The sequence below is a fragment of the Sabethes cyaneus genome, chromosome 2 (assembly GCF_943734655.1).
Source record: "Sabethes cyaneus chromosome 2, idSabCyanKW18_F2, whole genome shotgun sequence".
Taxonomy (NCBI): domain Eukaryota; kingdom Metazoa; phylum Arthropoda; class Insecta; order Diptera; family Culicidae; genus Sabethes; species Sabethes cyaneus.
This window is the reverse complement of record NC_071354.1, coordinates 64,032,523-64,154,418: the sequence shown is the minus strand read 5'-3', so window position 1 is coordinate 64,154,418 and position 121,896 is coordinate 64,032,523. Positions and strand designations below refer to the sequence as shown.

The 121,896-nt window shown below is 40.6% G+C and overlaps 1 protein-coding gene across 1 annotated transcript; it reads right to left on the bottom strand.

Annotated features, from left to right (window-relative positions):
* Positions 1-270: 270 nt before the first annotated feature.
* LOC128737483 (uncharacterized) lies at positions 271-88,493 on the bottom strand. Its single transcript, XM_053832124.1, has 4 exons — positions 88,275-88,493; positions 75,551-75,669; positions 24,786-24,879; positions 271-474 (listed from the first exon to the last, which is right to left on the bottom strand). The coding sequence occupies exons 1-4, from the start codon at positions 88,491-88,493 to the stop codon at positions 271-273; spliced, it is 636 nt and encodes a 211-aa protein (XP_053688099.1).
* Between the last annotated feature and the right edge of the window lie 33,403 nt (positions 88,494-121,896).

Sequence of the window (121,896 nt, the reverse complement as noted above, 5' to 3'; positions counted from 1 at the left end):
CATTTTTTATGGGCCGCTTCCGTGGCCAGCCAACCACCCAGCACCAGCATAGGAGCAGCGCAGGATTACCCCTTTTACGAGCGCGCCTGACATCGTATATCCTTTCCTTCAGTACGTATATGTTTTGGTGATTTAGTTTCATCGCTCTTTGGCCATTATTATTATTACTATCTTTTGTATACTATCTGTTAGGACTTCGTGCAAAAACCCTGCGGGTGCCGGTTGTGGAGTGCACCGCTAACCCTCTCACCGTTGTTGTTGATGCTGCTATCATCGATTGAAGAGAAAATCAATGTAGGTGTGCTGCTGGTGTTTATGTGAGGTGTCCGGTTCGTGAGCCGGCCAACACCGCCGGATCACGGCAAAGTGGGTCGTCTGAAATTGGTTGGATCGGGCGTCGCCTCGCTCGAGCGTTCCCGTCAGACAGTAGCCCATGTTGTAGTCGGCCAGCGTGATGTTGGAGGACAGGTACAGCTGCAAAGAGGAAAAAACAATAACAGAGAAATGGGCGTTATTTATGGGTGCTCTTTCTGTTGTTCGCGAGCAGGATAAAACGAGTTGGAATCTTTAAGCCGTTAAATATAGTAAAAGATTTTCATCAAAATTTGCACTTTCTGTTCGGATCGAAAACCGGGGGCCTGTTTTCAAACGAACCGTGCAGTTAACTACGAGAAATCTCGTTAATCTGGCCAATTTCTCATAGAGAAATCTGCAGAACCTCTTATCCTAGCTTAACAAAGGATTTCTCCTTTATAAATTTGCCTATACTCATACACTGCGAAGGTAGATCCTTTCATCTTGAAAGAGACGGATCAAGACAGACTGATAACGTAGCTCCAGTAGCACCTCGTCCTTTTCACTCTAGACGAATTGAGCCGCCAGACTGCCATTCTGTAGGAAGTCACAGCGGCATATCAGCTTTTCAAAGTCATGCTTTTCCTTACTCATTCACCGAGGGATGGAAAATATTGAAACCCTGCCTGGATACCGTTGCGAGCCGAATATGGTTGTGTACATAATACGGTTAAGCGTGCAATTTTTCAGCCAGTTTCAACCGGCATTTTTAGAATTGGGAACACTAGGATACGAAACCGAACCTGAATGCTACTGAATGGAAGGGTGATAGAAATTGGGGAGAAGATATTGAAATATCACGCGTGCATGCGATGATATCAGCTTCTATTAAGGAACATTCTTTCATGTAAACCGAACCGTACCGAGTCGATTCCGGTTATGGAAGTATATATAGACTTGTTCGCTTTTGTTGGAAAAATGACTCGCTGGTAGACGGTATCAAAGGCAAAAAACGGTTTCTTTCGAATCGAATCGGAGGATTTGCGATGTACCGGTTGTTACCGTTTTCTGCCGTGCTTGAATAATAATAATAAAAAAAAGCGAAACGAAAAAATCATACCCGCAATTCGTTTGCTTAACAATTTGTTCGACTGTGAAAAAAGTGAAGCTTGACTTCACCATAGTGAATCGAAATGGGTTTTGTGATTTTTAATATCGTCAAGATCAACCAAAATTGATGTGCAGGTCGGTCTATCGGTAATCAGTGGGTTTGATTTTTGTCTCTTTTTCGATCAGAAAACTGCAAGCAAAAATCAGTCTGAAACCACTCACTGATGTGGTCTGAAACCTCTCACGGCTTTTCCTCGAAACACCTTTTCACAATGAACCGACTGGGAGTGCCGTCACGTGACATCACAATTAGGCCGGAAATGGCAGACTCGGTAGAGTGGAAGAAAAACCTGATACGTCCGAGAAGAGAAGGATGAAGACTTTGCTCAAACTTTCCTGAGGATGAAGCCGGGCAACAAGCACTGGCCTTTCCATTCCCAAATTATATCTGACCAAATCAAATGATTCTCGAGGTCGGAGCATTTAAGTAGCGCAGAGAAGCCAATCCTTCTGAAAGAAGTCATAATGCATCTATTTCCAGGGAACAACCAGAAGTAAGCCAGCGCATACAATACTCACACAGTCTGTGAAAAACATACCGTCATCCGGGGATACTTGCAACACTTTTGAACTTTGACTTAGTATAACTTTCGAAGTATACCGTTTAGGTCCAAGTGTAAGTGGCCAAAACTTGTAGGGTGGTGAGTACTTTTGATTTATGATTATGAGAAAAAATATAAACTAAATGAATCTGTAGAATGAACCGAAAATAGGGGTGTTGCAAGTTACCCAGTAAACGGGGTTACTTGCAACACTTTTCGGAATTTGCGTTTCTTATGATTTTAAATTTGATTTCAAACCGCGAATGACTATTTTTAGATATTTTGAATGTATTTGTAGTAAAACAAGAGATGCTGGAGGCATTTTTTGTTTCCCAATTTTGTCTATCGCCTTTTTAAAGATATTCGGTGAAAATGCAGCATGTCGGCGAACTCCAAATTGCCGTTTCAAGGCACGTGGAATTTTTCACAATTTTTATTTTTCTGGAGATAGTGGAAGACAAATTAACATCGTACAGATGCATACTTACTTTGTACATACTGTCTATTATGATCATGTCTCTTTTTACAAGTGCTGCAAGCCGCACCATATTGGAAGTAACAACACGAATTCATCGTTTCTTCTGTAAGTTCAAAATATAAACAAAGCTCAAAGTTGCTATTTGTTAGCTTATATGATGCACTTATTGTGTACAGGAACCAAACAATAAAGAATAATTCCATGTCAATCAACTGACGCAACTTTGCACATCCATTTTTCCTACTCTGAAAATGAAATTACTTTCCAATCGTATAAAAACAAGCAAAACAATGATGTAATGGATTAAACCTAACTAAACAATAGATAAACGTCCTTCAAAATGGCATTGGGTACAAATGGTTATGTTAACAAACAAATGCGTTAGAGCTGTCAAAAGCGCGATGCGCCAAAGTGTTGCAAGTAACCCCGGTGTTGCAAGTATCCCCGGATGACGTTACTAGAATAGCGAAAACCGAAGTAGCCCAAAGCGATGCCGGTTTTCTCCTTCCGGCGAATCTTACTGGGAGGTCGCAAGGCAGATCGAGATTAGCCATCTTTCTTTAGACTAGGAACTGACTACGACTCAGTTAAATGCCGCTCAAGACGGTCTTCTAATTGCCATGGACCGATAAAAAACGAGCTGGTCAATTCAAAACACAGCTCATGACTTATGATCCCCCATCCAGTTTGGATGCCAAGTGAATACCAATACTAGCGGACTCGAAGTTGATTCTGTGGTTTCTAGGCGGGCTCAAAACCCCTAGCATTCATTATTCTTTTAAAAGGCTAGAATATAATTTAGTAGTAATAGACTAATCTCAAATTTTTAGTCTTGACCTTGAAATGAGGTCATACATATATATTAATATTTTTTTGAAACGATGGTTCTACAATTGATGAAGGGACGGTAGGGGAAAGAAATGAAAATTTTTTGGTGAAGGAGGGGAAGAGCGGAAAGGAAGGGGGGGGGTATTGGTAGCTATGCTTGACAAGTAGTCATTTTGACTCCTACCTTTTGTCCAATGCTGGAAGGTGCATGAGTCGAACCAAGCTGTAAATCTGAGATTACAACCGGATTCGAACCCACAACACCCGCCAGGGCATGTGGTTCGCTGGTACTTGTACCTTTGAACCATAGAGGCGCTGGACAAAAGGAGACCGCAAAATCCACTTCTCAAGAATAGCGACGCGTTCGGTTGGGTTATCGACACATATTGTGCCGCTTCCTGCATCAATTGCAGATTACCATCGAGCGAGAAGTTCTAATCTAACTACTATTTACTTTCAGGACGACGACACTATGCCGGCCCTTACGACTTGCAAGGTACTGCACGTGACGTTGTTCGTCTGTCAGCTTGTGTTAGCCGCGTTTCTCGGCGCGGGTTTTCGAGGGAAGGCCCCGTTCCTATGTAATAGACTAATCTCAAATTTTTTCATGCACCTTCCAGCATTGGACAAAAGGTAGGAGTCGAAATGACTACTTGTCAAGCATAGCTACCAATACCCCCCCCTCTTCCTTTCCGCTCTTCCCCTCCTTCACCAAAAAATTTTCATTTCTTTCCCCTACCGTCCCTTCATCAATTGTAGAACCATCGTTTCAAAAAAATATTAATATATATGTATGACCTCATTTCAAGGTCAAGACTAAAAATTTGAGATTAGTCTATTACATAGGAACGGGGCTTTCCCTCGAAAACCCGCGCCGAGAAACGCGGCTAACACAAGCTGACAGACGAACAACGTCACGTGCAGTACCTTGCAAGTCGTAAGGGCCGGCATAGTGTCGTCATCCTGAAAGTAAATAGTAGTTAGATTAAAACTTCTCGCTCGATGGTAATCTGCAATTGATGCAGGAAGCGGCACAATATGTGTCGATAACCCAACCAAACGCGTCGCTATTCTTGAGAAGTGGATTTTGCGGTCTCCTTTTGTCCAGCGCCTCTATGGTTCAAAGGTACAAGTACCAGCGAACCACATGCCCTGGCGGGTGTTGTGGGTTCGAATCCGGTTGTAATCTCAGATTACAGCTTGGTTCGACTCATGCACCTTCCAGCATTGGACAAAAGGTAGGAGTCAAAATGACTACTTGTCAAGCATAGCTACCAATACCCCCCCCCCCCTTCCTTTTCCGCTCTTCCCCTCCTTCACCAAAAAATTTTCATTTCTTTCCCCTACCGTCCCTTCATCAATTGTAGAACCATCGTTTCAAAAAAATATTATTAGTAGTAATATTTAATCTAAATAATTAATAAAATAAAGTAGTGCTAGTTGTCATAAAAAGCGTTAATGCGAATTTATTTGTTCGGAAATTAACTGAATAAAAATTGTATTTTCTACTAACTAAAATTTTTACAACTTTCCATCTTTAATTAATTATCTTCAAAAAAGTGTTTGGCAACCAATCTAGGGGTTGCCTTATTCTCGCCAATTCCATTCATATACTCGTCCAATCTTTTATCCTGCGCGAAATGTTTTGTATCCGGGATTACCATGACCGGCGTTGACCTGCACCACCCTTGATTAGTGTTTTGACGACTCTGAGATGCTGGCCGTGACAGCATTCCAGTGGCTCTAGCAATTTCACTTGCTACTTTTTGCTCGTTTCTCGTACGTCGTATGACTCCTCTACGTTGTTTCCAGCGTTTATCAACGCGCCGAGCAATTGTTTTCGGCTTACTGGTAGGCTTGAAACCAGCTCAAATCTTCACGAACCATCCCATGGTCGGGCGGTATCGGTTAGAACGAACGTTCCTGACTTTCATACGCATCAACGAATTCCATTGGAAAAGGCGTCGGCCCAGCTGGCGAAGTATTTTTTTTATCAGTAATCTCTGGTCCGAAAGCGAGTCCTCCGAATTGGACCGATAAAAGAACACACCGGTAAACATGTTACTGCTGCGTTCGATCACACCGAAGCGACTGCTTAACCCAATATTCGTCGAACTCATGGTTTGGTTTAAACTTGTTTTTTGAGTATCCATACCTCTCTGAAGCTTGCATGTGAGGGCACGTATGACACGACCTTCGTAGATGATTGCTGTGTCGTTCGCAAACTAAGACAATACCCCACCCTCTGGGAGGGGAGGGATGTCAGATGTATATATGTTATACAAAATTGGCCCCAGGATACTTCCTTGAGGCACACCTGCAGGAATGTTAAATGTTTGCGAACAGATCCGGAACACTCTGCATGACAAATAGCTTCTGATGATCTTGATCAGAAAATTGTACCGATGCAGCTTGAACTGATGTCCGTCGTGCCACACATTGTCAAATGCTTTTTCGATATCCAAGAGCGCCATTGCTGTCGTCTTGGATATCGACCTGTATCACTGGATTATGTTGGTAACTCGTTGGAGTTGATGGATGGTGGACCTTCCTTTGCGGAATCAAAACTGTTCCTCCAGGAAGACACCGTTCTCATCAGCGAACATAAGAATCCGGTTTTGGATTGACTTCTCAGACAGCTTGGAGAGGGCCGAGAGCAAGCTGATGGGCCGATAGCTCTTGGAAACAGCAGGATCTTTCCCCGGATTCAGCACTGTTATTCCAGTATTAGCCAATTTCCACCTTGAAGGGAAGTAGCCAAGCTCCCAGCACCGGTTGAACAGGTTTGTTACAAAAGTAAATGAGCCGCAGCTCAAGTACCTACTTGAGCTCGATATTAAACGTGCTATCGAAATCGGGAGCTTTCATGTTTTAAGATCCCTTGACATGGACTATCATCTCTTCAGTTGTGATTTTTTCTTTCTCAGGTACCAAGTTGTCTGATCGATCGAGCTCGGCGTCTCCCTCGGCAACAGAGTACTCGTGTGGGCTGATATTCCCAGATTGTGAGACATTACAAACTGTTAACCCAGTGCGTCCGCCTTTTCACTTGGAGTGATCAGCAAAATTGCATCGCCTGAGCCACCTGACGCGGCAAGAGGAGGGACAAGCTTAGGCTTCTTTTTGAGGACTTTAGTCAAAGACCAGAATGGTTTTGAATGAGGTGGAATTCGAATTCGCTACTGGATAACCCTAGAAAGACTGTTTGCCATCGATTTTTTCTGCCGGTCCCCAGTACGCTGGTATAGGCGCCGGTATACATTACGCAGCCTCATCAGATGTTTGGTGATGGAATCTATTTGAAGAGAGGTGTTCACCTGCAGTTGTTTTTCTGGGACCGCACTTACCCGGGCAACGGCAATCGCTCGCTGGAGGGATTTCAGCGCTTGATCGATCAGTTCCGGTTTATGCAGAGGCTGTTCGAGATCGGGATTATTGTCGACGATGCGTCGACGATGAGTTTCAACTCGATCCAGTTGGCACGATGATAGTTTCGTCGGGGCCAACTGTCCACCGTGTCGGTAGATGCAATTAGCTTCAGCATCACCGGGTAGTGGTCAGAGGACAGCCGCGGAGATGGCCATGTTTGTCATTAAGATGTCAAAAACGGAGTGGACTCCCAATCTGGAAATTCTAATCCGACTATAAGGCGACAGGATGTTGTAGTGACCTGCCTCGAAGTCTGCCGCTACTATGGTTCCATTCTCATTTCTTCTTCGCCCAAGTAACAATTCAAAAGCCATTTGGTTTTACATTAATTTTATAAAGGTTTTATTGCGGTATTAATCATTACCTCTGGGTTTATTGTGGTATTGCGCAATACCAAGAGGATACGAGTCCAAACACACTTATAGCTAGCTGGAAAACCATAATAAACAGTTAATAAAGCAAATTTATTGTGGTTGCTTATATTACCACGTTAAAACTTATTGGCTGCACCACATCTCTTATAAACTTACTGTGGCGTAGCAATACAAAATGGCGCACCAATCAAAATTGATCTTATCGCGGCTTGTCAAACCGCAATAACTCTGCTAGTTTTATAGAGCTATTAAAACGGTAACACCCTGACCAAACAGTTTTTTTGCTGCTATTATGAAGAATACCAAAGTTCAAAACCAAAATCATTTTTTTATGCGAAGCCATATTCTAGTATTTTGTTTAGCTCGCAAGCAAAAATTCATCAAAGCAAAGTGTTTTGCGGAAAGAAAGTTATTATCAATCGGTTTTCCTGTCAGAGGAAGCAACTAAAATGATTTTGCTAGAAATTGAGATTGACTGACTGAATATTTTCAATTTGTTAAAATAACCAGTTTTCGAAAATTGTAAAATTTCAGTGGCGCGCTGATTTTATCGACCTATCATATCAATATGCACGATGAAATTAAATGCGCACATGCTGTAAACCTGTAACTGGATTTTTGTGAATTGGCCCGCTTACGGGAATAAAACAATGTTTAAGACCAGTAGTGTTGTTTTATTCAGGGTCTATTGTGAAACACCCCCCCCCCCTCTTTTGTTCAGCGTTCGATGGCGTCGGCAGAGCTATGAGGTTAGGGCGGGTCTGTAACGAAACAAAAGAAGGATCGGTGAACCTATGTTCACCCAATAATGCACCCCTAATGGGTGTATTCGGCCACCTATCACACCTTCCGTAAAGGCAGAGGCTCGGATCACAGAACGGGTCTGACTCACCTTCTCCACCAATCCCGTCGGCATTAACTATGGAGAAGGCTTCCCGGTCCATATTTGTTGACGATGGAGCTTACAGCTTGGAGCTGCTCAGCTAAAGTTTTGCTGGAACGCTTAATGGTGATTGCTTCCGAGATGAGTTGGACGAGCTCTTCTGTCGTGAGAGGGGCATCGGCGGGCGCACCGGAGGGAGGCGACGCCGGCGTACGACAGACCAGGTGCAGAACCTCGAACTGGAAAGGTAGTTGCAGCAACGAGGCGAGGTTGGGCTGAACGGGAGTTGAAGGCCGTTTGATGAGGTGTTGAATTCGTGGCGGGATTTCGTTGGTTGTTGAGAGGAAGCGAAGGCAGATTTGGGACCTGCCGACGGGGCCGGCGAGCAGGATACTTGGTATCCGTGTTGACCGCAGGTCGGCGATCGGTTCGCTTGCAACCAGGCTGGTTGTTAGTTGACGCTTGCTGCCAAATTCGTTTAAACTCCGATCGTTTAGGGGAAGTACGGCTGGTGGCGCGATGTTTCCCTTCGCAGTTGGCACACTTTAACTCGGTGTCATCAGGATGGATGCAGATCGCAGTGGCGTGCACTCCAGCACACTTGTAGCAATGCGGACCCATGTAGCAATTTTTGGTACCGTGACCAAACCGAAGGCATTTCGTACATTGCGTCACATCGCGATACTGCGGGCGGTAGGGCTCCCATACGATGATTCGGAATAAGTCCCGGATGTTGCGCAATGCACCGATGGTAGTGGATCCCTTGACAAGAAGTAACTGATCTCGTGAGCTGTCCTTGGCCTCAGCTCGACGATTCATCGGGCAGATGGCCTGAGGCTTTAGTCCAATCCTCTCCAGTTCAGTTTGTACAATTGCCACCTCGATTGGTGGCAGACTACGTAGGACCACTTTCAGTGGTTTCGTCAAGGGAATGTCGTGCGTCTAGTGCGGCGTTTGGGTTTCGTCAAGAAACTTTTTCACCTGCTCGAATTGTTGCAGGCTGGAGCACCTGATTTTTATACCCACACTACACAACTGGTACGGTCGCAGGCCTTCTTTAATCAGCTCGGCCTCAAACGTGATGAGATTCCTATTAGGTGTGAAGAGCGGGGGCACGCGTTCTTTTTTGGCAACAGGCCGTTACCAATGTCCGCCGGGTGGACCGAAAATTGATTGCTCTCTAAGAGCCGGTCTGTAGCTGCGTCAGCGGTAGCAGCCGACTGCGTACGGGCCTTCTTCGAGGGAGGCCCTGAAGATGGGGGGATGGTGGGGTCTGAGAATGTGGTTAGGTCCTCCGGTGCAATGCTCTATATCGCACTTTTAAACTGCGGTGTCGAGTAAGGTGCAAAATGCGGGATACTGTGCAATTTTGTTTGGATTGTTTGTCATTTTTGTTTGTTTAAGAGAAACAGAACAGAGTCTCTGTTGACGTCAGTAAGGGATATTATTATTGAAAGTACGAAATATCTAATTCAAATAATTAATAAAACATATGTATCCTCTAAACTAATCTAAGTTATTAATTTATTGTATAAATTCTCATGAATCAATTATCTTCGAAAACGTATCTGGCCACCAACACAGGGGTTGCATTATTCAGGCCAGCTCCATTCATGTACATGTCCATTCGCGTTGTATGCTCTGTATCCAAGTCCTCTGGAAGTACCATGACCGGTGTTGATCTGCGCCACCCTTGATTAGTATTTTGACGATTCGGAGATGTCGGACGACTAACTGACTGCATTCCAGTGACTCCAGATTCTTCAGTACGTCGATGTTGGCCGGTAGTAACTCCTCTACGGCGTATCCCGCGTTTATTAATGCGCCCAGCTATTGTTTTCGGGCTACCGGTAAGCCTGAAACCTGCTCGAACCTTCATGCATCTCTTAGTCGGATGATATCGGCTAAACCGAATGTTCCTGGCTTTCGAGCGAATCAAAGAATTCCGTTGGAAAAGGCGTCGGCCCAGCTGGCGAAGTACTTTTCTGTTGATCAGTAATCCCTGGTCCGAAAGCGATTCGTACGAATTAGACGAATAGAAGCGAACACCGGTCAACATATTAATACTTAATTTGGTCTTAGCGAAGCGACTGCTTAACAAAATTTTGATTTTGAACAAAGTTTGATTTAAACTTATTCCTTTAAAGATGATACCTTTACAATGTCTTCACAGATTGATGACATAGTACAGAAAAGCTCTGCTTTAAATACGCTTTATCGGTACGGTTTATCGTAATTTACCTAGAAATTTTGTTTACCTATATCACGTTACGTTAAAGGTAAGGTACACCGGGGCAAGTGGGACCTAAAAAATGCATAGTTTGGGTTAATTCCACTGTGTTTTCTATACCTATGATTATTTCAAAATTCTTTCAGCACAGAAACTCTTCAGTGGTATCACTTCGAAGGATTAATTACGAAAAAGGCCTATCAATTTACATGAAATGAATCTGGAGGAGAATTTTCAAAATTATGGCGATAGATCCCACTTGCCCCATTTACCGGGGCTATATTCAAATTTGATTAAAAAGCATAAAATAATAGTAAATTGTGTAATTTAATACCGTGAAAGCACCTAATTCCGATCACCTAAGGCATGATTCATCTTTGAGTCCCTACTGAAAAATAAAGGTTACACATTTATTTACATGGTATGTGTCTTTAGCAAGTATTTTCAATTATGTTTCATGGAAAAATGATAAAATGCCCAAATTATTAACCGAAAGTTACAAAAAATGCATTCAAGTATGCTGTATCAGTGCACCTAATTCCGATCATCAATTTTAAGGGGTGATTCTAATTCCGATCACGTCATGATTAGCTGTTAAAGTATAAAACTATTGTCATTTTGTACTAACTGGATACGAAAATGAAGGTGGATCTGAGATGTTTTGCGTTTATAGAGTCTGACGATAATTCCCCTACCAGTCATCTTCTGCTTGCGTTAATGATCATTATTATCATTAGAGCACGACAAGCGGATTATGAAACCTTCCCCTTCTTTTATCCTCGTTCAATTGTTACAATTATAATACAACTGAGCCACATTCAGCCTTCAAATCAGAAAGTTTGTGTTCCAGATATGACCGCGTAGTTGGCGTAGAACTACGTTAGGCTGTATTTCGCGAAGAAACCTCGAATATTAAAAAATTTTACACCATATTGATATATGTGTAGCGTAAAGTGAGAAAAAACAAACAGCGTAATAATATTATCTTGCTTAATAAATTGTAGCGTATTTTTGGTACGGGAGGTATTTTGTGATACCAAAAAAGAAGATTTTTACCAGTGCCAAAATCGGAGTATATCAGTATAGAAATCTGCCACACGCATCCAGCTATCAACAAAGTTCTAGGAGAAAACTCAAAATCCTCAAAGTAATATGTTAAAATAAGAAAACAGGCATTAATAATGGCGTGTGTAATGGTCGTCCGTCTGTCCGCAGCCTGGGAAGCAAGACTATCATACGGAAAATATCTGGAAAAATTTTAGCTTGAAAGTTTTCGTTAATTTTCACGAGTCGCGAATAGGTACTGCAAGAATTTTTTCGGAACTGTTGTCTTACAAGGAAACACGGCTAAAAGAATATTTGTGCATGTGAAGTAACGCAGCAATTCTCAAAGTGAGGAAAATCAGTGACTCTTTTATCCAAGAATAGTTTTGAATTTTTCAATTGCTGCTTTGCGTCAGTTAGTTGCCTGCAGTTATTTACTATTCAATAGTCAAGCATTAATTTCTTTCGAAAATGATGGAGAAAACAAGACAGAAGGGATCCGTAGTGGTGCTAATGTTTATTTGACCGTCAATTCAGTATAAGGCATTAAGATCCTCTATTACAGCGGTTCCCAAATAGGGGTTCGCGAACCCCCAGGGGTGCGCCAAAACTTTAGTTCGCTTCAGAATAGTATAGGGAAATCCGTCAGGGGGTACGTGATGCGAAAAAAGGTTGGGAACCGCTGCTCTATTATACAAAAATGAACATGTTTCGAAGAAGCAATACAATGGCATCGATCTTACTTCAAAATCTGCTTAACCTGTAACCGATACCGAGACCGTCCAAGCGGCAAATTCAACTGGACTAGAACACGTAAATGACAGAAAGGAAGGAAGTTTAAACGGAACAGATACAAAATACGAAATAGGACCTGTAAACTGAGGTTGGTAACGAAGATTACTCCAGGTACCCTTTATAGGTATGTAGGTACAAGGTAGGGTATGTGTCCCAACAGCATTTTGAGCATTTTGAGAACTACACGGCATTTGCATCATCTATACGCTGCAATCTCATTCTGTTTATATATTCAACACTATTCTCAGCTTTATCTCAGCTATCCACTACTCTCCGATCTATCATCTCCCTATCTGGCATCGGGCCCCAGGATTCACTCGATCAGCAAGATTATTATTCTGAGATGCCAAACCTCTCCCTCTACCTTAGCACAGCATGGAAGGTATAGATATTTTTTACTGGCGACCTGGTCTCCTAGACCCCCTTATGCGTTAAAAAATGAAAATGAAAATGAACAAAATTTAAGTTTTCGGTAATTTTCACTAAATAGTGATTGGCAAACAATCTTTTTAAGAAAGCCGTACAATCTAGCGTGTTTAGCGCTCGAACTGCGTATGGGTGGTGAAAAGATGCTTTTAATGGTTGTCTATAGTCCTCCGGAAAGTGATTGTACAAGATACCTCTCCGACAAATTAGAGACTCTTAGTGTACAATATAATAACATTCTGCTCATAGGAGATTTTAACACCGATTTGACTAAGGTGTGTAGGAAACAAGCCCAGTTTAAAAGTATGCTAGAAACTTTTGCTATGCTATCCCAAGTAACAATCCAATAGCAAATTGGTCTTATTCATTTCTTATAGTAGTTTTATCAGAGCATTTCAAAGTCTGTTTGGTTTTATAATGTTTCTCTTCAAGTGAATTTTATCTTATTTGACTAACATTTCTGAAGTATGACTGAAGGAGACTTGAAGAATCACCTATAAAACTAAATTATCAATAAGTGTAATTCACCTTATAAGGGGTTTTAAAGGATACTTCATTTTTGCTTAAAAACGACGCACCTTAAAACTTAACAATAGTTTTGACAAAAACTTATGACATTCTTCTGCAAGATTCGTTTATCTTAACAATACTGCCATAAAACTCTCTTAAAATCGTATATTCTTGAAAGGGAAATTATACTCTTGAATAAGAACATTCTGACGTAAACAACTAATCTGTCAAAATGGGCGTCTGAACCTGGAGAAAATTGAAGAATACAGATCTTTTAAACGAAAATTAAGCGAAAGTCTGTGCAGGGATGGTTCGATCACTTTGACTCAATTTTGATTCATTTGACAGTACCGTCTCAGCCGAGCCAAATATGACAATGTTATATATGGGACATTTGTAGAACAAGTTTTAATCTACAATTTTTCTGAACAAAGTTTTGCTGTATCGTTTGTGGTTACGGTGCTACAACGCTAGTAACTCATCAGTGACTAAATGAACGTTCATTTAGTCACTAATAAGATACTAGCATTGTAGCGCCGTAACTACAAACGATACAGCAACACTTTATTCAGCAAAATTATAGATATTAAGCTGTTCTACAAATATCCCATACGTAACTTTGTCATATTTGGCCCCGTTAAGACGGTACTGTCAAATGAATCAAAATTGAGTCAAAGTGATCGAACCATCCCTGAGTCTGTGTAATATTTTGAAAACTCTTTCAAATCAACAATCAGCGAAGTCACAAAACAATAAAGATCTCAGGACTAGCTGAACTGGGGAAGGACAGTGCCGCTAATGATGCATTTTCCAGAGGCGGTGCGGGTTTCCTCTAGAGCTTTTCGTATTTTTTTAAACTAAATATAGAGTTCATAAGTCAGATGTCTTTTGTATGGAAAATGTTTGAAGGCACTGAAGCAGTTGAAGCATAATTTTTAAAAACAATTGTACCAATACCAATTGTAAATTAAACGCTTGGAACTGTCGTGCAGTCCAAACAGCACAAACAGTACAAACAACACGTTACGTCGATACTTCGTTGATGTTTTCTTTGTTTATACTAGAATGGTTATCTTGCAAAAACTTGGTGCCCTCAAGTAATTCAAACAATTCTTAGTCAAGCGCAACTTGTCTTCTTCAAGAATACAATAAGTATTGATGAACTTATCGCGCTCTTGGAAAAATTTTCTTTGTCTTGTGCAAGAAATGTTAGTCTAATAAGCGCTTTCGGGTTGATTTGGATAAAACCATTGAAAAAATGGCATACAGGGCTATTTTGATTACTTTTGAAATTATAGTGAATTGCATATGGGCGCTTAGAAAAATGGTATTATGCAATACTATTAGTGATCTTATCTTTTAAAATAAATTTTTAGACAGATAAAAGCCTTTTTGCCACAATTAGTTAAAAATTTGGTAGCTATCAACTTCTTCATGAAATCATTAATTTTTTTTATTAATTTAATTTTTCGATAATCTAGCAAAAATAACTGGCGCGTTAAAATTTTCTAACTTTCACGTCACAAAACATCGACAAACCGAGCGTGGCATGAAAAATTTCTCATTTATGAGCAACAAAGCAGCTGCTTTTATTACCATTTTTATTTTCAATTTTCATTTATACCCATTTCGAAATAGCAATATCTGTGTATGCTTATAGCTTATAGCTCTTGTTCAATTTAAAACATTTAAGGCTGTGAAAAGTGTATGATGTCTTGCAAGTGTTCTTTGAAGAGACAACCATAAAATCATCAACACTTGTGGCGGTTTTCTTTTTGTTTCAAGCGACTCTTGGAAGTCATTATAAATAGATATCGATAAGAATTACAAGTTTTAAAAGGATCTTTGGAAATTTTCTTGAGAACCTTCTTTAGTGTGGGCCTCCGTCGCCTTATAAGGGTTTTATGGCTGTTTTATCGCAGTTTTGTAGAATTACAAGTTTTGAGTTCGGTTTTAAGCAGCAAATGCTGGAAACCTCTTCAAGTGCACCTTAAAATTGAAATTGTTACTTGGGATCCATCGGGGAAGAGCCCACGTTTTACCACAATAGCGGATGCTCGCAGTTAGACCTGTTCATCACCAGCTGCAGTAACAAAGTGCTACGATTTAATCAAGTTGGCTTTCCTGGACTTTCGCAGCATGATGTTATTTTTGGTTCACTGGATTTTGATGCTAAACCGACCCACCGAGTTGACGTGTATCGCGATTACGTTAATTTTGATGCAAACGCCTTGCTGAATGCTGTTTCGTCTATACCTTGGAATGTTTTCTATAATAACCAGGATCCAAACGAGCTAGTCAGTTTTTTTAATTCAAATGTGAATCAGATCCACGATGACTGCATTCCGCTTCGCAGGGGATATCAACAGAAGACTTGCAATCCATGGTTTAGCAACGCAGTAAGGAAATCTATGCTGGAACGAGACCTAGCTTACCGAGATTGGCTCAGATCACCCAGAGATTCAAAGGATCAGGCAAGACATCGTTATAAAGTGCTGAGGAACAGAACAAACACGGTGATAGCGAATGCAAAAGCACAGTACATGCAGCAATTCCTTAATAGTCAAATTTCGTCCAAAGTCCTATGGAAGCGGGTGAAAAGCATCGGTGCGGGAAAAGATAAATCGTCTACAGTTTGTGAATTTCATCCCGATGAAGTAAACCAAGTCTTCTTGTCAAGTTACATTCGCAGTGGGACTGATGAGAATATTAGAACAACAAGTAATTCACAGTATTGTTTCTCGTTTCGCCCGGTGCAATATTGGGAAGTTATAAATTCCATATGGGACGTGAAATCTAATGCTGTCGGACTAGATGGGTTGCCGATAAAGTTCTTGAAATTAATTTTACCGTTGCTCGTGCACCAAATCACTCACTTGTTCAACAGCATTATAAGAACATCGTCATATCCGACTTGCTGGAAGCAAGCTAAGGTGCTACCGCTAAGGAAAAAAGCTCATATTAATACGCTTACAAACCTTCGCCCTATCAGTATACTGAGTGCTTTGTCGAAGGCGTTCGAAAAGCTGTTGAAGTACCAGATGTCGGCGTACATTACGGATAACAACTTATTGTCGGAGTTCCAAGCGGGTTTCCGTAAAGGCCAAAGCATACAAACTGCAGCTCTTCGTGTGTACGATGCTCTGGCAAGCACAGTAGACAAAAAAGTATCTGCTGTACTACTTCTACTTGATTTTTCTAAAGCATTCGACACTATTCCTCACCGGTTGTTGTGCTCGAAGCTGGAAACGCAGTTTAATTTTTCAAGCTCTGCAGTGAATTTGTTGGAGTCCTACCTCGATGAACGAACGCAAATTGTTTTCTGTGGAGACTTACAGTCCGAAGTAGGTTACTGCACCTCCGGTGTGCCATAAGGTTCCGTGATTGGCCCACTACTCTTTTGTTGCCACGTGAACGATTTGCCAACAATACCTCGGCACTGTTCCATTCAGCTTTTTGCGGACGATGTACAGTTATATGTTAGCCGCCCAGGTGTTTGTTCACGAGATCTCGTCGATTTGGTGAATACAGACCTTACCAGAATTGCAGAGTGGTCACTAAGAAATCAGTTGCACATTAACCAAGCTAAAAGTAAAGCTATGTTTATTCGAGGACGACGTAGGAATACTACGCAAATGGATTTGTTGCCACCTGTTATATTGGACGGCCAAGCTATTGACTGGACGGATCGAGCGATGAACCTTGGTTTTTTGTTTCAAGTTTATCTCCAGTGGGATGGCCTTATCAACCAGCAATGCGGAAAAATCTACGCGTGCCTTCGTTCGCTTCATAGTTGTGCACCTGCTGCTCCCATCGACATACGGCTTAGGCTGTTTAAGGCCTTGATACTGCCACATTTCCTTTTCGGGGATATATTGCATGTCAATCCAAGTGCTAATTCCATGAGCAGACTACGTGTTGCCCTTAACTCTTGTGTACGCTTCGTGTATGGACTAAGCCGCTATGCTCATGTGAGTCACCTGCAGAGAAATCTAATTGGCTGCCCCCTTGATTCTCTATATGCCTACCGTTCCTGCCTGTTCCTGCGTAAACTGATCACATCGTGCTCGCCGCCAACACTCTTTCAGAAGCTGATACCAACTCAAGGACGTCGCCTCCAAAACCTGATTATTCCGCGCAATAACACGAACAGCTACTCAAATTCACTATTCGTACGAGGTGTTGCAATATGGAATTCTTTACCCACTGTGGTCAAACAATCGTCAACGGAAGCAGATGTTAAGAGGGGCTGCCTAGAGTTTTTTAACCGTCATTAAATTAATTGTTAGTATGTAATGTATTTAGAATTTATAAAATGATACAAATTATGTATATGATAATAACTGTGACATTCGGAGATAGCATACAAAAAGGTTTACCTTACGCTATCAGATAAATAAATAAATAAATAAATAAATAAATAAATAAATTGCTGCATCGTTTATGATCAAAATCCGTTTTAAATTGGAAGTGCTATTAGCGTTCGAAATTTTTCATTCTTTCGTGACTTTTGGATTGACATCCAGTCGTAAGACGTAGCTCTACGTCAAAAGATTTCAATATTTCCACCATGTTATCATGCTGCGAATAATCCTAAAATCCAAATAGCAACTTCGTTAACGAGCATTTTGAGAGTTTATAACTTTGATATAGTGATCGGAATTAAAAGCAGAAAAAAAGTTATGTTCATAATTCCGATCAATCACTTTAATGGAATAAATTTCTCAAATTCAGCATTTTTTCAGCCAAATTAGATGTAGGCCGGTTAAATATGCTTGTATCTATTTGTTATCAGAGAATACCGAAGAAGGTAATATGTTTTCACGCTGCTATGAGCTTAGCAAATTTGATCGTGCGCTTAGCACTTCGGCTAAGAAAATACTTACATTTTGATGGCGTTTTTCGCTACTGCCTGTCGAATTTAATTTATTTTGAAGTGCATGGTGCCCCAAAGGCAACAATTTTTCAACAACTGACACATAAACACATTGCACAATAACTAAGCATGCTCCTTTACTACAGATTTTGGCTCAATTTTCTAAAAATTGACCGTTTAGGTTGAGTGATCGGAATTAGGAGCTGATCGCAATTATGTGCGGTCACGGTAAGTTAGCGCATACAATACTCACACTTACTGGGAGGTCGCAAGGCAGATTATTAGCAATCTTTCTTAGGATTACGAATTTACTACGACTCAGATAGCTGCCGCTCAAGACGGTTTTCTAATTGCCTTAGACCGATAAAACTGAGCTGGTCAATTCAAAACGCTGCTCATGACTTATGACCCCCCTATTCAGTTTGGATGCCTTTGATGAAGCTTCTGTAAGTCTGGCAAGTGATTATCAATACTAGCGAACTCGAAGTAGATTCTGTGGTTTCTAGGCGGTCTAAAAACTTAAAACCGACCCCTAGCATACATTATATTATGAAAAGGCTAGAATATAATTGGCCAGTAATATTTAATCTAAATCTATACCTAAAGGATTTCTGACTGTCTGTCCGTATGTTCCTTATAGAATCGAAAACTACTGAAGCGATCGACGTGAAAATTTGCATATAGGGGTTTTTGTGGCCAGGGAAGGTTCTTATGATGGTTAGAGACTCCTCTCCCCTTTAAGAGGGAAGGCATCCATACAAATGAAATACAAATTTTCTCATAACTCGAGAACTAATCAAGCAAATGGAACCAAATTTAGCATGTAGGTGTTTTTATATTTTATAATATTTTTTCCATGGTGAATTGAGACCCCTTCCTTTTTGGGAGAGGAATTATATCCCCTCCCTCTTCAACAGTGGGGGGGGGGGGGACTCCTATACAAATGAAATACAACTATCCTCATATTAGAGAACTAATGAAGCAAATCGGACCAGATTTGGCATGTGAGGGGTTTTGGAGGCAGGAAATTTTTTTATGATGGTTTGCGACCCCTCACCCCTGTGGTAGGGGGATAAAGACTCTTATATAAATAATACAGAAATTTTTGCGTAACTCAAAACCTAATCGAACTCGAGAAACTTTAGACTCTTTCATAAAACATTAGTCAATAACAAGACCACTAAAAACTATCAATAGTAACATTAGATGATTCAGGGCGAGATGGCCACAGGCCGCGAGTGTTGCCGCGAGTCGGAAACGCCGGCCACTGCAGGGGGCAGCCCCCTGTAGAGATCACCTCTATCTAGGTTTATTTCTTTTCCTAGATCTACTGACCTCTATTACTTTCCTTCAGTTGGGTCACCCTTGCGAAATGATACTTTCTACGAAAAGGTTTTCCGTGAAATGGTACATCCCGCGTAAGGTTTTTCGCGAAATGGTATTCTGCGAAATTCTATATTCCGCGTTATGGTCAACCGAGAATTGGTGTTCCGCAAAATGGTATTCGGCGAAATGGTTTGTAATGATGGCGAATATTTAAATGTTATCCGCTTTATTTTATCAGGCTAAGCAATGGGGGGAGTTGTTTTCTACTTTACTGTGAGGAAAATTTGTATATTAAACACCCATGAACTCCTCTGAAACTTGCAAAACTCGAGATTGTGACAAAGGTCATCCGAGATTCAGATCAATCCTGAACACACAGTTTAATTTGTGGTAATACGGAGTTTGTCGGGTCAGCTAATAATTAATAAAACATATATGCATCTCTAAACTAGTTATTAATTTATTGTATAAGTTCTCTTTAATCAATTATCTTCGAAAACGTATCTGGCCACCAACACAGGGGTTGCATTATTCAGGCCAGATCCATTCATGTGCATGTCCATTCGCGTTGTATGCTCTATATCCAAATCCTCTGGAAGTACCATGACCGGTGTTGATCTGCGCCACCCTTGATTAGTGTTTTGACGATTCGGAGATGTCGGACGACTAACTGACTGCATTCCAGTGACTCCAGATTCTTCAGTACGTCGATGTTGGCCGGTAGTAACTCCTCTACGGCGTATCCCGCGTTTATTAATGCGCCCAGCTATCGTTTTCGGCCTACCGGTAAGCTTGAAACCTGCTCGAACCTTCATGCATCTCTTGGTCGGATGATATCGGCTTAACCGAATGTTTCTGGCTTTCGAACGAATCAAAGAATTCCGTTGGAAAAGGCGTCGGCTCAGCTGGTGAAGTAGTTTTCTGTTGATCAGTAATCCCTGGTCCGAAAGCGATTCGTACGAATTAGACGAATAGAAGCGAACACCGGTCAACATGTTAATACTTAATTTGGTCTTAGCGAAGCGACTGCTTAACAAAATTTTGGTCGGACTCATAGTTTGATTTAAACTTATTCCTTTAAAGATGTTACCTTTACAATGTCTTCACAGGTTGATGATTTAGTACAGAATAGCTCTGCTTTAAGTACGTTTTATCGGTACGGTTTATCGTAATTTACCTAGAAATTTTGTTTACCTATATCACGTTACGTTAAAGGTGCATGAGCTGTAGGTACTTAATTTTCCACTTTCGGTGAAGCGTCATATACTCCACCAGAAGCTACCTAATGATGATGATGGAGCCCACCTCGTTCCCCTACAAAGGTTTGAGGTAGTCGATTTATCTAATAGATAATTAGTGAATATACATTTGAACCAGGTAAACAAACAAAACGATCTGGTTTTTAACACAGATATAAATTCCTTCGATAGTATTCAAATACAAGTTATAACTATTAAAAATATATAATTTTTCAAGTTATTGCCAAACCAAGAATCTTCAGTACCAATTTGCAACCTACTGTCAGTTACCAAGATGTTCATATAATTTAGGTTAAGCCGATACCCAGTTTAGTCCGCTACTAAATCGAAGCAGTCCCGACGAGGCCATTCCCGCTGTAATCAGCAAGCAAAGCACAAGTCCAACCTTCAACTTAGTATGAGACTTATAAGAGCATCCCCACCCAGGGAAATCAAGAAAATTTCCAACCCGAAAAAATCCTTGACTGGCTAGGAAATTATACATCTAATAACAAGCAGAAGCATCCAAATCTTCCTGAACAATCACGAATTTGTCAACTACTAGTAGTTAAGTCAGATATTTCTAATAGCAAGAACAGTCAAATTTTTAAATCAGTCCTCTATATCTGTTTATCGCGCGCGATTCTCAAACCTTTGAAGACTTCTCTTTTTTTTTAAACTACATTAACAATTACAAAATCCATCATCACCATGATGACGAACATAATAGTTTCATTGTGCTTCATTAATCTCTAAAAAAAATACTATAATAACAGGTGTCAAAATTAAATAATCAGTTGCAAGAACTTCGTCAAATATCATTTAAGCTCAAAATACAGCCTTTACGTGTGAAATGCATTGTCTCTTAAATTCTGATAGCGTCGTTGTACGTCTGATGTGCCTAGGTATCGAATTGTATATCTTAATTCCTTTAAAGAACAAAGAATTTTGAGAAACACCAGTTATAAAATTAGGTGTTCTATTCTCTGCCGCATTTCTTGTATTATATCTATGGATGTCACTACCCCTTACAATTCGATCACACAAATATCGAGGTAGCAATCCGTTAACTACTTTAAATATGAACACCATTGTCAAGAAAACAATTCGTTGCTTCACCGACAACCATTGCAAAGCATCCAGCATCAGCGTTGAGGAAGTGAATCTATTGCAACGCAAAATTAAACGCATGATTTTATTTTGCAAACGCTGTAACCTCGATATTTGTGATTCATTCGCTAAAAATAATATGGAAGTGCAAAAGTCTAAGTGGGGAGAGATGATTGATTTATAGAGATGAATCTTACTAAAAGTATTCAGCTCTTTTTTCAAACGACAGAGAATCCCGTACTTCTTGGCAATCTTTTTGATGACATTGTCAATATGAGTATTGAACTTGAGTTTGTCATCAATAATAACACCAAGATATTTAATCTCGTGTACCCGTTCAATGATTTCGCCGTCAATCTCTACATCAACGTGATCATTCAAACGGTTGCGCGATATTACCATGAATTTGGTTTTACTAGTATTTAACTTCAATTGTTTGAATTTCAACCATCTACTCAGCGAGCGCAAATCTACATTCAAGTGTGTTATGGCATAATCGAGATTTTTAGCTGCTATGAACAACACAGTATCATCAGCGAAAAGATTGATGTCACAGAAACGTAAAACTCGTCTCATGTCATTAATGTACATAATGAATAATAGAGGCCCCAATACACTCCCCTGAGGTACACCTAGAGTATTCGTCACGGGATCTGAGATAAAATCATTAAAAATTGTCTTTTGAGTTCTGTCACATAAGTAGCTCTCAAACCATTTATATGCAGTACTCGTTATTCCGAAGCGCTTTATTGTTTGCAACAATAAGGGCCTAGAAATCGTTTCAAAAGCACGTTTCAAATCCAAAAACACCGCAACAATAGTATCTTTACGCTCGATATTCTCTTTCCATTTTGCTAACACCAAATTCAATGCAGTTTCACAAGAATGATCTTCCCGATATCCTGATTGCTCTGGTATTAGCAAATCGTTATTATTAATATAGTTCAACAGCTGGCCTTTCACAACAAGCTCTAAAATTTTCTCTAAAGTGTGCAACATATTGATAGGGCGAAACTCTTCGGCTTTAATCGTCCCAGCAATTTTTTGAATCGGAACCACTAACGATTCCTTCCAAACATGTGGCACGTGCCCAGTTTGCAATGATTCATTTATAAGGCTCAGCAGGTCGTGTCCAATGACATGAAAACAATCTTGTACGACTCTAGCGTTAACATTATCAATTCCAGTCGTTTTTTGTAACGAAAAACAAATATTTTTAAGTTCTACTAATGTTATTGGATGAAAATCGCTAAAACAACAGTTAGTGGCAATCGGTTGTTTTATTTCATCTGGTTCATCAACTAATTCAATAGATTGATTAATTGAAGAAACACTATCGATGAAATAATTATTAAACTTAGAAGCGATTGTTTGTTCAGATTGCTCTTCAGTGCCGTTAAAAGTTATGGACCGCGGCTTACAATCGCCAGGTTTTAACAAAGACTTTAGTATTCTCCATAACTCTTTGCTATTGTTTTTGTGTTGATCAATTTTCCTCTATATATATTCACTCCGTGTCTTTTTTAGAGACTGTGAATACATATTCCGCGAAACGGTATAATTGTACCAATGATCACTTCTATTTGTTTTACAAAACTTTTTGTACCATTTGTCTCTTTTGCGTTTAAGACGCAATAAATCCAAATTGTACCAGCTATTCGAGTTCTGTATAACAACGAATTTTTGTTTGACTAACTGATTGGTACATGCTTTTAAGGTGTTATTAAACACCGCCGTTTTCTGATCAAGGCTTCCTGTTAATGGAGAATCCAAGCTTCGTGCAACAAGTTCCGATACCTTTTGTTTTGAGTAATTTTTCCAGGTCTTTAATTCCACCAGATTACTACTACTGTTCATGCTACGATCAATATTTATTACTATCGTCTCATGATCAGTAATTTTTAACTCAGGGCACACCACTGCCAAAACAGAGTCAAAGTTAACGTAAACGTGGTCTATTAAAGTTCTACTGAACCTGGAAATACGCGTATATTCCTTAATTATTTGTTTTAAATTAAAGAATTCCGCTAATCGCTTCAAATGATTCGAATTATAGTTATCGCGCCAATTTATGTTGAAATCTCCCGTAATCATAGTAAATCTACTACGCTACCTAATGCAACGTAAGCAACTGAAAATAAATGTTAAAGTTGAAAGTCTACATTGCGCTCGATAAATTAGATTAATTTTCAGTTTGAGTCAATGTTTAGTGTTTAGCAATAACAGCTTACTTAATCAACCAAGTCCGGTACGTCCAATAAAGTCTACGCACTCGTTGTTCGCTGCTCGATGAATAACTCAAAGGCTTCCTTCCGGGGAATCAAGAAGGAATAATTTTCCTTCCGCTCGCTCGACGGGTCGTAACGAACTCGCCATCCAGTCGAACGCAATTACTGCTCTGTTCCGACTGTTGCGATTGCGAGTCACATGAAAACACAAATCCGAAACAACAAATCCATGGCTTGAAGGGAAAATCCAATCCTTTTGTTGACAACCAAAGCAGAAATAAAACATCGTTATGCAGGCGGTGGTGTTGCGCTGCGCACCCGGCTTCGGTGGTGGTGCGGTTGGAAGAATTCCCGAACAACGGAAATGAAATGCTTTCAATATCCTTTGCACCAGGAAGTGGAACTTCCTTTCATCTAGCAACAGTCAGTGGGATGGTTCTTTTTTTTTCGAGATACAATCGAATGGTGCACGAAAGTGGTGCCAATACCGACCGCACCGCATCAGAAGCGGCATGTTCCATTTCAGTCGACCCGCGTCGGTCGGCCGCGGGCGCGGGCGGGCGGTACAAAAAATGCCGGTACCTACAATGCAAAAAGGAAAGCAGGACGGACAACCGACAACGACATCGACTGTTGCACTTTTCTGCGATGTTTATTTTAGCACAATATCTCACTTTTTTCGCAGAAGTTGTTTAGTTGTCCGTGCGATAAGAAGTTATGTGAAAAAGCTAGCTCCAAGTGCGGGGAAAAGTAGAGAGAGAGAGAGTTTCTTTTTTACTCCGCTACTGAGTGTAAACTAAAAATAGGTTTCACTTTGAAACCACATATGGGGTTTGGGGAGCCCAGTGTTTAAGAGTGCAGAATTATTCTGCCAGTGTCGCAAAATAGGTAAATAATTGAAATGTTGCTTCGCTTCGGAACCAACCCATAGTGGTAATTAGTAATATGTGTGGTGCTATAGCAAAACGAAATTAAACGTCGTTTTGTGTTGAGGTCAACTTTACCTTAAAGTCAGGATCAGGAACTCGTCTTTTGAATGTGCCTACTATCAGTAGTGCTCCATCCCCAACGACGATCATTTGTCCTTGGGTGGATTGTCTGAAAGGAAAGAGAAAATGATTATCGTTAGAGTTTCGGGTTTTTGATAGCATCAACAATTCTTTAACAATCATATTTTATAGAAGCTCGTAAAATAGTTTTTCATTTAGTCAAATCAAGTTCAAACTTAAGTCGAATATATCCCACACCAAAACATCGTAATCTCAGTTTCCTCCCCTGTTTCTCATTAGCATAAGCAGAACAGCCAGATTTGGTTTACCACTAACCGAAGGCTTCCGCACCTACTCTAAAACAAGAACAATGAAAACTAATTAAAAATTCAAAAACCGATTCAGTCCCGTGCCACAATTTCGCCGTAACCGGGTGTTGGCTTTCGTCTTCCAATTTCGAAATGTAATATTTCAAGCTAATTAATTTAATGTATCGAAATTAATTCTATTTTTCGGCTTTCATTTCCGCAGCGATGCCGATTCGAAACACACCTACCTACCTCACTCACATATTGTTTTCCATGCTTTCGAGCAGAAGGGGAGGAAAATTCGGTAAAATCTGTCCTCCGCATTTCTCCCGTTGCGTTGTGCCCCCTGCTGCTCGCGGGCTCGCTGCTTATGAATGGAAATGAGAAAATAATGTAATTAACCCACACTAATTAGGCTTAATGTCCTCGGGTGCCTTTTGTCGCTGCTTTTGTGCGACCCAAAACAACTGAGAGCGAGTGTTTCAGGAACTGTTTTTGTGCGCGATTCGTAACCTACCGCCGCGGCGTACAGTTGAAAGCCTCTTTCTTTCGACTGCTGACTGGCCGCGTCTTATTTGATCGGATGCAGGGTCCAAAAGCCAACACTCAACGACGGCGCATTACCGGTCGCAAAATGTTCTTATCAGTAAAAAGCCGTAATTTGTTGGTTAACTTTATGGCACTTTTTGCCCCTGCCACACAAGTGGGTCAATGAATTTGGTCGACAACGGAGTTAGTGTAGAACCACAAAATTTCTTGACTTTGCGGAATATTTAAAATGGTATCTTTATTTTTCAAGCACTGTTTAACGTTTTAAGAACAATCGTAACTCATAAGACGGTTACGAAGGGAAAAGAATAATGTGTGTTCTCAAAGAAGACCGATCAACATAATTATGGTCAAAAACTTTAACTTTAAAACTTTAAATTTGAATTCTAAGCCCGAATAGAAAAATTATTATATGTTGATATGCTGTTTTACGAGCGAATTTTTAACATTGTCTTTGTGGTTAAAATATCAAAATTGATTGCTGATCGACGTTGAGAGCTTGCTGGTCACATCTTCACTTTTATTGCAACTGCAAAATAATCTGCGGTACAGTGTCGTTGAATGCATTCCAGGTGCTCTCCTTACGGCACATTTCGTCTACTGGGTTGTCCATACTCTAGGGTGGCATCTTGCCTCGCGTAGCGGCAAATCTTGGACACAGAAGACCACGTGCGGTGGTATTTCTGTTTCAAGAGAAACTGGTTCAAGCAAAAACCGACTTCTCCATGTTTCATGATCAACAAGATCGTCAGACCCGGTATGAGTCGGTGCGTTCACATACCGTTTTTGGGCGTATCCCAGCCTTGTTGTCATTTGACCAACGACTCCTCGCCCGCCAGTTTCTGAGTGCCTCTGCTTCCGACGATGTTGTTCTATACGCATTGGCGATTCCTCACAACCATGAGCCGGAACGCACTATTCTGTTTCGCGCGATTCCGCTTGGATCGTTCTGCTGGGATTCAGGCTGGACCATCATACCGCAGTATCGAACAGAACCACAGAATCCCGATGACTAAGTTAAGCGGGTCATAATTGCACAAATATTTTACTTTTATATTTATACATTTATACACTTATTTATACATGCATCTCGACTCGATCCGACCTCGTCGATAATCATGCCGGACAATAACCATGCATCAAATGCGTTCTGGTGCAAAATGTACTACGAATGTGCTCTCGTACAAAATACGTGCGATTCGGAATAACAGCATCTGCGGTAGAAACTAAGTTTAGGAATGTTTTAAATGCTTTTTATCAGCTACGAATATAGTTTGCGTCAATAATCCCAGTCGTCTCAGAAGGCGCAAATCACTTTCGATCTGGTCGAGCCATCTTGTGCCAGTGGGGTTGTTGAAGAGTCGCACTATCGTCTGGCATCCTTATGACGTTTCTGACCGACCATAGTCTATCGACTTTTGGAACCTCTTCAAGCAGTGCACGTGGTTCATACGCCTTCACCACTCTCTACTTTCAGTTTATACTCCGCCAAATGTCGTCTGTAGTACTTACCGGTCGAACACGGCAAGGACGCATACGTCCTCCGTGAGCAACGTCACGGCGTCACTGATCTAATAAGGATTTTGTATATCAGCTTCGTATGGCGAGGTATGCTTCTTGATCGTAGCGTTTTACGAAGGGTAAAGTAGGTTCGATTTCTCGATTGAATGCACCACTGGATTACCTTACTTGTGTTGTTGTTGTTTCCCTTGTGCCTCTTCCTTTCATGTAATCTTCGCCCCTCCCTTTTCTATTCCAATGCCCCTAAACTCCGGTTTCTCTAGTGTAGATTGCCTTCGCCGTCGCAAACTTCATTGTTATGATATCAAAGTCATCTGCAAGCTTAGGAGTTGGCTACTCTTGGTGAAAATCGTGGCTCTCGTTTCGATGACGCTCGTCGGATCATCGCCTCAAGAGCAATGTTGAACAGCATGCAGGACAAGCCGTCATCTTGTCCCAACCCTCGCTGTGTCTCGAAGAGACTCAAGAGTGTCCCCAAGATGCGCACGAAACCATGTTCGTGAATTATCTGCCATAGCTGGTCTCGATCAACTGTATCGTATGCTGCTTTGAAATCAATAAAGATGTTATGCGTGTGCACGTTGTACTTCCGACATATCGCAAGATCTATTAGATGAGAGTTGCATCACTTTTTCTATTAGCACAGGAGTTGACTCACTTCAAATAATTTTGACGTAGGACTACGTCTTACTTTCATAGGGTGGCATGCTACGAAAACAAAAATGACCGTGACACGAGAAAGTGATAGAATTGGAACGGTAATAGCTCAGTCAATTCTAAACGGAATTTGCTGGATTACATACCAATCGATTCACAAAAAGTTTGCCTATTCTGTGTTTTTCACTAAAATTAACTTATCAAGGTGCAAAGGTATCACGGAAATTAATTAAAATTGTTCATTTACGTTTGTGTCTAATATAGAAATCAGTTTTCAGTTATTCAATTCGAGTTTGGTTTTGAATTTCGTATATATTTTTTGAAGCTCGATCCATTCCGTCAATTTTTCAATACAATTGTAATGTTTTGTTGTTTTACATTTTACATTTTATTATTAAGAAATATATCATCAGGTGAGTATTAGTTCAACCGACTGCTTTATTCTTAATCAAGTTTGAAGGTGCTGTAGTCTTTACGTAAAATATCTATTACTTTCTGTATTTTGTTCAATGCAAAGACAATTTTTTCATCGGTTAATGTACAAGTATTTCTAAGGTGAAAACTTGTCACAAAGGCAAAAAACCGATGGTTGATTCGATTACTAAGGTCTTTTAGAAAATAGTTGAGTTATGAGTGGATAAAACATATCCACTCTTCGATAAGTAATCATTTACTTTTCGTATCATAAAGTGCACTCCAAGAACGCAGTAAAATCATATTTATAAGTAACAGCTTTGCAAAGTCCTCCGTCAACAAGCGGTAGGGTCTCTGATGCAACCTTCCACTTTTTTTTCTTCTTAATAACGCAAAAGACAAATTGATTCAATTTTTGAAATTAAATATGAAAATAAATTTCTTCATCAAGGACAAACATCATTATGTTTCTAACGTTTATTCCTTCAAATAGGCTGAGTTTACCGAATAAAAACAGAAAAATACGGAATGAAGCATTTCTAAACCTTTGATATTTCTACCAAATATACAGAGTAGCTTGATGCAAATATTTCAGGGGGTGATAGAGGACCTACTTTGACGAAAAAATTCTTCTACACATATAGTCAAATCTTTATCGTTACAGATTTGTTAAACATTGTCAGTTTTTGGTTCTGATTACCTTAAACTAGGTTAAGTACAAAAGTATGCTAAAAGCAAAGCAAAGCCTAGGTGCTACTTTCCGTTATCGAAACTCTACTTTCTGTTTTTATTCGACAGACTTCGCAGCCAGCTGTTAGAGTGCAGGATAATTGCAGGACCAGTTGCTACGATCATATTGACTCTAACAGCCTCTCCCAGTCGGGATTCGAACATAAGTGTGCTAGCTAGCTCAATTCGATTACATTCATTCGAAAACTGAGAAAATTTTGGAATGCAAATTGTCCTTAAATCTTCTACTTCATAAAATTTAGTAACTTTTCAGAAGTAAAAAGCTTTGAAAGAAGTGTTTCTCGAGCCGTTTGCCACTATCAATTCAACAGTATAAACAACTAGCTGTAATCTGCGCGTGTCGCCTCGCGTCTAATTGAGAGCAAATTGGAGGTACGCTATGTAACTCTATGAGGTGCAATTACATTACTTTTGCTCGTCTTGAATGCAATGTGGTATGATTGGTTTGAGTCTTTGCCTAATGTGGGCGATTATTACCACGAAAATACATATCGCGCCCCTCGTTTTGGCTACAGACAAGGCTCTTCTATATACATAGATAGATGTTTGAGGGTTCGCCTTTACTTTTCCTGGCATAATCCTGCAGAATTCAAGCCCCTTAGATTTATCCACAGGCAGCACCTAAAGTTCGGAAAGGATGCATTTCTACCTGGTCCGCACGCTCTATAGCTTCCAGTGTGATACGGGGTTATGGCGCAACTTGGCTTATGCTCGTCTTGGGATCATTTCCCACAATCTACTATAGTCGGAAAATGGCGATTTTTGGCTAAAACTATTTTTTGGTTTGAAATTAATTCTAGATTATATTTATTACAAATAAAATGTTTTAAACTCATAAGAACTCATATTTAGGGTAATTTAGGGAAAAATGATCAAATGCTCCCGATATAAATATTTGCTTAGCAAAAAATAAAACTATCGTTCTTTCCCGAGTTCTCTCATTTTCTCTTTGAAATTCTCTACAGATACTAAATAAATTTAGTAACATGGATAACCAAATTTGTTGAAAATATACTTACAATATTAAAGGTTGGCTAAAAATATGACTATTTTAAAATTAGTAGTTTTCGAAAAACGTCAAATTATAGCAAACTTTTAAATCGTGTTTTGATATAACACAATTAGAGCTTTCTGGCGCACTATAAGAAACTGCGGCGACAAGAAACGACAAGAGTTGTTTTTTTTATTAAAGACTAGCTGACCCGACAAACTTCGTATTGCCACAAATTAACCTGTGTTGTACATAAATCATGAATCTCGGATGATCTTTGTCACTTCTCGAGTTTTGCAAGCCCCCCAGTGGGCGGCGCTTCCGACGGCGGGTCACCGGCAACACTCGCGACCGGCTCGTCCTGAATGATCTAGTGTTACTATAGATAGTTTTTGTGGTCTTGTTATTGATTAATGTTTTATGGAAGAGTCTCGAATTTCTCGAGTTGGATTAGTTTTTGAGTTTCGCAAAAATTTCTGTTTTATTTGTATGAGAGTCCATATCCCCCTACCACAGGGGTGAGAGGTCTCTAACTATCATAAAATAAATTCAAGACTCAAAAATCTCCTACATGCTAAATTTGGTTCCATTTGCTTGATTAGTACTCAAATTATAAGGAAATTTGTATTTCATTTGTATGGGAGCCCACCCTCTTAAAAGGGAAAGGGGTCGTAATACACCACATAAAAAAAATTCTGCCATCTAAAACTCTCACATGCCAAATTTGGTTCCATTTGCTTGATTAGTTCTAAAGTTATGAGCAAATTTGTATTTCGTTTGAATGGGAGCCCCCCCCCCCTCCTAAAAAGGTAAGAAGTCCTAATTCATCATGGGAAAAATGGTTGCCTCCAAAAACACCCACATGCCAAATATGGTTCCATTTGCTTGATTAGTTCTCGAATTATGAGAAAATTTGTATTTCATTTGTGTAGAAGCCCCCCCTCTTGAAGTGTGGAAGGATCCTAATTCGCCGTAGAAAATATTTTTGCCTCCAAAAACCTCCACATGCCGAATTTGGTTCTATTTGCTTGATTAGTTCTCGAGTTATGGGGAAATTTGTATTTCATTTGTATTGGAGCCCCCCCTCCTAATGTGGGAAGAGGTCCTAATTCATCACAGAAAAAATTCTTGCCTCCAAAAACACCTACACGCCAAATTTGGTTCCATTTGCTGGATTAGTTCTCGAGTTATGAGGAAATTTGTATTTCGTTTGTATAGGACCCCCCCTCCTAAAGTGGGGAGGGGTCCCAATTCATCATTGAAAAAAAAAATTGTCTCCAAAAACACACACATGTCAAATTTGGTTCAATTCGCTTGATTAGTTCTCGAGTTATGAGGAAATTTGTATGGAAGTCCCCCCTCTTAAAGGGGAGAGGAGTTATAATTCCTCTTATAAAGAGGGGAGGGGTCTCAATTCACCAGAGAATAAATTCTTGTCACCAAAAAAAACACCCACATGCCAAATGTTGTTCTATTTGCTTGATTAGTTCTCGAGTTAGGAGGAAATTTGTATTTCATTTGTACAGGAGCCCCCCCTCTTAGAGTGGGGAGGGGTCCTAATTCACCGTAGAAAATTTTCTTGCCCTCGAAAACCTTCACGTGCCAAAGTTAGTTCCATTTGCTTGATTAGTTCTCGAGTTATGAGGAAATTTGTATGGAAGTCCCCCCTCTTAAAGGGGAGAGGAGTTATAATTCCTCTTATAAAGAGGGGAGGGGTCTCAATTCACCATAGAATAAATTCTTGTCACCAAAAAAAACACCCACATGCCAAATGTTGTTCTATTTGCTTGATTAGTTCTCGAGTTAGGAGGAAATTTGTATTTCATTTGTACAGGAGCCCCCCCTCTTAGAGTGGGGAGGGGTCCTAATTCACCGTAGAAAATTTTCTTGCCCTCGAAAACCTTCACATGCCAAAGTTGGTTCCATTTGCTTGATTAGTTCTCGAGTTATGAGGAAATTTGTATGGAAGCCCCCCCTCTTAAAGGGGAGAGGAGTTACAATTCCCCTTATAAAGAGGGAGGGGTCTCAATTTACCATAGAATAAATTCTTGTCACCGAAAACACCCACATGCCAAATTTGGTTCTAGTTGCTTGATTAGTTCTCGAGTTATGAGGAAATTTGTTTTCATTTGTATAGGAGCCCCCCCTCCTAAAGTGGGGAGAGGTTCTTATTCATCATAGAAAACATTCTTGCCTCCAAAAATACCTACATGCCAAATTTGGTTCCATTTGCTGGATTAGCTCTCGAGTTATAAGGAAATTTGTATTTCGTTTGTATAGGAGCCCCCCCCTCTTAAAGTGGGGAGGGGTCCCAATTCATCATAGAAAAAAACTTTGTCTTCAAAAACACACACATGCCAAATTTGGTTCCATTTGCTTGATTAGTTCTCGAGTTATGAGGAAATTGGTATTTCATTTGTACAGGAGCCTCCCCTCTTAAAGTGAGGAGGGGTCCTAATTCAACATAGAAAATTTTCTTGCCCTCGAAAACCTTCACATGCCAAATTTGGTTCCATTTGCTTGATTAGTTCTCGAGTTATGAGGAAATTTGTATGGAAACCCCCCCTCTTAAAGGGGAGAGGAGTTATAATTCCCCTTATAAAGAGGGGAGGGGTCTCAAATTACCCTAGAATAAATTCTTGTCACCGAAAACACCCACATGCCAAATTTGGTTCTATTTGCTTGATTAGTTCTCGAGTTATGCAGAAATTTGTGTTTCATTTGTATGGGAGCCCCCCCTCTTAGTGGGGGGAGGGGTCTCTAACCATCACTAAAACCTTTCCTGGCCCCAAAAACCTCTACTTGCAAATTTTCACGCCGATTGGTTCAGTAGTTTTTGATTCTATAAGGAACACAGGACAGACAGACAGAAATCCATTTTTATAGGTATAGATTACTGAAATTTTATTTTTATTATAAGTAGCCGTGCGCCGTGGTCGTTGATTTTAAATTTGTTTTTATTTCATTTTTAATAGGGTTAGATATCAGTTTTAAAATGATATACAGTAATGTTCCGATTTTGTCAGCCCCATGTTGAATTTTGGGCTGAAGAAATGGGGAAACGGATAAGATCGGGAATTTTTTTTCAAAATTCAAGACTTCTACTAAAAATTAAATTTTAACCTTCAATTGGTCAACCGAAAGCTCAACGAACCGGGCACAGCACACACTGGTCCAGAACCTTTTTTGGTACGCTTTAGCTTTGAGAAGGAAAACTTGGTTCTAGGTTTATGGAATCTTTGGAAGAGTTTCTTAAAATTAAAAGTTCTATCGTCCTGCGGAATTAAAATTTTGAATAATCCCCCTAAAAGTGCCATAAAAATTTTCAAATTTTTTTTTTAAATTTCTTCAGTTTCATTATAACACATTGATGTGTTCTGCAAAGTTTTACAGCATATTATTACAAGAAATTTTGCTGAAGACAGTAACCTTCTATCTCTTCAGCGAAGATAGAAAAATCCTATTAAAAATCTTTAAAATCAGTTTTTCTGTTTTAGCAGTTTTTGTAGTTGTTATATGATTCGTTCCTGTTTTACAAAGTTGTTCAAATAGTAAAAATACACAACATTGCTGAAGTCTACCTCTATCTATGCATGTTTAGGAACAATAGAACTTTTACTATAAAAATCTCTAATTTTGACCCCTAATTACTTGCAAGAAGGGATCATTTTATTTAAAAACTCCTTAGAAAATCAGAATAGTTTCAAGCAGGCTGAAAAGTTTTCTAAATTTTGTATTTATCCTTAAGGTGAACATTGTGTAGTATAATTTTAGTGGAATAAAACGGAAAACCTTCCTAACTTAACTCGTATTTATAAATCGTGTTTAAAAGCTCAAAAGTTAAGCAAAATTTATAGGTTGACAAAATCGGGATAAAAAGCTGATAAAATCGGGGGTAGACAAAATCGGGAGCTGACAATATCGGAACATTACTGTATAACAATAATATTTACATCCGTGATAACTATTTAATTTTCTTTACTTTTTTAAAATGACTTATTTTTCAAAATTTTGAAATGGGCAATTTTGACGGCTTGTTTCTACATGATATTTTTTTTATCAAAATTTTATTTGCAAATCATAAAAATATAGACAATTTACTACAAAACCGCATTTAAGGATGTGCTAAAATGTGAAATTTTATTTTCGGTAATTTTGGCCGCTACTTTATATGGAGTCCTTCTTATGTGCAATCCACAATATTACATGGTCAATCGCTGGCGCCACTTGTTTATGCCGTTCTCCTCGAAACCTCGTTGAAAAAAAAATCCTTCTCGGAAGGGACGATGCGTTATCGTAAAAGTTCCTGAAATCATTGTGTAACAAAACGATGTCGTTGCTTTACAAATAGCGACGTTATAGTAAAGCTGAATGTCCGCGCGTTCTTTCGGAGAATACATTTTGATGTTACAATCGATTTCAGAAACGCCATAGAGAAACACGAGAAGTCTGTTTCGTTGTTGTTTTCCTTACGTCTCAGACCGTGTCTGTCGCACGCGGTGATCTAGTGTGCTATGCATGCTGTATGGATTCGTGCAGATTTCAGATTTAAACTGCAACGAAACTAAACGAGATGGGCATTTCTGGTTAAAGAATGAATTGTAGAAGGTTACCAGAGCTTTAAAGCGTTGACAAAACCAGTCAACTTTATCACACTTTTTTTAGGAGAAATTGGATGAAAATCGAAAATTTTTAATAACTCTATAATGATTGCAATTTGGCCATTTGCGTAGAAAGATGTTTTTCGTCAAATGTTGTCCTCTATCACGTTTGAAATATTTGCACTAAGTTACCTAACACCCTGTAGTTCCACCATATTTCTGTTATAAACCTAATGTGCGAATCTAACCGGAAGAACATGTCATATTGATCACTTGCATTGCAAGATTTCCTTGACCGCATACGACTGTTATTCTGCTACACGCTGTTCCTTCAATTCATCGAGAAACTTCCCTAAACTTTCTTCAGTCAGCAATAATAATAATCCTGTTTACCCTGCGTTGGTGAAATGACCATGCAGAAAGACACGCTGGCACCCGATGCTTAGTGGGCACTTTTATTGCACATGGCAGCAAATACACTGGCACACCACCGCACCGCGTACCGTCCGTAGCCACACGGAACAGCACAGCCAGCGTCATGTCATCAAAAGTTTGACAACCCGCAGTAATAAATTTATAATTTAGCCATTTCCCGGTTTCTTCCATCCTTGATAGCACTTCCTTTCGCTGTCGGCTCCGACAGCTTATGGACCACGAACGAACAAAAGAGTAAGACAAAGAAGAAACATCCAAGCCTTGCATCACGTTTATGACGCAAGTGGAAGTTTCCTTGCCTTTTCCCCTACCCCACCTCGCTGGGGGATCCCTTCGGATTGCTTTTCCGATTTCTGATGCTGTTTGCTGCTCATTGAGTCGGAAACACCGGAAGGGGACACTGTGACGGCAGAGTGTCATAGCACAGCGAACGAAAGTTGCTGTATTTGTTTTACGCGTGAAAGGAAAATTTTCAGTCGAAAAGTACGTGTAGCGAGCGATAGCACATTGCAGCGGAAATGAGACTTCCCCCAACTCCGATTTTCGATTTTTCTGCTTCCAAAGGATGAAGGAGACGGCGCCACCCAGTCACCGCGTTGATTGTCGACTTCCGTGCCTGGTGTGCCGAGCGTGAGCTGTTTTTCATCAAAAACAAAGGAAAAAGTAATTTCGGTAGAAACTTTTACTGAGCGGTTCTTGATTGAGGATGTTGTTTCGGTTTGATTGAAGCGTGGAACGAGACGGCGAAGGCGTAATTCGTATCGTTACAAAGTGTACGAACAATAATTTCAGCAAAAGATACAAACCCGACAGACGGCGCAGATTCCCGGTGGAATGATATCTTCTTTTTTCCAATATCAGCTTGGAGAGGTTGATCTTTTGACTTCTAAAAGATTATAGGAAGAGCTCGTACTCGTACTTCCTTGATAAGCATTTTCCCTAGCTCCTCGCTGTTAAGTGAGCAAAACCGCCGGCGTAATGTGAAGTGGACGAACGTGAGTTTTATTATCGTTTCTCGTTACTGTTACAACACAACCGCCGTTGACGTTGAATGGAACATGGAACAGGTTGTTATGTTTTCAAGTATCACTCAATTAATTTTGCTACTTTTTTATTCACTCCATCGAACACTTTCCTGCGGCGATGTGAGCCAACGACCTACGATCTGAAAGGTGGCGCCAGTCTGGGACTCTGCTGAAGTACGCATACACATACACACACATGCAAATTTTCCACACTATAGACAGGATGGGAAACTTTCTCACCCCACTTGTGCCCTGTCTAAGTGGAACGTGATTTTTCGTAATTTTCCCCAGCAAGCTTCATCGCCCGTGGCTTTATGACCATACGCGTGCAGTCGTTGCTTTTCCGTTGTGCTCTGTTATGAAATTTGAACATCGCCGGAGCTTCAATTAAAGCGACGGTTTAAATTTCAGTCAGCTAGCATTTTTCCAGTAATCTTCTTTCCTTGCGGTCTGGATTACAGACGGTAGATAATCTACAGACGCGCAAAGAGAAAAATTACCAATTCGGCAACACTTTTTTTTGTTTATTTTATTTAAACAGTTTTGGCAACCAGTCAGAATTGGATCAATCTCCCTATAATCAGCAGTAAGTTGCGTGAATCGCGAGGTATGTTCCATGGAACTTCGCGAATTGCGACGCATATTTTGCAAATTGAACAAGCCAATTGAATTTTTCAAAGCATTATATGATATATCGAGTGTAACTAATCCATATGTTGTTAGTAGATCAATAGTTCAAGTTTTAATATTTCAGGTAGATTACAAAACTTAGTCTTCCCTGCCTATAGGAAACACAAGTTTGTTTACTTTGCTCATTTGGTGTCTCGATTTGACGGTTCGATTGGTGTTTTATGCCACGCTCTTTGCGCGTCTGTAGATTATCGACCGTCTGTAGTCTGGATCATGTTCGCCAACTGCTAACGATGATAGAGAAATTCGTTATGACATCAACCTTGAGCAAGAAAATCACGACACAGTCATAAATTTATTCCTCCGACCACCGTCGTTTTTTTGGCCCAATTTTCCTGATACCTACACCATAAAAAACCAGATGTAGGTGCTTCGGGTGGTGTAAGGATGAAGAGAACGATGCCAAATCAAGATCGTTATTCTCGCGTTCATCTTTCTGTGCTACGCGGCCGGCGATGCATGACTGGAATAAGAAAATATCCTGCTGGAATTAGGTTGGGGCCCCTCGTGGTCTGTTTTGCATCAAATTCTTGCGTCTATTGGGTGCCACAACTGAACAATCCGACATGATTTACGGACAAGATATTCACTAGCTGCGTTCAAGAGGGGTTGGTTAATTGGTTTGACAGGTGGTCGACCACGTGGTTTACTAAGCGGCTCGAATTCGTGGGCGGTAAATTTCTTTGAGTATCATTTTATGCTTTGTTATATCAAAATGTAGGTATAAAAACTGGTCAAAAATACGAAATCCGTCCCAGGACCGGTGGACCAAATGTCATCTACTGATTAGCTATGGTCAACGAATAGAGCCGTGTCTGCTTGTTTACGGTGACCTTCCAGTTGAACCATTGAAATGTGCTGGACGCTTAATCCAATTTTGGCTTTCCGTATGGGTGGTAGCTGGGAACAGCTAGTTCAAAACGGGAAGCAAACGGGAGCAAAAGCAACCAATTGCAGGCCAAAAAGTAAAGTTATCGCAACACAGTCAATTAAAACTCATCTAGCAAGTGGGTGTTTTAATCCTCCTTCTACAAAACTAGTGACCTTTGACGTTCGATTCGGAGAAGAGTAAATTGATCGGACGTCCGGCATACCCGGGAGTCTCTCGCTTAAGCGAGCTAAGTCAATACGGCATTAGGACCGACTTGACGCACAGCTGTCAATGATAATCCAGTGACAGGTCTTATTGGTTGTGTAAAAATAACAAGTGAAGTTCAGTTTGCTTTTCATAAAATATTTTTGCTTCAATGTTAGTATAGCTTTTATTAGTTTCGTGATAATGTTTTGTTAATTTTTTCCGTTAGTTTTACTGAATTTATCTCTGCTATGTTACGATGTCTTATATTGTAGACTTTACTCAATGTAGCTATTGTCTTAAGATAATTAAGTTAAAGTCGATGCAATCATAAAAATCTATTAAAAAATGAACCAAAATTTAAAGCTATTTAAACATATTCGAAATACAATATAACCAAAGAGACATAAAACTGAGATACACTTGTCAAACAGCAAATTAAAATTTCATAGCAATACTTCAAAAAGTTCCAATTTTATAAGCTTTCGATGCACGCAATTTTTTTTATAAAACTTAATTGATTAAAACCAGCAAAAAGGCAAAAATATTAATTTTTTGTTTCTATCTGCGATACCAGATCAAATCTCGAGTTATCTGGAAAACGTCTTAAAAACAAGAAATCAAAATACAAATGTTCATACACAGTAATAAACGACAAAAACGAAGAGTGATAAACTGGTTACTCTGTGATTATAAAACAAACAAACGTAGCAGCCAGAATGTATCACGACAACATAATAAGAGGATAAACAAATGTTGCCTCACTGGTATGAACAAGATAACTGTCGATGAGAATTGATGAGAATATATTTTGACACCCACTCGCTCTCACAAGCGCTTGTTTTGGTATTGCAGATATACAATAAGATATATAGTTCTCACAGGTCAGATGGTTAAAGATCAGTAACTTGGTTTATCAGTAACTTGAACAAAAGAGATAAACAGCAAAAAACTTAAGAAAATGACTATCCATGTATCCATGATAAACAGCTACGAGATCCTGGTGTTGTCCTGACTTTCATGCAATAGTGACAAATTTTCATTCATGATTCGTGATTTTTGATTCCCTGCTTAGAAATAATAGTTGATTGCGAATTTGTTAATTTCCTAAATCTTTAAAAGTTTTGTTAAAATACACTTGAACCACTCTAGGAATACTATAAAACTCCTCCATTTCATTTTTCTACCAAGCCTACCTCTCCACTATATTAAAAAATTAAAAAAAAGGCTCAAGGGTTTAAACACTGACGAATTGACATGACACATAGAATAAAATCCTTTAAAAACCATCGTCCTACACATTTGGCTTGCACACTAGCACCCTCAGTTATGCATGTTGCGGAGTAGCTTGTATTTGTAGGGTTTTATGCTGCAGGGTTATTACATTTGTATAGTTTTATACTGAAAACTCGAAGCAACACTCAAGCGCCGCGGTGTGGCCATGTTGCGAAACATGGTATTTTGAAAAATGAGTAGTTTTTGATTGGACGATGGAATTAACAAGAGTGTATCGTCTGTTTGTCTGTGCTAGCACCCTCTGTTATGCATGTTGCGGAGTAGCTTGCATTTGCATGGTTTTAGTTTTATATTTTTTATGGCTTTATACTGAAAACTCGAAGCAACACTCAAGCGCCGCGGTGTGGTCATGTTGCGAAACTCACTTTTTCGAAAAATGAGTGGTTTTTGAATGGACGATGCGAGTGTTTCGTCTGTTTGTCTGTGGTTTAACCCTCCGTTACTCGCGCTGTTGTATTTTGTACAACGCCTGTGAAGCGTTAACTTTATCTCGGGATTCCTTCTTCTTCTTCAGCAGCATAGAGCCGGGGAGGCTCGTGCTGTTTCAAGCACTCGTCTCCATTCAACTCGGTCTTAGGCCACTCGTCGCCAATTTCCTAGTCGTCTCAGAAGTCGTAAATCGCTTTCGACCTGGTCGAGCCATCGTGCACGTTGGACCCCCTTGTTCCTGGTGCCGGTGGGGTTGTTGAAGAGGACTATTTTCGTCGCACTGTCGTCCGGCATCCTTACGACGTGTCCGGCCCACCGTAGCCTGCTAACTTTCGCTAGATGTACGATGGGAGTCTCCCCAAGTAGTACCTGTAGCTCGTGATTCATACGCCTCTCTCCGCTTTCAGTTTGTACTCCGCCAAATATCGTTCATAGCACTTTCCGCTCGAACACGGCAAGGGCGCGTACGTCCTCCGTGAGCAGCGTCACGGCTTCAAGTCCACAAAGAACTACCGGTCTAAAAAGAGTTTTGTACATTGTTCGTAGCGTTTTACGAAGGGCAAAGTAGGCCCGATTTCCCGTTTGGATGCGCCGCTAGATCTCCTTACTAGTGTTGTTGTCCGCGGTCACCAGCGATCCCAAATACACGAACTCCTCTACCACTTCTAGTTCGTCGCCGTCAACGGTTACCGTCCGTGGGAGGCGCGCGTTTGTTTCCTTTGAGCCTCTTCCTTTAATGTATTTGGTCTTCGACGCATTTATTTTTAGCCCAATTCTCCTGGACTCCGCTTCCAGTCTGGCGAAGATTGCCTCCGCCGTCCCAAAGTTCCTGACTATGATATCGAAGTCATCTGCAAAGTCTAGAAGTAGGCTACCCTTGGTAAAAATCGTGCCTCTCGTTTCGATGCCCGCTCGTCGGATCACACCCTCAAGAGCGACGTTGAACAGCATGCTGGATAAACCGTCACCTTGTCTCAACCCTCGCCGCGTCTCGAAGGAACTCGAGAGTGTCCCAGAGATGCGTACGAAACACATCACTCGACCCAATGTAGCTCTGATCAGTCGCGTCAGTTTGTCCGGAAAACCGTGTTCGTTCATTATCTGTCATAGCTTGTCTCGATCGACTGTATCGTATGCTGCTTTGAAATCAATAAAGATGTGATGCGTGGGCACGTTGTACTCCCGACATTTCTGCAAGATCTGTCGGATAGTAAAAATTTGGTTCGTAGCTGCGCGAGCCCCCATGAAACCCGCCTGATAATTACCTACAAAACCTTGTGCTATCGATGACAACCGGCGTAACAGGATCTGGGAGAGTCCCTTGTAGGCGGCGTTTACCAGCGTTATACCACGATAGTTGCAGCAGTCTAGCCGATCGCCCTTTTTGTAGATGGTACAAACCACTCCTTGCATCCATTCCTCCGGTAGCTTTTCCTCCTCCCAAATCCTCGAAATAACCCAGTGTAGAGCCTTTGCTAGGGTTTCTCCGTCATGTTTATAAAGCTCTGCCGGTAGGTTGTCCTTCCCAGCGGCTTTATTGGTCTTCAGCAGCCCGATTTCTCGTTTGACTTCTTGCAGATCAGGTGCTAGGACATTACTACTCGGGATTCCAGCAGTAAAGAAAATTACTGTTTTTAATAGAGCAATTCGCAGACCAAGATATTTCAAACGGTGGAAAAAATTTCATAAGTTTTTCACCAAGTGGCATTAGTATTCGAGTGAATTCTGTTAGATTTTAGCATGCCTATAAATCGAACTTGGCACGAGTAATGAAAGGTTATAGTGGTATGTGTGTTTTATTTTTTTTTCACAAAGCTCAAAAGTTATGTGTTCTCTAAACGTCTAACAACAAAACAAAAACAAGTTTGTTTCAAGTTTCAAGGCATTTAGTTACCGAGAAAATGGTACATGAAGTTCGAAAAACAGGATTTCCCATTGCAATATTTCGGTGCATAATATTTATAATCTTTTTTGACATTTTTTGTCTATTCTTTAGCGTCTTTTTATCGAATTTTTATCGTCTTTAGTCTTTTTTCATCGTCTTTTTCTCTTTCTGTCATATTTCAGATTATTTCGTCTTTTCGTCGTTTTTCTGTCGTTTTCTTATCATATTTTCATTATCGTTTTGCCATGTTTTCGTAGCTTTTTGACCATCTGTTATCGGTTTTGGGCAGCTTCTTGCTGCTTTGCCGTCTATTTGTTTCTCATGCCAAGTCCTTTGTTTATTTATTTATTAGTAAGTATTAGTAACTAGCTGACCCGACAAACTTAGTATTGCCTCAAATTATACTGTGTTGTACATAAAACGTGAATCTCGGATGACCTTTGTCACAATCTCGAGTTTTTCAAGTTTCTGAGAAGTTCATGGGTGTTTTAATATAAAAATTTTCCTCACAGTAAAGTAGAAAACAACTTAGCCTGATAAAATAAAGCGGATAGCATTTAAATATTCGCCATCATTACAAACCATTTCGATGAATACCATTTTGCGGTACACCAATTCTCGGTTGTACATAACGCGGAATATAGAATTTCGCGAAAAACCTTACGCGGGGTGTACCATTTTACTGAAAATCTAATCGTGGAAAGTACCATTTTGCAGGGATGACCCAGCTGAAGGAAAGTAATAGAGGTCAGTAGATCTAGGAAAATAAATAAACCTAGGTAGAGGTGATCTCTACGGGGGGCTGCCCCTCCCGCAGTGGCCGGCACTTCCGACGGCAGGTCACAGGCAACACTCGCGGCCTGCGGTCGTCTCGCCCTGAATCATCTAGTGTTACTATTGATAGTTTTTGGTGGTCTTGTTATTGACTGTTTTATGAAAGAGTCTAAAATGAGTTCGATTAGTTTTTGAGTTACGCAAAAATTTCTGTTTTATTTGTATGAAAGTCCTTATCCCCCTACCACAGGGGTGAGGGGTCTCAAACCATCATAAAAAATACTCCTGCCTCCAAAACCCCCCACATGCCAAATTTGGTTCTATTTGCTTGATTAGTTCTCGAGTAATGAGGATATTTGTATTTCATTTGTATAAAAGCCCCCTCCCCCATTATTTAAGGGGGAAGGGGTCATAATTCCCCCCCTAAAGAGTGGAGGGGTCTCCATTCACCATAGAAAAAAATTGGCCTACAAAAACACCCACATGCTAAATTTGGTTCCATTTGCTTGATTAGTTCTGGAGTTATGAGGAAATTTGTATTTCATTTGTGTGGGAGCCCCCCCCCATCCTAAAAAAGTAAGAGGTCCTAATTCATCATAGAAAAAATTCTTGCTTCCAAAAACACCCACATGCCAAATATGGTTCCATTGGATTAATTAGTTTTCGAATTATGAGGAAATTCGTATTTCATATGTATAGGAGCCCCTCCCCCTCCTAAATTGGGGAGGGGTTTTTATCCACCATAGAAAAAATTCTTGTCTCCAAAAACCTTCACATGTCAAATTTTGTTCCATTTGCTTGTTTAGTTCTCTAGTTATGCAGAAATTTGTGTTTCATTTGTATGGGAGCCCCCTCTTAGTAGGGGGAAACGGTCTCTAACCAACCATCATAAAAGCCTTTCCTGGCCCCAAAAACCCCTATATGCAAATTTTCACGCCGATCGGTTCAGTAGTTTTCGATTCTACAAGGAACATACGGACAGACAGACAGACAAAAATATAGGTATAGATTTTGTTTTCCTTTCTCCGTGTTTGTCATCTTTTCATCGTCTTTTTCATCTTTTTGTCGTCGTTTCGTCATTTTTCTGACGTATATGCGGAATCTTTTTTGCTTGTTTTGTTACTTTTTTTATGCTTTTTCACATCTTTTTTTGGTGTTTTGTTTTTTTACGCTGTTTTGACAACTTTTCATTGCATGTTTAGGTTATCTCGTCGTATTTTTATCGTCTTTCCGTCAACTTTTGCTTGCACACTATCACCCTCTGTTATGCATGTTGCGAAGTAACTGATATTTGTAGAGTTTTAAACTGTAGTATTTTTACATTTGTATGGTTTTATATTCTTCCTCAAAGCAACACTCGAGCGCTGTGGTGAGGCCTTTTTTGCGAAACATACTGTTTTGACATATGAGTGTTATTTGCATGGACAACGGAATTAAGGGAAGTGTCTCGTCTGTTTGTCTCTTCTTGAATGTACCACAGTTATTAAATATTGCATAAAAAAGAGCTAAGCTAGTTAATACATATAAGACAAGGAATCCAACTATTTGGTTATAAAGAACAACCTAATTCGCTTGCATATTTCAACCGAAATTTTCTGGCAAATAACCATACCCTTTCGTTAGATAAGCTGTGTGCCTCTTCCATTAATGATTCCGGTAGAAAAAGAATGACTGGATATATTCAACAACAATCAGTACCGAGGAAGCGAAGCGATGCACCTGTCGTTCAGACCGTCGGAACCCATAAAATAAAGTTTAATCTCGTCTGAGCGCATTATCTCCATTAACGTTTAGCACAGGTCGCTGTAAATATGCCGAAATGGGAGAGCACATCCGGCGAAATATAAACACTGCAGTCCTTTTACCCTGTACTGTGCAGGTCCTCATCCTCGTATGCATGGTTACACGAGAACATTTTCCATACCATAAACATTCATTTCGTCGAAATAGCCCAGCACTCAAGGGAGATAAAGTGAAAGCGAGCGTCCGCGAAAGCGAGCGTCCGCGAAAGCGAGACTGGAAACAAATTTGAAAACATAATTAAATTTTCCGCATACTTTTAATGTTTCAAAATCATAAACCTTCGTGTACCTAGAGGTTGCGGACGGCGGAACGGAGTATGTGGTCCGCTAAATACTGCTAGGCTAGGTGGTACCTGTTCGTGTGTTTTTGTTCGCCTAAACCCTCAGGACAACAACCAACAGTCGGAGTCTGTCGAGAAGAACATCACCCCGTGTTCGATGGAAACAATGCTATCTCGTAGGGTTCCATTTTCTGAGCAGCTTGTTTGCACCGTTAAGTGAAACTAGACCGTCTCATATTTTGAAATACCGTGGCCTGATTTCAAACCAAAGAAATGACAGATTAGTGCCAGAATGTGTAAAAAGTAGCTCCAGCATTTCAAAGAAAATTAACAAATTACTGACACTGATTTGCAACACTATGGATTCATCAAGTTGAAATTAGATAAAAACAGATGCAACAACGGTAATTAACGGAACGGTTTCTCTTTAAAAACCATAAACATCTATTTAGGTACTAACTATAAACATAGTCCAGGGCTAATTTCATTCTTGAGTAGTTTCAGCTGCTCCCGTACACATCCTAGTTCGGCCAATGAATGGTTTTCATCCTTCCCTATTTAACAGCGAGCAAGCCAGCAGGAAGCGATTAAACGAACGAACGACCGCCCGTCCTAACACTGACTGTATTCTGCTTTGCATCTTCCACTGCGCCTGCCTCCAGTTAAGGGACGATTATACGAAACTTTATTACCAGTTTAATCGGCTTTGTTATGGAAGTTGAAAAAGTAGACCGTAGTTTAAACATAGTACACAACTAAATAATTGCTCTGGCTGCGAAATTGAAAGTTGATTGCGCTACGAGATCAAATCTTCACGGACTTTGGCTCGTAACTCCAGAGCAGCTCGCTCTGGAGCATTTACTTTGAAGCGTACCATTTCACATTTCTTTGATATCCATCCTTTCAGGATCTGACTTGCACTTCTATTGGTATTCAATACGACTAAATCAGACGACAGCGGCGTAGTTCGAGTTCCTGCAACTTCTTTCACATGAATTATTCAGGCCATAAAATCATTGTACGCCCGATGAATCGAATCTTTTCCATGGCCGTGACTATGGCGACGACTGACTGGCGGCAGATATAGTCGGTGATGAGAAAGTAGTGACACCAGCGATTTCGCCGGTGAGTTTTTTTCTGCCAGGTCGATCCGGGAAAAGAACGTTAGAAGAAATGAAAAAAAAAATGACATAGAGCATCATCATGCTCATCACTATCACATCATCGTCATAACCTGCTCGTTCAACCACAGTCAGCAGGCTGGCAGGCTAAAAAGAATGCTGAAGACTATCGCACCATAGTTGACCGTCCGACGTGTCGGCTGCTGGAGGAATGGCACAGAATGGGCAAAACATTGTCGTCGCCGTATTTTGCAATCCGCAATCATTCATGCGAATACAAAAGCGTTGCTGATAAGCGATGGCGCAGGCAGGTAGCAGACGGTGATGAACAAGATAGGAAACAAACTGTCGGTGAACCGTAGCCCTGTGGGAACCGCAGCGGAGTGTCCTAGATCTAAGAGGCGTTAGAGGGTAACTTTTTCAAAAATGGTTCCAGTGTTGTCAGAATGGCTGGTGCTAGTTTCATTCGGGAGAATACAGTTTCCGTTCACTTAGACTCTCATAAAATCATTTTAACCACGACAGATTGTGCATTATAATGTACATGAAAATAATAGACGATAGGCTGATTTTTGCGTAGACGGCGAAGCACTTCCAGAAACTGACTAAGTATGTTACTCCTGCCACAAAAGACGATCATTAAGACTGTCGCAGTGGCCTTTTAACCCAATGCCCTTCTGGCACACAAAAAAAAAAGTATGTTACTCAATCCCAAAATTTAAATCTGTTTGCTAGCCTAGAGTTCGCAGTTCAATAGCACCAAAGTCCGTTCTAATTAGCTTAAAGATTTTTACAACGTCGGAATGAAGAGACCGACAGCTAGGTGGCAGAGACCTGAGCATTGGTCCAAGGTTGCTGCTCTGAGGTACACTAGAGATGTTGCTGGATGCGTCGGAAAACTCGGAGTGTCACACTCAGCCTACGACGTTAGGTATGACTGTAGCCACTTACAGAACGGCGAGGAAACTCTCAATTGCTCAAGCTATGCTAGGAGAATTCCGTGATCAACTCGATCAAACGCTGCCTTAAGGTACACAGTGTACACTGCATCAATTGGCACTATTTCATTCATGGTATGCAGGCAAAACAAGATGATATCAACCAGATTTGGCGTTGGCTTTACGATCGCTCAGATACAGATCTACACTACAGAGACTATAGGTTACAGAGGTGCCGAGACACTCGAAAATCGCTAAATTTTGAACGAAAGCGGAGAGTTACCTTTATTTATGACGGTACTCTCCGTTTTGTTTCAAAATTTACCGGATTTTGAGTGTCTCGGCGCCTTTGTAATCTATAGTCCCTGCAATCTACAAGCTAGCCATCTTCTTTTTTCTTGGAGTAGATAAAAGACTGGAATTACTTCGGGCTCTTGCAAAGTTTCCCTTGTCTTCTTTGTATATACTGTTTATATAAAGGACGGCTGCAGGCTCGATAATCACTACAGGTATGGTTATAGTATCACCATGCCACCATGGCGAGGCGTTCATTAAAATGAGCTTAGAGCAAGAGAAATTGCATGTCAAGCTAGGTCTCCGCTAAAACAATTATATCGGAATTCTATTTGGTTACAGCAATAAAAAGTTGTCGATTTTGATTCGACATCCACGCACGTTCTGGTAGTAAATCAGCATCGCTTTGGTAGTGTATAGCTGTGGATCAGTCACAGATCTGAAAACGGAGTCTACATCGTCGGGAGAATTGTTATAGGAGTTATCGCCTTACTTAATCTGGAATTTTCTATCTGGAATGTTCCACACACCAACACGCAGGACAGGGACGACTGTTATTCTGCGGCTGGAATAACTGGACTGCGGGGGCAAATTTGCGGGCTATTATAATACCGAAGTCATTACATCCCGGTATAGTCTCAGATGTCGGTAGAGATACGGTCAACTATTGCTTAGAGTAGTATGCCACGTCAAGCGGGTCAAGCATGGTGGAGAGATCAGTGTGTTAAAGGACGCCTGCGTCACTGGAAACAAAGCGTGTATCTGCAGAAGTGAGGAGATAATCACACTGCTACTTGCCATGGTTTACGTTGGGCAAGCTTCATTCCCCACAACCGCACATAGGGCCGGGACGATTGATGTGCGCTGGCAGGAAGGATTTGATTATGGCAGAGGAAACAGAAATCTCCATGATACCAGAAACGTTACATCCCACCATCCGTTCCGTCGATAGCGAAGTGGCTATAGCACCACCATAGTTAGAAACTACGTTTCTGAAGATCCTATAGCTACAATGGGATCAGCATTTGTGGCTCGAGCAGCACGTTCTTCACAATCGTGTGGAAAATGGGAACAATGGGTCGTCGCAACTCGCAAGAGTAGTGTTATACGTTGAGTGATAGACGTTGAGAGTTTGATTAACGCCTAATAGTTTTTGTACCGTCAAACTTTCTAAAGAGAAGACCTTGTGGCCAGGCCTCCGTATTCACTGCAGTTTCCCGTAATTTTTTATTCTTCCCGATTTTAAACCATATGAAATTAATTACAGACAAGTCAGAATTCTTTTTGGAATGGCTGTCAACGGTTCATCACACTGCAAATATTCGTTCACCAGATCAGTTATATCTTCCGCTTAGAGGCTAAGACGAGCTTTGGACAGGTACAGCCAGAATAATTCCTTCAGATGGGGGATGGTTATTCAGAAGTCGATGGCTTCCTGTCTCCAAAAAGTGGCTTGGCCACCATGAAGTGCTCATCTCGACGACGTTTCATCGGAGGTATGCCAATAGCAATTCTAGAGGCTAACGCAATGGTGTGGAGTCACTTCCACTTTCCAAGAAAGCTGTTTCATCTGCTTTCTTTTGCATAAATTCTCCATTGATCATATCGGAAATTGATGAAACAGTTTTATTAAAGCGAGTCCTTGTGTTCAGTTTGATGGACTAGACTGGCGAGCTTTCGTAATGGGACGTATTGAATCGCGTGCTCGCGTGCAGGGAGGGCGGTTATGGGTTCAAACCCAGATTTTTAATCGGTACTGCCATAGGCGTTTTTGACAAGCTATCGCCCGCTTAGAGGCGCTGCATAAAAAAAGTGATGAAAAGTAAAATCGCTGTCAAACTCCATACATTTTTGAAAAAAGCTGAAATAAAATGCAGTTTTTGATTAACCCTTTCAATTGTCAGGATTTTAGATAGCGAAATATTGGAAGAAATTTGTTTATTTACGTTAAGGCAAGTGAAAATATTCGAATTAATTAACTTTATGGCAGAAAAATGTTAATGTTTGATTTTGTACCGCATGAAACAAAAGTACATAGAGTCAGCTGTAAAGTTTACATATCCTGGATAGAGAATCACCAATTATTTTCAGTCTTCAGTGTTTTCCAATGTGTTTTCAATTTTTTTTTCGTGATTAGCATAATCTGCGCCAAGAACCAAACATATAACCTATCAGTTCGTAAACATAAATACACTTGCGAAGCTCTAATAATCTCCCGAAACAGAAACAATATATATCAAGTGAAAGGTAATACTTTTTCTTACCTTTATTATCCATTTTCATCATTCCCACTGTTGGTAATTCAATAAAATATTACATTTTAAGTCGAGTTCCATATAGGTACCAGCAAGCATTTTGGGAATTGCACTTTTTTTGTAGTTCCAATAATCACAACCAGGTAGCGAACGGCTGCTATTAGTTTTGCTCGAACTCGCCTATTGTCAAACTTATTGCTATTGACTTTCTGAAACATAAATCTATAGTATAACTTGTTAATGTTATTAAATGCAGCAAGCATTGACGTGGAAAAAAATTATCATTTAAAAACATCGGTAAGAATGGAATATTCTGGATTTGGTATTCTCTTAAGAAGGTCCAAGAAGGCCCAAAAGGCCAAGTCCAAGTCCAAGTCCAATTCCAAGTCCAAGTCCAAGTCCAAGTCCAAGTCCAAGTCCAAGTCCAAGTCCAATTCCAAGTCCAAGTCCAAGTCCAAGCCCAAGTCCAAGTCCAAGTCCAAGTCCAAGTCCAAGTCCAAGTCCAAGTCCAAGTCCAAGTCCAAGTCCAAGTCCAAGTCCAAGTCCAAGTCCGTGTTCATGTCCAAGTCCAAGTCCAAATGTCAACCCAAGTTCAATTCCAAGTCCAAGTCCAAGTTCAGTTCGAAAACAGCTACTGATGAAGCCTGCAAGTCCAAGAAGCCTGCAGGTCCAAGTCCAGATCCAGATCCAGCTCTAGGTCTAGGTCCAGGTCCAGGTCCAGGTCCAGGTCCAGGTCCAGGTCCAGGTCCAGGTCCAGGTCCAGGTCCAGGTCCAGGTCCAGGTCCAGGTCCAGGTCCAGGTCCAGGTCCAGGTCCAGGTCCAGGTCCAGGTCCAGGTCCAGGTCCAGGTCCAGGTCCAGGTCCAGGTCCAGGTCCAGGTCCAGGTCCAGGTCCAGGTCCAGGTCCAGGTCCAGGTCCAGGTCCAGGTCCAGGTCCAGGTCCAGGTCCAGGTCCAGGTCCAGGTCCAGGTCCAGGTCCAGGTCCAGGTCCAGGTCCAGGTCCAGGTCCAGGTCCAGGTCCAGGTCCAGGTCCAGGTCCAGGTCCAGGTCCAGGTCCAGGTCCAGGTCCAGGTCCAGGTCCAGGTCCAGGTCTAGGTCTAGGTCCAGGTCCAGGTCCAGGTCCAGGTCCAGGTCCAGGTCCAGGTCCAGGTCCAGGTCCAGGTCCAGGTCCAGGTCCAGGTCCAGGTCCAGGTCCAGGTCCAGGTCCAGGTCCAGGTCCAGGTCCAGGTCCAGGTCCAGGTCCAGGTCCAGGTCCAGGTCCAGGTCCAGGTCCAGGTCCAGGTCCAGGTCCAGGTCCAGGTCCAGGTCCAGGTCCAGGTCCAGGTCCAGGTCCAGGTCCAGGTCCAGGTCCAGGTCCAGGTCCAGGTCCAGGTCCAGGTCCAGGTCCAGGTCCAGGTCCAGGTCCAGGTCCAGGTCCAGGTCCAGGTCCAGGTCCAGGTCCAGGTCCAGGTCCAGGTCCAGGTCCAGGTCCAGGTCCAGGTCCAGGTCCAGGTCCAGGTCCAGGTCCAGGTCCAGGTCCAGGTCCAGGTCCAGGTCCAGGTCCAGGTCCAGGTCCAGGTCCAGGTCCAGGTCCAGGTCCAGTTCCAGGTCCAGGTCCAGGTCCAGGTCCAGGTCCAGGTCCAGGTCCAGGTCCAGGTCCAGGTCCAGGTCCAGGTCCAGGTCCAGGTCCAGGTCCAGGTCCAGGTCCAGGTCCAGGTCCAGGTCCAGGTCCAGGTCCAGGTCCAGGTCCAGGTCCAGGTCTAGGTCCAGGTCCAGGTCCAGGTCCAGGTCCAGGTCCAAATCCAAGTTGAAGTCCAGATTCAAATTCTAGTCGATGATTTCTTCACGGAGTTGTTACTGAGGCTGCTGAGGCCATCGTTGACAAACGCGTCATGGACGATTCCTTGGACAGCAAATAGTGGTGAACGAAGTCCACTACTTTAGCAAAGCAATAGTGTCCTGTGCAGCGTACTGGCAGTGTGTTTGGAAATAAACGGTTATCGATGAGTAGCACTCATCGATTTGAAAGGAATTCTGCTCAAAATGCTTTCTATATCTTGACTGGAACGAAAAGCCACTGTCGACCACGGCACTTACCTATTGGAGGCCCTTCAAAGCTACCACAGGTTGCCCATTTCTTCTGGAGTCATGGATTCACTTAGACCGTCAGCAGTCATCAATGCGACGTTGTGGAGATGGGTTCCTACTAAATTAAATGTGATCGACCAAGGTACTAAGTGGATTAGCAAACGGCAGTTTTCGATGGAGAAACCATGGTTTCGTGGAGGGAGTTTTCTGTTAGAACTTAAAGGTTCGAGGCCAGTCCAGTGATAGCTCGTGCAGGCGGAGGAGATCAGATGCCGTTCTCACGTCGCGAGTGGATATTCCAATAGAAATCGTTCGTTTCAACTCGTGGAGGAAGTTTCAACGAACGGTTGTACTCACTACTCATGTTCTGCTAGGAATATTTTATGTATGCTGTTAAACTTTATTAAAATTAATGTTCCTTTCGCCTGCCGATGCCTTAATTAAACCCTTCATTTATTTTACTGATCTAAAAGATCTAGAAATCTACATTTCTAGTTGGAATACCTATGCCTTATATCTACTGATTATTAACGTATAATTCTCTACAAAGACAGTCTGCTCCTAAAAGCATCATACAATTTAATTGTAAGTCTATTGAAATTTTTCAAAGCAGAAAAAAAACTTTAAAGCTACTGAAGATGTAAGAAACCGATTGAACTCAAACACTCTGCAACCACTTCCAGTCGCACGAATGTACGACCATCGAGTGACGGCAAATTCCACAAAAAATCGTCCTGCAGCTCTAACCGTTACGGCCCATGGAAACCGTAACCGAAAATAAAACATCCTCCCAAGAGCCATGCCAATCTGGGCTCCGCACTCCGACTCCGGGTCTGCAGCAGTAGCAGCAGCATCCACGGAGCCCGTTCTTCTGTATGGCAACATAAACGTTATTCACATCGTTTCGTGTCCCACATTCATTCACACAAAGCCGTCTCCCATCAACCACGAAGTATTTCCGAAACTGCGGCAGAGACGTGGCAAACAATTCTTCCCTGACTGCCTGACGAACTGCTGCTCCGCCGCGCTCAAGTCGCCTCCGGAGGTGGAAACGGGAATGCCGAAGCAGAAAAAATCGTTCATTTCTTTCAATCAACCCGCGCACAGCATCCCTTCCGATTCGATAAGCGCAAAGGGAAGATGAGGAGGAGCTGGTTCTGCAACGGCTCCACAACAACGTTGCCATTGAAGAACAGGACAACGAGAAGCATATTTGCTTTTGGATTTGCGCCCACTGTCTTCAGGATTTTTCTTTCTCCTGCCTTTCTGCTGTTGCTACTGCTGCTGCTGCTGCCCTGCCGTATGATGTTCGCTTTTAGCCAAATCGATTTAATTCTATATTCGATGCCAGTACATACACATTTGGCGCAGTTGAAGCTGCCGGGCATTGGCTTATTTTCGCATTTGTTTTGTGTGCACACGAGAGATGAAAGGAAACCATACTCTCCGGTTGAACCGGAATGATCTGATTATGTGGCAGTTTGCTGCAGGGATCCTGCTGATGGGATCTGTTCGACTAGGAGCAGCATTTGTGGCATTTAAGTTCACTTTGAAATTTTTAGCTTTACTAGAATGGAATTCTTTTTAAATCTACAAATCACCTGTTTTTTAAACCTTTAAGTCTAGAAATTAAAACCTTCAAATTTTCAAATCTCCAAATCCTCATACAGTTGTTTATACAAGTCTTAAAATTGAATAGTTTTTAAATTTGCAATCTGCTCTGTATCGTTCAACTATTGTTTGACATTTTTCCATTTCCCACAGCGATTTTTAAATCTTCCAATCTTTGTAACTACAAAAGTGACTAAACCGTAGGACAAAGAAATGTTTTTCTTTGCTTAATGCAAATCATCGCAAGGATCATAAACATTTCCGCGACAAAAAAACTGACTGATATTTTAAACAAACAAATGTGAAATATCAAAATTAAGCCAACATTGCAACTTAATATACCTACTCGTTCTCTACATATCTTCCACATTCAATCATGTTCGAGCCGATGCCAGGAATTCAGATTATAAAAAAATCATAATCAATATGATAGAAATATGCACCCGTCCTCGACCGGCTGACCGTACGTAACATAAACTTGCATATCCTAGTTATGCTCCTCCCGTGCCGTCGTCGGTTACTTTTCCTGCGACAGTATCAAAATTTATTGAGCATTGATGCAGTTGCTTGTAGCTTGTAGGGGTGATTCGTATGTATCCAGTGACATCCACAACATAGAAGTATCTTCAGCCATCATCATCATCATCATCGACGACAGCAGAGGAAGTTTTTATTAAGTTTTGACTGCATAGATGGTGCGACAAAAAAATTGGCAGAAGCGTTAGCTTTAATCCTTTTACTAGTGAATGTGTGCCATACTTGTATAGTTTCATACTGTGATGAACTAGATTATGTTTACAATAATAAACAATGCTGTTTAGAATGTTCATAGCTCATACATTTCTTGACGGATTAGCAAAGTTTTTTTTATTTTTGATCAGGAATTCTTCTGCAAACTGTCTCGCATGGAAGAGTTAATTATACATGTATCAATCACCAAACCGTGAAAATTAAAATTAATTGGCAGGTGTAAATTCTTTAGTTATTTTATTAACATTATCTCAATTTCCCGAACACCGGCGGCACATGTATGCAGGGGCTGGCTACTGTGAATCTATTTTTGTGCTTTGATATGTCGGTTGCCACGCAGAAATATGAAAACAGACAAGATAGAACACGTTCTGACAAGACGGAATTGGATTGGATAGCAGCAAAAGGACGAGCTTCAATTTTAATCATTACCATTGTGAACAAACGTCTTTTTTTTTTTTCAATTATAGACGCTTTTGACCCTGAAGGTCATTCGCATCTTAGAACAAACGTTTTCTCAATACAGAATCATACAGAATCGTACACCATCTCGGCAGTGATACGTTGTGCTACCGTCGCAATAAACGATGTGAACAGTTCGGTGCGTAAGACCGCGTTCAAAAAACCTACTGCTTAGCACAATCCAGTCGTTTGAAGTTAGTTAAATAAGTAAGACTTGGGCGATTCTCCGCGACCAGTAATTCAGTGTTGCACAGAAACTAAGGTTGTGTACGGACAGGAAAGAAGGCAATCATGCCTTGCCTAAAAAGCGTATGTAGGAGCGGCTCTTGACAGCTTAACATTCCTCAAACTAGTGAGCACCTGCACATTGGCGTAGCTAGGAAATTTCTCAGGGAGGGGCCTAGGGGGTGCCTACCAAAAAAAAATTTCATTTTGTATAAAACAGTCGGCTCAGATGCTATAAATCACTTTCGACTTGATCAAGCCATCCTGCATATGGAACCTCCTTGTTCCTGGTGGCGGCGGGGTTGTTGAAGATAAGTCTTTTTTCATCGCATTGTCGTTCGGCATCCTTACGATGTGTCTAGACCACCGAAGCCTACCGACGTTCGGCAGATGTGCGATGGAAATCTCTCCAAGCAGTGCCTTTAGCTCGTGATTCATACGCCTTCACTACTCTCCGCTTTCAGTTTGTACTCCACCAAATATTGTCTGCAACACTTTCTTGAACATTTTCTCGAGCTCGAACACAGCAATGGCATGTATGTTCTCCATGAGCAGCGTCCCAGCTTCAACTCCGTAAAGAACATTATCAGCTTCGCAGGGGCGGACTGGGAGCCAAAGGGCCCACCGGACCTTTGATATTAGGGGCCCAGTTTGCAATATTCTCATAATAGTAAATTAACACAAAAAAAGACATCTACTCTAAAGACATCAGCGTTACAAGGACAGTAAATCGAATGAATATGGGCTCTATTTTGTAAGTCATGTCATGCAACTCGACTCGACTCAGGCACTGTCGAGTATCGGGAGAACGGGCAGCATAGCGGCTCGATGCTCGAAACAAAACAAACTCAGTCGTTATTAGGACCGAGTTACCAGCTTTTAGCGTGTGCGTCATATTAGCGGTTCACGGTACTTTATTTTGGACGCATTTTTCTTCAACCCAATCTTCGCTACTTTGAGTTTCAGTTTTTGCAGCCACCACCACAGATGTTGTTCTATCGACAATATCCATTTCATTGGCAAAGCAGATGAACTAACTAGATTTGCTGACGATTGTGCCTGTGTGTTGCTCCTTTCATAACATCCTGTAACGACATGTTGTACAGCCCACCTGAGGGACCATCACGTTAATAAAGTCCACTGCGAGGTTAGAATGGCCATGATTTTACGGTCGATGGTAACATACGCAACTTTGAAATCAATGAAATAATTGTGCGTAGAATTCTATATTCATGAACTTCTTGGAGGATCTGCCGCAGCGTGAATATTTGATTCTTTATTGACCGTGCTTCAGCGAACCCGGAAGAGAACTTTCCACATTCTGATAAGTGCCACTGCGCATTTTTGCCAGCAATGCAACGTTTTCCTCATCTATCACCCATTCATATTTCAAATAAGCGTATCAAATCAAATTAAGTATCAAAGTACCAAATAAGCGGATTTTATAAATGATAGGATGTCAACAGTTCAATATAGATAAGTAGCTTACTGCGTCTTCACATCAGAACAAAACAGTCCATAGTGCAGGCGATTCCCGTGCCGAGTTATAGCTATCCCTGGGATTAAACTCTTGGATTCTCCTATAAGAATTCTGCTTCTATAAGTAAGGTATTCTGTGCGAATCCTCTGCAGAATTTCTTCTCACGATTCCAATGTGAGGAATGCCCGATACTCTGCGCGAATCTTTTTGGTTCGTCCTGATAGAGCTGCGGAAAAAAGAACCCACCGTCTAAAAATGTCAGTACGAAGAGAACGTGCTCGTCAGTCCAGAGGAGAGGTTCGCCAGCAACAACACACGGAGTTTCTACAAAGCGGTCAGGTGCAAGAATTTTGCCATGCCTGTGATGTGCAATGATAGTGCTGGCAACCTGCTTACTGACAAAACGACGGTAGCAGCCAGGTGGAAGAGTATTTCCAGACGCTGTTGAATAGAGAAGTAAACAGGAAGTCAGCAGGTACAGGATAAGAATTTTGAGCCACGGCCAAACTGTGGAGTCATTAACACAGGAGGAGGTCAAAAAAGCAATCAGTGAGCTGAAAAACGGTAAGGTTGCTGTAAAGGATGGTATCCTGGCTGTTGTTCTAAAAACGAGGAGCGAGCAGCTGTACGAAACAATTCGCCACCTCATTGTCAGGAATAGAATATGGGACGAAAATTAATATCGGAGGAGTGGTTGATTGGCCTCATTTCCCATAATTTTAAAAACGGACATCGACTTGAGAGTACAAACTATCGAGACATTACGTTGCTCAATTTTGCCTATAAGGTGCTCTCCCTATCGTGTGTGGCTGAGTCCGTTAGCTGAGTTCTTCGTCGGCGAGTTTCAAGCTGGTTTTCATGAGGGTCGCTTCACGATGGATCAGGTATTTACCCTGCGACTAGTAACTGACGAGTTCCGGGAATACAACTTGCAGATTCATCATATTTTTATGGATTTCAAGGCGGCATACGATTCAGTAAAACGAAATGAGCTGTGACAGTTAACGCTAGGACATGGTTTTCCCACAGAACTAGTTACGTTGATTCGTGTGACGCTGGATGAGTAAAAATTATAAGTCAGAATAGCAGATGAGACCTCACGTGCTTCTTGATTTTGCGGATGACGTCGATATTACCGAAATCAAAAGTACAGCAGCGAAAGAAGCCTTTAGGTCATTTATTGAGAAATTGGGACTTACCATTAAGACCGCCAAAACGAAGTACATGGCGTGGAAATCCAAATGGTGTTGGTGTCGAAGAGGAACTGAATATATTTTGATATGCTCGTGATATGTGACAACGATGTAAGTCGCAAAATAAAACGACTAATTGCAGCTGCGAATTGGCCTTTACGGAGGCATTACATTTTGTAGCTGAAGTCCTGTAGCTTGCAAATTCGCATAAACTGACGCTCTAGAGAACACTAATCCTCTCGGTGGCCCTTTACGGACATGAATCATGGACGCTAAAAGAAGCTGATCGACGAATGCTTGGGGTTTTAGCGTAAAGTTTAGCAAAATCCAAAATGGCGTGTAGCGCAGATGCATGAACCACGAGCTGTATTAAGAATGTAAATATGCTGTTATAATGAAGATAGTACAGTGTGACAGTCTGCGCTGGGATGGTCACGTGTCTAGAATGCCCGACGAAAGAGTAACCAAAATTATTTTAATCATAGAATCAAGAAGAGACCGTAGACTTCAGAGTAGACATCGCCACTGAAGTAAACTAAGTATGGAGCTTAACCCGACAGTTCGATATTTATAAGTAGTCAAATAACTGCGGATGAAATACTAATTCTATTTTTAAATACTCAGAATTGAAGCTAGTAATATTTTCTGAGCTTGGACTCCAACAGCTCAACTTAAATGGTTTCATGAATCACGGGGCCCCAGCAATTGAACATTCGTGAGTCGTAGAAAAAGTTTGATTGAAAGAGAAATTTTGGTTTAAAGTTCGGGGCCCCAACAGTTCCATTTGAAGCTGAGTTTTCAATCATCAAATCGGTTGATTTCATAAATCATGGGGCCCCAGCAATTGAACATTCGTGAGTCGTAGAAAGAGTTTAACTGAAATAAAAATTTTGGAAAATCTCATTTTGTGTAACGACGAAATTTTTACTGGGGCCCACCGGGCATTTGCCCGGTTGCCCGGTGGGCCAGTCCGCCCCTGCAGCTTCGTACGGTGGCGATCATAGGTTCTTCATCGTAGCGTTTTGCGTCGCAAAGTTGCTGGCTAGTAGTTGGATACCACTGGTAAAAATTGTGCCTCTCGTTTCGATACCCGCTTTTCGGACCACCCCTCAAGAGCAATGTTGAACAGCATGCAGGATAAGCCGTCACTTTGTCTCAATACTCGCTGCGTCTCGAAGGGACTCGAAACATTTTTCGAGATGCGCACGAAACACAAACTCGACCCAATGTAATTCTGATCAATCCCGTCAGTTTATGCGGAAAACCATGTTCTTGCATTATCTCCCATATAGGTGGTCTCGAGCCTCCCAGTTGGTCTCGAGGTATGATGTTGGCCTAATAAGCCAGTCGTCATACGTTCGAATCCCGATTGGGAGAGACTGTTAGAGTCAATAGGATCGTAGCAACTGGCCCTGCAATTGTCCTGCACTCTAACAGCTGGTTGTGAAGTCTGCCGTTTCGATAACGGAATGTAGCACCTAGGCTTTGCTTTGCTTTAGGTGGTCTCGATCGACTGTATCGCATGCTGCTTTAAAAACAATAAAGATGTGGTTCGTGGGCACGTTGTACTCTCGACATTTCTGCAACATCTGTCGGATGGTAAGAATATGGTCCGTAGTTGCCCGAGCCCCCATGAAACCTGCCTGGTAATTCCCTACGAAGCCTTCAGTAACAGCTGGTGTTAAAAGATATGGGAGGGTACTTTGTAGGCGGCTTTATCAGCGTTATATCTCTCCTTCCATCAATTTCTCCGGTAGTTTATCCTCCTCCTAAAACTTGGAAATAACCCAGTGTAGTGCTGTTTCCAGGGTTTCTCGGTCTAACGTTTGTACCTCTGCCGGTAGGCGGTCCTTACAAGCGGCTTTATCGGTCTTCAGTATCCCGAAATCTCGTTTGATTTAATTGGAGATCAGGTGCTAGGACATTAGTATCTTCCATGGGCACCCCAGGTTAACCTTCAGCCTTCTTTTGCAACTTCACCGTTAGGAGGGAATCTTTTTTGAGAACATGTACACTGAATTTTTTTCCGGTTTTCAAATTCCAATGGTGAAAATTTCTGGAGGGGGTCTGCAGAACTCTAGAGGGGGCCTGGTTCCCTAGGCACCCCGTTTAGCTACGCCAATGCTAGTTAGATGATTATTACGAAAATTCCAATAAACATGGAGCGAAATATTCGGCATCGACCTAGGCGTTGTAACGAATCGAATGGAACGAATGGAAACTTGGTACTCGGAACTGTAGATCGCTGAATTTTGAAGGTGATGATGGAGTGCTGCTCGAACAGTTTGAACCCCGAAAAGAGAGATGGTTTGGAAGATTCGCGGTGGAAAGGTCCAGTTTTACTTGAACGGTGGTACTACCTATGAATTGGAAACGAGCTTTGTAGTGTTGGGCAGAGTGCACGTTGACGATGATGTAATTCTTCAATTACATTATCATCAACGTGCACTGCCCGCACGAAGGTGGACCCGACGATGAGAAGGAAGCGTTCTACGCGCTGCTGGAGGCAATGTACGATAGCTGTTCATCACGGGACATCAAGATCGTCATCGGAGATATGAACGCCCAGGCAGGCAGGGAAGAAATGTATGAACCATTGATCGGGCCCCATAGCCTGTGCACCGACACGAACGATAGCGGTAAACGATGCATAAACCTTGCAGCTTCCCGAGGCCTGGTTAGCGGAAGCGTATTTTTCTCACGCAAAAATAACCAGAAATCCACTTGGCGATCACCTGATCAACGTACAATGAATCAGATTCGCCACGTTCTCATAGATCGTTTGTTTTTCTCTAACACCACGAACATACGTACCGTACGGGGTACGGATATCAACTCTGACCATCACCCAGTAGCAGTACATGTGTACTCAGATATGTTAACCGTATAACAGACCCGTCAAAGCCGTCCTCCTCAGCTGAACATTAGCCAGCCAGATAACCCGCAATGCGTTGAGAACTACGCGCGAATACTGGATGAGGCACTGCCTTCCCAAGCAACATTGTGAGTGTTATTGCAATTTTATGGCGGTGTTCATGACCAAATTTGGTCTTAAATGCCATGATAAAAGTGTAATAAAACCCAAATTGTTGCTAGGGTTCTTTCGAAGAGTTACGCTCGGCCATCGGAGAGGTCGCTACTGCGGTGCTAGGCAGAGAGCTCCGGAATATACGAATTGATTGGTATGATGAAGAATGCCGATAAGCGATGAAGAGGGGATAGGGGAGAGAACATGATTAAATACCGACGAGCAAGGAACTAGTTGACCATGATCGTGGGAAGTTAAAAGTGCCAGAAAAAGGCAACAGACCGTGAAGAATTGGAGGAACAACCATTCCTACTGACACGAGCAAGTTTTACGCTAAGGTGAACCAAGCTCGTAAAGGCTCCACGCCGTAACCTGACATGTGTAGGGACGAGGGAGAGAATCTGATCACAAACAAGCGCGAGGTGGTCGAAAGAAGAAAGCAGTTCTTCGAGGAACACCATGACTGTAAAATTGCAGAGGGTGGCGAAACAGAAGTTGACCTAGGAGTGCTCATGGAAGATAGTAATGTCTCATAACTTGAATTGAATTGAAAATGAAAAGCAAAGAGACCAATCTATAAGTTCTCATGACTCGATTTCCAGAAAATCAAACGAGAAATCGGGTTTATGATGATCGACAAAGACGCCGGTAAGAAGTGCCTGATGCCTGACTGACCGGAAGAGCTTTACAAACATGGAAACCGAGAACGCCGGCAATGATTCTACGCTGGGTTACCGGAGAAGCTACCGGAGGAATGGACGAAAGGAGTTGACTAATCTTAAGATTTTAGTCTTGACCTTGGAATGAGGTCATACATATATTAATATTTTTTTGAAACGATGGTTCTACAATTGATGAAGGGACGATAGTCAGGAGTCAAAATGACTACTTGTCAAGCATAGCTACCAATACCTTCCCCCCTTCCTTTCCGCTCTTCCCCCCCCCCTTCCCCAAAAAATTTTCATTTCTTTCCCCTATCGTCCCTTTATCAATTGTAGAACCATCGTTCCAAAAAAATACGAAAGGAGTTGTTTGTTCTATCTACAAAAGGGTGATTGCTCGATTGCTGCAATTATCGCGTCATAACACTGGTAAACGCTACCTAAAAGGTACTCTCCCAGATCCTGTTACACCGGCTGTCGCTCATGGTTTTATAGGGAATTGTCAGGCGGGCTCATTCCGATACGGACCAAATTTTTACCTTCCGAAAGATCTTGCAGAAATGTTGGAAGTACAACGTGCTCACGCATCACATCCTTATTGATATCAAAGCAGCATATGATGCAGTCGATCGAGACCAGCTTGGACAAGCTGACACGTCTGATCAGAGCTACATTATTGTATCGAGGGACGTGCTTCGTGCGCTTCATGCTTTGTGCGCAGAACAAGCAGCTGCTTGGAGCGCCACTTCGAAGGGGCGCCATTTTAGCATTAAATAAATAAGCGGTTAATATAAAACTTTCTTTCCTCTCCTTTAGCAGCATAAAGCCGGGATGGCAAGTGGTGTAACTAGAGTTCGCTGTATTGGGTCCTGGGCTATTTACCGCTAATTCGTTGAGCCTCTCGACACAAGCAAATCGGCTTCAACCTGGTCGAGCCATCTAGTAAGTTGGGTTTCTCTTTTTCTGAAGGCCTCATACGGCCGCAATGGCCGCATGTTGGCCGCAAATGTTGGTGAATTCATATTCGGTCAACACTCACGCCTGTGTGTGAGCACCACGAACCAAGCAGGCAATTAAAGATGTTGGGCTTGTCGCTCGACCTGAATGACCCGCCACCATTTTATTTGTTCCCAGCCTAACATAAGCGTATGTGTATGAGGCTCTAAAGGCCGATGAAGGTCTAGAAGACAACAGATTCACTGTACGGTCATCCGGTATTCTTGCGACGTGACCGACCCATTATACTCTCCCAACTTTCGACAAGTGTACTTTGAGAATCATTCCAAGTAGTATCTGCAGTGCATCATGGTTCATACGCCTACGCCATTCTTCACTTTCCGTTTGCGCTCCACCTCCTCCTGATGAAAATTGATTTTTCGGGAGAGATTTTCGAATCTCTTCAGAATCCGCAATCAGCAGATTCATCTTCGATGAAGGGCAAGGTATAAGGACGAAGTTTCTGAAGTAACAGGAAACACGAACCGAGCTTTTTCGTTTTTGAAGGCTAATAATGGGTTTCAAGAAACCAACAATTATTCAAAAGAAATGGCGGTTGACTGAGACCAGTGTTACGAAGCCCGCACTTGTATGGGCTAATTTTCTCACACACGCGTACTCGTTCTAATGAACACACCGGCATGAGCATTCCTTTCGGACTCTCGCTCTTATTTATTCATGCACTGCAACGACTTTTGCGAGTGTGTATTTAGCTAACAGCCACGGTCGTCGCTCTCGCACGTTATTACAGCCTGAGCGACTGATACCGATCACTCGCGAGGACTCGCACTCCCACCTGCGTGTAGAATCGAGGGCGTAAGATGAAGAAGAAAACAAAACATAATGCAAAATCTGTATCCCAGTGTGCCGCTAGCCCTCACGGGAAGCTGGCTGCTCACGAGTTGTTTGCCACGTTTTTCTTTGTGTCTGGATATTATCACTACGACCAGCATTTTGATTTATTGTGATCTTATCCGGGTGTTATTCCGCACTTCGTTGTTATTGCAGTATCGCTATAGAGTGAGCGAACTACTTATTATCCGTGCTTAAAGTGTCGGTGTGTTTTCACTCCTTTTTCCCTCTACGCTTCTTACTACTTTTCAACTAATCTAGCTCTAGAGCCAGGAAGTGCGGAGACTAGTTATAATTTGTCCTTGGACAAGAGGCTTCGTTCGCACCTCGAGCAAGTATCATTCTTATAACCAGCCCCGGCTATAGGCTTCATGGTCGGTAAAGCAGAGTTCAAGCACAAAGTGAGGGTGTGCATGTGTGTATATATGTGTTCCTTACTACTTATGCATTACCAATCTCGTTCCTAGAACCAGGAAGCGGAACAAGCTATAATTTGCCCTTGAACAAGAGACTTTATTCGCACCTCAAGCAAGTACCACTCTTATAACTTGCCCTGGCAAGAGGCTTTCATTGTTAGTAAATGCAGAATACAGTAGAAAGGATGTGGAGAGGCCTGAGAATAAATCCATGCTAAAGTCACTTAACATCGAATGGCCTCATTCTACTAAGATTCGAACCCACGACCAAGGCAGACTCGGTAACCTTGTGGCTACAGGGCCCTCACGTTTGCCACGTAAGTGGTTATGCAGAAAGACGCTACGAGACTTTGCATTTGCGAGTGTGTAGGTAGCAGAATGTCGGTACATAGCAACGCTGGCTGTGCCATTTGTGTTCTGGGGCGCCATTTTGAGAATTTGCATGGAGCGACAAAATGGCTCGCGCGGCCCTGCATATAAGCGTGCAACGTCTTTAAGTCTCCGCCGTCACTGCAGCGCAGGCGGCTAATTAGTATTTTATTTAGTTTTAGGTATTCCTGACTTTCTCCAGTGTTCAAGAGAACAGGATATCTATACCTATAAAAATGGATTCCTGTCTGTCTGTCGGTATGTTCCTTATAGAATGAGAACTACTAAACCGATCGGCGTGAAAATTTGCATATAGGGGTTTTTGAGACCCCTCCCCCACCTAAGAGGAGAGGTTTCCATGCAAATGAAATACAAATTTCCTCATAACTCGAGAACTAATCAAGCAAGTGGAACCAAATTGGGCATGTGGGGATTTGCGGAAGGCAAGATTTTTTTCTATGATGAATTAGGACCCCTCCCTTGTTTTGGAGGGGGGCTCCCATACAAATGAAATACAAATTTTCTCATAACTTGAGAACTTATAAAGCAAATGGAACCAAATTTGGCATGTGGGGGTTTTAGGAGGCAGGAGTTTTTTCTATGGTGAATTATGACCCTTTCCCTCTTTATGAGGGGGACTCCTTTATAAATGAAAGACAAGTTTCCTCATATCTCAAGAACTAATCAAGCAAATGGAACCAAATTTGGCATGTCGGGGTTTTAGGAGGCAGGAATTTTTCTATAACAAATTAAGAGTTTTAAGAGGGGGGCTCCCATACAAATGAAATACAAAGTTCCTCATAACTCGAGAACTAATCAAGCATATGGGAAAAAATTTAGCGTTTGGGGGATTTTGGAGACATGAATTTATTCTACTTTGTTGTTTTCTACTTTACTGTGGGAAAAATTCCAAATTTATATGTTAAACTACCCATGCTTTCATAGTTACGTAACTGCCAAAATGAATTAACTAAGGTTGAACTCCTCAGAAACTTGCAAAACTCGAGATTGTGACAAAGATCATTCGAGATTTACGATTTATGTACAACACAGTTTAATTTGCCGCAATACTAAGTTTGTCGGGTCAGCTAGTATATATATATATATTTATCCATTAACATTATATTATACCGAAACAATCAGCTTTTCTTTTCCTTTTTAACAACAATCCATTTCCCGATCAAAATCGGCAAACCATGCAGAACACAAAAAAAAAACGAAACCGAAAGCATAGCTATTTACCCAAAAAAAAACAAAGCAATCCATACGTAAAAGTTACATTTAAAAAGTTGAATAAATCTCGGTTCTGTTTTTTCCCACTCGCCTCTTCCCTCGTCTAGCTCCCACTAGCAGCAGTAAAGGTAAATTGCTTAGCCACTCACGATTTACGATCCTTTCTTTTAGGCAGAGCTCGCCTGTTTCCGACGGAACTGGGTGTAATCTGCCCCGAAAATAATAATGGATCCACTGCTGTTCTGTTTGTCGTAATACCGCCGCCGCCGCACATATGGAAAGGGGGAAATTTTATGGATTCATGTGGCAACTTCCGTTCGTTAGTAGGGATTTTCTTTTTCTGGGGGGTTCTGCCTGCCGGTGATGCCACCGTAACCCGCATTAATCATTTAATCCCACAGAAAAGAACTCCGATCAAACGGGTCGATACGGCGGCGCACTGAAGGAACGAATGTGTTGGCAAACAATCGTTAAATTTGATTATCCAGCATTGAACGGTGTTACCATGGTTGAACTGTAACCGGCGCAGTTGATCTGCAAACGCGCAAATACGAATTGTTCCAACATTGTATGTTCCTGAAAAGTTTTCGACAAAAGCGGGAATATGGTGTGGTGCTGGTGCCGGATGATACATGATCCATCGCGTAAAGAAAAGGGTCTACGGTTCGTGAAAAATCCTCACCCACAACGGTTGCTTTTTTGTGGCTCATTCCGTAAATGAGTGTAAGCGGCAGAGGGATGTCCCTCCAGCAGCTTAAATACAAGTAGGATTGTGTAGCGATGATTCAAATGGGTGAGGTTTTGGGGAAATTTGGCACGAGCTGGTGGCAAGTAGAGCTCATTTTCCAGATGTTCTGCCGGAGGCTATCTATACGGTGAGTGGACTGGACGAATCCCACAGCGATTGCGAATGTGTCACAACTTTCTATGTTTAAGGTGCCTATTCTCGATAGATCCCGAATGCTTAGTGCACAAAAGATAATCCTTCGGATTTTAGAGACACCCTATCTAATATGGCACAGGACTGGGCGTTTCGGGACAAGCACACGGGGAGATGAGATTAATTTGTGGCCTTCCGCCTCAATTTCCTACTCGCACAAACCACAGCAGACAGCACAGGTGTGTGGTGATAGTCGACACAGTCATCAGCACAGCTCGCTCGGGTCACACACAGAACAGAACTCTGCTGGCCGACATAAAGGAACATGGTGGAGACAGTTTTATTAGAAGGCCAAGGTGTTATTGTTGCGGTGAAAAGTTTTGACTTATTGCAGGTAAGGTCGTCACCATCATCGCTTCTGAGTGGGCGACAGGGATTCTTTTGTACTGGTTCGGCTTTTGAAAAGGTAACTATAGAGTAGGAAGAAAAACTTCGAGAGGTTTTAAAATAAGTGGTTACGTTAAACGCTAATGGGACTAACGGGAGATCTGAACACCGATAGAAGCTTTAGGGTCATCTACAAATGGGTCGATTGCAAAAGTGGCCTCTTACTCTTTGGTGCTTAATCTTATCGGATCATATGTGTGGGATTCACTACAGTGAAGTATAATTATGTTATTACAACTTATATCCGAAAAAGGTTTATGGAGAGGAGCTTCAAGAGGAAATTGAAATATTAACCTTGTTCTGCTCGGATACGCCGGCTGGGAAAAATTACTAGAACCTACCGTAGTTGGGTTTGGGTTATCCTAAAAATTAAAGAGAGCCATAACTGGAAGTGGATGCTTGCAAAACCACAGCCGGTTGTGTTCCGCACAATAGCGTTACACTAACTAACCTAAACGATTATACAGTCATCCCAGTATTACGGGCCAGTTAAGCATGATGATGCTACAAAATTATTGGTAGAAACACAGAATTAAATAATTTACGGTTTATTTATAACTTAATTGGTTATAAATATATCATAATTTGATGTTCTGTAGGCAAACTTATTCCAAAATTACACACTTTTTTGCAAAACAACAAAATGTAAGCATGTTCCATTCCCAGTATTATGGGCCACTTTTAAACCTGGTCAGAATTATAGGTCAATGCTCCCAGTATTATGGGTCAGTAAAACAAAATTGGTTTTATTTGAAGAAAAGCGAGCGCGCGCGCGTGCATGTGTGTGTGTGTGTATGTGTGTGTGCAGTTCTCGCGATTTAGTTTTAGCGACGGTATTCAGTGCTGTGTTCGAGTTTCGAGTAGATTGTCAAGTTCATTCAAATCACGCAGAGGGCTTCATCAGGGTGATGGTCTCCAGAATAGCACATAACAAACCAAGTATACAAACAACTACCCTGCAAAGTATTTTCCTCACATTCGGTAGGAATAAGACGACCAGGGGTGCAGCGATCAAGATGGTTTGACTGAGAAATCTGAAATCTGTCTGAGAAATTGGAGAGCATTGGCCTACAACCGAGTGCATTGGAAAAACTTTGTTCATCAGGCTTTGTCTTAGAACGGTAAGCCACATAAGTAAAGTAAGTAAGTTCAAGAAGAAGAAAAGTATTTGGTCCTGACTTATTAGTTTTGGGTGGTTTCCAAAAATAACACGGAACTGTACTGTACGGTAGATTGTGATCCTTTGCAACTTCCGATTTTTTTCGGTTTGTCTTGCTAGATCAAGAGCATAATCAGGATCATGGAGCTTCGATCTTGATTTTCCTTGCACGTTTTTTTAGTTTTACTGAGAAAAAAATTACAATTATAGTCAAAAACAGCGAAAACTGTTTATCTATATGCTTGACCCATAATACTGGGAAAAGTCAATTTTGCTCCCAGTATTATGGGCCATTGTTTAATTTCGTATATTAAAGCGGAAAATGCATTTTTCTAGGTGGTTTCGCCGTAATTCTATGAATACATACCTATTCCCTCGATTTCCATCCATTTTACGCTCAGACACACAAATTTACGCCGTTATTCAGCTTATAATTCTCAACCGACTTTTTATAACAACCGCAAAAATAACAACAAATCGAAAGTCGATTGGAGCCAACTGACAACTATCGGAAAATTAAGAAAATTAACGCATTGAAACTGAGTGTATTACTGGCAACCATGCAGCAGAATGTTGCTGCTATCTATTGAACTCATACTCGATAGTTAAATATTAATTTGTTACGTATAAAACTGACGTAAAGTATAGACTGGCCCATAATACTGGGTGGCCCATAATACTGGGGTGACTGTACCTAGCAGGTGCAGTGTAGCAGGAAAATGGTACGATGGAGCATCGATAAAAAAATTAATTAAAAAGTTTTACTCGTAACCCAGCGTGCTGCTAGCAACCAACCCAAGCACTTCGTGGTGTAGCGCGAAGCCGGTGGAAATAAGGAAATCTTAACCGAGAGTTTGGTAGCGGGTCACAGCTCTGCTTTCTGGCTAGTGTTCTTAATGCAGGGTGGAAAACCACGATAAATCGGTATCTTTATTAAGTTCAAACTGAAAAATTTCATGTCGCTATATATTTTGGAATTTCCAGATATTTTTGTTTGCAATTCCACACGGGGCACTTTTGGCAGAATTATTTCGCGGGGAAAACAAACATTGATGAAGCCGGCAAGTCGTAGGCGAAGTACGTATCTGTCATGAATAAAATTAATAGTGAAATTTATTCGTGAAATTTCATTTAGGTAAAATTTTGACTCTAAACCTTTCTAAAAATACAATCATTAATTTTTTATAACCAACACTGGCAGGTTGAGTTATTTTTCGAGACAAATTGTGTCTCTTCCTCTGTCTAATCTAGTCAAATCAGTGAATGAGAAGTTTTAATCTAACACGTTTTACTGACGGGACGCTGAAACCGTACAAGCACTTACCACTTACAAGGCTATTGAACTAGGATTGGGCAAAATTACCGAAAGTATCGATAATTGAATATCAATATCAAATCCGCCGCTTTATCGATACCGTCGATATATCGCTCGTGAAGCATCGATATTAGATTTATCGATACTATTTAAGGCGGCATTCTGGGATTAGGAAATGCTACTCAAAAAAAGGGATTCATAAAAATTAATCAATAAAAAACATGTTGAGCAAAGAGAGTGCCCCCAAAACACGCACGCAACACATCACTCGCTCCAGTACATCTCTATTTCGGACACGTCGCTATGTACGGAAAACAACACCACAGCTGTTTACGCCCGACTGAATCGTATGCTGCCCCGGAATCCACAAAAATATGATGGGTTGTACCGAAAATAGATGACATGCCGAAGAGTAAAAATTTGATCCGTAGTAGCACGGGCCTTCAAAAGCCCACCTGGTACTACCCTACGAAGTCTCCAGCCACCGGGGATAGACGACGTAACAAAATCTGCTTTGACCGGCGTTATGCTGCGGTAATTGCAGTAATCTATCCGATCCCCCTTTCTGTAGATGGGACAAACCACACCCTCAATCCACTCATCCGACTGCTCTCTCCCAAACCCCTGAAACCATCCAGTGATGTGTCGTTGCTGGCGGTTCTTGGCCATTCCGTCAGAGTTCCGCCGGGAGTTGCTCCTTTCCGGTTCTAGTTCTGCTCGATCTCTGTCCCACCTCTGCCACTTTCAACGCTATTATGGCGCGTAAAAAGCTGGAAAATCTTTATGCCTTCAACGCCCAATACTACTCTATGTCCTCTTTGGTCAGTTTTGAATTGCTGAAAATCGCATATCGTACGCACTTACTGTTCAATAAGCGCTAAACATGTAAGTGACATTGTTCAAGATTTTGCATAAGAGTCAATTCCAAGGGGTCGGACACTCAGCACATTGTGCCGTGGCACTTCAAAGATATCAACCGGCACACCTCCGGTTCAATTTTACATATGAAATGGGAGCACTGCCAGGTGTCAAAATCATCTCGCAGGGTTGCCAGATCGATAAGATTATAACGAATTTAACAAATCTTGCAGTTCGGCACTTGTACCGAAATCGACACAGTTCGGCTCGTTTCAAGTCGTCTAACATAAAAACTACCAGGTATACAGCCCTAAGGGTTGTACGAAAGGGCGACATAGGACTATATCAGATCATTAGATCAAAGACTGTAAACTGCATTTCTGGCATATGTATGTTTATAAGAATTTGTGAGTGTCATTGTTTAACTAAATGATTAAAAAAATGAAATATTCAGATTCAATTCTTCATTGAATGCAATGGTGGCTTTAAAAATAAGTGGACGGGGGTTCATAAGTGTAATGCCTGCAACCATTGAGACAGTGATTTCTTTTAAAATCATTTGTGTGCATCATAAAGGTTGAAATAGTAATAAATGACCAGCCCCCATATTATTGTACTAAATATGATTATGCGTAGCTTGACATGTTTCAATAATCTTACTTTAACTCGCTTGTGGCCTTTAAAAGGGCCATTGGTTGCAAATAACATTAAAGCCAAAGCACGTTCATCGCATATATGATGTGCCATTCGAATGTCCTTCTCTTTTGACATACATGGCAACTGGCACGTAAGTGGTGATGATGGAACCGACGTTTGCGGCGTCGATTCACTGTCTTTTGCTCCGAGAAGGTTTTACTAGTTTACGTACACAGCTTACCGCATGTTACATAGCAGAAAATATGGCACAAACGCAAAAATTTCTGTTTTATTTATTTTTTTATTAGAGTTATGAGGAAATTTGTATTTCATTTGTATGGAAGCCCCCTCCCCCCTCTTAGAAGGAGAAAGGGTCTCAGTACACCATAGAAAAAATTCTTACTTCCAAAAACCCCACATGCCAAATTTGGTTCCTTTTGCTTGATTAGTTCTCGAGTAATGAGGAAATTTGTATATTAATTGTATGGGAGCCCCCCCCTCCTAAAAAAGGAGGGGTCTCAATTTACCACAGAAAAAAATCTTGCCTTATGAAACCCATACATGCCAATTTTGGTTCCATTTGCTTAATTAGTTCTCGAGTTTTGAAGAAATTTGTGTTTCATTTGTATAGGAGCCCCCCTCTTACGCCCTCCATAAAATTACTCTCTTACCCCCTCCCTAAAATTGTTGGTCATTTTATCTACCCAAATTTGAAATCTTTCATTCAAACGTTACACTTCTATTTTCGTTTTCACAAAGTGCTACCCAGTCCCATATAGTGAACAAAGACGTAGTCCAACGTCAAAACGGCTGTGTCGAGGTCATTTCTAATAAAGTAAATTTGAGAATTAAGGTTAGTAGCTACCTGAAAAGAAAACAGTGCGAGAAAAAATCCTAAAAATTTTGTTTTTTGAGCATTTACTGACCTAGTTTTAGTCTATATTTTTTCAGCTGCATATCCCGCTTTATCAGAACAGTATCGGGATGAAATTATCGATTTAGCATAATATCGACGTCGTAAGTATCGATGAAATATATCGAAATATCGGCCTTCGAGTATCGATATCGCGGGTATCGATACGGTATCGCCCAATCCTATATTGAACAATAAGAAGTGAGTCTGAGTAGTGAAAAGTGAGCAATGAGAAGTGAATAGTGAGAACTGAGTGATCATATGCATTGAGCAATAAGTTTCCAATCGAATCTATTCCTAGATTAGTGGATCTAGTGACGATGGGTAACGGAGGATAAAAGGAAGCGGCGTGTTAACTCAACGGTTTTTCAAGTCCTTCACCACTCACCGGGACTGACATTCACTGTAATCAATGGTAAGTACCCTTTTTTATTCGTATTGTTGCAATACAAGAGTCATTTAATCTGGTTTTTTTCTTCGAATTCAGATTATGAATAAGACTGTTGACGTTTATCATGATAACTTTCAACTTTTTGCCATGTTTCGGACAACTACAACTGTTGGTTTATCATCAAAATCATTACCAGTAAATCAGAGTTTTTGTACATGGAAAGACGAACAAAGTAATAATAGTTTTATTTCAAAACGTGCAAATGTTTGCTGGCCTTACAGCTTGGAGTTTCTTAATAACAAATTTTTAAACCAATTGAATATTTGTACCCAAAATGGATTAAGGTTGTGTTTGGATTCTTTCAACCGTTTAATGAAAATCAGCGTATTCCTTCACGATTGATCAAACTGTAAATATATTTTTTAATTTTAATTTGGATTTAGCATTTTAACTTATTTGCAAACTTTCAAATTTAGTTTCAGATCCGTTTTACTTCCTCCTGCAGTATACCAAACTCGTGTTTTTAGTCTTTGACCTTGAAATGCGGTCAGGCATTAATATTAATTTTTTTTGAAACGATGGTTCTACAATTGATGGACGGACGGTAGGGGAAAGTAATAAAATTTTTTTGGGAATGGAGGGGAAAGAGTGGAAAGGAAGGGAGGGGGAGGGGGGTAATTGGTAGCTACGCTTAACAAGTAGTCGTTGTGACTCCTTCCTTTGGCCAATGCTGGAAGGTAAGCCAAGCTGTAATATAAGATTATAACCGGATTTGAACCCACAACACCTGCCAGGGCATGTGGTTCGCTGGTACCCGTGTACCTATGAACCGCACGGGCGCTGGACAAAAGGAGACTGCGCAACCCCCTTGTTAAAGTAGCGACGTATGTGGTTGGGTTATTTTTTAGACACAAATTGTGCCTCTTCCTCCGTCAACTGTAGAAACCACCTACCGAGAAGTTTTAATCTAACTTGTTTTTACTGTCAGGACGACGACACTATGCAGGCCCTTACGACTTGCAAGGTACTACGCGTGACGCTGTTCATCTGCCAGCGTGTTAGCCGCGATTCTCAGCGCGGGTTTTCGGAGAAAGGCTCCGTTCCTATGAAATAGACCAAACTTGTGTTTTTAGTCTTTGACCTTGAAATACGGTCTGGCATTAATATTAATAATTTTTAAAACGGTGGTTCTACAATTGATGAAGGGATGATAGGGGAAAGTAATGAAATTTTTTTTTGGAGTGGAGGGAAAAGAGCGTGTAGGTGAGGTGGGGGCGGGGTTATTAATAGCTACGTTTAACAAGTAGTCGTTGTGTCCCCTACCTTTTGTCCAATGCTGGAAGGTGCATGGGTCGAACCCAGCCGTTCTCAAGTTATCGGGTAAATTTTGAATTTGCTTATAGAGACCGGGAAACTCTGTCATTTTTTTTATCTAAATGAAAGTGATCGAAATCATAGTAAACAGATGGTGTATTTAACTGTCGTCCCTGCCTGTGACGCAAGGCGTTCACGTAGAAAATATATGGGGATGTTTGACCTTGAAACTTTTCGTTTATTTTCTCCAATAGTGATTGGAAAAGAAAGTTATAATAAAATTCACATAATTGCTACATCTATTATGAGTCGATCATTCAAGTCCAATCCAATTTTAAATTTTAATTAAATCTAATTTACGTCCAATTTTAAGTTAATTTTGAACTTTAATTTCAAATCCAATTTCAAGTCCATTTATAAGTCTAATTCAATTGCAATTTCAAGTAAAATTCAACTCGAATTTCAATTAAAAATTTCAAATTCTCTTTGAAGTTTGATCTTATTTCAAATCCAAGTAAAACTTCCAGTCCAAATTTCTCCAAATTTAAATCCAGTTGCAGATCCAATTTACAGTTCAATTTGAAATAAAGCTTCAAGCCCAAATTACTCCAAGATCACGTCTAATTTAATTCACTAAAAAATTACTCCACCGAACAGAATGGCGGAAACAGGTATGCTCTTTTCCAACATGATTTACTTTCAGGACATCACATTGATCTAGGCTCAATAGACGTAAAAAATTCTCAACCTGTTGGGACCAGGAGACTCGGTTAGTTTTTATTGCACATCTATTTTATATCGATTGGTCTCCAAACCCTCGGTACTCATTTGAAATTAGCAATTATTAGCGCTCAAAATCTTTCATTTTTTGTGTGGATATCATATTTTTTTCGCATCATGCCACCCTAAAGTAAGTTGTAGTCTTTCAGCCAAAATTAAAATAATATAACAATAGTGATTTGTCATTTCCGTTAGCTGCAACTTTTTACTGTACGATTATCATTTATTCGTTCAAACGACAGAGAGTAAGCGTTCCGAAAAAGAAATGGCAAGAAATTTAGCTGCCACCGGCAAACTGTGACGGCCACAGGGAATTGGAATAAAATATTCGATACAAATTGGTGTTATGTAATTTGGGGATCTCGACGGAACCGTTTTATGGAAATTGATTTTTCTACCGTCTGATTCTGTTCCGGACGAGAGAAGTCCTAGGTGGAAAGAAGACGTATACCGCATTGGATGCCGTAAATTGAATTCCAATCAAATTTATGCCATCAGATTCGAAATTGTTTAGTCGTAAGCGTCAGGTGGCACACCGTTGCGTTGTTGGTAGGTTGGGATGGATGGAATTGGTTTTGAAATTTGGACTCCAAGGAATCAACTTAAAGTAGTAGCGCAGTTTTACACCTCATATAAATTACCGTTGCTTCAAAGTTCAAAGCAGAATGAAAAACTTTCCGGTTGGTGTCCGCGAATGTTGCTAATATCAACTAAGAAAAGCATAGAAAAACAGTTTCCTTTGTGTTGATCAAACTCAAAGGAAAGTGGCATCGTTTTCTCCTTTGTAAATCTGATCTAGCCTCTTGCTTTGTCTGATTTTTTCCTATTCACATCTGTTATAATGCGTCAGCCACAGATCTCCTGACTGTTGCCTGGATCAATACTATCGCAGCAGTTGGTATCTATCTCTTCAACAGTACCTTGCTGCTGCTGGTCTGGAAGTTACAGCAAAAAGCTAGAAAGTATAAAAACTAAAATCATAGATTAACAGATGCCACACTGAAGCAATTACGGTCTCTCAAACCGATTACAAGCTCTTGTGCTACGTAGCAACCGGGAAAACATACGCTGAAACCGTTTGTCTGTGCCAGCAGTGCTTGCTTGATAAGACCAACTATGAGCGAAACTGCAAACTGCAGAAAAAGAGGATCCCTTTCATCAGCCAACTGTGATGGGGAAAAAATAGTTTATCTTTTTTTTCGAACTTTTCCGCAACCAAACAAATAGTTACCGTGGTTACCATTGATGAGGCAGCTACTTTATTTCTTTCTTGTGCACTGGCAAGCAGTGCCATCTTCAGTTGCGAAAACATGTTTGAAAGAGTTCCAACTTTTCAGCGGTATCCTCTCTAGAGGTGAGAAAATAATCGGCAAACATGGCCTCTGCCAGCCAACCAGCCAGGTCACAGTGTCGAAACGAACAGAATAAAGAAACGAGAATTTCGAACGATAAACGAAACAAGAACCTGCAGAAAGTTTTTAATTATTGTCGCAAAATAATTACCAACAAGCATCTTTCATTGCCCTCTGAAAGTCGACAGAGGGAGACAGCAGGGGAAAGGTCTTTTCATGATGCGCTTCCTTGCAAGGAGATAGTTCTGGTGTGTGGTTTTTCTGAGACGAAAAAGAAAGTCGTCGCGTGTCGGAATGAGTTAAGAGGTTTCAGGTTTGGCAGCTTGAAATGATTATGATTTTTTTTGCTCCGAAGTTGGAACTTTGTTCATGATGTTGAATCAACCAGACAATGGAGTGCTTTCATATGCGTGTGCTGAGGTCGTGTTTTTAGCAGACAACATTACGCTTTTAAGTAAAAGGGGCTTTTAGATGTGCTATTTATGTACTTTTAAGTATTCAAGCACAAAGAGTGGCTGTAATCGTCTTGATAGTCACTGGAGGGACTAAGCTGGGACACAGTGAGGTACGCGTATTAAATATTTAACTCAGGGACTGGGCGGAACAGGATTCGATAGTATCAAAACGACCAGTTTTACTTTTAATATCATTACCAATGCGAACAAATCTATTTTTTCTCCTTTTACACTTTTGGTTATCATGTCATTATTTGAAATTTAAACACTTTAGTTTTGCAACAATATTAAAATCTTTTCTTAGTGTAGAAGGCAAAAATCGTTCATCTTCTTCGAGTGACAACACCCAGCGGACGGTAGCTTTATTTGCCGGGAACAATAATTTGAAATCAGCCGTCAGAACGCCGGTGTATGAGAAAAAGGCAGCTGCGTCTACGTGGTTGGTACGTGCCATCGAACAACAACATAATGCAACACACTCAGGGTAGGTAGAAATCACCGTTCCATTCAGCAGCGAATGATGGACTCCGATAAGGCTCCCCAAAATAAATGCTCCTCCTTGGAATTGTTTGCTTGCTGTTCGGAAGTGGAAACGGACGGCGCAGCAGCGTTCGTTGTGTCGAAATCACGTCCGAAAAAGTTATTTTCCCCACTGTTTTGGAAAATTGCGTTTGTGAATTGAAATTACGTGAGAATAGCACTGTGATAAACCTGTCGGCTCGTTTAGTGCGATAATAAAGTTTAATATCGTGTGATTTTCTATCTGACTTCAAATATTTTTCGAAGACGAACTACCGAGCGTCTCCATATAATTACATTTAGTGAATGAATAGGATTAATTACTCACTTTCTTGAACCGGCCACTTCTTCGACGATGCAGCGATTGCGTCGCCACCGGCAAGGCGATATCGTCCAGTAGCTGGAGGCGGCACTGCGTGCCCATCCTTCTTCTGGATACAACAAGACCTGAAAAGATAAGAAATTCATCAACAGTTTAATATATATTTCAATCCAGAATATCCTTGCTCGAATCGATAACTTTCACTTTCGACGAAAAAGTTGATTTACTGTCACTTACAGAAACTAGTGGCAGCGGCAGTTTCTCCGCATGCGGGAATTCAATTTCTCCATACCCAAAACGAACCGAAGAAAAAGTATTTGTCATACATTTTTTTCACGCCTCAACACTTTCCCCTGGTTTATACGGTCTCAAAGTCCCCGAAGAACCCCCCAAACGAAAAGTAAAGATATATTGCATATAGCCACGCGGTAGCGAAAAGATTTCTCTTCCAGATTTGTCTGTGGCTCGCGTGAAGATGGCGAACGAATTCAACGAAAAAAAAAACAGGATGTTTGATTGCACTAAATATTTTATTAGCAAGGCAATCAAAAATTGATATTCGCTGGAGGATTGATGGTAAGAAATTTTTCCCCATTACCTTTGCCTGGAAGCGGCGGCAGACGACTTGCTCTGCGATTCGTTGTAAGCTAGCTTGTAGATCTACATAAATTCCATACTTTATGGTAAAGCGAAATCGTATCCGGCCGGGACACAGCCAGGACGGGTTCGGCGAGTTGTACCGAGACCTGTGTGGCAGCCAAACCCGGTACCTAAGTGCGTTTGTCGAAAATATCGAACGTGTAGGAGTTGTGGTGGGCGGGTATGTTTTACGCCATATCGATTCGGGATTGAATTACGGTGGCGAAGTGTGCCACACGGAGTTGTTGATTGGTTCGAATATTTCGACTAAGCAGCTTTTGGCCTGGGTTTTTAAGCGATACAAATTTCAAATATTATATTTACTATATACAATACTATATTCAAAATAACATCTGTTAGTGAATTATTGAGTGATTTTTACTCTTGTCTTATTACTGGCTCTAGCAGTCTTTCTACTGGAAATTTGAATGCAAAACAACTGGTTGTTTGGCGAGCATATTACATCACGGTCATGTGGACATCGTTCTTACCCAGGACACAGGTATATAAGAGCGGTACATTTAAGCCTGTGTGAGATTTCGTCGAATGTAGAACAATTTTAAATGATTCGAAAATTAAACCTCCGATTTGGCTAATCTTGAGGTTGGATAATCTGTATCATCGGCGTCGGTACCTCTCGATCTTTTTATTGCCTATGGGTATAAAATGGGTCCACAGTGGTTTTTCGCCAGCAGCTCTTATCCCTGCTATCCTATCCTATCCTATCCTATCCTATTCTATCCTATCCTATCCTATCCTATCCTATTCTATCCTATCCTATCCTATCCTATCCTATTCTATTTTATCCTATCCTATCCAATCCTATCCTATCCTATCCTATCCTATCCTATCCTATCCAATCCAATCCTATCCTATCCCATCCTATCCTATCCTATTCTATCCTATCCTATCCTATCCTATTCTCGTCTCATGTTCCGTCCAAGCGGCTCTCCAATGCACAATAAATCTCAGCGACATATACGGCCAAAGTACAGGAGATGCCAGATTAAGAATGGATGCAAACTTTTTTGTACCGACAAGGCCATAATATAATGGCTGGAGACTACGATGTCAACTCTAAGGCCGTGATATAATCGCTACCCGTGAACAACTTTCTGAGCAGAGCCGGCGTTAAGGCCGGCAAACCTGAGCGTTCGCACGGAGCCTCGCGCTTCGGGGGGCCTCGTCATCACTAAGGACTAGAGAAAAATGTTTCTTTTATTTATTTATTAGATTGGCGGAAAGTAGAAGTTGTTTTTATACCCAAGCAAGAAAAAAAGAAAAATAATGCGTAAAGCTTGCAAACTAATAAGTTTGACATCAACGCTTCTCAAGTTGATGAAGAAAATCCCAGATAACTATATCCGCAGTTGGATGAAATTCATCATGCATACCAACACGGCAAATCTACGGAAACCGCACCTCACTGTGTTGTGGCGTTAATTGAGAAATCAAATATTAGGAAACGGTACTTTGTGCTTTCCTTGATATTGAAAGAGCTTTCGATTACAAGTCCTTCGTTTCTATCATTACGATTCTCTTCCAAAACGGAATGAACTACACCGCAATAAACTAGATTCCATCAATGTTTTCAAGCAGAAAATTCATACAATGCATCATGGAAACCCCTCATTCCCCCGACCCAGTCGTGCCTTCCGTTGCCAATGTTCCTGTTAGTCGTCTCGGTCCTGGGTTCGGCTTAAGGGTAGGGATCTTCCAACTCGTGATATCTGGCATGCACCGCAATGCTTATGAACTTCCATCGCTTCCTGACTGCTTACCGGATTTTAGCATTCTTCACACCGATCGATGTAACCGCCTTGCTGCTGATCTTCTTGCTGGATCAACTCTGCCGGGACGCAACGTGTATAGTATTTCGGAAGCCCCTCATCCGTCCGACCTGGTCGAGCCTCCTGCCGCCAGCGTTCATCACAGTCGTCCCGGTCCTGCGGTTGGAACTGGACGCGGGGTCTTCCTGCCCGCAAACTCAGGCAAGTACTTATCATCTGGTGACGGTATTTTGCCTGAAGTATCTCGAAATTTCAGCGGCATCACACCTCTACCATCTCCCACGGATCATACTACACTCCCGCGTAGCACTGTGAGAAAGGGCTTGTTGGTGTTTTATCAAAATGTACGGGGATTACGGACCACAATAGATGACTTCTTTATTGGCTGAATCAAACTTCGACATCATCGTTCTTACCGAAACGTGGCTCGACGAGAAAATCTACTCAGCGCAGTTGTTCGGTGATTTATTTACGGTATTTCGTTGCGATCGGAGTTCACACAATAGCAACAAATCACGCGGTGGTGGCGTGCTAATTGCGGTCTCAACGAGGCTTAGTGCTTCGAGCGATCCTTCCCCCATATGCAATACACTCGAACAAATATGGATAAGAGTTAAGTTACCTGGTCACACAATGAGCGTAGGAGTTATCTACCTTTCCCCAGCAAAGGGGATCTGAACACCATTAAGGATCATATCAGTTCCATCGAGGCGGTTTACTCAGACCTCAGCCTTACGCACTTCACGCTATTATTCGGCGATTATAATCAATCCGGTCTTGTTTGGAGCTTTCCTGGGCATGCACCGCCTGTGGTTGATAGCTTGCGATCGAACATTTCGGTTGCTTGCGCTGCTCTCTTAGACGGTTTCTATCTGCATGGTCTAACGCAGATAAATACGGCGGTCAACAGAAACTCACGCCTGCTTGATGTGGTTTTGGTCAACGAATCTGCACCTTCGTTTTGCTCAGTCCATGAAGCTGTTGACCCGGTAGTTCCACTTGACGCTGATCATCCCGCTGTTGAAGTGATAGTGGACCTGCCAGTCACCTTTGAATTTGAAGATATTGTCGACGCAAGTGATTTGGACTTTCGAAGAGCAAATTTTTCTGCCTTAGCCGAAGCAATCAGTCGAGTCGATTGGAGTTGCCTCGACCGTTTTGCGAATGTTAACAATGCTGTTTGTCACTTCACCCAAACCATGAAACACCTGATCTCCGATTGTGTTCCCACTCGTAGCCCACCTCGTAAACCAGCGTGGGGCGATGCTCATTTGCGATTGTTGAAGCGCCTTAGATCTTCCGCTCTACGAAAATACAGTAAGCTCCGATGTCCATTCTTCAAGCGACAGTTTAACATAGCCAGCAACAATTACCGAGCTTATAATCTACTCTTGTACAAAAGCTACACTTTACGAATGCAATCCAACTTGCGCAGGAATCCTAGATCATTCTGGTCGTTTGTGAATTCCAAGAAAAGCGAGATAGGACTGCATGTAAACATGTTTCTAGGTACCGTCTGTACGAACACTGGAAAAATTCTTTGAACACTTCTGTTGCTTCGGAAATGCTGACTGCCTCTGCAATCAGAGATACTCCATGTGATGCGATCAGCTTGAATATTTTCCATATAAACGATCAACTCGTTGAAACCGCGATCAAAAAGCTCAAATATTGGTTCGCTGCTGGATCTGACGGAATTCCTTCTTGTGTTCTGAAGAAATGTGCTGCAGCTATTGTTCGCCCACTGGCGTTGTTATTCTCGCCGGTAGAATGTATTTCCTGAATCATGAAAAAAATCCATCATGTTTCTCGTGCACCAAAAAGGAGATAAGAGGAACGTGGAAAACTATCGGGGTATCACATCACTTTGTGCCTGCTCAAAAGTGTTAGAAATCATAGTCCACGATACACTTTTTATGTGCAGTTCACAGTGCTTATCCGTTGATCAGCATGGATTTCTCCCTAGAAGGTCAGTTGCCACTAATCTAACGCAGTTTGTCTCGTTCTGCCTAAACGTCATGGAGGAAAATGCGCAAGTGGATGTTATATATACAGACTTAAAAGCTACCATCGATCGTGTTGATCACGCGATATTGTTGAATCGTATGGAGAAACTTACAATTTCTGTCGCTTTTATCAGATGGATGAGGTCTTACCTTACTGACCGTAGCTTATGCGTCAAAATCGGTCCGGTAGAATCGGAACTGTTTTGTAATCTATCAGGGGTTCCATAAGGAAGCAACTTAGGCCCTTTGATTTTCACACTATTCATCAACAAGCTCTCTATACTGCTGGATGTCGTCTGTTTTACGCGGACGATGTTAAGATATACCTGCCTGTTCGGATATGAACCAGTTTTTGTAGCAACCGATTATTTTTCGGTAATGCTCAAACTGCAATATATTTAAATTAAAACAAATTTTCAAAATATATACATTTAACTTACAAGAAGTGGTTTTACGTTTTCCGCTAGCACTTTCTTCCTATCCTACGCTTGCTACAATTTATGGTTTGGCAATACGTTTTGTGCCTAAGGTCAACTTGGGGTGAGCTACCCTACTAGTAATTTCCGCGGCTGCGAATGCAGATCTGGTAAGTATACTTTTTTACACTTTTGTTTTATTTGTTTTAGACTACTTACAACGGATTTACGGTTGGTTACGTTGATTATTCTTTATAGGTAAGTATCCCAGGCTACTATGGTATTTCGACGGTTGCTATATCTGCAGGTAAGTATAAACAGGTATTGTTTACATTTTGGTATACATTAATTTCACTGCATAACTTGTTCCTTACCACTCAAAACACTAACTTCTACCACTTATCAGGCGCTGTTTCGCGAACCCGGTGCTATTTCGCACGTTGAAAATGGTAAATAGTCGATATTAATCAGAATTAGCTTTGAAACACTTTCTATTTGTTTCTCAGAACACTTTTGCGATGGCGTTTTTTATTTATCTTCGCTCTTCTTTTACCCTCTAACCAACATAAACGTCATAAGCGATGTTGGCAGTGTTGCCATATATGCGGTATCGTAACACTGCCAATAAAAACCACACTTGACTGCTGGTTGAGGCGTGATGTACGAATAATTTGTCAACAATCATTGTACCCAAATGCAGTGTTATCTCATTTTACCGTCAACTGAACCCGATTACCTTTAATTACTCTATTCTGGGTTATGCGCTGCAAGGGGTAATCATATTCGTGACCTGGGAGTGAATCGTGACTGTGCTCTCACCTTTCGTTTGTACTTTGAAGAGATCAACTCAAAAGCTAACAGGCAACTCGATTTAATCTTTAAAATAGCTAACGGGTTCCGCGATCCGTTTTGTCTTCGTCCGCTATACTGCGTATTGGTACGATCATTACTCGAAACCTGCTCAATAATCTGGTGCCTGTTTCAAGCTAGCTGGATTGCGAGGATTGAAGCAGTACAACAAAAGTTCGTCCGTTATGCTCTTCGGATGCTACCGTGGAGCAACCCGTTGGACTTGCCTCCATATGACAACCGGTGCAAATTGCTAGGACTTGAAACCCTCGAAAAGAGGCCTACGACTGCTCAAGTTGTGTTTGTTGCTAAGCTCCTGACCGTGGGCATATTGAATGTCCGCCTATCCTAGAACAGCTGAATCCATACGCTCCGGAAAGGGCTCTTCGTACTAGGAATTTCCTCCATCTTGACGCTCGGAGAGTTAACTACGGTCAGTTTAGCCCGATAAGATACATGGCAGCTCAGTTCAACACCGTGTACGAGCTGTTAGATTTTGACATCACCATAGACACTTTTAAAAGACGACTCCTGCAGAGACGATAGCTGTTTGCTGTTTAAGTGTAGTTTTGTGTAAAAGTATCGGTTACAATATGTTACTCTTAGTTAGTCTATATTAGTGTTCATCAAGACAATATTGTGTCGAATGATTTTTTATAAATAAATAACAAATAACAAGTCATTGAGATACGTCTGTGACGACTTGGGTGACCAAAGAATATCCACAAAGAGTTCTCTTCCCCTTGCTTTGGACACTGGTGGTCGACACACTTCTTCACAAGATTCGCAGCTTAGTTATGAGACTATTGCTTAGGCCGTCGACGGAAAAACTTATCGTCTAAGAAAAGTTTGAAGTACTGTACTGTCAAGTTGTATATTGGGAGCTCTAAACATCACTATGTTATGATGTTTACAAGACGGGCCTAACATAAACCCCACAAAAACAGTCGTTATATCATTCACTAGGTCAAGAAAACATACCAGGGGTATTCACGTAGCGCTTGGTATGTTGCACAAACGATGTATTTGTTTTATCTAGGCTTACCTTCTTCGGAAGTTTCCTTCTTAGAGCCAAAATCCCAAAAGGCCATTGATTATATTAACCATGTCGTACCGAATTGGGGTGCAGGATTACAACTATCTAGCTCAACTCCATCAATGGGTATGAGCAGTCCATAAACTGTGTAGAACAATCGGAGTCTACCGTAAAAGATTATCATTAAAACTGTCACTGTCAATAATGCCCTTCTGGCATACAAAAAAGCCTCGCTGCTTAATCTGCACAGGGCCTCGCGCGTTGTAACGCCGCCTCTGTTTCTGAGGTGGTGTTCTCTGGTGTTTATGGAATATTTGCTGAATAGAGTAGATATCTCGAGCGAGAAAATCATCATTGGTCTGCTCCAAGATCAGAACAACGGATTCTCTACACAAACCTAGCACAACACAAACGTACTTCGTCGTAACGCGACAGAGAACACCGTTGAACTGACGATGGAGATAGACCCACAGTATGCTAACCAACTCATCAAGTAGAGCTTCTAGCTGAACTATTTGTTCAACACGGCTCGCATGCGACAAAAAAAAGCATGATTGAAAAAAAGCGTTGAAAACGCACGGCCTAATACCGATTAGAGGATTCAACGTCAGGAGCAACGAAGGTACGTGTGCAGCAACTATCCGAGGGAGTTCTGCAACCACCTGTACTTGTCATGTCCACGATGGTTGCGAAGGTTCAGACTGTTCCCCGCATGGGGGATCTGCACTTACCACCAATCAACGTCCGCAGGTCCGCGATGCGATGGGCCCGCACTTGTAGAGATGTGATAGACCCTACATTAATACAGAGTCTCTTATCCAGCAACTCCGATCCCTTCTCATCTGTATCCCTTCTCATACACTTGTACTAGTCGACATACGAATAAACTTGGTGAAAATCGAGTAACCAACCCCAGAGGAAACTAGGTCGTATGCTGGCTGTACAGAACAGAAGTGGAAGTAGAAATCCAAACACGCACATTCTACTTTCTACAAATACTAGCGAACCTGGCGGTAGCGAGTCACTTTTTTCCACGAAAACACACAAACGCATACGAATGCACACGAAAGCATGTGAAAGCTGCTATGCGATTGGCAGCGAGCGTTCTGCTTATACATATTGCTATTATTCGCTTCTTTGCGAAAACCTTCCCAAAGAAAAATAAAAACAAAAAAGACTCTGTTACCAGTTTTGATCGCTGAATCGTTCTGACTTCCACTTCTGTTCTGTGCTGGCAGGGAAGAAAGACTCCTTCGAGTTTCATAGGTCCTCCGGGAGACAGGGAGCTATGCAAGCCGCCACCACAAAAAAAAAATCAATACCAATTGAAGGAGGAACAAGAGAATTCGAACTGCAACAATCGGGACGAAACAGCAATGAGCGAGATGCAGAAACGGGTAATGGCCAATCGATCCTCGAATGTTTAGGTCGAGAATCGAAGATCGCCTCCCCATAAGCATCTTCAACATTCACAGCCCTCACCTCGGAAGTACCGATGACGACAAAGAAGTACGCTTAGGTCAGCCAGGAGATAGATTACAAATTGGCGAGTTCAGCGCACACCAGCTGACAAACGAAATGGGCCTGAGATTTATCGACCTTGCTACCTCAAAGAACTCGACCGTTCATAGCAACTTCTTCCAGTATAAACTCCAACAAAAGTACACCTGGAGTTCAGTAAAGCAGACAGAATCATAGATCGACCATGTTTTGATCGACTGCTGGCACTTCTCAGACATTATTGAGGTCAGATACTACTGAAGCGCTAACGATGAATCGGATTACTATCTAGTGATGGCTTGGTGAATGGCCAGAAAATGCGAATACAGAGCCCACAGTGGTCCTTAGCCTCTTATCCAGCAATTCCTATTCACCTGGAATACGAGCAATCTTAGCGGAGATCGGGTAACCTACACCGGTGGAAACTAAGATCGACTGGAAAAGGGGCGCTTTGTTGTCTCGGCACTATAAGTTAAATGGAGACGACTGCTTGAAACAGCACGAGCCAGTCCGGCAGTATGCTGCTGACGACAACGACGTAGTGATGGACCGCTCAGGTAGCTCTGAGGAACGGTGCTGGTCTAACAAGCCAGTTGTCCTATGTCCGAATTTCGGCTAAGCAGTGCTGCTAATCGGAGTCAGTAGGAGGAGCTTTGCACTAGCCACGTAATTACCCTGTAGTCTAACAGCCGACTGCGAAGTCTGTAGATAAAGAAGGGTTAAGTCTTAGAAAGACACTTAAACCCAAGGCTTTGCTTTTACCTAGTGGACAGATATAAGTAGAAGAAGGTGAAGCGACCCACAAGTGCTGCCTGAAAGAGCAGGAGCATGTAGAGTTGAAGCAGCTGCACCATTCTCAGAAAACGCGAAAGTTCTACCAGAAACTGAACACGGTACGATATGCGGCAGGTAAAGCAGTTTCGATGGTGCGACAAACGTGGAAGCGGTACTCGCGCCAGCGATAGCGATAGCGTTAAGCAGGCTCCCAAGCAGCTGAAGAGCATCGGCATCGGAGTGAAGTTTATTAAGACGGGCCAGAAAAAGCTGACCGTTTGTCTGCACCTGCTTATTGTATTCAGATACCGAGCAGTTGCCGCAGGAGTGAAAAAGTCTGGGTAGCTTCCCGATCTACAAGTTAGGTAACAAGCTCAAAAGAACTAACTTATTGCAAACAGATTTGTGGGTATTTATCAAGCCGGCTTTACTGACAAGTAGGCAACGACGGATCAAATATTTACGCCACGGCAGATCCTCCAAAAAAACCGGGAATACAAAGTTTCCCCACGCAATACTTGATCGTTGATTTCAAAGCTGCTTATGATTCTATCGACTGAAAAGAGCAATGGAAAATCATGGAAGAGATTCGACGGCTTCCCTGACTGATTGTCCTGATTAAATTTACGATGGATGGTTCACAGTGCTGTGTCCAGGTCTCAGGTGGTCAGGTGGATTATCGAGTTCATTTGACACTCAGAGAGCTGCATTGAGGTGATCAAGATGTTATAAATCGGGGGGCACGAGCTTCAACAAATCTAGTGAATTCATCTAGGTATTATGCCGACGCTACGGACATTGTCGGCAGAATATCTGTGGATGTGGCTGAACAGTGCACAAGATTAAAATGCGAACCAGAAAAGATTGGGTTGAGCTTAGCTTAGCTTAGTGCATACCAGAAAAGATAAGGTTGAAGGTAAATACCCCAAAAGTACATGCTGGTCGGTGGAACCGATATCGAACGACGCCGCTTGAGTAATTTGCTCGGCGGTGATCAGTTCGAGATAGTTGACGGAATTGTTTACTTCGGCTTAATGGCAATGGTGACGGCGGGCAATGACACCAGTCATTAGATTCGCTTGCGTATTCTTAGTGGAAGTCGTGCGATGGGCTTCACAACCAACTGCGGTCGTATAGACTAAGCTTCTGTACAAAGTGTACCCTGTACAAGAAACTTATCAGACCGGTTGTTCTCTATGGGCACGAAATGTGAACAATGCTGAAAGAGGACCTGTGAGGCTGTGAGAGCTTGGAGTTTTCAAAAGACGAGTGCTAAGAACGATCTTCGGTGGTGATCGGGAAAATAAAGTATAGAGGCAATAGATGAACCATTAACTTATGCAGCTCTACAGTGAATACAGTATTTGTAGCATACGCATGGTGCAAGAATGCCGGACAATTACTACGACATAGGACGGAAAGCCAATTAAATCATAAACAATCCTCGAAATTTCCGTTTGAACCATTGAATAATAAATAACAATTCTATAATTTTTTGTGACACAAATATCTTGTCGACTGACGGTGGTGTCGGATAGTTTCAAATTAGAAACTGGGTTAACTTTAAAATGGTAAAATTAAATTAAAAACTGGGACGGAAATGTATTAACTAACAAGGAATGATTTTTAAAAGTGACAAAATCCAAAAATATTTAAATAGTACTTAGATAAAGTTGATAAAAACAAGTAAAAATTTGCTAAAAGCCAAGCAAAATTTGAAATAGAAACGAAAATTGAATTGGTAAATTATTAAAAACAGTTAAATAAGTAATTAAAGTAAAATTCATAAAATAGTTTTAAAATCCAAGATAAAATCGAGAATAAAATTTAATTTAAGTTATGCTGCGGAGAAATACAGTGGTATTCCGATTATATCTAAACCTGGTTTAATCTACACCCGATTTTAGGTACCCCCGATTTTGTCTACCATTTAGACCCGGTTTTATCTACCTTTTTTTAATTGTCATTTCAACCATGAGGCATGAAAATTTGGAAGATTTCATGAATTTATGAATAGCAGAGAATATTTCTTTGTATTTTATAGTTTACTATATGGCATCTGTGGTATGTAATTATACACAGAATGGGTATAATAATGCTGAAGTCAAATACGCAAAGTAACTTCCATTTATTTTGTAACGCATATTTTTAACGTTTCATAATGATCTTTTTTGAGATTTTTCTATACCGTAACGCTAATGGGCACACCCCGTCTCCGCTATGAACTATGATTGTCATCTTTCTTTCTTTAAAAATTCTAATCAAAAGATTATCTTTCTTTAAAAATTCATAACTTTTGATCCATTGAACCGATTTTAATAATTTATTACCAAATAAAAGGTGTTTTAATGAGTTAGAAACAAATTATAAAAAACAATAAACTGATGTTCAAATTTTTTTATGATTGCAAAAACATTTTTTCAGGAGCCTCTTAAAATCACTTAAAACATTTAATATATTCGTTTTTTATTTTTTCATTATATGTACTTTCAATGGCAAGCTAGTTGTTTCCATACGACATACGACAAAAAACAGACCTGTAACATTTTCAGTTTTTGAGATACTCTTTTTTTAAGGAATAAAGATGCGTAAATGCAATGGACTCGAATGGCGTTTTATATGAGACACATTTCTTTGTCAAAAACCCCTTTTATTACAAGTATAAACAAAAACCATGCGTCTCCATTGTATTCTCGACACTTTATAAAAACTTAGAGTTCCTTTGGTCTACACACCATGAAAACATAAAAAGTGAATCTTTTCAATGTTTTTGCGATAATAAAAAGAAAGTTTGGGCTTCAGTCCAATATTTTTTTCTGAAAAGCTTATTAAAATACTTTCCATTTGGTATTAACATAATTTAAATCGGTTCAATGGATCAAAAGTTATGAGTTTTTAAAGAAAGAAAGGTGGAAAAATGGCAACTTTTGGGACCACACTGACTCCGAAAAGAGAATCCCAAGTACCAAATGAAAATACGGATCTAAAATTTACTGTAAAGGAATAAGTACACAAAATTTGAATAAAATCTGAGCAATTTTGAATTTCGATATGTCTTTTTTCATAATATTGCTGAGTTGACATGCATTATGGCTAATGATTGATATGAATAAAATGAGCCCTATGCGTAAAATTACGCTGAAATAATACATAATTGAAAAAAATGATTAATAATTACAATATTTTTTGTTCATTTAAATTATTTTGGAGCAATTTATTTTTCTCCAAAATTGTCTACTTTCCAAATATATCTACCAAAAATTTTCGGATGGGTAGATAAAATCGGTAAATCACTGTAATATAAATGATTTTAACTTAACATTTATGGTATTTATAACATAAATTGATTAGTATAGAATGCCACTGGAAATAATACAAATATTTTATAGATGAGTTCAATATGCTCTCATGTAGACGGCCTAATAAAAGAAAAGAAACTACCCAAGGGTTCTTTTCTATTCCCAAATTAGTAATTCATACTCAGCGCATCAACTAGCTTGAACTGAGATTTGTGTAATAAAAAATAATATTACCTACTAGTGTTATTTATAATGCAAAAACGGACATGGACGAGGACGCAGAATCCACATAAATAAGGAAATTGCTTCATTTCGTTCGCATCACTTCGCCAAAGCGCACCATCGCATCCACCCGCCACGGCCGGGGCCATCGAATCGTACCCTCGAACTGTGTGTGTCCATCTAGGCGTCTGTCACTTACCTTGTTAGGATATCCGTTGTATCGCAGCAATTTTTTGCAGCATTTGCCTCGACTCTCGAAGTAGATCTCCGACGGTGGCCGAGGGGGTGTGCGGCGTCCTATCGCACAGCAGCCAACATTGGTGGGAGAGGCAGGCGGATGCAGCAAGCTAGCCGGTAGCGGCGGGTTGCCTTTGTCTATCGTCGCAATCGTGGCCGTGTTGGATGGTTTGAATTCCATTGTGACACCCCTTGTTGGCTGGCGACCAGGACGGCGAAGGCAGACCGCACTGGATTAGGCAACGTTGGCCGAGGTTCTGGTGCTATACAACGTCAGGAAGAAACAGAGAAAATGAAGAAAATCTGATCAGATTACTGGATAATATATTTTTAGCTGCTTTGGCTGCGGTCGTCATGCGACAATGTTTCTCTTTAACGTGACCTATTTTGCCAAATTAAGATATAACCTTGTGAACTATCCCCATATAAAATTTCTTGATATTCTCTTTTCCGTTTTGGTCCTCCAATTTAATATTTTGAACTAGAGCTGAATTAATTGCTAGATAACACCACTGAAAAAGGTTTCCAACTGACATATTTCTAGCAGGGAAACTAATCTCACGTGTTTCTACAAGTTGCATTTTTCAGTCAGCAAGCTAGTTCCTGTTTTAACTTCCTATTGGCTGTCCACCGCACGGGGTCACATAAAAGAGCATCGTCGGAAAATGGCTGCAGAGCAGAAAAAAACGCACATAAAGGAACGAAACTAGCGGTGTGTGTACACAAACGACATTAGGACGAAAGCGAGTCAACATGTGTGTGCATCGTCAAGAAAAATTTGCATATAAATAAGTTATGTGTCGCACAGCATGCAACATTCCGCCGGCCAGAGTGTCGTCTGTGAGATCAAGAAAAACCGATGGAGTGCTTCGGAGTGGAGCTATGTGAGATATGAACTTTCCGATAGGCGCCTACCGAGTGTGTCGACTGTCGCTCTCCAGGCAGGAGGATTTTCAGAAGACGGATGAAAATGAAAAGTCTCCCGGTTGGATTGGTATAGCTTTCGCTTATGGTATGCAAACTAGGGTACGAGTGTGTACGCGCAAGGGTGGGTGGTTCGTATGTATGTGCTGTTTCATTTGGTAGATTGTTTGTGCTTAGCTAGGATGTGACATTTCCTCTGTGGGGCCGCTGATTCTTGATTGAAAAGTACTATCGCTGATCGCTATTGAGTTGACTGTTTCAGCAAAATAAAGACGGTTGAATGAAAAACTGTATACTATGAATATCATTCAATTTTCACTTAGTTCAAACCGACAATTACAAATTGGCGAGTGTCAAATCTTATGGAATATGAAATTAACGGTCGGATATCTACATTTTCCCTGAAACGGCCAATACCAAGGTCCAGCAGGTCCTCTACAGTCAGACTGCGACTGCACCATCTATTTCAACGATTAATACATAAAAAGCTCGTAAGTAGCAATCGTGATTGCTGCTTAAGTTTTGAAACAATAACAAGTAGTCTTGATCTGCTCGGACTATTATTCTGCCAGTTCCTTAACATTTGAATGATTGATTGAGGAATAATTATGGATCAGAAAAGCAGAATGTACACACTTAAAAAAAGTACCTAAGTCAGCAAAATTTTGCCGAGATTTGGACAGCCGAGCGTTCGGTAAAATTTTTTATGATGCCAAACGTTAGTAAAGATCCGTAAACGTCGATTTGCAAAACTGAAATTTTCACCGAACGCTCGGCTGTCCAAATCTCGGCAAATTTTGCTGAGTTTTTTAAGTGTGTACATCCAGCTGTACCGTGCGGATAGAGCTTGTTTCAAGGGGTTGGCTCTTTTAATAGGGATTCATTTTTTCGCGATTATGACTTGCATCAATGTTCCAAGTGGACCGGATGAGAAAAAAAGGAATAAATCAGAAACTACCTGTGGATCGACAAGATTATATTATATCAAATATCGTCTACAAAATTGAAATAGAAACGGTTGTGGTTTTTATGCTCCATGAAGCCAGGGTGCAAATTGGAGAATTTCTGGTTTTTGACAGAAATTTTGACCAGTGTTGCGAAACCTGCACTCGTTTAGTTTAATTTTCGTACACACGCACCCAGTAGTCGATACACCATCACTCGTGAGGGCCCGTGCTCTTACTCGCTTATGTAAACGAGGGCGTAAGATGAAGAAGAAAAGAAGAAGTAATACAAAATCATACATCTTGGCGTGCTGCTCGCACTGCTGGCAACTCACGAGTTGTTGGCTTTGTGAGTGGGCTGTGCAGAAAGACGCTTCGAGTTTGTACGCTTTGCGAGTGTGCAGGTACAGTAGGAATTTGAAGTTCCCGACAAATACATGGCGCTTATGTAGCCAATATTTGAACCGTGCCAAAATCGAGACCCTTTTTTGATATGCAAAAATTCAATAAAAATGTGTCCAAAATGGATTAACCGTCATTAACCAACGGTTTTTCTGCGATTCCAATTATTTTATTCCCGAAAATGGTAATTACAGCAAATGACGTATAGTTTAATATTATTACCCTACTAACTCATTTGTTATGAATTTGTTGTAGTAACTGATTATATGACTAATTCCGGTTATAAATAAGCGCTGCAACTAAAAGTACCGAAATTACGCTGCTTGGGGTGTAAACCCATAAACTAGACCTTTAACAAGCTATAGATTTATTTCTTTACGTATATCAAAGATTAATATTTCCTTTATAACTTAATTTTACATGTACTTACTCAACTCAACAATAATTTATTGCTTACTCAGCAATTATATGAAAAAAAAGATGCATCCAAACTGAAAATTACGCGGATTTTGTTCAAATTTTGCGAATTTACGCTTTTTTAGAAGATAATGGGCCCAGGGTTTTTGCATCTGGTACTTGAGGTGCCGTTTTCTGAGTTAGGGTGGTCCTAACAATTATCGATTTCGCCAGCCTTTCTTTCTTTAAAAGCTTATGACTTTTGAACCATTGAACCTAATGATATTGATGCCAAATAAAACTTTTTATTTGTTATATTCATCAACCGTTAGATACATGTTAGTATCTAGTGGTGGTGCGGTGGTGAGTAGGGAAGTAGTTAGAAGTGAGTAGTTAGAAGTGAATAGCTAGAAGTGAGTAGCTAGAAATGAGTAGATAGAAGTGAGTAGCTAGAAGTGACTAGTGAGTAGCGGGTAGTGAGAAGTAAGAAATGACAAGTGAGAAATAAACAGTTAGAAGTGAGTAGATAGAAGTGAATAGCTAGAAGTGAATAGCTAGAAATTAGTAGCTAGAAGTGAGTAGTGAGTAGGAAGAAGTAAGTAAGGGCAAGTGAGAAGTAAGAAGTTAGAAGTGAGTAGCTAGAAGTGAGTAGTGAGTTGTGAGCAGTGAGTAGTGAGAAGTGAGTAGTTAGAAGTGAGTAGTGAGTAGCTAGAACTGATTAGTTAGAAGTGAGTAGCTAGAAGTGAGTAGCTAGAAATGAGTAGTTAGAAGTGAGTCGTTATAAGTGAGTAGCTAGAAGTGAGTAGTTTGAAGAGAGAAGTTAGAAATGAGTAGTGAGTAGCGAGTAGTGAGAGGTTAGCAGTGAGTAGTTAGTGGTGAGTAGTCAGAAGCAGTTAACGGGTGACAACTAAAATTTTGAAATTTATTTCTCAAGCTGTCAAAAAAGGCAAAGATACATGAAGAAGTTCTGATTTTCCAAAATTAAGGGGAACCCGAAAATGGCTCAAAGATGGCTGGATAAATGGCTACCTTTCGATGAATGTATTGTTTTGTGCCTTAAAAATGCATCTGTATTGGCAGTGCACGCTTTCGCCTCGTAATCAGTACTGTTGTAATTTCCTAAAACTTGTCATTCCATTTACCGATCCGCTATATATCAGCAAACGCTCAGCAAAATATAATTGCTCATTAAAAATGAATTTAATTGATCATATAGATCATAACGTGTTCGTAAAACGTATAATCTGGAATTAGTTAATAAATATTTGGTTGCACACATATGTCGTTGCACTAGCGATTTCCGAAAAAACAGCACCACGGTCTCAAAGTTTCACCACATCAATGAGCTTTTAAAGAGCTTGATGTAAACAAACGATCAGCTGACCAGGAATCAAAAACTAAGCTTCAATGCAAAGGGATTAATTAACCATCCTATTGAACCTAGGCATTATTTAGTTGCTGCTGGCATCCCAAAATGCATCGGAATGTCTTGATAAAGAAAACAAACTATATTTCGGGATGTTCGTAATCGGTGCGGTTGGCTGCGGATCAGCTGTGTTTATGTTTGCAAGCTCCGCTATTTGACATATATTACTAATACTTATGCAACACTCAAATAAACGTTTAGGTTTTTAACGAACACATGAGATGTATAGTACAGTGTTTGTCGCACTAACACAATAACGTTAGCCACTTTCGGTTTCTCCTTAAAGACACATTGTTCAATGTTAAAAAGAATAGTTTACATTTGAAAACGGTCTATAATCGGCTGTTCGGTGAACTTTGCAGATGATGTAAGATGATATCTTTAATAGTTTCGTATCAAATATCAATGTCAGTCTTTTTTTTTTGAATCCGTCCCACTGTGCGCCCCCTCCCTCCTCCGAAATTGGCTTTAAAAATCGTAGATCAAAAACAATTTTTTGGGCATGAGTCAAAATTTTTTGAATAAAATTAATAGTCTGTGGGCTCTATGGCGTAGTGTTAACGTTTCTAGCACGAAACAAAAGTGGAAGTTCAAACAATGTATTCACCAAACAGTGACAAATTTTTTTTTCAGATTTTACCTCTCTTTTGGTATGTCTTTGCATGGAAAATAATAACGTGCAAACGAAAAGTAAAAACAGATTTGGTTTTCTAGATCAAAACTAAAGTAAAAACGTTTAAGTCGCTTAATTTTTTTTTGTTTTTTTTTTAAATCATGTTTTCGCCCTCCCTTCAGTGTCCAAACATCGAAAGGACAAAAACTTTAAAAAATATTTGTAATGGCCTACGTAAGAAGTAAGAAGTAAGAAGTAAGAAGTAAGAAGTAAGAAGTAAGAAGTAAGAAGTAAGAAGTAAGAAGTAAGAAGTAAGAAGTAAGAAGTAAGAAGTAAGAAGTAAGAAGTAAGAAGTAAGAAGTAAGAAGTAAGAAGTAAGAAGTAAGAAGTAAGAAGTAAGAAGTAAGAAGTAAGAAGTAAGAAGTAAGAAGTAAGAAGTAAGAAGTAAGAAGTAAGAAGTAAGAAGTAAGAAGTAAGAAGTAAGAAGTAAGAAGTAAGAAGTAAGAAGTAAGAAGTAAGAAGTAAGAAGTAAGAAGTAAGAAGTAAGAAGTAAGAAGTAAGAAGTAAGAAGTAAGAAGTAAGAAGTAAGAAGTAAGAAGTAAGAAGTAAGAAGTAAGAAGTAAGAAGTAAGAAGTAAGAAGTAAGAAGTAAGAAGTAAGAAGTAAGAAGTAAGAAGTAAGAAGTAAGAAGTAAGAAGTAAGAAGTAAGAAGTAAGAAGTAAGAAGTAAGAAGTAAGAAGTAAGAAGTAAGAAGTAAGAAGTAAGAAGTAAGAAGTAAGAAGTAAGAAGTAAGAAGTAAGAAGTAAGAAGTAAGAAGTAAGAAGTAAGAAGTAAGAAGTAAGAAGTAAGAAGTAAGAAGTAAGAAGTAAGAAGTAAGAAGTAAGAAGTAAGAAGTAAGAAGTAAGAAGTAAGAAGTAAGAAGTAAGAAGTAAGAAGTAAGAAGTAAGAAGTAAGAAGTAAGAAGTAAGAAGTAAGAAGTAAGAAGTAAGAAGTAAGAAGTAAGAAGTAAGAAGTAAGAAGTAAGAAGTAAGAAGTAAGAAGTAAGAAGTAAGAAGTAAGAAGTAAGAAGTAAGAAGTAAGCAGTAAAAAGCAATTTCAATATAGCAAAAGTTTGCTGTTTAAACCATTTTGTACATATTCAAAAAAATTATTTAATAACTACAAAAATTCACTATGAACAACCCACAAACTGATGGGACTTATGGCACTCTACATCCAATGATGTAATTTCTCCTAAGGGAATCCACCAGAGCGACGAACTGGCGCTTGTACTACTAAAACATATGTTATTCTGAACGAGCAAATAAAACTTCCTAATAAAATTAAACTGAACATATTGGTGATAACGTATTTCGTTTTCCGTCTGTCTGTCTCTCTAGCTCGTCAGCCAGGATTAGCGAAAACAGCGAGCAACCGACCGACCGACAGTGAGCTGTGGTCTGTCTAGAATTCGAAACGAACGAGGGCGACATCTGGGCGAACAATATTAAAATTAAACATTTTCCTCAACTTGTCTTCGAGTGGCAACAAATGGCGGGTACGACGACAGCCAGCGTCGGTGTCGGTGGTCGCTCGCATCACACCGATGATGTTGCCGAACGAAGGAGAAAGTTTGAAGCGGGGATGTTTTAGTGATATATAGTACCGGGTCAGGCTTTTTCGATTTAATTGTTAACTTTTGGGTATATTAGAAGGACTCCACTCAAATGTTATGAATTTGTATGGCCATGGAATTACGGAATGTTTTTCATGGTATTCCTAACAATTAAACCTGTCAGTTTGTGTTATAAGCAGTGACCCCCCTTAAATTGGACACACATCAATGGGCACTGATCCGTAAGTCAAATACTTTTTTAGTTTCAACAATATCAAATAAATCAGTTTAAACCGGGTAGGCTTTGTTACACGCACTGGAATGTAGCTCAACAAAAGGTGACTTTAGGCAGTGAGCCGTTAATTCTACTTGTAGGGGAAAAATTCACGGTAGATTAGAACCCACATAGACCCACATCGGACTGGCCCGAAACACCAAATCTGATTCAATTTGCTTGCTTCAGCTCATCGCCAGCATCGAGAACAAATATATCATAATAAGCGTAAACATTTATTCGAACCCTGAACAAGCTCATCTGAGCCGGGACACGCTTCAACAACTGACCCAAATTTGTCCCATTTGAATAACGGGTTGCCGAAGCACAACCGGAGCCCGGGTACAGACATGCTTATAATAAACAGACAGGACAGTTTTCCTCTCGTCTCCATCCGAAGTTCATTTCTGCCAGTGGCGACTACATACATATAGACTTTGCCAAGCCATCAGACAGCTTCGAACAGGTGCGAAATTCGAAACCATCAAAAATATGTAATCCTCTTCATCCGGTCTGTGCCGAACGGTCCCAGCCGTTGTCCAGCCAGCTTAGGATCGGCTAGAAGTTGGCTCTGTCAGTATAGTCAGACGTTGAAAGCACCCAGCAGGGACATGTCATCGTGCCCGGAGCGTACCTATACAATGCATGTATATGAACATAGAGTAAAACTTTTTGTTTGACGTGAAAGTCTCATAACCTCGTTTTTTTTCATTTTCGAGATTGAATGTTGGCTCTCCTAACCCAACACTTTATTTCTAGCCAAAGATGATTCAGAAGTCTTAGCTCTCGTGAAAGTAATGAACTATATCTAGGGTGAAATGATTGTGGAATACACTACATTTTCCGAAGAAGCTTACTAACTGGCAACGTGAAACGTTTGTAGGAAGTCCTCCGCCAGGACCGACCCAGCAATATTACAGGTGTCATTTGCTAATTGCTTCTCGAGCTTTCTGCTGTAAAATGCAAAACGTATCACTGATTGTACCACTCATAACGATGTTAGGTAATTGATACGAGATCCCTGCTCACACGCACATCCATTAGTGTAGGGCACTTCGCTCTGAACCACTCGGTCAACGGACAACGGCGTCGGCGTCGCTGGCATGAATGTATGCCATCCAATCTAAATCAATTTCCATTCAACTCTAATGAAAATGGATCCCTCCAGCAGCCCAGCATACCAACCACATCAGCACACTGACTAACTGAATGACTGACTGACCGGGTCTCGTATCTAATGATTTTATTTGCATTTCATTTCATATTTCCATCGCATGGCGTGGTGTATGGGCAAAGGGACCGACTGGCTGGCCCTGCTGAGATGGTTGGGAACCTTTTCAACAGGCACTTCGAACCTTTTGCTCCCCAGTGGCCTCCATCCATCGGAGGTTTGTTGAGTCGATAAATGCAAAATGGTCAAATGGTCCCCGATTGTGCCTACCCGTGGAGGATTTGGTTCGCACTGGGTTGGGAATCGAATTGAATACGTTCTGTCTCTCTCTACCTAACATACCCTAGGCATATATGTACACACAATCTACGGAAATGAGTATATTTTCGAGTCTGTCTTATATGGAAACTATCTACTATCCTATCGTTCGATTTGTTTGAGTACCGATTTGTAGGAAACCACAATTTACATACTTATATTCACCCGGTGCTGTGGGAAAATGATTGAAATTTGCTTCCTGCGCGGGTTTATTGCAGGTCAAGCAGACTTTTTGATGAGCATGGCAGTGTAATGAACATGCATTGTGAATGAGTTGCTGGTACCTACATACATGCAGGTGCTCTAGTCAGCAGGATTATGTTGGGAACTGCTTTGAAGTCGGAAATATGATATCGATAAATTTGGGATCAGCAGCAAGGGTTTAGGTCGAGCAAGATTCACGGATGTACGCTGCACTGGCTCTGCGTGCATTCCAAACACAATTCTAGTGTCTGCATGTGAAGTATGATGAAGAAGCCTTCTATATTAATGTGATTAATGGTTCTCCATTGGTATATTGTGCGCACGGAGTCTGCATTGTAATGGTTTTGATTGATAACTTGAACACAGAAACTTGTTTATTTTAGGGGAAACTTCCTAAACGTGAAATTTTCTTTTGTAGTAAAATCCGGGGACGCTTGCAACACTTCTGATTTCTGAACTTTGAGTTGGTATAACTTTTAACGTGTACCGTTTAGGTTCAAGTAAAAGTAGTCAAAACTTGCATTATGGTTAGTATTTTTGAATTATGATTATGAGAAAAAATAGCATAAAACCAAGAATAGATTTGGGTTTAACGGTAGAAACCCTTAGTTATTTATGTCCTTTCTTCTTTGGCCTTGCTTACCCATGCCCCTGTAGCGACCCTGCCCGCTACTCTCCCGTATACTAATCCTGCCTGGATCCGAAGGACGAAATCCTGGATCAAATCAGGCCACATTCAATCACATTCCATTACATTTTCTTACCGATGCCCGACACCACTATACTACGGTACGAGCTAAGTGCGTATCACGGAAGAAAAACTTAACCAGGAACAATTTAATGAAGCGAAAGACGAGACGAGGAAGACACCAGAAGCCATCGAATATGGTTTCGAATGTAATACTATACAATTATAACAAAACATTACATTGTTCAAAACACACATAAACACTACATTTGAATTCCATTATAACACTCACCAACACTCACATACTTAGAAATTACAACTCGCCACTTGAGGCCAAATATTATAGTACGCAAACGTTATTCAGTTTTTCTATGACATTATTACACTCTATTTTTTCTCTATAACATTATAACATTATGAGGTAGGAACCCGGTACCATTATTAGATTAAATTGAGGAATCGTATTAAATTGGCCATAAGAGGCTTTAGCACTTATCAAAGAGAAAACAATCAAGGACAAGTCAAATATATACATATAATCGAAAACCATAGCATACTGTTTCTACCTGACGTAGAGCTCCTCCACCGCGCAGAATTTAATCTTATCTGAATATGCCCGTTTTACCTACCGAATTGCTGCGCCTCTCCTGCAGAGACGCACAGCAAGCTTCTGAGGGTGGGGAAGTGAAGCGACCCTCATTTCCCTCGGTAACATTACATGCACGCATTTTTCATCTGGCTGAACCCGGATGAATCAACCCCGCACTATGGGGGATTTCCATACAAGCAGGCGGACAAAAATATTTTCGAATTCTTTTTAGGATTTTTTATGTTTTCCTAGATTTTATGATTAAAATATGTTTTTAGAGCACATTTGCAAACATTTGACGAACATATTTTGAAAAGGGTTTAACTTTTTACCTTTGTCATACGCGAAAAACTAATATATAATTTTGTAAAATCGCCGTTTTATGATCAATTTTCAACCGATTTTCGATCTGTTTTTTTTGCATTAAGACTGCAAATCCTGTCTTCAAATGTATAAATGTTTTTTATATTGGACAAGATGGCGGTCATAAAATGTTAAAAGTTCCTTATTCCTTAAAATTTCAAAATCGGCCTTTCGGCTCAAAAACCAAAACTCAAAAAAAATTGGTTTTATGTTGAAACTCATCAAAAAATCATAAAAGGAACTCAGAACAGAAGAAAAATTGCCGCGTATGAGTTTCTATATATGCGTTTAAGTAATCAATTGTCTACCAACGTTTTCTCGGAGAAGGCGCAAACAAATGTCACACAATATATTTCATTTGCAAAATACTTTCGTCCCATATAAACTTTGTAAGATTCACCGAAATTGGACCATAAGTTCAACATATCTAGAAGATAGATCTTAAAATAGGCCATAGGTCTAAGAACTCAGCCCACTCAATTGGATTGGAATTTTAAATTTTCGAAGGCGTTTCTTCGATGAACTTAGCAGGAGGGGCGCATGCTTTCTTCATAGTTCCAATAATGTCGTAAGTAGGACATCTCGATGGTGACTCCCTCTGAATTATTTCATATTGAAATTTGCTTAACCCAGTTTCTAAATATGATTACACTAAATGCTTCTTCTGTTGACATCATTTCACGTTGATCACGTTATCTGAGCGCGCGCGTTTGTGTGTGTGTGTGTGTGTGTGTGTGTGTGTGTGTGTATGTGTGTGTGTGTATGTGTGTGTGTGTGTATGTGTGTGTGTGTATGTGTGTGTGTGTGTGTGTGTGTGTGTGTGTGTGTGTGTGTGTGTGTGTGTGTGTGTGTGTGTGTGTGTGTGTGTGTGTGTGTGTGTGTGTGTGTGTGTGTGTGTGTGTTATTCGCTGGAAATATATTTAGTCTTGAAATCTCCCATATTTTCAAAACACTATATTTCGCAGAGTGGCGCATGGTGGCACGTAATTCTTTCATAATTTGGTAGTATATACCTGAGACTGAATACAGAATATGGAATTGACCTGGAGATATCTGGAGAAAAAAAGTTCTCGTCTAACAAAGCAGAAAATTCTCTTATTTTTCCATGTTTTTCTTCTTCTCATTCTTTTTATGATTATTATTTTTACTCTAGCTGTCTAAACCATTTGTTTTTCGGAAAGCTCAATTTATTGCCTTTCTAATGATGTATAAAACATAAGATTTAACTTTGAAAATAGTGTTCGAAAATTGATTTGAAATCAAACGTGTTTTAATGGCAAAAAGCATACATGTCATATCGTTTTTCAACTTTGACAGCCTCTATCTCAGAAACAACATTGTATAAAGACTTGCTATTTTGAATTTTTCTTAATTGAAGTGTTTACTATCAATAGAAAATTTCATTAAAAGGATTAGTGAAAGTCAGTTTTCTGATTTTTGTCCGCCTGATATCTCATAGTGCCCCGGTCGGCTCAGAACATAATTCCCACATTTTATTCGATTACCCGCGCCGGTCGGTGACTCGATCGAGCGACGGCGCCGGTAGGGCAAAATACTTAAATGAAAACAATTGTCGCGTTTGCACCATTCTAGTTTAACGAACGCGCAGGTTTCTTAACCTGCGGCAACGAACAGTTCCCAAAAACAATGCGCCGTTGCATTTTGCCGACTAAGGTAAACAACGAAGCGCAGAACTATTCGAGTTGACGAAACAAAGTTCCCACGCGAGGGGCCAAAATGTATGCGCGAGAGGAAAGCTCGACGGACAGCGTGAGGTCTGCCGCTTGGCAGAATAGGACGGAACTACCTCGAGAAGGAGGAGTTTCCTTAGGGCGAAGATCGTTTTAGCAAGTAAGAAGTACGATTGTAAAATAAGTTTTGAATAAATTAGGAGAGTCCAATTTGGCACGCCGACCCGTCCGGTCGGTAGTGGCACTTAATCCGGTTGTTTTATTTCTTTTTTGATTTGTTCCTTCCGCGCGGGTTTTTAGGATCGAGGGGGCCCCTTCATTGTATCCCACCGCTGTCACCATACAATGAAGTGTATTATTGTATGTATTAAAGTGTATTAAAATGTATTAGAGTGTATTAGAATCGTCGTATTCATGGACACAAAGAGGGAACTTCTGATAAGTCTGTTTTTGAAAAATTTTCGTGTGATATTTGAAAGAACCGGAAGCTACTCGGAATAAACAAAAGATTCATCTTTCGTACCATGAAGCGATTCAAGGAAACTTGTTCTTTAAAAATACTCCCCAAACCTGACCGTAAACGCACTGCAAGGACACCGGAAGCTGTCAAACGAATAAGAGAGCGAATTCGGCGGAAGCCAGATTAGTCTGGACGTAAGATGTCCAAGGCACTGAGAATTTCGACTATGAACAATATTTTGAAATATTATTCGATTTATTCCATTCAGAAAACAACGGTTTTTTGGTTACACTGAAAAGCAGAAGATTGGAAGAATCGAAAGATGTCGGCAGCTGCTCAAGCCAGTGATTGTGATTGTTTTCGGACGAAGAATGGTCCTGCTACAGGATCACCAAAATTATCCAACTAATCGGATATATGCATCACAACTTTCTGATATTCGTCGGAATCAGGGATGGAAGATCAGTGATTTTGATAAAATCTGTGAGTTATCGCCACACGCACAGATCACGATCCGCACAGATCATGACAAACAGTGAATCTTTAGATCACAAAATTTTGTTCTCTAAACAGTCTCAGCAGTCGATCATAGTGTTACATTTTACCTAGCTGCGAGAAAAAATGTCACACATGTTGTTTGTATTGCGTTTGTGCGATTCATACGTTGCACACAACCAATCGTCTGTATCTGTTATATTTCTCAACGCAATTATGCAGTGAACATGATCTGACATGAGGTTTGTCATGATCTGTGCGGATCGCGATAAAGTGGTTGTCGCTTGTAAGTAGTGATGTCAATGAATCTGAATCTGATCGCTCCTATGATCTTGATCGCTAGAAGCGATTTTTTTCCATCCCTGGTCGGAATCAATGAATTTCTCAGGAAAATCAATACTAAATATTAATCTTTTGACGAACAAGTACTTCCCATCGTCAAAAAACACTACAAGAATACACCATACTGCTTCTTACAAGATTCTGCACCGCCTCACCAGGCGAAAGCTACACAGACTTGGTGTGAGAACCATTTTCCGAATTTTATTTCTTCGAAAAAGTTACCTGTGGACACTTTTAAGCAACGTTTGGAGAAGTAGTGGGTTGAAATGCCTCAGGATATCGTGCGTGCCACCTGTAGCGCTTTTTAACATCGATTACCAGTCGGTTCTTAAAGCAAAGGGAGAAAGATTTGAATTTGACTAATTTAACACAAATGTTATGGATATACTTTACACGTAATATACTCAAAATTAAAATTTATGCAAGCTACTTATTTTTGTGATCATTTAGTTTACTGACAGTTATTACTACTCAGCCTGTATAACTTTTAAACGGAATATGGGACTGCAAAGTAATTCAATAGTGCTGTACCAGGCTTGGTTTGACATACAATTTTCGCTTCGATTTTGCTCTTTTGATTACTGCACCTCACCCAATCAGAATTTGAAAAAGTTGTGTATGGGACATTTGTAGAGCTAGTAATAATCTATAATATTGCTGAAGAAAGTAAAGTTTTATCTTTAGTATTTACGACGCTGTAGGCCTGCAATGCCGTTGGTAGCAAAAAGAGCGCTCTTTTTGCTACCAAGAGGGTAGCAGCCTTATAGCGCCAGAAAAGTGATTTTAGAAACGCTTGTTGCATAATAAAATCATCCTTTTTCAATATCATAGCATCAATATCATTTTCTTTTTGTTCTGTTACTTGAGGGTTCAGGATATTCACAATGTACCGTGCGCCTCCATTGAGTCCCATTGCCATACAAATTTCAAGTTAAGTTTTCTCAAAAAACTTCCACCTATATGAGCAGTGCAGTGATGCTCTGGATCGACAGGACTACACTGTGGTGTATATGGTTAAGCTCTAAGCCTGTGACCGATAGTGATGTTTCCTTGTAAGACGAAAAGCATGAATCGAAATGCATTGCGACGGCTCAGATAAACAATAGACAAGTGTGAACTAAACCACTCTGTAAATTTCCGAGATGCACCGAGTTGCCATATTTTTTGCAAGTTAAAAGATAGAAGCAAATTGTACCTGTGCTTGATTGATTGTTGTGTATCAACAGAACTGTTGGTCTTTATTGTCAAACTATGGTGATTATGATGATAAATAGTTTTCGCAAAGGAGATTAATTTGTTTGATTTCTGAATAGGTATTTTGCTTACAATCAATGGACAGTAATTGATAATAATCAATCAATCCCTCGAAATGGAACTCGAAATCAAACAGTGCGATGCATCTCCAAACTTCAAACTACGTAAACTCCTATTGATAAATCCTATCGGCAGTGCAATAACTGAGTATGCATTAAGCAGGCGGCAATCACACTACCAGCATGGATACATACTGACTGAGCATATAACAAAAGTCGCTTCCACCACGGATTCTACTATGTTTGCCCGTGTACGTGGATGCGCTTGAATCGATATGTGCGCTTCACGAAGAGTGCTTGGTAGTAAGTAGTAGCACATGTACGAACAAACCAGTCCTCTGCCGAAGTAAAACGCAGGAAGAAAGCTTGGCTATACGGCACGAAAACTAATCCTGTTTGTGTTTTGCAAACAGACTGAGTGCACCCATCATCGTCGGGATCTAAATAGCCTAAAGGTGGTGCTGTCGCTATACACACGCTATCCTTACTGTTTCCAGCAGCAGCTATGTAGTGAGGGAAATCTACTGGCAATGTACACAAATACATGACAGTCCTTAGTCAGTTATACCATCATCATCATCGTCATCATCATCATCGTCTTTTAAACTACTTCCATCTTTCGTTTGTGTTCTGCCGCTTCGAATAAGTTCCAACCATAAGGTGCTATGATAATTACTTACTTACTCACGAGATTTGCTTTGCATATGGTGGCCAATCCGGTTAGCGGATAGAAATCTTTTGCACAGAAAACAGTGGTTTCTGATGACATAAATAGTAAACTGGGTTTTAAAGATATATAGCATATATGTACAGAAAACAGGTTGATTACAGTTGCAGTTGCAAAGCCCCTAAGAGCTCTTTAAATTCAAGGTTCCTCTTTTTACTGAAAAAATTAACTTTACAAAGTAACAAAATTTTCTCACCTGCTTACCGTAAAACCCCATTCACACATATACCGCATCTTTTCATCGTCATCGTTATCCTATACACTTCCACCCTCCATTCCTAAGTGATGAATTCATAAATTTTCAAGTAATTAAGACATTTTATGTGCCGTCTTACTTGCTGTACGTACAGGTTCCCAGTGACGAAAAGTATAACATTAGCTTCCTGTTTGCCTGACATACTGCCCGACCGTCCCGGCTAGCTTCATTATCCAGCATCGGAACAGAACGAAACGGAAGGATATGTTGTAGTACAGCATGTTTTATGCTTATTTCCAAAAACCTTCAGCCGAAGAGTATATCGCTCGCTGCGGGAGTAAACAAACCGATGAAGCTATCGTCGTCGGCTTTCGGAGTTGCCGAAAATTCGTTTTGTTTACATTACCTCGTTTCTCCGGGGCAGAGCTGCGTTCACGGGGCTCTGCAAATTTTCCCTTTTTCCGGGGAAAACAATGAAGGCGTTATCGCACAGGGGGATGGCAGGGCGCCTTCCATCCTATGATAGCAGCAGCCGTCCAACAGCTGCGTCCGCCGGCTGCAGTGCTAAAAGGAAATGTTGATTTTTGGCGGCCTTTTATGGCTTGTCGCTATCGTAACGTTGCGGTGGCGGTGGCAATGGCGGGTGCAACAATGCCAAAACGGATGAAGTTGCTTTCGACGGAGCTCAAACAACAAAGGAAACTTTCGGAAAGGTTGCCAGTGCACTGTTTGGCTTCTACTAATAATTTCGTTGTTTTCGGTGAGTGGCATTGTTAAAACGGGTTTATTTTATTTTTTTGTTTGTTTAAGTGGGGCCCAAATCAGTTTTCCCCGGTAGGAGCAGCTATCAACATAGCTGGGAAATATTAATTCGGGTCAAATTCGGGAAAAATGTATGTATTCTTTTTACGACAGTTGGCGCCAGGAGCTCCCACAGGATATAGCCATTAACGGTAAGTTGTTTTGAGGCTGACATTTGAGTGCTTTAAGAAACTTTATCAGTACAAAGGACGGTGGGGTGAGTTGAACTTTTCTTGATTATGTCAGTAGTTATTGTTAAAGTTGCCCATTTCGATGTATTCTTTAATTTTATCCTCTATTTTTAGTGTCATTCGCCAATAAGGTTGCTGCATTTTATCAATGTTAGGTAGGTATATAATATTGACATTTTAAACGTAAAACAACTGCGCCGTTGATGCCGATTCAATTTGTGAATATTTAAACAAACTTTTTTCCCACCATTTACCATTAATAAAAGTTTCAGCCAACTGACATCCAAACTGATCAGATCGCTACTTTGCCGTAGAAAAAATATTGATTTTGCAGTTTTGTGCTTGCATGCCCGTTCATTCAATTCACAGTGTTTTTTTTGCATAACCTGCAGTGTATTTTTTGTGAGATTATTTTATTTTGTGACCGATTATGGCATTTCATGTTAGGAAACTAACGTTGGGGTAATCAATAAGCGATGTTGATAGTGAATGCTTTATGAGTGACACCAATGCTCGATTATTGCTTTGAATTTTGTCACAGTTTTTAATTGGTTTTATTTTTTTGTTTCTATTAAATTTTTGCATTAAGTGTCGTTGTGAGTGGATCAGAACTTCAACAGTTTAGAATGAAACTTTCGAACTACGAACCTAGTGTTTAAGGACTACTTTAATGACCCACCCCTTATCTAATTTTTCGCTCTTTCCCCTTTACGTCTTGTTCCGTCCTAGGGATACTATGAACAATATCCATATTTTTCACTACTGTTGGGAACACTATGAAGACGCGATAAAAAAGTAGAAGATTGTATCGCAGACACTATCGCCTCGATGGACCACACAGAGCTATCATTTACAAAAAATACTTTTACTACGTTTTTAGGGTGCACTTTATTATACGAAAAATAAATGGGTAAGTAACGAAAAGTGGTTATTCGTTTTATTCGCTTATAACTTAGCTTAAGACCTTGGAGATATAAACGTCAATCGATCGAATCAAAATTGTCTGTTCATTGATTAAAATATAGAAAATAACAGATATTTTGGGCAATTGAAAACGACTTCATCATTATCAAAATTGATTAAGAATAAAATGATTTAACTCAATAATTTCGATAATTTCTCACTTGATTTGCCTACGATTTGGGAGTAGGAGAAGCTACCGAAAGAATGGATGGAAGGAGTCACATATTTATTGATTTCAAAGCAGCATACGATACAATCGATCGAAACCAGCTATGGAAGATAATGCACGAACACGATTTTCTGGATAAACTGACGCGACTGATCAGAGCTACATTTGATCGAGATCGATCGTTACGATCAAAAAGAATACGCCGCCTTAGAAAGCTGTCAATGTTAAAAACCCTTATCAGACCGGTAGTTCTTTACACTTGTACACTTGAAGCTGTGACGCCCTTGCCGTGTTCGAACTAGAAGCAGAGAGTGGCGGAAGCGTATGAATCACGAGCTACAGGCATTGTTTGGAGAGATTCCCATCGTGCATCTGGCGAACTCGGTAGGCTACGGTGGGCAGGACACCATAAAACAAATTCATGCCTCCAAAATCCCCCACATGCCCAATTTGGTTCCATTTGCTTAATTAGTTATGAGGATATTTGTATTTCATTTTTATGGGAGCCCCCTCTCTTAAAGAAGGGAGGGGTCATAATTCACCATAGAAAAAAATTCTGCCTCCTAAAACCCCCGCATAACAAATTTGGTCCCATTTGCTTGATTAGTTCTCAAGTTATGAGGAAATTTGAATCTCATTCCTATGGGATCCCCTCATACCTAAATAATCTAAATATGGAAGAGGTCCTGATTCGTCATAGAAAAAAATCTTGCCTCCAGAAACTCCCACATGCCAAATTTGGTTCCATTTGCTTAATTAGTTCTGTAGTGTTGCAGAAATTTGTGTTTTATTTGTATGGCAGCCCCCCCTCTTAGGAGAAGGGGTCTCTAACTATCATAAAAACCTTCCCTGACCCCAAAAACCGCTGCATGCAAATTTTCACGCCGATCGGTCAGTAGTTTCCGAGTCTATAAGTAACATACAGAGAGACAGACAGACAGAAATCCATTTTTATAGGTAAGGTACCCCGGGGCAAGTGGAACCTAAAAAATGCATGGTTAGGAATTATTCGATTGTGTAATCTGTACCTATGATTATTTCGAATTTTTTTCAGCACAGAAACTCTTCAGTGGTATTACTTGGTAGGTTCAATCACGAAAAAGGTCTATCAATTTACATGAAATGAATCTGGAGCAGAATTTTCACAATCATGGCGATAGGTCTCATTCACCGGGGCAGGTGGAATCTATATTCAAATTTAATTAAAAAGTATAAAATAACAGAAAATTGTTTATGTTAACATGCAGCAACGTTAAAGCATTGCAAGAAGCAATCAAAGACTGTATTTCTACGAGTAGCTCATCCAAAATGCCGTAACAAAATCAGATTATAACAGGTGACTTTATCTGTACCTATAAAAATGGGTTTCTGTCTGTCTGTCTGTATAGAATCGAAAACCACTGAACCGATTGGCGTGAAAATTTGCATGCATGGGGTTTTTGGCGATGAGGAAGGTTCTTATGATGGTTAGAGACCCCTCACCCACTAAGAGTGGGGGGCTTCCATACAAATGAAACACAAATTTCCTCTTAACTCGAAAACTAATCAACCAAATGGAACCAAATTTGGCATGTGGAGGTTTTTGGAGGCAAGAATTTTTTCTATGATGAGTTAGGACCCCTCCCCATTTTAGGAGGGGGGCTCCCATACAAATGAAATACAAATGTCTTCATAACTCCAAAACTAATCAAGCAAATGGAACCAAATTTGGCTTGTGGGGGATTTTGTAGACAGGGTTTTTTTATGATGGTTTGAGACCCCTCACTCCTATGGTAGGGGAATAAGGACTCTCATACAAACAAAACAGAAATTTTTGCCTAACTAAAAAGCTAATCGAACTCGAGAAATTTTAGACTCTTCCATAAAACATAACCGGCAATAACAAGACCACCAAAAACTATCTTCAGCCACCGGCAGAAATCACCTCTGTTTTGGATTATTTGTTTTTCTAAGTCTACTGACCTCTATTACTTTCCTTCAGTTAGGTCCGAACGAGCGACAACGAGTAAGGAGAGGATCACCCCGAGCATCGAAATGGTACGTTCCACAATTCCGCGTACATTCCGCGTAAGGGTTTTCGCGAAATGTTATACAATCACGGTGAATATTTAAATGCTTTTGGGGCGAACCAACCAACGGTTAAAAGCCCCCTCAAATAGTAAATAAATAAATATTTAAATGATATCCGCTTTATTTTATCTGGCTAAGTAACGGGGGGATTGTTTTCTACTTTACTGTGAGGAAAAATTGAAAATTTGTAAATTAAACTACCCATGCTTTCATAGTGACGTAACTGCCAAAATGAATTCTCTAAGGTTGAGCTCCTCAGAAACTTGCTAAACTCGAGATTGTGACAGATTCATGATTTATGTACAACACATTTTAATTTGTGGCAATACGATGTTTGTCGGGCCAGCTAGTAATTTATATAAAACACAGATCGTGAGCAATTACGCTGTAATGTATTATTGTAATGAAATGTAGTTGAACCTGTATCCAATTCTTGTGAGATGTAATTTATGATTACCCATTGTTTAATAGCTCGAAAACACTATTATGATCTGTTTATTCTACTATGCACAATACGGTAGAGTTACTCATAAAAGATAGTTACGCTATAACAACCACAACACTTTATGGTTTCAATTCCAGTTGCAGATTTGCTTAATTAGGGCACGGGAGGGTATTTTCAGCCCATTAAGCGATGGCATCTATTTTTTCGGCCTATAGCCTAGTTCTAGTGGAAGAACAGGTGGTTTTGACGTAGATTACTTACAGTCTTGAGAAAATAGTTATAACATATTAAAATTGTATGTCGGCAAAGTATTTTTATTGGCGAAAGAAGAGGCAAATAGGCTGAATTTAGAAACCTGCTGAAAATACCCTCCCGTACCCTATATTAACTTTGCCTTTACAGATTCAATTAGCATCGTTTGGGTGTAACCAAAATGTGACCAAACTGTTTGTTCGCTCATAAGCTGTGCTAATGGCTTTTTTGGGTCCTCTTAGTTTAGTCCTTTTCGGTTTTATTTTAAAGCTTTACTGATATAAATATTATTGAACTGAATGAAAATGTTCGGTAGTACATCTAAAAAATGTATTAGGACAGGAATTGGAAACACTTTATTTTTAATAGGTCCCACTTACCCCGGGTGCTCTGAAGTGCCGACCTTATTTTGACCCATTTATTAAATGCTGTTTGTCAAATTAAACAACTAGTTTTCGGATGTAACTTGTCAATTCACTCATTATGTTTACCTACTGTCAGAAAAACATGCACTTTTACGAAAACCTGTGCCCAAAATTCATTATCAAATATCAAATTGAAAATAACGCTCAAATTTGAAGTCGAATATTGGTGTTTGGAATGCTAACTATAAATAATATATAATTTTAATGTATGCGTTTGAGTTGTATCTTTCATTTCTAGAAAGGTTTGGTTGGAGAAAATGAGGTTGAAGAGAGTAACGACCTACGTTCCCACTTACCCCGTATTCCCACTTGCTCCCACTTGGGTACCTTATAGATTCCGTCTTCTTACACGGATTTCTTTTGATCATGCCTTGTGTAAATTTTACCGTAGTGTACGTAATGTACATTTGAACGCTTCGCAGGAACTAATTATGTGATCTGGTATTCTCGGGAATTTGAAGTCCATCTTTTTTTTTGTTTTCAAATTCTAGGGAGGGATATACACTGTTCCGATAGGTATAAATACACTTTCTTTCTTTAAGAAATTAACCGTATATATTTTTAAAGTTATTTTATTCCCAAACCTTCACAATAGTGTTTTTTCAATTTTTAATTCAAGCTGAATTAGTTTTTGTAGGGTAAACGAGTTCTCTAACTTTTCTTTTCACACTACTCATAAGCAGGGATGCCACATATAATTCTGTGTTTTTAGAGAATCATTTTGTTGACTGTTTCCGTCTCTTTTACTCTCATGTAAAAGCTCAAAAATCTGTTTAATCTGTGTAATTTGGTGAAAATCTGTATTCTATGCATACAGATTCTGTACAGGCGATTTCTTTCAAATATCTGTTAAATACAGAATAATCTGTGCATGTGGCAACCCTGCATAACCTTTTGCACAGTGCTTTCTCCGACCATTTTGACCACTTTAGGCCAATCTGTTTTGAATTTTTCAACGCTGTCGGCTGGTTTTATGTCTTTCCTCAGCTTTGCTTTCGTCAAAGCCCAAAAAGTCTCAAATGGACGAATCTCTGGACAGTTTTGTGGATCCACGTCTATCGGTACACATGTGATATTGTTGGCTTCATACCACTTTAGCGCATCCTTAGTGTAGTGGCAGGAAGCAAAATCAGGCCAACAGATTGCAGGATTGTCATGCTGTTTGATCATGGGTAGCAACCTTTTTTGCAGACATTCTTTCACGTAGATTCTGCCATTCATAGCAACTGTTGTAATGAATCGACGTGACATTTTTTTTCCATTCGCATATGGCTTGCCACACCATAACCTTCTTACCGAATTTTTCGGTGTAAACGGCCTTAACTGATTCAAGAACATCCTTCCCCTTCGATAAGGTATAAAACTGTGGTCCCGGCAGAGTTTTATAGTCGAGTTTTATATAGGTTTCATCATCCATGATAACATACCGTCATCCGGGGATACTTGCAACACCGGGGTTACTTGCAACACTTCGGCGCATCGCGCTTTTGACAGCTCCAACGCATTTGTTCGTTAACATAACCATTTGTACCCAATGCCATTTTAAAGAAGAGACGTTTACCTATTGTTTAGTTAAGTTTAATCCATTACATCATTGTTTTGCTTGTTTTTATACGATTGGAACGTAATTTCATTTTCAGAGTAGGAAAAATGGATGTGCAAAGTTGCGTCAGTTCATTGACATGGAATTATTATTTATTGTTTCTTGGTCAAAAGTTTGTCGTACAGCTTCCGAGCCCTCGGTTTCACAAATTCCGCCTGTTTGGTACTTCGTATCGGCTGCTTCCGCTTCCGACGGGTCTACAGGCCCATTCGCTCCTTGGCACGCATCACCAAAGTCGGTGAGGTACCCTGTTTCTTGCCACATCTCGTACTGATGCCGAAGGATCCATTCCTGTCCATTGTAAGGTCAAAGAAACCAGGTTTTCGACCGCATTTCGGGATATCTGCAAAAGTGCACTATTCTCCATACTTCCTCAAAGCGATTTGAACTGCTTCGATGCTCACACCTTCTTCCTTAGCCAATTTTCTGATTGAAAGTCCACTCACGGTGCCCTGTTTGCGCACAATCCGTTTTCTTTGATCGGAAGAAAGGCCACGCATTTCGAAACTTCCGCACAAAATACCGAAAAAAATGACAACATCTGTTTCGTTTCGATGTAAACAACCGGACGCAGCCAAAATTTGGTTGAAAACTGCACGATATTTGAAATGATGGTTAATTTTTAGTGTATCTATACTTATCGGAACAGTCTATATATGAAAAAAGGCATTGTTTGACTTCCATTATAGGTATTTTCGGAAGGCAAACAGATGCATAAGTAACTGCGTGACAGAAGGGAAGTGCCAACACTGGGAGAAGGAACATGAGTATGAATGTATGTGCCGCCATAACTCTGGAACGCCGGGAGGGTTCTTCATCAAACTTGGCACAACTTGGTTCTTTGGCATGAGAGTATCAATGCAGGAGGGTTGATCAAAAGGAGGTGGCGGTGTATAGCAAGGGGGGAGACACTTATCTTGCGTTTAGAATGATAGTAGTCGTACATTTCGGAATTAGAGAGAAGACTGAAAAAGGAGGAAGAAGCGGTTCGTTCCTAAACGGGGCAGGTCAAGTAGAAGGGAGATTAAAATATGGAAAAAAGGCTTTATTTTTCTGTTATTAGGCCATTACAAATATTTTATAAAGTTTTTGTCCTTCCGGTGTTGGGCCACCGGAGGGGGGGGTGGTGGGGGGCGAAAAAAAACAAAGAGATTTTGTTAATCGAGCAAAAAAAAAATTGATTTGAGGCATTTTTACTTAATGTTAACAGACAGAAACTTTGCAATGGCCTTATAAGAATTTACGAAGAGAAAACAGATGTATAAGTGACTGAGGTGGCAGAGAGGGTAAAGCAGATAAGAGGGACAGGGATGTCAAAATGAAGAAAAAAGCTTTAACACAAGTTTTTGGAACATCTTAGTTGAATACTGAAATTAAATAAAAAAGAAAAAGAGAACTTTTTTCCGATTAAATTCCACTATTAGTTTTATTCACGACAGATACGTATTTCGCCAACGACTTGCAGGTTTTGTTTTTCTTTGGAAAAAGCTTTGTTTTTTTGCATCATAAGAATTTCCGAAAAGAAGAAAGATGCACAAGCGGCTTTCAGTTTTTCGTAAAGTATAGATAACCGTGCGGTAACAGTTAGTTTCCAAACACAACGTACAACTTGAAAGTTTAGTTTTGAGCCATTATGAGCATTAACAAACTACTTTAATCTGTCAGAATCAATTTCATTTCGTACCAAAATTATTATGCTGACTAGCCAAATGACCCAACCCCAATCACCATTAACTATTTGACCGATAACCGAAACACAGAACAAATGTGCGACAGTTTTGCCTTCCACGCGAATCCCGTTTCCAACCATCCGGAACAAAGGAAACTTTTCACCCGTGAAACGATTTGGCATCTTCCCGAATCGCCAACATCAACACCAACACCAAGCAAGCAATACCGGAAAACTGTGACGGGAGCAATCGTCCGCAGATATTAGGCCTTTTGATCGTCGAAAGGACAAAACGATAACTTACCTAGTTTCTCTACCCCGCCTTAGATTTCCCTCCCCGGGCCCTTGGCGCGGCAATGCAGCAGCAAAGGACAAAAATAATCCGTATCCGACAAACTCTGCACAAAAGCACTTGGAAGCTGCTCCTCCCCGGCAGACAAGCACAATCGCACACTCATCTTTCTAGTTTACCTCACCGCACACATATTGGAAATTGGAAAACTCCTCCAGCCGCTGGCGGCGGCAGCGGCAGCAACCATTCGCACTGAACCGGAAGGATATCCTTTCGCTTTTGTTTTCGGCGCAACGATCCGTATGCCAGCTGGTTTTCTCCTACTGCACACGAGGCGAACATTCCGGAAGCACAAGAACGCCCATAAACAATTCAGATAAATATCACGAGTGCCATCACGGGAGATATGCGAAGCTGAGTGAGTGTTAGTCGAGATGAAAAGGATAAAGTGTTTGCCGTATGCAGCAGCGAGCGACAACGACGACAATGACGACAACGATGGGTTCGGAATCGACGCCAAGCTCCCCTCACTCACGCCGGAAAGCGTGCAGTGTTGCCACTGGTGGAAAGTAAGAGTTTTATTCGATGTAGCTCAAGGGGCAGGATAAAGTTGGCACCGCTGGTTCGAAGCGTAATGAATTTTACTGTGCTGGAACATTCAGTGGGTTACTCATTTGGTTCCTTCGAAGGATGTAGAAACCAAGGAAAGAGGAAATTGGTAAGCAGGAAAGCAAGGAAAGGTACGAATATTTTCGGCATTTAACTTGACTGCCTGTTCGTAGACAAGTTTCGTACCGTCGTCGTCGAAAGGACAGGTGTGCCGTTTTGTTGGCACATGTGTGCTCGTTTGCCGTCGGATGGATGGGGAATAACTGTGGAGTGTGGTTTTCTTTGTGCTTGATGTGCTCTGGAGAAAGTCAACGCTGGCTCCATTCGAATAAATTACTGTTTGGACAAATATTTGCACAAATATTCATTTGACAACGAATTGGAATATAAATGGAGTGCTGGGCGTCGGAATGAGGAACGGATGTTGACGCAAACTGAGAGGCAATAAAGGGAATTTCTCTGCAATGAATTAGAATGATATGGTATTTGATCTTAGTGAGTCGATTGCCGACTGCCTGCTGACTAAAGAAAAATTCTCAGTTAGTAAAACTCCTGAAAGGGCTCATTTACTGTCAAGTTTTAAACTATTCTGGATTGATGGTGAACCGGTCGTGGGTCTCTTAAATGCCGCAAAAGTGAATGGAATCCTGAACATAAGTTGAATTATAAGTGTATTCAGTCTTTGCCCATCCAATAACCTAAGTTTTTTTTTTAATTTCATATCAAGTTGATAGACTGAAACATCTTGACGGTATGAACCGCACGATCCCTGTATTCAATCTTAAGTCTATTGTTGGAAAACACAGAAAAAGTTGATTTCTTACCACAGGCATCAAGCTGCTGGTTTCGACGTAGAAAACTTTTCTTCTATAATACAAGAAACTCTTTCAATTAAAAAATCTCTAAACTCCATTACGCTTACACACGACTCGCCTCGGGCTACCTGCGCAAATACAAACAAGTTTGTTCCCGGTGCTACTAGCGAGCTAACTAGCGACCAGCGTTTCGTTCTAGGTTTTTGCTGCTTCAACAGTCAACTTTCTTTTTTTTTGCTTTCAGCAAAGCATAGACAAGTGAAAAACTTTTCAAAATGTTTAATCGAAAAAGTTAATTCAAGCCTGGTAGTGTTACCATCATTGCCATAAGAAAGGAACAGTTCCAACGGTTTTTTTCTCTTTCTCACGACATCAAGTTCTACCTCAGCTATCAACTGCATTCACCAGAAATGCAGCAAATAGCTTGAGATACCAATGAGTGGCTAAAACTTTCTGATACATAAATTTATAGGTTCTCAGATCTTCAACATTATGCGAAACACATTCACAGTGTCCGACCCATTCGAACTTCAGCTGACCTCGAAACGCTAAAGGTAAAGAATCGGTAATCGGGACGAGAGAAAGCGACGTTGAACGGAAATTTTGCCCTTTTCCGAACGAGTCTTTAGACAGCCGGAAGTTTCGCTCCAGCAAGATGCAATCGAAGCTTGAAACCGCGCAAAAAAAAAATCCACGGCGGATGTCAGTTTAGTTTAGTTCGTATTTGAAAACTATGAAGGCGAAGAAAGCATCCGTCCCGCTCGGAATCCCTAATGTAGCGCTAAAAGCGGCGTTACAGGTATTTCCAGATTTGTTTAGAATTAGAACTGTCCTGCAGAAATGTTAGTTTTCCACTTTCCAGATCTACGAAAAATACTGAAGTTAGTACTCCTGCCGAAACAAGGAAAATTCCTGGGAGCTTATAGAGTCATTCGTCTGCTGGATACACTCAGCAAGCTCTCAAAGAGGATCATTATTATCAACCAGCTTACAAAATATACGAAGAGTAAACATGGACAGAGAGGTTCCACAAGGCTCATTCTTCGGCCCATCGCGCTGGAATGTAATATACAACCACCATACACCATAAAATGAAGGTGCTATTAGTAAGCATAACGGTACAGTAGATTCAAATCAGTATTGGAGAGCACCTCCATGCGTAAGTAAAAATACTTGAGTATAATGGCCGACGGATGAGTGGCGTGTGTCTAAAAAAAGGGTGATTGGCTCGACTGTTGCAACTACCGCTGCATAACGCTGGCAAACGCCGCCTGCACGGTAGTCTCCCAGATTATGTTACGCCCGCTGTCATTGACGCCACATACTTATGGTTTCGTAGGGAATTACCAGGTGGGTTTCATAGGAGCTCGCACAGCTACGGACAGATATTACAGAAATGTCAAGAGTACAACGGTCCCATGCGTCACATCCCTATTGATTTCAAAGCAGCACACGATATAGTCGATCGGAACCAGTTATGCAGATTATCACGGAGCACAACCGGCCCTTGTCTTGTTTGAGCGGAAGGTGCTGCGCACGATATTTGGCGGAATACAGGGAATGTCAGGGACTGCTTGGAGAGATTCTCGCCCTGCATCCAGCGAAAGTCTGCAAGCTACGGTGGGACGGACAGGTCGTAACGATACCGGACGACAGTGCAACGAAAGTGACGTGCGACTTCTGAGACGGCTGGAATTTGGCAACGAATGCCCAAGATCGAAATGAATAGAGACAACTGCTTGAAATAGCACGAGCCACCTCGGCTTTAAGCTGCTGACGACGATGGCCGACGACCAGGTGAATTTCAACGTCAACTATGTTTACAACAAAGTGGTCAACAGTAAGAGGCATCTTCTGACTAGCGCACATTCCTCTATACTGAGATACGTGGTCCCAGGATGGATCGCAACGCTGAAAATCCAGTGCGATAGGACGAAGTTAAAATTTACCTTTCGGCTGATGGTTCGAGTTCGAGTTTCGAGTTGTTAATGTTTCCCGAATCATCTTGTCGAAAGCACCTGCGAAGCCCAGCATAGGTAAATTTCTCTTTGACACAATTCCTATTGGAACAGGTAGTATCTGGTTTAGTTTGAACATACACCGTCTGCCTTATGTTCCGAGTGCGATAATGCGGAGCATACACCGTCGCACGTAGTCTTCATCTGCCCAAGATTCGAATCAGTGCTAAACAACTTGCCATCTCCAAACCAGAGCACAAAGGGCAAAAACGAGCTCGTAGTCCCAAGAATTAGAAGCCGCTGGTTTGGAAGCTTACAAGATACCTATTCCTATGCAAAAAAGCAGGAAATCGATTGGTGATGGTTTCATCCTGCACGGACTTCTTGGAAGTGGTCCATTTTGCCCTATTATCCCCAAAAATCATGATAAAAGCTAATTAAACAGTATAAAAACTTATTTGCCGCCAGTTAAAATAACTCAAATTGCTTCCAAACGTTGTCAAAACATCAGAAGAAATAAATACCATCCCTTCCTTACTGTGTGAAATGCAAGAATAGTCCATTTTGCCCAATTCACCCCTAAATGCATAGTAAAACCTAATAATTAAATCGATTAAAACTAATTCAAAGACCGGGGAGTAAACTCGAATAGCATCAGTTCATTCGAAAGGCATCAGGAGAGTTGAATGTCATCGATTTAGTACCGTGATGAATTCACAATCGGTCCGTTTTGCCTGATTCTCTCTTGGACCTACAAAAACACGTTCATTTGCTATTGCGTAAAAAAATCGTAATTTTTCAACGATGGTGTCTTTAGAGAAGTTTATCAATAAAATAGAGCGCATCTTTTTAAACTATTAGGGTGATCTTATATTCATCTATCAGGGTGATACAAACTTTTGTATTTTTTTTTGAATAAAAAAAAATTTTTCTTCAGAAAAATTATATAGTTGCGAGATATAAAAATTTACTTAAAAAGTACACTTAAAAATCAATTCTGCACAATAACTTTGCAGCCAATTTATTTAGTGCTTTCCAAAGTTATACAGTATGATAAAACACACATTTTTTCTGAAGACTGTTATTGCCTTTGAGTTAGTTTTAATCGCTTTAATTAGGTTACATACATAGATATATGGGGGTGAATTGAGTAAAATGGACTATTCTTGAATTTCGCACAGTATTAAATGGATGGGATTTGTTTCTTATGATGTTTTGACGACGTTTGAAAGCTATTTGAGTTAATTTCACGGGCGGTAAATAAGTTTTTATACTGTCTAATTAGCTTTCATCATGATGTTTGGGGATAATAGGGCAAAATGGACCACTTCCCGAAGTCTGCGCAGGCTGAAACCATCACCAATCGATTTGCTGAATTTGTTTACATGGGAATAGGAATCTTGTAAGATTCCAAACCAGCGGCTTCTAATTCTTGGGATTACGTGCTCGTTTTTGCCTATTGTGCAGCGATGCCAGACTTTGCTGAGGAAAAATTCATTGTTTTATCACCGGTGAAAAGGTCACACTATCGTTTCAAAACCCATAAAGAAGCTAAATTTAATCAAATTTTAATTTGACTAAAAATTGACCGGACGTCTTTTCTGTACCTATTTTTAGTCTTTTCGTCGTTTTAAATTATCTTTCTTGACATTTTCTGTCCCTTTTTTTGGCGTTTCTTTGGCGTCTTTTCATCGTATTTTTGTTATCTTTCGCATTTCATTTTTATTTACTTTTCGCCTACTTTCGCTGTTTTTTCGTCGCCTGCTCGTCGTCTTTTGGTCGTCTATTTGCTGCCTTTCCGTTGTTCTTATGTCTTATTTCTATTGTTTTGCAAATTTTACCGTTTTTTTAAAGCTTGGAAGATTTTTTGTCGTGTTTTTTGCGTTTGTTTGCTGAGAACTGCCATTTTTGTCGCTGTTTTGGCGTCGCTGTGTCGTCACTTTGCCGGCTTTCTGTCATACATTTATAACTTTTAGCATGTTGTGTTGTATTTCACGCTTTTTACACATCCTTTTGTCGTTGCTTTGGTGTCTTTTTACGTCGCTTTGTTTGTTTACAAGACAACAAAAATGTTATTTTTTTATTGCTTTTTTATCGTTCTACTGTCGTCTCTCTGTATATTCGCAATCCTTTTCGCATGTTTTGTTACTTATTGACGCTTTTTGAACGCCTTTCCAGTTTTTGTTGTCGCTTTTTGGGGCGTCTTTTCGTCGTTTTGTTTTTGCAAAGTTTTTCGCCGTTTTTTATAATTTATACTCCGGTAATCCGGTTTATACTTCAGTAATACTCCTGTTTCGACGTCTTTTTGTAATCTTTCTGTCATATTTTTGCTATCTTTATGTCATCATTTCGTTGTCTTATTGCCATGCTCTTATTTTCTTCATCGGCTCATTTTTTAACATCTGTTTTTGGCAATTTTGGTTCCTGTTACTGACGGTTTTTTGCAGTTTTTGTCGTCGTTTTTGCAGTTTTTCTGTCTTTTCATCGGAATTGTGTCGTTTGTGTGTTGTTACCTTTTTTGGATTTTTTTTTCTAGTTTGTTTTATGCTTTTTAAACGTTTTTGTTTTTGTCTTTTCGTCGTTTTCATTGTATTTTTTGTGACATTTCCGTCGTTTATGTGTCGTTTTTTGTCCTCCAAAAAAGTGACGAAATTTCGTTTGTGTGGTTAATCTTGCCATTTAAGCATCTTTTCATCTAATTAAGTTTTTAAAACGGTAGATTTTACAGTTTTTGGAGGGAACGGTAGAAGAAAGCAATGAAACAAAGAGACTTCGACCTCATTGAAGGTCAATACATAAACTACGTGGTAGATCTTTTCGTCACCATTTTGTCGTTTTTTTTTTTGCTTTTTTTCTGTTATCTTTTCCTCATATTTTTAGCATATTTCTGTTGGACTGTTTGGGGTCCAGACTAGAAAATTTAATCATTTTTACTGCCTTCTCGTCGTTTTTTCTTTATCTTTCGATAATCGTCTTTTTATCGTCTCTTCATCGCCTAGTTTGTAACAATTTATAGACATTTGATCGTTTTTGTTGTCTTTTGTTTTTGCATTTTTTGTTGCTGTTCAGGAATTTTTCATTTGGCATCTTTTCATTGTATTTTTACCATCTTTTTTAGTCTTTTCACCTACTCGACATGACTTTTTCGACATTCTCCATCGTCTTTTCGCCACCTCTTTGTAATGTTGTTTTATTGTTGTTTTATTCGTCAAGCATTTGTAGACTACATACAATAATATTATTACAATGTTTACTTATATACTATACATTATTCCTATGGCTAAGTCGTAGTTTAATTTGGATTCTGGACATAGTGATGTCAATTCTTTTGCAATTTTGATTATAAAGGCGCATCATGTTATTGACTGGTCCATTTTTCGCATAATTGGTTTTATATGATTTTTCCATAAATATTTTTCTAGTTCTAAGGTTACGACTCGGCGCATAAAAGTTTAATTGAGCAAGCAAATCTGCGGACTGGATGCGTTGAGAAATAATGTCATTGATAAAGTAAAGCATTGCTTGTTCGCGGCGTTCTTTAAGTGTTTGTATATGGATAAGCATGCAGCGCGCTTCATAAGATGGTAATGGAAATACTGTCCAGTTAAGTTTTCGAAGCGCGTATAGTAGAAATTGTTTCTGAACAGATTCAATGCGTCCTTCGTGTAACGCAGTCTGTGGGTGCCATACAATATTGCAATATTCCAGAATAGGTCTTACATATGTAATGTATAAAAGTTTTATTGTGTATGGGTCTTTGAAATTATGACTGAAGCGTTTGATAAAGCCCAGCATTCTATTTGCTTTGTTAATAATGGTATTGTAATGTTCTGTAAATGTTAGTTTTGAGTCTAAGATTACTCCTAGATCCCTTACAATTTTACATTTTGGTACAATATTGTTTCCTAAGTATATGTCAATAGAGGGAGTTTGAATTTTCCTGCTAAATGCTATTGAGTTACATTTTTTTACATTGAGGTTTAGTAAAGATTTGTTGCACCAAGTGTTGAATACATTGACTTCATTCTGAAATACTGCGACGTCATGGGCATTTTTTATTTCCATATATATTTTCATGTCGTCTGCATATACAAGTACTTTTGAGTGGTTAAGTATGTAGGAAATGTCATTTACGTGCAAAATGAAAAGAAGTGGCCCTAAGTGGGAACCTTGGGGAACCCCAGAGGTGACTTGACTTTGTCGTCTTTTCGTCAGGTTATTTTTGTCTTTTCGATACCTTTTCACTGTCTTTTTGTCATCTCTTTGCCATATTTCTGTCGTTTTTTAGTGCCTTCTTATCATTATTTCGACGTATTTTTGTCCTTTGTTCGTTGTGTTTTGTCGCTGTCTAGGCTTCTTTCCGTCATCTGTCCATCATCATATAAGCAATGTTGTACTGTAGGATATGATGTTATCTGTTGTACAATTAAAAGATAAGAGGTTTTGTGCCCACGGGAGAAGATACAACGACATAGAGTATCACTCCCGAGGGCTTTTCCCTACTCCACAGAAAATAAACAGAAACAGAAATCTGATTGTTGTCTTTTCGACGTATTTTTGCCGTTGTTTTGAAATCTTTCTGTAATACTTGTAATTTTTTTGCCTTGTTTTTTTGTTGCTTTGCGTCTTTTCATCGTATTTTCTCCTTCTTTGCTTAGTTTCTTTATCTCATTCCAGCGATTTGTTGTGTTATTTTATCGGTTTTTTTTTTGTAGTCTTTCCGACGAACATTGCGAAACTTCGATGGGGGGCTAAAAATATATTGCGTAGTTCAATTACTGAGTGGGACTCTAAACTACACTCTCTCGGTTTGTGCTCAAGTGTGTTGACAACTAAACTATCAGTATCCGTCACCCTAAAACCCACTCAATATCTGAACTACGAATTGAATATATCCCTCTCCGTACTAGAACTACGCAATATATTTTTAGCCCCACAGCGAAGTTTCTGCAACCTGCAACTCCGTACAAAGCACGCACTCTATAAGATGCCGATTCTCCCGGTGGTACTCTACAGCTACGAAGCGTGGACGTTGAAAAAGAGCGACCGACGAGCTCTTGGTGTTTTTGAGCGATCTTATGCTTATGCAAATCTTCATCGTATGAAATGGGGAAGGCAACAAGAAAGAAGCGCCTAACATAGCTCTAGCCATCCCTAGCCCCTACCTGTGTGGCCATTCCTGGAAATACTCCAATTTGTATAATTGAGTAGCCAAGCTAGGAGGTGCGGGGACGTGTGGTTTTCAGTTCCTGATCCTGACTGTAGTTTTAGGCAACCATTGAACCACACGACTTTATTTTCAAGTGTTGAACTAATTTTATTTAAACTAATAGTTGGTGCTTCTATCTACTTTCAGAGAGCGAAATAAGGCGCTATATTCTTGGCCAATTGCAGTCTGACTTCTGGCCTAAATGCCATTAATTCATCCCGAGAGTCCGGAGTATCATTTAACTTTTATTGGCAAAAATACTCCCAATGACTGTAAATAAATCATTATCTATATGGAAAGCGTTTGGTACGGGAGGTCCACGCTTTCTTCCTTCCACTTGATTTCAAGGAGTTGAATGAAATTAGTGCGCAAGTAATCGATCGAAGTAATCGTCATTTTCTAGGCTGCTTTCAAGTATTGACTGCGTTATGACATGAGATTATATTAGATGAACTTGTATGCTCCAGTAGTTGTGGTAGTACCTATAGTGGTGGAAACTCGAAATATTCCGTTATTTTTACAGTTTTTGGTACAAGTTCAATAAGTATTGAACTGCCAGTACCAGTATCATTTGGTAACTGCCAAACTTGTACCAAAATATGCAAAAACAGCGGAATATTTCGGGTTTTTACCACTACAGGTACTACTACAACTACTGGAGCATCTACCCTACAATGCGACATTTTTCTTTTGAAATCCTACGTTTATTAAGCCTTCTACAAAAATTATTTGACGCCATGACAGATGAAAAGATAAACGTTGGCTTGTTATGAAACTCTTTTGTAGCTTTAACGATCAACTGCTTCTTTGTTCCGGTTACAAAATTATTGGAGTAGATCCTCCGTTTGAACTTTATCTAAAAATTTTCTATTGGTCACAGTTGGGGGATGTTGACAGGCTTGGCGGTTTTCGGTAAAACGTTTATGTTAGCCGGTTCATTTTCTTCAGTGGCCTCTTGGCATGTTGAGCCGAGACTAGATTCAA

What these genes read in the sequence shown, in the direction of transcription:
- LOC128737483 (XM_053832124.1), bottom strand. Translation starts at nt 88,493, where the DNA reads ATGGAATTCAAACCATCCAACACGGCCACGATTGCGACGATAGACAAA. An exon ending in GAAGTGGCCGGTTCAAGAAA is followed by an intron (nt 24,880 to 75,550) that starts GTGAGTAATTAA and finishes CTTTCCTTTCAG; the next exon opens with ACAATCCACCCAAGGACAAA. An exon ending in TTCCTGATCCTGACTTTAAG is followed by an intron (nt 475 to 24,785) that starts GTAAAGTTGACC and finishes TCCTCTTTGCAG; the next exon opens with CTGTACCTGTCCTCCAACAT.